Genomic DNA, 144,179 nt, shown 5'->3' on the forward strand with positions numbered 1-144,179 from the left:
CTGTTCGTTATGGGGCATAAAGCCCTCCAAGCAATATCTCCATTATTAGGAGAAAATGGTCATTGAGACGCTCAATGCCAGGAGGGAGAACATGGCTATAATGTAGAAATAAATAATGAACTTCACAGAATTGTCGAGGTATCTTGTACAGGTCTCACATCTGCATTTTCATGACTCATAATATTCCTTCACTTCCCTTAGGTCTTATGGTGGAATGGGTAGCGTCCCTGTGTCAGAGGAATGTTCCGGGTTCAAGTCCTACCCAGGAAGGTGAGTTCATAATGCAGTCGAAAGAGGTTGAGTGTAAATTTGCAAATCCTTCCAGCACACCAGTGGCTGGTGGTAAGAGCAGGAGACACTCCCAGTCAGCCATGCTTGATGTGGAGTGGCGCCTCTTAAAATGGAAATGCCAGTTTGGACCATTTGCTTTTGGGCATCCAGGGTTCCGGGGTAGGGGAGAGGGGTGGACAGAGAGACCACTTTTTTTTTTTTAACTGGTCGGTGCAACATCGTGGGCCGAAGGGCCTGTTCTGCGCTGTAATGTTCTATGTTCTATGTTCTATGTTCTATGTTCTATGTTATTATAATATGTGAATATGACATGTATTATTATATGGGAATGCTTGTTCCCTGGAAGAAATATTGTTTGATTGACACCCTCCCAGGCTCTCTGATCTCACAGTCAATTTCACAATGTTTGTTTACACAAATGAAGTGGTTTCTAGGTTTTGAAAACTTCAATGGGCCTCGATGATTATTAGCTTGCAGGTCAGAGTTTTTTCAAACATAAGAGAAAGTTTGTTTTATGAAGCGAGGTTGAACAGTTGCGGCCTATGTAATAGTATTATATTGCTGAGTTGCATTTTTTTCCAGGTTGGTCTGGTTAGAATATTAATTATCTGGTTGGGAAAAACTAGTTAATCATTTAGCAAAATCAGAAACGGAAAATAGACACAAGAGCTCCCAGTCAACTTCAGTCTATAGTTAAGTTGATAATCACATAAAATAAAAATGAATATTATGAGGTAACAGCTTCATGCACATTAAGTGTGATGATTGCTGCCTCACCCCATCTATCACACCCTGCCTTATCTCACATCTGCTCCCTTCGGGCCTATGGAAGTTATATTATGAGGGCAGGTTGCATAAACTTGGCTTAAATTCCCTTGAGTACAGAAGATTGACAGCTGACCTGCTCAAGATTCGAAAAAGTGGGAGGCGGAGCGCCGGTGTTGCAGCGATTGAGCTGGCCAGCAATCGGGAGGCCAACAGTGCGGGGCCACTGCACATGTGCCGATCTCGGCGCTGACAGTGGCCTGCTCAGCATGTTGATTTCAGCCTCTCCAGCGGGGATAGGCCCCACCCCCTGAAATTTAATGATATTCACAGTGGTGGCCTCTGCAGTCTACAGAGTGTGGAAGATTATTCTCTGAACTCCCACTTAAAAAAGTGTGAATTACACCAGTTTTCACACAAATTCAACACTTAGCATTTTTTGGGGGGGAATTCCGCCCATGGAGTTGAGTCAGGAGGCAGCCATGATTTAACTCAGTGGTTCCCAAACTTTTTTCACTGGGCCGCACTTTTGGAATAAAAATTTGCTCGCACCACACCAAATTTTTTATTGATGAGAAATACATTCAAAAACAAAAAAAACCAACTCCTAGCAGTGCTTGATTCATAACATAGAACACAACTACTTTATAATATGATCATGGGACATCCAGAAAGTATAAAACAATGCATCACTTGATGCTCTTGCTCTCACTTTGGAAAAATATCGATCCATGTTTAAATGTTTCTTTGATTGTCCTTGAATCTTCCCGCCACACTTGCCATCCTCTCTCGCCACACCAGTGTGGCGCGCCGCACCCTTTGGGAACCACTGATTTAACTAAATGGAGAAGCAGTGGAAGCTGAATGGCCGACTTCTGTTCCTAATGTTCCTATGTTTCCTCCATGATCTGGCCTGCCCTGCTGTCTGCTCGCTCCCCTAATGCCTCATAACTCACTTCAGATTCAGATTGCCACACCATGCTGCCTCCCTCTCAGCCTTTTCCTCAGTACCTTTGGCAAACATACGGACTCACCTTCTTAAGTCCAGAGGAATATTACTGCTATTTAAATTGGTTGCACAGTGCCAAGATACATTGTTCAGCATGCAAGCAATGCCACAGGCAATGCCACGGGAAATTATTTAGTAGTTTCAAAGAAACATTTCAGGTATTACATTTATAGGACGAGATGCCCTGTTCCAGCAGGAAGCACATTTATTATGCTGTAGAAAAATGTTTCTTTCACTTCAATCTGTCAAAGTAGATTGTCAACATAGTTTTGCCTTGAACAATGAAGCAGTACAATGTGCATCTCATGGAAATTTTCAACACAAAGAATGAATTACATTATCCCTTTCACCTGATATGTCTCGCCTGATTATTGCAAATGTAATACCACAGATACTCCCACATAAAACCCTTTTAATGCTTCTGGTTGTGATTATATTCATTTACAGGTATTGCTAACTTAAATGGCTAACAGCACTTCTTTCTTACTTGCAAGAAGAATCAGCTGAGTCGTTGGTTAATCAACATCTAAGTGTCAGTTCAATGTGTGGGGTTCGTTTAATGTGAAACCAGGTAGTGACAGAATGTAGGATAAGAGTTAGCTTACGAAAGAACAATTCCCCATGGAGGTTCCTTCAGTATTTAATTCAGAAAGCAGTTCGTAGACAAAAGCAGGAAACTGAGATTTTGGAATGGCTATAGCTGAAAGATATTTAATGTTCTTTCCTTAGCACTTTAACAATGGAATCACTTTTTAAAAATCTTACGCAGTGTTACTTCACAATGCGTTCATGGAAAATTACTGCTGAGCATTCGAAAACGATTAGGTTGAATTACGAGTGATCTTGAGAGAAAACCTCAATGTGAAGAATTTTCTCATGATGTATATATAATAAAATCAAACTCCTGCTTTGCAACGTGTCTTTGAAAGCCAGAAGTCATAGATCTCTCTCCATATGTATCAATAGAAATTAGATTGACAATTATATGGCCATATTTAACTCCTTTTAAAGTGGTAAGTTTGGACCTCTCCGGCATCTGTCATTGAAAGTCAACAGCCCTTAGCTGGAGATATAGGTGGGGAATCAATTCTTAGCCAGGCTCCTAAATGAATTATGCCATGCCATGTAAACACAGAACCTCTGGCTGTTGTGAAGACACTGTTTTATTTGTTGGGCATGACAATCCTTTTAGTAACAGGGACAGATAACATGCATTTCTTTTGCATCAATGTGCTTGAATTCTGTTAAAATGTTCCCTCAAACAACAAAGCAAACATCAAGGCCAAATCCCTTGATGGTGTTGTTAGCATCGAGCTCTAATATTAGACAGTCCTACTCTTAAGTAGCTGAAATCAGTTGATGCAACAACTAGGGCACTAGGATTGGCCTTACCAGCCCTGGGGCAGAGAGGGGGCGAAATCAGTTAGAATTACTCCTTTGATTGCTGGAGAGTGAACAGGAACAGAATTGGCTTCACCTCTGACCCCTGCCATGGCTAAATAGTCTTTTGATTTCACAGTAACTTCATTGCAGTGTTAATATAAGCCTTACTTGTGACTACCAAATAAACTTTACTGATGTTCACTGGGGGAAATGGGTCAGATAGCTGAGTTGACCAAGTGGCTAGAATGTGGTGTGAAAGAATGTCAACAGTACAATTCAATCCCTGTATCGGTCAAGGAGCCTGTCCCCTTACAATGCGCCATAGCGATGTTGCCATGATTACCAGTAACCTTTGGACAATGAGGAACAAGGCAAAGAGACATACTCACTGTGTGGGCAGGGGTCTGAAAACCGCCTTGTGGGTAAGATTGTGGAGGACTTCTGGTGCCAATGGAACTGAGTCCCAGCAAGAGTGAGGAGTGAAGGAATGAAAAATTGGGGACGCACAAAATAATTTCTGGACAAAAAAGGGAATTTGATATTTAAACAGTAGAAAGTTGTGCTTTGGATTAACATTGAGAACAAAGAAAGCATGTTTGTCACGCAGCAAGGTGTGGAGGATGAGGCTTCTTCTTAACATAGATTGTATCCCTGATACACTTCAAGAAACTGTTGATCATGGCCAGGAGATTCAAGCTACATCTCTAAATTCTCACTGCACAGGAAGTCAGCCCCCTTGGTGATTTGTCTGTACGTGCCACTCGCTAGAGTTCTCACCAGTTTGAGAATTATATTGAAACCCTGCCATCTGCCTGATCTCATAATAAAGTGTCGTCAGACAGTCAGTCAAAGAGTACAGCCTGTTTAAAAAGAAAAGTGAGAGCAAATCAATGTTGCTGTTTCTGTATCCATCTCAGAACAGCTCACGCTGCGAGGTAGCCGATGCCATTTAAATATGAATTCGCAACTTCAGTTCTACTTGTGGAATAACAGCTTTGACACTGCACCTCCCAGAAGAGATCTCCACCTACAAATATCACCAACAAAGGATGTAAACAAAACAGTCAGTGATATTTCTGTGCCACCACATGATATTTTTGGCTCCGCACATAAAGGAAGTTTTAATGTCATTTTGAAAATAACAATCATTCGAGTTGCGGCATCGTTGGGTTCCACAGAAAGCCAGTGGACTCTTGACTGGGCCACCGAACCTCCCGCAGCAGGTCCCCTATGCCTTCCTAACCACTGTACCTGTCTTGTTACCTTCAGAAATCAGCATAGATGTGCACTCTAAGGTCCCTCCTGTTGGAGACAGGGCTGAGTGAAAATAATAAACAATATTCTCTCCTCCCAATTTTCTACACATAACTCGGCCATCAATAGGAGGGAAAGAAGAGCAGCAGGACAAAGAAAAATCTGGAAAAAAGTAGAACTGCAAACATCTGTGACTATAATGGAAACTTTTTCAGAACTTTATCGGCCAGAAAAGAAGTGAGAATCATAAAAGGTGCCAACAGGAATAATACAAAGGTTTAGCGTAAGAATTCTGAAGTAATCTGAATGATTAATTTCTCCAAGTATTCAAGTGGGAATACAACTGCAGCATGTCCACCCTAACAAGTGCTAGGTTGGCGAAGAGATCAAAACAAATAAAGCCTCAAAGATATCCCAGAGCTTAGAGAGACAGAATTTGGATTTGTAAGGCATTGATACTCATTATGAAGGATTCATTAAACAAGGGGGAGCTACAAGTTGATTAGAAATAGGCTCATTTGTGCCCCTTTAAAAATAATGATGGTCAAACAGACTTGTCTACAAAGCAACAACTTGCATTTATATAGCAACTTTATTGCAGTAAGGACACTTCACAGAATCAAAACAAGATTTGACACTGAGCAAGGTAATAAGATGTTAGGATGGGTGACCAAAAACTTGGTCGTGAAGTAGGTTTTGAGGAACATCTTCAAGGAAAACAGAAAGGTAAAGCGATGGAGAGGTTTTAGGAGGGAATTCAAGAACTTACGGTGTTGATGAAACCATAGCCACCAGGTCAAATGAAGAATATCTGGGATAGGCAAAAGGCCAGAAAAGAAAGAGTGCGGAGGTCTTGAAGGATTTTTAAAATTCATTCATGGAACATGGACATCGTTGGCTGGCCAGCATTTATTGCCCATCTCTAGTTGCCCATGAACTGAGTGGCTTGCTGGGCCATTTCAGAGGGCAGTTAAGAATAGCCCAGACCAGGCAAAGTCGGCAGATTTCCTTCCCCAAGGACATTAGTGAACCAGATGGGTTTTTCCAACAGTCGACAATGGTTTCATGGTCATCAGTTCCAGATTTTTTTTACTGAATTCAAATTCAAACCCAGGGTCCCCAGAACATTAGTTGAGTTTCTAGATTAATAGTTTAGCGATAATACCACTAGGCCATCGCCTCCTCTGGCGGAGGTTACAGAGATAGGGAGTGGCTAGACTATGGAGAGATCTGACAAAAAAGGTGAGACTTCTTACTCCAATACCATGTAAAATAATGAAAGAGATTATTATGAATAAATTTAATATTATCTGTATAATAACAACCAGTGTTCAACATGGGTTCAGAGGCTAATATCCTACATGGCCAATGTTTTGGCTTTTTGAAAAAATCATAGAATCATAGAAACCCTACAGTGCAGAAGGAGGCCATTCAGCCCATCGAGTCTGCACCGACCACAATCCCACCCAGGCCCTACCCCCATACCCCTACATATTTACCCGCTAATCCCTCTAACCTACGCATCTCAGGACTCTAAGGGGCAATTTTTAGCATGGCCAATCAACCTAACCCGCACATCTTTGGACTGTGGGAGGAAACCGGAGCACCCGGAGGAAACCCACGCAGGCACGAGGAGAATGTGCAAACTCCACACAGACAGTGACCCAAGCCGGGAATCGAACCCAGGTCCCTGGAGCTGTGAAGCAGCAGTGCTAACCACTGTGCTACCATGAACAAGATGCATTCTTCACTGTTATCTTCTAGTCTCACTTAAATAAGAAATATTTTTTATTACATCTCAGGAGTTATGAAGAAGCTAAATATTTAATGCATTGCCTGAAATTCTCCAACCTCACGCCCGGTTGGGATTCTCCGGTTCCGCTGCAGTGAATGGAGATTGGGAAAGCGCCAAGTTCTCCTTTTATCACTGGCAATGGGGGCAGGGCATCGGAGAATTCCGGCAGGAGTTTTGGCTGAGCACCAAATTCTCCAATCTCGCTGGAAGTAGAACATCGGGGAAAGGTGGCCATTATCTCTGGGTTGGTCTTAGGCAAGCTCCTGTTCAGCCAAGAGTGGGATTTTCCCATTCCCGCGCCTTGCCGGGATTGTCTGGTCCCGCCGAAAGTCAATGGACTTTTGGATGAGCCACTGAATTTCCTGTGACAGGTCCTGTCACATTGGAGACATAAACTGAGGGATGTTCTATGTTCTATAAACATTCATCTTTGAAATTTGTTCAGCAGTTCTGGTTAGGTTAAACCTGATAAACTGGCCTGGACCTACGGAGGCCCTTAATTAGATAGATTTTTATCTTAAGATTTGTTGTAGAAAATATTTATGAATTAACTTTTGATATGTAGAAATATTCTGCACAGTTAAATGTGAAGAATAACTTATGATAAGCCGAGCATTCGGTTGAATATTATTAACAAAGTGAAGTGGTTTACAGTCATTGCCACAAATGTGATATAAATTATACCCTGAAAATCTCTGTAATGCAGAATCATAGCATCAGATAAATTTACAACATGGAAAGAAGATATTCAACCTATCATGTCTGTGCCTGCCAAATAAGAACTCTCCAGCCTAATCTCACTTTCCAGCTCTTGGTCTGTAACCTTGTAAAATATGTCACTTCAAGTGCCCATTCAAGTACTTGTTATTTGTGATGAGAGCTTCTGCCACTAGCACCCTCTCAGACAGTCAATTCCAGACTCGCACCAGCCTCTGGATGAAAACATTTCTCTTCAACTCCCTTCTAACTTATCTACCAATCTTAACAGCCTGGTGTTGCTGGCTTTGAATTTCTCTAGGAATGTTTGGGGCTGCCAACAGTGGTTCATTTCTTACGACAACCTTCAATTTTTTGAAAGCCATCTGACCACACGGTTCTGACCACACTATCTTGACATTGTTCTTTAATAAATTGGACAATGGTGCAGCTAGTATGTTGAAATTAGGAACAAAGTTTGAATAAAATCCACACGTTCCCAGGAATAGCATTATCTTTCTCTTGTACTCGGGAATGGGGAATCCATCAGTTCTTGTATTTTTGCTGCCCTTGGAAGCAGCCAGTCTTGACCTGCTACATGTCCCAACTAGGTCACTTTGGCTTTAGCAAACTTGCTTTTGGTTAAATTCACCTCCAGGTTAGCGCTTTGTAGAGCTTTTAATGTGCCCTTAAATGCTTTAGGTGGTCTTCCCAAGTGTCACTATAGGTTAGCAGATCATCAGTGTATACAACACTGTTGCTGAAGCCTACCAACACATAGAGTCATAGAGTCATAGAGGTTTACAGCATGGAAACAGGCTCTTCGGCCCAATTTGTCCATGCCGCCCTTTTTTTTTAAACCCCTAAGCTAATCCCAATTGCCCGCATTTGGCCTCTCTTAATAATTACAAAAATATATACCATACATTTGAATTGCTTTCCATTCACTGTCTAAATTCTTTTTAAAAGACAAAATTGTACCTGTCTCTACTACTACCTCTGGCAGCTTGTTCCAGACACTCACCACCCTCTGTGTGAAAATATTGCCCCTCTGGACCCTTTTATATCTCTCCCCTCTCACCTTAAAGCTATACCCTCTAGTTTTAGACTCCCTTGCCTTTTGGAAAAGATATTGACTATCTACCTTGTCTATGCCCCTCATTATTTTATAGACCGCTATAAGATCACCCCTCAGCCTTCTACGCTCCAGAGAAAAAAGTCCCAGTCTCTCCAGCCTCTCCTTATAACTCAAACCATCAAATCCCAGTAGCATCCTAGTAAGTCTTTTCTGCACTCTTTCTAGTTTAATAATATCCTTTCTATAATAGGGTGACCAGAATTGTACACAGTATTCCAAGTGTGGCCTTACCAATATTTTGTACAACTTCAACAAGACGTCCTAACTCCTGTATTCAATGTTCTGACCGATGAAACCAAGCATGCTGAATGCCTTCTTCACCACTCTGTCCACCTGTGACTCCACTTTCAAGGAGCTATGAACACGTACCCCTAGATCTCTTTGTTCTGTAACTCTCCCCAATGCCCTACCATTAACTGAGTAAGTCCTGCTCTGGTTCAATCTACCAAAATGTATTACCTCGCATTTATCTAAATTAAACTCCATCTGCCATTCATCAGCCCACTGGCCCAATTGATCAAGATCCTGTTGCAATCAGAGATAACTTTCTTCACTACCCACTATGCCACCAATCTTGGTGTCATCTGCAAACTTACTAACCATGCCTCCTATATTCTCATCCAAATCATTAATATAAATGACAAATAACATGATTCATTAATCGTTGAGCGTTGTTTCAACTGAATGGCATGGCTTTGCATTAGAGTAGATCATCCGGCTTTACAACTGCTGAGATTTCCTAAGCTTGGGTGATCACTGGAATTTGCCAGTACCCTCCTAATAAATCAATTTTACTGATGTAATGTGAGTTGCCCACCCAGTCAATACAATCCTCAATGCTAGGAGTTGAGCATGAATCAGTCTTGGGGTGGAATTCTCCCAAACAAATTCTAAGTCTAAGTTAAAAATTCACATAAAATCTGGAGTAATGAATCTCCCACACTTTGTGCATTGCAAAGTGCACGAGTGCAATTATCATTGAAAATCAGTGGACGGGGCCTATTCCCACTGGAGAGGCCGGCAGCATAGCACTGAGCAGGCCACTGCGCATGCGCCAGTCTGTCATAGTGGAGATCGGTGAATGGGCGGTAGCCCCGCACTGCCAGCCTCCCGATTGCTGGCCAGCCTGATTGCTGGCCAGTTCCATGACTCCCCATCGCTGCCCCTCCAACTCCCCCAACCCCTTGGTCACTGGCCCCACGGATCCTCCCCCCCCCACCTGCCTCGATCCTCTCCCCCCCAAAAAAATCCCCACCTGCACCCCCCAACCCCAATGGCAACCCCGATCACTGGCTTCCCTCCCTCTGTCACCACCAAGTGCAGAGTGGGAGCAGGACCCCCCATCGCCACTTTCACTAATCTCTCTCCAGCGGCCTCACCCCCTATTGGTCCTGCTCCCTGGCTCCACCCCCTTGGCACTGCCCGGTGCCAAGTGGGCAGTGCCAAGGTGCTCCCTTGGTCATTGCTGCTTTGCCCCTTGGGCAGTGCCAGGGAGCCAGGCTGGCACTGCCAAGATGGCCATGCATAACGGGCTCCTCCCTTACCCCAGATCTCCTGCAGGGCATCCATGACCCCCCTTCACTCCAGCAGAGTCAGGCCACCAGCTCCCCACTAGTGGGGAGCTGTGTAGACCCAACTGGAGTGAAACACTCTGGCAAGGGTGGGGAGGGGGTACATTAGCAGGCCCAGAGACTTCAGTCCCAGGCCCACTAATGAAATTAAACTCATCATTTAAATAATTTGTGCAGCTCCCCGCTGATTTCTGGTGCAGAGCTGACAGCGCCGGAAATCCAGTGGCTCGAGACTCGCGGAGACCATGGCGCCCAGTCGGATGCCCACTAAACGGCCTCTGCTTTAGTCTCCCGGCCCGCCGTGCTGCTAAAGTGGTGCAGCAGGTTGGGAGAATAGCCACCCTGATCAGTGAAAGACATGCTGGTTAGGTGCATTGACCCAAACAGGCGCCGGGCTGTAGCAACTAGGGGAATTTCACGGTAACTTCAGCAGTGTTAATGTAAGCCTTACTTGTGACTAATAAATAAACTTTACTTTATATTGCATTAATTTTTCAATAGTCATTACAGGATCTCTTCCAAATGTCCAGCTTAGAGATCAACTTAACCCCACCCAAAAAAATGATTTTGCTTAAGTTGGTTTAACTAAAGTGATAACAAGATGGATTTAATATGTATCACGGCATTCAACTAGTTTGCCTCTGAATATGTGATGCGTATTTTGAATCTTTATGTTGTTAATATCCATCCCCAGCAATTTATTTTCAAAAGATGAGTTACACTAATCCATCTGTAAGTGTATGAAGGACGCTTAATGGAAATGGTTGTCACAAATGGTATGAACATAGATATCTCACTCATACTTGTGTTACTAATTTAATATCATTTATAAATAATACGATTGACAAGTTTAGGCAAAGGAAATAGTTGGAGTGTGGGTAACAGCCTCTCTTAATAATTACAAAAATATATACCATACATTTGAATTGCTTTCCATTCACAATAATATTCTGGCTGGCAAAATGTAGCTACTAGTTGTCACACAGATAAAAACCACTGACAGCCTGACAAAGTGCCGATTTTCCAGTATGAAAATCAACCAGTTATTTAATTAATGCATTTGCAAATTTAATGAAGAGAAGCATTTTGCCTAAGTGATCACCAGCCCATGTTTGGACATGATTGTCATGGTGACATTAGCTGCAATTTTATTTTCTAATTGCAAGAGTAAGCAAAATAGTTCAGAGGTTTCTGTGCTGTCTGATTCAGTTCCTGTCTTTGTGTAAGAGATGGGACACCGGGACTGACATAGAACTTTTTTCATAGTAGTTCTTACAAATAGATAAATTAATATATCTGCATTAAAATTTAAAGATTATACGTATTGAAAATATGCTTCAGTTGGAAAATCTAGTTTGTATTATAGTTTAGTTGTGTCCTGTATAGGCTTTCACAATGGAGTGCAATATGGTGAGGCAGAGGTGGAGCAGCAACTTCCTACATGCCAGTTTGCTGCTGTGATTTCCCACATGACCCATCGACAATCTCAGCATCTCACCACAACTATTACCATGAGTGCTGTTCAGGATCTTGCCAGCAGAGATGAAGGGAAAATATGAAGGAATCTCATGAGGGGTTTCAATTGTTGTAGAACCCATGTCTGCAGGGAATTTTGCCCATGTTTTGGGCCAGGAAGATGTTTTGTGCAGATTAATGAACATTTCCTCTGTGTTGCACAGTAATAAATGTTATACATCAAGTTTACCAGCACTATTTCCTCAGGGAATTTCTGACCATCGGATGGCGTCTTGTCAAGATCAAGCTGACCGTGCTATGTTGAAAGTTGCATGTTCCAACTTGTATAGCTTTTCCACATAGCTACTCGAATTAATGCAGTTCCTGATTACAGTCCCTACATCTTCTCAGCTTTCATATGGACTCTGATACTTCCATGAGAGAATCTCTACAGCACCAATGTTGACACAGACTGATATTCAAGTCAGGGTGTGGAGCTTCTGGCGAGAAACCCAAAGTCAGAGCTTCCTCGCCTGATAACATGTATTTTCTCTTTGATAGGAACCCTGCCTGGAAGTCAGCCTAATTGAGAGACTTGCCTTCCAATTGAGTGGAGAGGACTTTGGAGCTGGCTATAGCTGCAGGTAAGGAAACTGCAACTGGAGAAAAGCTTGGTCTGATCCTTGTCCCTGCAGAGGGGAGGGGAAGGGTCTGATCCCAAAGGGTAGGTGGGGTTACAATTACTGATTTCTCAATTAGAATAGCCTTTAGTCTTCAATGGAACATGTCCTCATAACTCTGTTATCATTGTTGGTATCATTAGCCCCGGAAGGCCTCTGCGGCTGAGGTTTGAGGTTTGGTGTGTGTGCATTTATTCTGTTGATTTCATTCATGTTCCAGCTGTGCCAATGGTATAAGACCAAGTCGAGGCTGCCCATTGTAATGTGGGCGATCAGATCAAATGGTGACCACCACCTCCTAACTTGACAGACTGGATCTAAATTTCTGAATGTGAGAATTTAATTAGTAATCACTCTCCAATCTACCCTGGGAACTCATGAGCTGATATCTGTACCTGAGGGGAAGGAGGCACTGACTTGTCCTGTGTCACTTCAGAGGGAGAAAATGGTTGCAGATTAAAATGAAGTTGCCACAAGCAGTAGTATGTCCCCTTCATTATGTAGAACAGCTGAACCAGCATCAGTGGCACACATTGCCAATGTCTTATCAATTATGTTGTTAAGATTTAATAGGGCATTCACATTGTTAAACAGAGGATGGACATTTGTGCCTATACCCCAGACATTCTCTCTTCCACCTTCTTCCATCAGGAAAAAGATACGAAAGTCTGAGGTCATGTACCAACCACCTTAAGAACAGCTTCTTCCCTGCTGCCATCAGATTTCGAATGGAGCTACCTCGCATTAAGTTGATCTTTTTCTACACCCTCGCTAAGACTGTAACACTGCATTCTGCACCATCCTTCCCTATGAACGGTATGCTTTGTCTGTATAGCACGCAAGAAACAATACTTTTCACTGTATACCAATACATGTGACAATAATAAATCAAATCAAAGCAAATCTATAAATGGGGATAGCTGGGACACTGGGGGGTTTGTGTAGTGTTGATTGTAAACTAAGTCAATAAACTCTTTCCAGCAAAGGAAACAACTGTGTCTTAATTTTAACTTCATCAACCAGCATGAATCTGATTACCACAGATCATTCAGGACTGTAAGACCAGCTATAGTGGCATTGTCCTCTTGCAAAAAAACCTGAGGACATTTGAGACTTGCATATTTTGTGTTACCGATACTTTCAACCAAAGCAACACAGTTGCGAAAATTAAAAATTCAGCTTAGTTTTGAAGTTATGAAACACTTTTGTGTGTTAAGGAAAATATAAACTTGTGATAATTATTTATTTTACTACCACCGGGTGAGACAGAGTGAACTGACTCGCCTCTATTCAATCTCCCTGGTCGGTCACAACAAAGGTTTACGTTTCTTTTTCATGATGATATGCCTTTTCCAAATGAAATTTTATCAAAAATGGCAGTGTGTTTGTTTCTGGTAGAGTTAACTTCTCAAACTGGGTGACACACTTATCCCAAAAGAAGCAGAAGGATAGAGAACAACTTTCAGTTTCCTTTGCTGAAGACATTTTTTGACACTACCTATGTCGCTTGCAATCTCTCTCAAGTGTTTGGCAGCCTTGCCTTGAAATAATTCACCAGTTGTATACTTCCAAGAGGTTCCGAATGTGTTTGTCTGTGGCAGCCATTGTTTCAACATCCAGTACTTTGCAGTTTTTATGTCTCTTTTTTGGACAGTTACCAGTTTCGATGGGTGTCTAGATTATAGGACATATCCCTCTCTTCACACTCCCCTGAGGGTGATTTTTAAAATTCTTACCTTCACCTTGGAATGTAACCTTACATTTTTAAGCAGGTTTCTCTGTCTCAGTTCAAGTTGCAAAATTTCCAGTTGGATGAAAGTTGAAAAATCATGGCTCGAATTTTCCATCCATTTGCGACCCACCACTACTGTAAGTGAGGACAGAGAACTTGGTGCTCAGTCAAACCTCTGTTCGCTGCAGTGGGATCAGAGAATCCCAGTGTCATGAATGGCCGGAAAATTCCAGCACTTATTTTCAAATATAAAGGGGCATAGCTTCGTGACAACTCTTAAATGCATTTGGACTCTTGGATATCAATGTCATAAAATACTTCCCAAACTGAACTGTGTAGTTACCAATAAAGCCATCAGTAATAAAGAAAATGAAAAATCCTAATGAATTTCAGTTGTTACTTGACCACTGGGTTTGAATGTTGAAAAATCTGACACTTCTGTTCCCAGAGTATGGTGGGCACTGCAGATTCAATATCAGATCTTACAACAGCAAATAAAAAGTCACAAGTCATCAAGATGCATGAAAGACTAAAGTGGGTCAAAACTATTTTCTTCAAAATGCCTTCCAACTGCCCCATCCCATGAAAATAGAAACCATTCAATTCCCAGGAGATACTCAAGTCACACCAGGTTAGACAGCTGGGACAGAAGACAGGCTCCTCCTCTGTTCCATATCTTTAGAAAGAGGCCTGTGGAATGCAGCTATACAGAGTGCTGGAGCCTTGCATCAAAGTTCTTATCTCTGCTACAATGTCAGGTTGACAGAATGTGATATCAGGCTGGATGACATTCACTGGGAGAAACACCCATCAGATGGTTTCGGATTTTTTCCATGTCAATCTGATGAATGACAGTGCTGTTAAATACTACATTATTCCACTTATTCTCAGTCACTCCACATTGTATCTGGGCTATGTCACACCTATCATAGCTTGATGAGCTATTCCTACACTGCCCAAACCAAGTAGCAACTTCATCTGCATTTGCCCCCTCCCAAAGCAGCCTAGAGTATAATCTATTTTTATGGCCTCTTGGAAGATTTGCATTACTACTGTCTATTCTCTCTGCATGAGGCTATTCATCAACACAGAAAATTGGATGATTTCCTCATTTAGCCATAGCTCTTTTGATAGCACTTCCATAAGCTCTCAATACTTCAGGTCCCACTCCAGGGCTTGAGCACAAAAGTTAAGGCTGACACTGCCGTCTTTGGAGAAGAACAAGGGTGGTACCTACAAAATCCTGGCCGTTGTTTATCCCTCAAACAACATCACAAAGAAACAAATTAGCTGGTCATTATCACACTGCTGTTTGCGGGAGCTTCTGTACACATCTTAGCTGTTGTGTTTTCCACATTACAGCAGTGACTAACTTCAATGGTACTTCATTGGCTGTAGAGCGCTTGAGACATCCAGTGGGCGTGAAACGTTCAATATAAATACAAGTCTTGCTTTTTTCTAATGTTCATGCACGCAGTTTCCTGATGGGTCACTGGGAAGTGATTAAGAGCAAATATCCAGAGGTACCGCTTCATCTCCTTAACCAAAGGGAGCATTGAAACTAGTGTGGCACCCCAACTGTTGCCCTGGCTTGGATCAATTAACTCAGCAGACACCAGGAGATTTTAGCCTGGAGCAGATTCTAGGAAGTTGAGTGGGGCATGATTTCCTCGTTTAGAAATGTAAAACACACTGCACTCATAAGTTTCAGGCCAGAGGATTTTAATTCTTGTGGACAGATACAGTGATAATCAGTAGAATTAATTCCAGGTAATGGGGAATGTCAGCCGGCAGACCCAGAAGTCAGTGGGATTCCTGAGTGGGTTGGAATGGACCGCTGAATGCGGTCATGTGGTGGTTGACCAATAGGTGAAGGACACAAGGGGCCCATCCAATTACATGGGTGGAACAGCCTTTTTGCTGCTGCTGTCTCTCTGATAATGGTGCCTCTGGTGCCTGCAGACACTTTCCACAGTGCTGCGCCACCACCGCACTGGAACCAACATTAGTGGGGTCGGTGCGGTGGTAATCTTCATGGATATGATTTTAACCCTCCCACTATTTAAATTGCCAATGTATGCTCCTCAAACTGTACCATTCCCCTCCGATATACATCCCTCAGCCTGTATTTAAATCACTCCCTCTCTGATTTTCACCCCTCAGCCTGTATTTAAATCCCTCCCTCTTGGATTTACACCCCTTCATTAAGTTCTCTTCCTTCCATCTATGCCCCTCACACTGTATCATCAGCCCTTCTTCCTCCAAGTGTAACTTTCCACACTCCGCCTGTCCTTCTGTAAAAGGAAGCTGCAAAATGGCGGACCTTGCACCTTAGAGAGGCGTCTCACTTCAACACCGCCAGCTTTCACTGGTCAGGGATCTGACAGCCCATGACATCCGCAGACCACTAGCGTAAACCCAAAAGGTACGATTCTATGGCCACCCCCGCCATGAATGCCAATTCAGCAGGCATCATTGATTTCCACCCAAAGCTCCAGATTGACGATGCCCCTGAGACATCATTGACCTGAAACACTCTGGCCGGGATTCTCCATTTTTATCCCTCCCCGGGGTAGCTTTTCCAGTGGTGGAGGCCACTCACCAGTGACTGCTGGTAGGATCTTCTGGTAAATGGCCATTTACATTGCTTGCCGGCTGCACCATTGGGGAATTCACGGTGGGGGGGGGGTAGCATTCGGCGAAACCAGAAGCTCCTGCTGGCGGGAAGGACCAGAAAACCCCGGCCTCTGTTTCTCCCCACAGTTGCTGAGTATTTCCAGCATGTTATGCTTTTATTCCAGGTTTTCAGCATCTGCAGTATTTTATATTTTAACCTGCCCTTGATTAACATCTAACTCACAGGCTCCCTGTTACATTCTGGGTGTAATTTCTGGCTGGCTTGATTTATTATTGTTACATGTATTAGTATACAGTGAAAAGTATTGTTTCTTGTGCACTATACAGACAAAGCATACCGTTCATAGAGAGGGTGCGGAGAGAGTGCAAAATGTAGTGTTACAGTCAATTCTTTCCCCTCCATCATATTCTTCACCACATATTCTATTGGCACAGTAGAGCACTCTGCATTCTCAGTCCAAACACACATTCACTTGTTGCTTTTTTTGTTTTCACAGCAAGAGTATAATGATCCCAACTGTAGCTATTGTATTCAGTAATTCTAGCCTTATTTGAAGCTGTAATGTATGCCAGAATTTTACCGCCTCGCCCGCCTGAGGCTCGGAAGATCCATCCGAGGCCAACGGAGAATGCCGTTCTCTGAGCCTCACCCGCCCCGATTCCGGGGATTCCGGGGTGGGCGTGCCGGTAAAATTCCAGCAGTGTTTTCTAAGTGAAGGTGCCATTCACTTTACTGAGCGTGTGCCTTTTAGTCGAAAGCGAGTCCCAAGATTCTGTGACACAAGAGAGCTGTTCTCTTTTCCCCCAAGTGAGAGGATGATCGCGGCGACTGATGTACAGCAAGCTTAGGGAGAAGGTGCAGTAGAGTTGGCATCCACCACGGCGGGCCTGGAGTCCCCAGGAATTGAAGATCAATCTCCAGGACACCGCTGTGTGTGTGTAACCCTGGAGAAAAATCAGCAGGACAGTAAAAATATTGGCCAAAATCTTCCACCCTCATTCGCGGCTGGATTTCCAGTGCCACTGAAAGTTCATGGAAATTTGGCAGGATTGCCAAATTTTCCGTTCTTGTTCACAATGGTCCCACCACAGAAGAGACCGGGGAAACCCGTCCATAGTTTTATTTTAATTTTCTTTGAACATTTCCCTCTATCAAATATGGAAATATTCAAAATGGGGGGAAAAAGCTGCTTGGCTGACAGTCAAGCAAGACCTAATTGGATAATGAGTATTTTTATTTTCCAATTGGTGTAGGAAGGCAACACATTCACAAGGATGGATGTTGGTTGGCTAATGGTTGGAGAATAGAGGAAACGTTATGTAATGAAATCTCCAAGCGTACATTGAATCACAGTTGGCAACCTGAGGCTGCAGAGCTGGCCAGCTCTCAGAATGTGGCCTGCAGGTTCCAGACACAATAGAGGAAATGCTTCAATTAACAGGCAAAAGCAGTAAGGATGGGTGCAATCTTTCATTACACCACCTCTCTCTGCGATACCTGACAACTGTCCTTCCCTTTTTGGATTCATTATTGTCACATGTATTAGCATCCAGTGAAAAGTATTGTTTCTTGGACACTATTCAGACAAAGCATACCGTTCATAGAGAAGGTGCGGTGAGAGTGCAGAATGTAGTGTTACAGTCAATTCTTTCCCCTCCATCATATTCTTCGCCACATATTCTATTGGCACACTATAGCACTCTGCATTCTCAGTCCAAACACACATTCACTTGTTGCTTTTTTTTGCTTTCACAGTAAGAGTATAATGATCCCAAATGTAGCCATTGCATTCAACTTGGTATTCACCATGACACTGCAGTCTCTTGTTTTCTATTCAACTCCTTCACCATCTTGCTTGTGCTTTGCTTCATCTCCCTTTTAGCATTCGAGACACTCAGAAAATGGTGGATAAAAGAGTATACTTATGCACAGAAGAATTCTCCAGATATCTAATTGTTCTCCAACAGATCTACATGGGACCCGTGGCAGATTTAAATATAAAAACATGACAACAATGTGGAGAGGTCACTTAGACAACACTCTCTGAGGACCTGCATTACAACTGAAAAATAATCTGATGATTAGTGTACAATGTAGAGGAGTAAAAGCATAACTTTAAAGCCTTTCGGAGTAAATGATTTTTCTAATAGCACACGGGAACAGAATATTATTAAGCCTAATGCCAAAATTAATATAAGGTGATGAAAATGTTTTCAAAAGTGAACAGCTGTTTTTATTTTGGGTTAAATGCCGTGCTACTGTCACTTTATTCAGATGGCACAGTGGCACAGTGTTTAACATTGCTGCCTCACAGCGCCAAGGACTTGGGTTCAATTCCAGCCTTGGGTGACTGTGTGGAGTTTGCATGTTGTCTGTGTGGGTTTCCTCTGGATGCTCCGGTTTCCTTCCACAGTCCAAAGATGTGCAGGTTAGATGGATTAATCATATTAAATGCTGGTGGTTATGGGATAGGGTGGGGGTGTGAGCCTAAGTAAGATACTCTTGCAGAGAGTCAGTGCAGATGCAATGGGCTGAGTGGCCTCCTTCTGCACTGTAGGGATTTTATTCCAATACAGCTTTGTACAGCTGCATGCACCTCCCAATGTATCCTTAAACAGTTCGCTGAGGTCAATGGCTGGAATGATCCTTTTTTTAATGTACCTTTCTAACTGTTCACCTTTGCAAATCTGGCAAATTTTCTTGCTAAATATTTAAGATTCACTGTAGTAACTTGGCTCCACCAGTTAAGAACAAACTATAGGTGTTTATTAATGAACTACAACTATTTACAGGGTGATGAAGATTCAATGCTTCCAGACTCTAGGATTTAACTGCTGGGACAAGCACAGACAAGTTGGAGTGAAGCCCCAGCTTGGTTCGTGAGTGGTCAGCCCGATCATGTGATCCTTTGAAAAGACACTACACTCACGCATCAAGACCTGGTGACATTCCCCCTCCTTCACGCACCATAATTTAAGAGGGATTAGTGACCATAAACTTCCATCAGTTGGTCCATGATTATGTTTGGCAAAGTGCTGCATTGGTTTGGTGTTGCTTTCTGTAGAATGGCTGATCAGGAATCTCTCCCACTCTTATTGCCTGCCATCAGACATATTGAAAGGATTTACAGGCTGCTAATCAACCTCTTTGATTACATTATTAATGCACCTTCCGTGTTGGTGACATTAATAACATTTAATCTAATATTTCAACTAACAAGTTCATTATTTTGCTTAACATCCCAACTGATTGAATTACTTTCAAACGTTTGCTCTATATTGCACGTTGTGCCAGAAGGATGTTCTTAACAAGGGCATTATGATTTGTGTTCTATATGGCTGGGGTCATTTGTGTTTCATTCAGTAATTTCTATTCACTGATGTAAAGGTCAAATCTTGTGCTACTTGAGTCAGCTTAAAAAAAAACTTAACATTGACGTGGCTTTGAAATCTAATTGCTGTTTATTGCAATAGAATGGTTACGAGATCCAGAATTACATTCTTGTGGAACAGGGACCAGGAAGTCCAGGTCCTGACAGGCCTTGGGAGTTTCATGTCTGTGTCGGTGACAGATGCACAATCCGGTGTTGTTGCAGTTCTTCAGACCAAGGGCAAACAAACATAGTGCACCTCCATAAAAAGAAAACAAGACAAATATCCCGATCATTTGACCGGAAGTGGAATGCCATAACCAAGGAAGTCAGGGTACAAGGATAGGTTTTTTTTAAAACACATTGATGGGACGTGGGCATCACTGGCTGGATGAGCATTCATTGCTCATCCCTTGAAAGGTGGTGGTAAGCTGCCTACTTGAACCTCTGCAGTCCTTGTGATGTAGGTACACCCACACCACTGTTAGGAATAGATTTTGACCCAGCGACAGTGAAGGAATGGCGATAATAGAAGGAATGGTTCCAAAGTTAAGAAGGAAGAGGACCAGAGAAAGAGGGTCTCCAAGGAGAAAAAGGGATTAGGTTGGCAGACTTTAATTGACGAGGACTCAGGAGAAAACCTGAAGATCAGAGAAGCAGCTGAAGGTTGGTGGCTCTGGTGCTGCCAGCCGTCAAGGTTAAAGTACCCCTTTGGGGCAGTAGGATTCTGCATGGTGCAGCCAAAGAGCTGAAGTTGAGCGTGTGAGTTGACACTGGAGTGCAGACTCAGGAACCCATGAGTGTACAGAAAAGATTGGAACCCTGCGAGGTACGCCATCCTTGAGACCATTTGAGTGACCTTTGGAGACCTTTGGAGAGAATTCCAAGGAGAGATCTTAGAAAGTGAAGACCAGAATCATTCGAGAGAGAGACGGTGTTACAACAAGATTGGTTGACTCACAGTATTACCGACATCTAGGTGGATTATTGAGACATTATTGGAATCTGTCCTGGTCACATCTGCCAATGATTGCGCAGGGTGATATGTTCGACCACAATTTGCCCATTAATTCGCAAATAGCTCTCATTAACCACTAATTTTAGAATATAAGATAGATATTGTAAAATAACATCTTTCTGACCTCATATAATAAGGTTTTTTTTTGTTTGTTCAAAACCCATGGAATCTTGTAGCTTTATTCTCTTATTGTCTTGAATCTCAAAATTTGTCCACTTTAAACAAAAAGTTGTTGGTACCTAACTGGATCTCAGCAAAAACTTTGATATCTGATCCGGGATCATAACATAATGCATAAGCGAAATTAAATAGAGGTTACTCATGAAATGATTGTCCAAGTTCATTTTTAAAAGCTAGGATATGGTTGGACTGAAGGGAATAGACATTTTTAAGTGGTGATTTTAAAGTTTATTTATTGTCACAAATAGGCTTACATTAACACTGCAATGAAGTTACTGTGAAAATCCCCTAGTCGCCACACTCCGGGGCCTGTTCGGGTACACTGAGGGTGCATTTAGCATGGCCAATGCACTTAACCAGCATATCTTTCTGACTTTGTAGCATTTTACAACTCTTATAAAGTGACACGTCTTCTCCATGGAATCTTTCACCTCTCATAATATAATTTTGGCATCTTGCAGTCCCATAGCACATGAGTCTCAATATTATGCAGAAGTACAATGAACACCATCTTGACACTTCGATCACATCATGGCCAGATGTGCAGCGAGCTCTGCATGTGCCCTTCCAACACTACCCACTGGTCTGATAAGATGGAGGAGAAAAATGTCAAAACCATGCTTAGGAAACCAACGGGTTAAGTGCTGGTTATCATGAAAATGTGAAGGGAAATTGTGCTGCTGACGCTGTTAATAACAGAGGCTAAACAAAGTCGACTGGGTGTGTATTCTTACTGGCTCCAGCAATGATGTAATCTGGGTTGTTATGGTCACACTATTCATCATTATGGACGCAGTGTGGTGGCAAATTGAGGTCAGTCTTTGGTCGAAGAAGGCGTTAAAAAGTCAGACAATCTTTGTTTTGACTGATTTAGTTCATCAGCTATTTCACTTGATAATAGCTTCGCTGCAAAAACAGATTAATATGGTCACATTGAGTCCAGTTAACTATGACATGCCCTTGCATGTAAAAGAGGATCTTTTCAGCCGCTTCTTTTCTTAAATTAATTGCACTACATTCACATGAAAGTGCGAAAACTTTTGAATATGTGACACAACATGATGATGGAAACCAGTTCAAATTGCCAGCAAATCCCTATTAAAAGGGCCACATCATCATTGTAAGGATATTTGTTCACAATGGGTAGGTTTAGCCTCTGGAACAATCTGTCCACAAAGCTGAGCTATTGTGCTGGATGTTGTAAATATCGCCACCCCTGCTGCAATTTAAAGTTTCTGTGGTTTTCATATATTTTGCCAGCCATCTCCCCTCCTCTCCCTTTTATTTCTGCTTGGATGCATTTTCCCTGGCTTCAGGCACCCACCTTTCAGTAACTCACCCAAGTGAATTCAGACAGTAGATGCTCATCAGCAATTCCATTATTGTGGGCACCATATTAAATATATATTTTCCAGCAAGGATCGTTGTTCAGTGAACAGGAGTAGGAACCTGAGGCTGAATTCTGTCTATGTCCCCTTGCAGACCCATTGGGAATCAGGCCACCGTACAGGTCCACAGCTCTAATATGGACCTTCTGATACATTTGCATGCTCGCCTTATCCATAGATCCATACATTTTAACAAAATCTTAAGCTTGCGAACAAATGGAGATGTTCCACAAACCAGTCACTGAACCTGTGTTTAGTCTCCCAGATGTAAAGGAGCTCACATAGTGAAAGAAGTGGGGCGGCACGGTAGCACAGTGGTTAGCACTGCTGCTTCACAGCTCCAGGGACCTGGGTTCGATTCCCGGCTTGGGTCACTGTCTGTGTGGAGTTTGCACATTCTCCTCATGTCTGCGTGGGTTTCCTCCGGGTGCTCCGGTTTCCTCCCACAGTCCAAAGATGTGCAGGTTAGGTTGATTGGCTATGCTAAAAATTGCCCTTAGTGTCCTGAAATGCGTAGGTTAGAGGGATTAGTGGGTAAATATGTAGGGATATGGAGGTAGGGCCTGGGTGGGATTGTGGTCGGTGCAGACTCAATGGGCCGAATGGCCTCTTTCTGTACTGTAGGGTTTCTATGATTTCTATGAAGTGCTAGTAAATAATTGTTTCACTTCAAAGGAATATTTGAGGCCTTGGTCGGTGAGCAGGGAGAAAGGTCAAAGGGCAGATGCTGCATCTAGACAGCTCCATTTAGTCTGCAATGTGGCTTCCCCTCTGCTCCCAGGCTGACCTCTTACCGTTGCAATGAAACTCAACACAACACCCCAAAGATGTGCAGGTTAGGTTGATTGGCCTTGCTAAATTGACCCTTAGTGTCAGGGGAATCAACAGGGTAAATATGGGGATATGGGGATAGGGCCTGGGTGGGATTGTCGTTGGTGTAGACGCGATGGGCCGAATGACCTCCTTCTGCACTGCAGGGATTCGATGATAAGCTTGAGGAACAGTATGCAATCTTCTGACTTTATAGCCATGCAGAGTTCAAAACCTTTAGACTGTAACTCCTTCATCTATTTTGCTTCCTTTCCCTTTGCTGGTTTTGTCTTTTCTTCCCTTTATTTTGCTTTCAGGCAACAGCTGTTCGTGATTCTGCCATTCTCACCTCTTTACATGTCCCACTATCACTCCATTTTGGCCTTGAACCATGAACTCATTTGTGATTTAATCTCCCCTGCTTTCCACACAATCCACTGCATTTTGCTTTCCAATTGATTGTATATTATCTGCAAAATAATTACACTATCCAGAAGGACTATAGGCAAATAATAAAAGTGTGAAGTACAAACTGTTTCTTATCATGAAACAATTTATTTCTCAATTTCCCCTGTGTATTGCAGCATCTGTAAAATTGGACGCGAAGCATTTGTGTCTGATTCCCAGTTTGTAGGCCTCATTTTCAAACTAATTGTTACTTATATTTGCACAAGCCAACAATTGTGCAGCAACTCCTCCTTCCTTTTGTTTGATCAGCTTCTAATTGCTTAAATGACCTCCAAAGCAATTACCCAAGTCTTGGACATTTTGCTTATTCAAATTCTATTGAACAGTATTTCCTTCCAATTAAAATATTTCAGCAAAAGTAGCAGAGGAAACTCATCAGCAACAGCACACAGTGTTTCTTCAGAAGGAACTCTTCAAAATGCAGCTAATGATAATACAACAAAACTTACTCCAATAAATCAAAGAAAGAGTTTGATAAAGAACCATCATTACTCCAAACTTGGGGCCTCGCCCTGGACCACTCCAAGCTCTCCACAATTCTACATAGTTCCTTATTTATAATGAATCAGCTGCTCAGCTGACTATTACATCACTCTCTAATTAGTTCCATGGTTTACTGGGTCAGCTAACCCTTACATCTTGTTCCCATTGGTCACATGACATCCAATACAAAATAGCCACTGGTTACATTCTAACAATAAGAGTTTTAACAACACCAGGTTAAAGTCCAACAGGTTTATTTGGTAGCAAATGCCACTAGCTTTCGGAGCGCTGCTCCTTCGTCAGATGGAGTGATTTCCACTGACGGAAATGACCAGAAACATGGAGTTTCTGCTGATATCAATGGAAGGGCCACATTATAAATTTTGCTGTAATTATTGGGAAAATGAAGTTGATTGGGACGATTTTGAGCCTGCACTCTCCGTCTGTGGGAATGGCGGAATGTGCTCAAAATCTAGAGAGCGCAGTTCATGCCAACGAGTTTCCAAGTTCCGATCTTACCGGCCCCTCGCTGATGGAGTGGCGTGAAGCACTGCATAAAGCTCATTTTCATACATTAGAATGTCATTAATGAGCACTCTCTCCAGGAGGAGAGATGGTGGAGGTGGGTGCCAGCTCAGACTTTTTACCAGGTTGAGGGGGAGGGGGGGGGGGTGCGGGGGCGGTGGGAGTGGGGGAGAGAGAAGGGGCTAATGATCAGTGGGAAGGGGCTGACTCCAATCAGGGATGGGGACCTCCATGGTGGGCTGGGGAGTGCCGTTTACTCAGGCCATCTTTGAAGGGGTCCCAGTCTCTGAGCAGCGGGTTTTTGCCGGCATGTTGAGGCTCTACCCCCCCTGTATGATGGCATGAAACACAACCCCTTGGGGTTTTTTTGGCAGAGTATCGTAAGATCTGCAGAGAAAACCGACTCATTTCTCAGGAAGCAACACTCTGGTTTTCTCACCGGAAACAACACTGCCATTTTTAGGGAAAATTCCACCCATTGATTTTGGCCCCTGGTCAAAACTCTGTTCCTGCCGAGTAATTAACTTCATCCCTCTCCATGGCAAAAGTTGAAGCCAGTCTGTTCACAACCATGGCTCCACGTTTGCTCCTGAGCTGAGTTCCGATCATATATTCACCCCATCGCTAAGATTGCCTATTTCCATTTCAGCACCCAACTTCGCCTTGTCTCAGCTCCATCTGCTGCTGAAACCATGCTACCTTTAGATCCAACTGTTCTAACGCACACCTGACTGGTCTCCAACATTCTACCTTCCATAAACTTGAGATGATCCAAAACATTACTGTCCAGGTCTTAGCTCGCAGGAAGTACTGTTTCCCTGCCATCCCTGTGCTTGATGGCCTTTTTTGCTTCCAGTCAAGCAACATTTTAATTACAAAATTCTCATCTTGGTTTTCAAATCACTCCATGGCCTGAACCCTCCCCATCTCTGTAATGTCCTCTAAGCCCCACATCTCTCCAAGGTATCTGTGCTCCCCGAATTCCACACTCTTTGGTATCCCTAATTTTCTTGCTTCTCATTCATGGCCATGCCTTCGGTTGCCTTGACCCTAAGTTTATACCCCTCCCTCCACCCCCCCCGCCCCCCCTCCCCCCCACCCTCCATAACCCCCACCCCCCATACCTCTCTGTCTCTCTACTTTGTTTTCCTCCTTTAAGGCACTCCATAAAACCTATTTAGTTAAGGTTTAGGCCATCTACCCTACAATGCTCTTGTGAAATATCCTGGGACATTTTAAGGTGCTTTAGAAATGCAAGTCATTGTTGTGTTGCTGTTTTTCTTCCATTTCCTGCTCGATAACACATTAAATCAAGATAGCAACTTTTATGACCTCAGGATCTCTCAAAGAGCTTTACAAGTACTCAAGTATCTTTGAAGTGTAAATTACTGCTGTAATGTGCAACATGTGACATTGAATTTTCCCAGAGCAAGCTCCGTAAATAGCAGTGCGATAATTGTAGAATAAGGGCATCTGGAGTAGTAAGGGTTAAATGCAAGATTGGGAAACAATACCGCCCACAGTGTGAGGTAAAGAAATACATGACCTGAGATGAGAGTCATTTGTGGCCTGGATAGAGGCCATTGAAGGTCTTGCTTCTTGACAATCAATGACATTACTGTCGCTGAATCCCCCATTATCAACATCCCGGGTAGTTCCTGTTAACCAGAAACTGAACTGAACTAGCCATATAAATACTGCAGTTACAAGGGCAGGTCAGAGGCTAGTGAGGCTAGTAACTCACCTACTGATTCCCCAAAGCCTACAAGGTGCAAGTCAGCAGTGTGATGGAATACTCTCCACTTGACTAGATGAGTGCAGCTCCAACAACACTCAAAAAGTTTGACACCGTTAAGGCAAAGCAGTTGATTAATTGGCAACATGTGCACAAACATTCACTCCCTCCACCATTGAAGCACAATGACAGCAGTGTGTACCATCTTCAAGATGCACTGCAGGGACTCTCCAAAACTCCTTAGACTGCACCTTCCAAACCAACAACCACTACCATTTAGAAGGACATGGGCAGCAGGCACATAAGAACACCACTACCTGGAAGTAACCCTGTAAGTCACCCACCACCCCCTGACTTGGAAATATAGTTTTAAAAAAAGCATAAAATATAAAAAATATATCACTGTTCCTTCGCTGTCACTGGGTTAAAATCCTGGAACTCCCTCCCTAACAGCACTATGGATGGCAGTGGTTCAAGAAGGCAGCTCACCACCACCTTCTTAAAGGCAATTAGGGATGGGCAATAAATGCTGGCCGAGCTAGTGACGCCTGCATTCCATGAATTAAATTTTTTAAATGTAAGCATGATGTTAGTACATAGCATGGTCTATACACTGTGTATATAGTTACATGTTATCAATTAACAATGTTCAATCATATAAAACTCAGAAACTCTTCATGAGGCCTATTGAACATACAACATGGTGGCAGCAAATGGAAACACCCAGGACCTCAGAGAAGCTGGAGCTGAAATTCAAAAGGTGGAAAACTAAAGGAGCAGCATTCTGACCAACTGAAAGCACCTGAAGTGACAACACAGGGATATCACCTGAGAAAAGCTCTTTTGCAAAATTGAAAGTAGAAAGGCAGAAGGAAAAACTCCAGCCAAGTGCTCCACATGATCGTGTGGAGGTCTATTGTGAATGTCCACAGGAGGTAGAGTCAAGGAATAGTAACAGAAATATGTGTTGCTTTATTTTGTCCAAATGTTGGTGTTGCCAAGTGTCACCACTGATTTATTTACACAAAATCACAATGAAGTGCCCTTAACTTGAAACTTTTTACAGGAGAATAGGAGACAGCATCATAACTTTTGAACAGCAGGGGTGAGTAAAAAATTCAATTCTAAGCCAAGACAAGTTTAAAAGCTTCAGTGCTGAAAAAAAAATCAGAGCAGCCTGTTTCTGAAAGCGCTGTGGCTCGCCCGGGCTCGGAATCAGCGCGTGACAATCAAACTTAACGTGAGAAAAGAAAGAAAATACATTGTAAGATTTTAAAACCTCTGCCAAAGCTGGGAATCCACTTCAAAATGCCTGAAAATCTGCTGATATTGAAGGTTCAGAACAGTTGATTGAGTAAATCACTGCGCAAAAGAAAAGACGAAGGCTGGAACTCTACCACCCCACCCGCCACAGAATCGGAGTGGGCGATGGTCCGACAATGGAAATCTCCGTTGACCATGGGTGGGAATTTCAGGTCTCGCCCGAGCGAGGCCATAAAATCCCGCTCAAAGTGTTCAGGATGACCGTCGCCATGGGAACCCAGCAAAACCCGACAAGAGTGGGAAGACTCTGAAAAAAAACAGTTACTGTGACACCATCTTTAAAACCTGAAAGACACTTATAGCTATAATCCCCTGGAGTGTAAACAAACCATGGACAACAAGACTTAGAACCTCTTCGTTAGACCTACGGAGCATACAACATACAATAATACTGGCCAGATAAACGTTTTTAGTATAACAATTAAAAATGCTAGAAATTTGACACGGTGGCTAGCACTGCTGCCTCATAGCGCCAGGGACTCGGGTTCAATTCCTGGCTTGGGTCACTGTCTGTGTGGAGTTTGCCCATTCTCCCCGTGTCTGCGTCGGTTTCCTCCGGGTGCTCCGGTTTCCTCCCACAGTCCAAAGATGTACGGGTTAGGTGGTTTGGCCATGCTAAATTGCCCCTTAGTATCAAGGGGACAAGCTAGGGTAAATACACGGAGTTATGAAGATAGGGCCTGGGTGGGATTGTGGTCAGTGCAGACCCGATGGGCTGAATGGCCTCCTTCTGCACTGTATGATTCTATGATGCTCTATGATTCTATGATATTTAGCAGGTCAGGCAGCATCTGTGGAGAGAGAAGCAATGGGGGCAATTCTTCCATTGTGACCTGCAAATTATCTGGCGGGTCGGATCGGGAGATGCGCATGCCGGCCATTTCACGGGATTCGCGCACGCGTCGGGGACACATGCGCATCTCCCAGAGCCGGAGAACAGTCACATTTGAGACTGCGCTGGAAACTGGCAGGAAAAGAGGTAAGTGATTTAAATCTTTTTAAAATGTATTTTAAATCTATTTTACATGTGATAGAATCTCCCACCCCGCCAGGAGTATTTCGCTCTGACGGGGTTTAGAGTAACTCCCCACATTAGGGGAACTAGCGAGAGATCCCGCCGGAGTGAAGGGGGGGGCAATTGGGGCCCCCCAGGGGGTCAGGTGGTGGGGGGTGGTGCCCCACGGGCACCCTGGCAGTGCCAGCCTGTGCCCCCTGGCACTGCCCATGGGACAAAGTGCCCGTGCCCAGGGGGCACCTTGGCACTGCCCATTGGGCGGGGCCTATTGTGGTCGTGGCCTAGGGGGCAATCAGTGGGGGTGGGTGTGTCCCACTGCCACTCTGCATGGGGATCGGTTTGGGCTGGAGGGAGGCCAGTGATCAGGGCAGGCTGGGGGGTTGGTGGTCTGCCGGGGGGGGGGGGGCCTGTGTCCCGGGGGGGGAATCGCCACAGCTGAGTGTGGGGGACTGAACATCAGGGCGCTCTGGGTCGGGGGGGGGGGGGGGGGGGAGTTCGGGGATGGCCCGGGAATTGTTGTGGGGGTCGCGATCGGGCCGTGGGGGGGGGGGCTGGAGGGGCAACACTGCGGGTGTCTGCGGGGAGACTGACAGATCGGGGCCACTGCGCATGTGCAGGGTCCCAGGGCTGTCAGCCTCCGGCACGAATAGGCCCCGTCCCCAGGTTTTTAATGATATTCACGATTGGGACCTCTGCATTGCACAGAGTGCAGAGATTCGGGTCTGAAGACGCACTGATAAAATAGGCGTGATCTAGACCAGCTTTCTCACCAATTCAGCATTTTTGGGAGAATCGCCCCCAATTTTAGGTCAATTGTGCTGATGAAAGTTCATCAATCTGAAACATTAACTCTGTTTTTCTCTTTCCCCAGATGTTGCCTGACCTGCTGAATATTTCCAGAATTCCTGTTTTGTTTCAGATTTCCAGCATCCCCAGCAGTTTGCTTTTGCAACTGTTTTTTCAGAGTTGTTGATAGAGGGATAAATATAGGCCAGGAAACCTGAGATAACTCCCCTCCCCCTCTTCAAAATACTGCCATGTGATCTTTTGCATCCTCCAAGGAGGGAAGAAAGATGGCCTCTCTGACAGTGCAGTTCTCCTTCAGTCCTGCTTTGGAGTATTAGTGCAAATCTTGCGCTCAAGCCAACAGGGTCAGATGCAAACCCACAACCTTCTGTTTCATTGGCAAAAATGCTAACACTGAGCCACAACTAACAACAATGACCATATGAATTCAATTATTACATCCTCTGCCAGAATAACTGAATCCTTTAGAATAGGCAATCATAGAATCCTACAGTGCAGAGGGAGGCCATTTGGCCCATCAAGTCTGCACCAACCACAATCCCAATCCAACAGGCCCTACCCCCACAACCCCATACATTTACCCTAGCTAGTCCGCCTGACACTAAGGGGCAATTTAGCATGTTAGCAAATTAACATCTTTGGATTGTGGGAGGAAACGACGCAGACACGGGGAGAATGTGCAACCTCGACACAGACAGTGACCCAAGCCGGGAATCGAACCCAGGTCCCTGGTGCTGTGAGGCAACAGTGCTAACCATTGTGTCACCGTGCCACCCAGGGAGAAGTAGCTAAACTTGTATTGTATATTTAAATTGCTGACTGCACTAAACTTGAACATTAATACTTTCTGTCACTCCTCCCCAGTCTCTCTTTTACTCTTATCCATTTGAGAGACGCTTGAAATAATTCTTACATTAGAAGAATTTTACATTTTAGTTGGTTTTGTTATTGTTGCAGAACTGTTACAGTAAGCAGAGAAAGAAGCCTTTCACCACCCACCCCCCCACCCCCCGCCCCCAAAGTGTTGGATAGAGTTGGAGCTAGATGTCAGTAATGAAATGACAATTATAATTCATTGTGGTGCTAGTTCTCACAGAGATCAGTTTCATGGCACAGTGTACCATTTCTTTGATTAGGTCTTGCATGTGTGAGGTTTGAGGCCAAAAATATTGCAACAAGGGCACTCTCAAAATTAAGTAGGACAAAGTACTCATCATTCACCCACACGTTTAATAGGAGTTGGAGCTACTTAGGCCCATGAATATCAAACAATGTGGCTTGAATTAAAATGAAGGAGCTACAAAAAGCTTTAGGATCAGACCTTTGCCACTTGTCCAGATGTTCCTCTGCTGTTCAATTGCTGTCTAACATTTGAGCTACTTTTTCATTAAATTGTCAGCTGTGAATAACATATCTTGTTTTTCAGTTTTGAGTGTGGTTGAGAACCAATTTCTTCTGAGCTCAAAGATCCCCGGATTTGAAGACGGTCTGGGTTGGAGGGAGTGTGGGGCCGAGATGAATTTTTTTCCCAATCGCTTGCATTTAAATAGATAACATCTGGAAATGACCACTGTACTTTTCAGCATTTCTTTTCAAATGTGTTTATGGATTCTGCTGCAAGCCTGTAGCTTTCCTGTCTTTTCAACTATTTTGAATATATTGAAGTTTCCCATTGTTTTACGTTGAATAACTGCATATTAAGCATTTATTTTTCTGAAGTTTGACAGTAAATTAAAAATTACTTTTGACGGAGGACTGGTTGATAGAATCAACATCCCGGTGGGAAAAGCTTCAAAGGCGTTTCATCATCGCAATGTAAGATCGGCTGCACATAATGAATTCTGTTCCCTTGAGAAAAATGTTGTTAACAAGTTTGATTGTTTTCACACTGCATGCAAGAAACACAGAGGTTTCATTAGCATTTAATGATTAACCAAAAACAATGTGTCCAGTCATTTGTCGTGATTGCTGACTGCATTTGTTCTTTGCCTAGCCTGCCATTATTTTCTGATTACATAATCCAGAAGGTATACTGGTCTGTGATACAATGAATATAATCAACAGATAACAATGCTTATCTCAAATCAGGATCACGTGTAAAAAAAAAGCTGGTAAAGACCAGTGTGTCCTTATATCTGGGAAAACTTATAGCTGGGAAAACAACAAACCATGCAATATTCCGTACTGGCTCTAGATTCCTAGAATAGTACTTTCTGGGTCGTTAACTGCATGAGAGCATGAAATATTTTTAGTATGTAGATCTGTATTTATAAAATACACATTTGGAGGAAAAGAAAACAAGAAAGCAATGTTCTATTCCAAGACTACCTCCAAACGTCAGGACGAGCATATGAAATCAAGAACTGTCAGCTCTCTGTGAGATGAGTTTGCACTGTGGCTTGGATAGAATCTTAGTTGGGACAATGATATAGCAGAAAGCACACTGCTGTGCAACACTAACCCTGTGACCTCCTTAAGTATCAGGGTCATTCAATTTGGCCACACATTGACTCAAACCATTACTCTGTGATAGATGTATGCAATAAATAAGACACAAGACAGGGGCAGTGATTAAACTGACCGTATTTACAGAAGTGCTCAAGCATATTCTAGCACAAGAGGGTTTCCAATAATCATCATTAAATGGCACACACACAAATCCTTTCTCAGAAAGGGATGAAACAGTGAGTACCATGTTGCCTATCTGTCAAGAGCACACACACGCATACACACACACAGCCTTTATTGTTTGCCTATCTCTCAAAACAGAACATGCAGATTTCTACGCTGAACCATGAATGAAGCTGTTTCTGAGAATTGGACCCTTGTTTATGCATGTACTGTCTTGAAAGGATATATAGCACAAGCTAAATCCAAAGCAAAATAACGGTGCTGCCACTTTGGACGACAATACACCAGTGTAAATATGTACAGTTCATGTAGTTAAAGAGGCATTGTCTTCATTGAAAAAAGTGTTTCTAGAAGTTGCAGAGGAAAGCGAGGCTGTTTATGTTCTGATGACATGAAAATGGCACAGAAATGCACAATCATTTTGTACATGTGCAAATAAAAGTAATTGCATTCCAAAATTTTTGTTGGCTGTGAATTACTTTGAGACACCATGAAAATATGAAAGGTGCTATAGAAATGCATTTTTTTGTAGTTGTACAGAACAATGTATTGGTATAGCACTTTTCACATCCTCATAATGTCCTAAGATAATTCACAGCAAAATGTGTATTTTAAGTGCCGTTACTTTTATTGATAATGTAGTAAATGTGTTTGATCCTACAAACAGCTGTCACACTCATTGGCACTTTTAAAACAAAATGAAGAATGGGCAATCTGCTTTAAAAACAGGTGGAATTGAGGGGTAAGGCGACCTGCCTTTTTTGTCTACTAATGTACATGAAACCACACCAGGCTTGAAGTGCAGTCTCAGTCAGCCAGTCTTGGAGATTCGGAAGGAATAGATCAAGCACAGAGAAGAAATAACCCTGCCTGAAATCCAGCCTCAGGCAGAGAATTGGGGCTATCTTTTTACCTGCCAATTTGAAGAACCATTCTCAATCCTTGTGACAGGGGCTCAACTGCACCTCAACTGGAGCAAAGCCAGAAACCTGCTGCTCTGAATAATAAACCACTGTGAATTTGTCACTAGAAACTTTCAACCCCCATTTCTTCAGTGAACCAAAAGGGAATAATCAGGCCTGCAATATTTCAAGCTTTTATATTGAAAGACTGAAGTATAGCAATGCATCTTTGGATATTTTATAAACCTAAGTGCGCGCTACATCTTTTGTAATCACCTTTTCTTGTGTGCGAGTGGCGTGCTTTTACGAATACATTCAGTATTGAGAAATAAACATTTATTCTTCCTTTTTGCTTAAACTTAATCTGACCTTTGCCTATTCTTGAGAATCACAGCGCCCAAGTGTTTAAAACACTTTTCATTTAAAACATACCTATCTGTGATCAGTCGAGAGGTGAAAAAAAGGGGAATCATCATTCCACCTCTACCTGTTACACAGCAGCTTAGACAAGTGACCAGATAATCCGTTTTGGTGGTCTTGGTTGAATAACATTTCCTGACGCCACTCTTGTTTCAACTCACCTGCTGCAGAAAGCCTCATTCAATGCTTTTGTTATTCTAGAGTTGGATACTCCAAGACGCTCCTGCTTGGTCTCACATGTTCCACTCTTCATAAACCTGAAGTCATCCAAAATTCTGATGCCTATGCCTCATCCACCTACTCACTATACTCGCTGACATACATGGATTCCTGTATAAAAACATCTTGATTTTAAAATTCTCATCCTTTCTTTCAAATTCCTCCATGGCCTTCCACTGCCCCTACCTATGTAATTGCCTCCGGCCCCACAACCCTCCAAGATAATTGCGCTCCTCAATTCTGGCCTTTTGAACACCCTTGATTTTAATTAGTCACTGGTGGCTGTGCCTTCACTTGTTAAGATTCTAAGTTCTGGAATTCCCTCCCTAAACCTTTCACCTCTCTACTTCTCTTTCCTTTAAGACCCTCCTTAAAACCTACTTCGCAGCGAATTCCAGGCACCCACCACCCTTTGCGTAAAAAGGTTCTTCCTCACGAAACTCCACACCACTGACACTTATCTTGAATCTATGTACCCTGGTTCTAGAATTCTCAGTAAGAAGTTTAACAACACCAGGTTAAAGTCCAACAGGTTTATTTGGTAGCAAAAGCCACACAAGCTTTCGGAGCTCCAAGCCCCTTCTTCAGGTGAGTGGGAATTCTGTTCACTCACCTGAAGAAGGGGCTTGGAGCTCCGAAAGCTTGTGTGGCTTTTGCTACCAAATAAACCTGTTGGACTTTAACCTGGTGTTGTTAAACTTCTTACTGTGTTTACCCCAGTCCAACGCCGGCATCTCCACATCGTGTCTAGAATTGTCCACCAAGGGGAGCAATTTTATCCTCTCCACTCTCTTCCCTCATAATTTTATACACCTCTATCAAGTCATTCCTCAGCTTTCTTTGTTCCAAGGAAAATAACCCCAACATATCCTATCTCTCCTCATAGCTGCACTTTTCTAGCCGTGGCAACATTCCTGTAAACCTCCTCTGCATTCTCTCCTGAGCATTTACGTTCTTCCTGTAATATGGTGACCAGAACTGCACACAACATTCCAGTTGTGGCCTCACCAGTGTTTTAAACTGAAAAATGTTGTTTGGTGTCGCTCTTATGTATCTTCAGGTGGTTTAATACATTGAAAACATTATATAAGAATGCAAGTTGTTATTGTTGGATGGGTGAAATGGAGGTCAGCATTCTTTTAGAGATCAGGCCTCCTGAAGAAGTCCTACCACATATTTCCACCTGAGCAGACGGTTAGACTCTTTATTGGTAACAATTTGGAGTTATATAGTGCCTTTAACATTGAGTGAAGGGAACAGGAACACACAAAAGACCATTAGTGGCATGGAAAATTTAAGACGATGGGGTGAAGCTGCAGAGAAGCTCACAGAGACAGAAAGGGGGGAATTAAGAGATCCAAAGAGATTTAAACACATGAATGAAAATGCATGGACATTTTGAGAGTTAGCAGTTAAACATCTGGCTCTGGACCACCTGTGAGCAATGTTAAAATGTATTTGCTGCTGAGTATTAAAACTGATCATTTAAGTAATTTAAATTTAATTAATTTAAATCATTTGACATCATTTGTGTTAACCAGGGTTCAAGGTAAACACATTCCTTTTAGAGTGAAGGGCAAGGCTGGTAGAAATAGGAAACCCTGGATGACTCGGGATATTGATGCACTGGTCAAAAAGGAGAAAGAGGCATATGACAATAATAGGCAGCTGGCATCACGTGGATTCCTTGCAGAGTATAGAGGGTGTCGGAGTAGAGTTAAGAGAGAAATCAGGAGGGCAAGAAAGGGACACGAGATTGCTTTGGCAGATAAGGCAAAGGAGAATCCAAAGACTTCTACAAATACATAAAGTGCAAAAGAGTAACAAGGGAGAGAGTAGGGCCTTTTAAGGATCAACAAGGTCATCTATGTGCGGATCCACAAGAGATGGATGAGATCCTAAATGTGTAAATATTACAGAGAAGGAGGTGCTGGAAGTCTTAAAGCACATCAAGGTCGATAAATCCCTGGGACCTGAAGTGTATCCCAGGACATTGTGGGAGGCTAGAGGGGAAATGGCGAGTCCCCTAGCAAAGATATTTGAATCATCGACAGTCACAGGTGAGATGCCTTAAGATGGGAGGGTGGCAAATGTTGTGCCTTTGTTTAAAAGGGCTACATGGAAAAGCCTGAGAACTACAGGCCAGTGAGCCTAACGTCTATAACGGGTAAGTTGATTGAAGGTATTCTGAGAGACAGGATCTACAGGCATTTAGAGAGGCAAAGACTGATTAGGGACAGTCAGCATGGCTTTGTGAGTGGAAGATCATGTCTCACGAATTTAAGTGAGTCTTTTGAAAGGGTAATCAAGAAGGTAGATGAGGGCACTGCAGTCGACATTGTCTTTGTTTAGCAAAGACTTTAGCAAGGTATGGTAGGTTGTTGCATGAGGTTAAATCTCACAGGATCCAGGTGAGGTAGTTAAATGGATACAAAATTGGCTTGATGACAGACGACAGAGTGTGGTTGTAGAGGGTTGTGTCTCAAACTGGAGGCCTGTGGCCATTGGTGTGCCTCAGGGATCGGTGCTGGGTCCAGATATAAATATAAATTTGTTATTTATATTAATCATTTGGATGAGAATTTAGGAGGCATAGTTAGTAGGTTTGTAGATGACACCAAGATTAGTGGCATAGTTGACAGTATAGAAGGTTATCTGGATTGCAACAGGATCTTGATCAATTGGGCCAGTGGGCTGATGAATGCAGATGGAGTTTAATTTAGATAAAAGCGAGGTGATGCATTTTGGTAGATCAGACCAGGACAGGACTTACTCAGTTAATGGTAGGGCACTGGGGAGAGATATAGAACAAAGAGATCTAGAGATACAGGTTCATAGCTCTTTGAAGGTGGAGTCACAGGTCGTCAGGGTGGTCAAGAAGGCAATCAGCATGCTTGGTTCCTTTGGTCAGAACATTGAATACAGAAGTTGAGCATCTTGTTGAAGTTGTACAAGACATTGATAAGGCCACACTTGAAATACTGTGTACAGTTCTGGTCACCCAATTATAGAAAGGATATTATTAAACGAGAAAGAGTACAGAAAAGATTTACTAGGATGCTACCAGGACTGGATGGTTTGAGTTATAAGGAGAGGCTGGATAAACTGGGACATTTGGATGGCAGGGTGGCACAGTAGTTGGCACTGCTGCCACACAGCGCCAGGTATCCGGATTCAATTCCGGTCTTGGGTCACTGTCAGTGTGGAGCTGCACATTCTCCCCGTGTCTGCGTGGATTTCCTCCAGGTGCTCCAATTTCCTCCCACGGTCCAAAGATTTGCAGGTCAGGTTGATTGGCCATGCGAAATTGACCCGAGTGTCAAGGAATTAGCAGGATAAATATGTGGGGTTATGGGAATAGGACCTGGGTGTGATTGCGGTCTGTGCAGACTCAATGGGCCAAATGGCCTCCTTCTGCACAATAGGGATTCTATGACTTTTCCCTGGAGCATAGGAGACTTAGGGGTGATCTTAAAGAGATCTATAAAATAATGAGGGGCATAGATAAGATACATCATAGTCTTTTCCCAATGGTAGGGGAGTCTAAAAGTAGAAGGCATAAGTTTAAGGTGAGAGGGGAGAGATACAAAAGGGTCCAGAGGGGCAATTGTTTCACACAGAGGGTTGTGAGTGTCTGGAATGAGTTGCCAGAATAGTAGTAGAGGCGGGTACAATTTTGTCTTTTAAAAAGCATTTAGACTGTTGCATGGGTAAGATTGGTATAGAGGGATATGGACCAAATGTAGGCAATTGGGACTAGCTTAATGATAAAAACTGGGCGGCATGGGCAAGTTGGGCCCAAGGGCTTGTTTCCATGCTGTAAACCTCTATGCTCTATACATAGTCAATTCTGAGCATTAACATTCTTTTCCAGTTTGAAACACTGCTGCACCATTTCAAGGAAACACTGTGGTGACAAAAAATAGCCAAAATAGGGAATGCAATCCCTCTCTGTGAATAGTTCAATGTATAAACCTGCTGGGTTTGATATTGGTCCAAGCAAATTTGATCTTACACACATAGCAAACAAAGTTGAGAGCACAAAATGTGGAGTTCAATTGTTCTTTAGCTCTCTGTTGCTGCTATTATATTACAGTCCATTTATTAAGGTTACATTGAATAGCGGGAACAGGAAAAATTGATAAAGATTAGTTGGCAGTAAACTGCAATAGAGCAGATGTGTAAACAGAAACATCAAAGAGTAAAAGGCAAAAATAATCAATCAGTGGGCAACTGGCTTGGGGATCAGCAGTGGCTCAACTGGTCAAAAAGACATGGATTCAAATACCACTCCAATGACATCAACACATATCCAAACTGATACATCACTGCGTGTTTTACCATTATGTGGAGATGCCGGTGTTGGACTGGGGTAAGCACAGTAAGAAGTCTCACAACACCAGGTTAAAGTCCAACAGGTTTTGGAGATGTAAATCAAAATAAACCTGTTGGACTTTAACCTGGTGTTGTGAGACTTCTTACTGTGTTTTACCATTGGCAGTGCCATAATTTGGTTATGCAGCACTTGTTCTACAAGTAGAGAAAGAGTGCTGAAATATTGAAAGCTTAATAATCACATGGATGAGGGTTTACAGACCACACTGAACAGTCATCAGAATATAACTGCTGGCAGCTTGCATGATTTGCATAATATAATATCACACAATGCATGCTTGCCATTTCTTAGGAGACTTCCTGAGGATATTAATACTTGTCCTCATCAGCTTTAGTGTCCTTTGGATTTTTGGTGCCACATTTATTCTGGCAGCTACCTCATGCCTAGGCAACTCTTCAGTGAAATAAATGCCCAAGGGTACCACTTCTTTCCTAAATACACTTAAAATTGAACCTGAATATCAAAGTGCTTTGGGTTAGAAGCTTGCTCTGATTTGTTAATGTGTACGACCTTGGAAAATTCCACAAGATCAGAGCACTGCAATCTCAGTGAGCACTAGGCTCTCTGCTCTATAATTTTGCTGCTTTACTGCTCAAATCAGAGAACTAATCTGGGCAGGATTATAGCCACATAGATATTAAAGTGCTGAGAATGTAATGAGGCTGTCCTAAACTGGTTTGCAGACAATGAAGTACTTTTGAAGTATCATCACATGGCAACCAATTTACGCACAGCAAGCTCCCATAAACAGCACTTAAGTAAATGACCAGATAATCTGTTTTAGGTTTTGCTTGAGGGCCAACTTGAGAACTCCTCTGCTTTTCTTCAAATTATTCCGTGGAATCTTTTACATCCATCTGAGATGGCAGGTGAAGATTCAGTTGTATGATTTATCTGGATAGTATCAGGGAGATGGTGGCACAGTGATAATATCACTGGATTAGTAATCCAGCGGGCGAAGCTAATGCTTTTGGGGACATCCGCTCCAATCCCACTAAGGTCGCAGGTGAAATTTAAATCCAATTTTAACAATCTGGAATATAAAGCTAGTCTCAGTAATGGTGACCAGGAAGCTATCATCGATTGTTACGAAAACCCATCTGGCACGCTAATGTCCTCGATGGAACTTGAATATTGCTGAAAAAGGAGACATCTTAAAATCATCAGGACATTCACGAGAATGTCATGCAAGGGAAATTGACAAATTTATACTGCATGAGAAGAAAGTGCTGATTGGTTTGCTGATTGGTAGGAGTGTTGGCATGGGGAATGCACCAGTTGGTGGCAACCAACAGTTAACTGCCAAGCATTGTTTGAAATTTAAACCAGGCAGTTTGACTCGGATTGCGAGGAATGGACAACCAAATGGCTGTCACTTATTTTGTTTAGCTGAAACAGATGCAATATGTGTACGTGTTCTTTTGGTCTGCAAAGAACAAGGCTCTGTCCATTAATAAATGTCACTTCCAGTACATGTAAATGCGTCAACCTGCGATCCCAACTGACATTTTTGAGATTCCCTGCCCTCCCAAGGTAACCTGAGATAGACTGGACACTTTGCAGATCTGAATGTGATCGCCTTAGGCCCATTCATGCGTTGAGAAAGAGCACAAAATGATCTGATCAGAGTGGCCATTATAACTTAGGATGCATCAGTAATCTCATCAATAGGGCCCAAGCCATTTGCTCACCATGCAAGCTTGATGCTGAAATAGGGCACATAAAAGCATCTTAAATGGGCTTTGGAGCCATGAGGTCATGTTGCAGCTGTACAAAACTCTGGTGCGGCCGCACTTGGAGTATTGCGTACAGTTCTGATCGCCACATTATAGGAAGGATGTGGAAGCTTTGGAAAGGGTGCAGAGGAGATTTACCAGGATGTTGCCTGGTATGGTGGGAAGGTCTTATGAGGAAAGGCTGAGGGACTTGAGGCTGTTTTCGTTAGAGAGAAGGTTAAGAGGTGACTTAATAGAGACATACAAGATGATCAGAGGATTAGATAGGGTGGACAGTGAGAGCCTTTTTCCTCAGATGGTGATGGCTAGCACAAGGGGACATAGCTTTAAATTGAGGCGTGATAGATATAGGACAGATGTCAGAGGTAGGTTCTTTACTCAGAGAGTAGTAAGGGCGTGGAATGCCCTGCCTGCAGCAGTAGAGGACTCGCCAACATTAAGGGCATTTAAATGGTCATTGGATAAACATATGGATGATGTTGGAATAGTGTAGGTTAGATGGGCTTTAGATTGGTTTCACTGGTCGGCGCAACATCAAGGGACGAAGGACCTGAACTGCGCTGTAATGTTCTATGAAATATTTGAGCAACAGGTGAAGCTAGCTGTTTCACGCTGCTACTGTGCAATAGCAACATAAATGGTATTCACCACTAACAGGATGCTGCTGTCAAGCCAAGATGTTCTGTCTATCCCACAAATAAGTAATGTGGTATATGAATTTCAGTGTCAGAGTGATGCTGCGTATATAGGTCATATGCCCAAAGGACTGGCAGATTGTTTCAAACGCCGCCTTCTGCTTTTCGCAATGGGCAAGGTACAGTCCGTACCCTATCAGCAAAACTCAAAACATAGTGTTCAACATTTGATGTGACTCTGCAATTGGACAACATTTGCTAAATAATCTTCAGTGTGCTAAGAATTCCGCTGACAACTGTTATAAAATTGTCAGTCGAGCTCAGAGACACTTGTAATTTTAATAATGATGCCCTTCTTGCAGACACTTATAATTTTCCTGATTGATCCTTACTTCCCGAGTTCAGCATCATGCATGAGGACAGTGGGAACTAAGAAAGGACAGATGTTCAGCCTTAAACGTGGAGATGAGATCCATGTGCAGAGAGAGACATGGGAGCCTATGGGATTCAAAGTTTGATATCCTTTCTTCATTAACTCAATCTCACAAATTAAATGCTGTTACAAACTACACAATAGAGACACAATTGTAACGTAAGTCACGGTGACTTCTTATGCCATCCACAAACAACAAACATCAGTGCCACAGCAGCAGGATAATCTCTAACCTTGGGCCAAATAATGACCGCGATTCTCCCACCTCACTGCGCTAATTTTTTAGCACAGTGGGCCGGGGAATTCCATGATGGCCGATTCACAGGGTTTGCACCAGTGTTTGAGCCCCACTTGTGTCTCCCAGCACTGGATTTCCGGCGGCGTCTGCTCCATGCCAGAAATCGGCGGGGAGACACTGAAGGAGGGCAGTCGGGGCTCCCAAGGTGCTCAGGCAACGGGGGCTGGTGCCCCCTCGGCATGGGCATCTCAGCAGTGCCAGCCTGGCCCCCTGGCACTGCCCAAGGGGCAAAGTGCAAATGCCCAGGGGGCATCTTGGCACTGCCGATTGAGTATCGGGCAGTGCCAAGGGGCTGGGACCTATTGGGGGGCTAGGGGCGGGGCCTGATGGGGGCATTACCTAGGGGATGATTGGTGGGGATGGGGGCGGTCCTGCGGCCTCTCTGCGTAGGTATCGGTCGGGTAAGAAGGGAGGCCAGCAATTGGGGCGGGCTGGGGGTTGATTGGGGCGGGCTGGGGGTTGTGTGGGGGGAGGGGGTCAGCCGAGGGGGGGTGTCAGAACTGCAGGAGGGTGGGTCAGGACTGTCAGGGGGGAATCTGGGGTGCTGGAAAGGTTGGGGTGGGCTGGGAGGCTGGGGGGTGTCGGGGCTGGGCCGAGGAATGGTGGGGGGGGGGGGGGGGCAGCGATTGGTCTGTGGGGGGCGGAGAGCCCGATGTTGGGGGGTCGTGGGGCTGGCCAACGATTGAGCTGCCCAGCAAATAGGGAGGTTGGCAGTGCGGGACCACTGCGCATGCACTGATCTCGGCACTGACAGATCAGCGCATGCTCAGCGGCCCGCTCAGCGCACTGGTTTCAGGCTCTCCGGCGGGAATAGGCCCCACTCCCTGAAATTTAATGATACTCACACTGGTGGCCTCTGCAGTGCACTGAGTGTGGGAGATTCTTCTCTGAACTCCCACTGAAAAAAACAGTGTGAATTACGACAGTTTTCACGCGAATTCGACACTTAGAATTTTTTGGGGAGAATTCCGTCCAGAGATTGAAGGGTGACAGGAATATTGGCCAGCCATCATTATCACATATAATATGCTTTTGGTGGAGTTGTGGATGTGGAAGTAATGGCTATTCACTATAGTGAGATTGTGTGGGAATTAATGCAACTGAGGATCCTGATGGGAGTTCACTGGTGAGTACGTGTTTGACTCTTGAAAGAACATAAGACATTGAATCACATTGTATATCCATTGGATCTATGAGACTTGGAGAAGGATTAATGCAAAATATAATTACAGATGTGAAAAGTGAAGCAACGAGTGATCACCTCGGCATCCAATGTGCATTCAATATTTCTGAATTTTTATTACCCACCACTATGTCTAGGTATAGGGCTAACACCAGCAGCTGAAGTGAAGGCAGCTTACTTACTGCTGTGCTCTGTCACCTGAGATGACTTCAGCAGGTGCTCTGGTGGCCCGAGGCATTCAGGCCTCTGGCCTGCTCAGGTTTTCCTGTTCTGGGGCAGGTATATCCTCCTCGGCCTGACCTGCTGGAGTTAATAAGGTCACTGGCAGAGGCCAGTTGGAGCTGCAGGGTACCATTGGATGCACCCGCGCCACCCCCCCCCCCCCGCACCTCTCCCCCCGCCGCCCCCCCCTCCCCCTCCAGAGTGCCTGGCTGGGTTCCTCTTCCATTTGGCTGCCCAGTGGCCTCTTCCTGACTCCATCAGGACAAGGGCCATTTTGACCTCCCTCAAGGTGCCTCAATCTTCTCTCACTTAACCATTGCTGGAATATGTCCATGGTTAGGGCGATGGTGTGCTCAAATCCAGCAGAAACCGCTGGACCTGGTTCTTCAAGGCAGCCGCCACCGTTCCAATGGAGACTTCAATGTGCTTTCTTGGCAGAGCCATGACATCAGACAGAAAGTGGACAGACTCCTCCATCATTCCAATCTGCTAATGACCTCTGTCAACTTTGTCTGATAATCCCCCTGTTTGTCTCCAACATGGCTGTTAGGGCTGATTCCAGAAGCTCGTCATTGGATTTGGACTTTGTGGGGATCTGGTCTCTAGCACTCCTCTGAGTGTTGGAGACCTGACTGTCATTGTCTCGACCTGCTGTGGATCCATGTTTGTGAGGTGATCACTGGACTGTCACTCTAGGCCACGGTCCCACTGAGGTGTGTGCATCTCCACTGGTGGCGGGTGCAGGTGAACATAGTGATGGGTCCTTCATTTGATGGTCTGGGGAGGCTGGTGCTCTGTCATCTTCACAAAAATGTTTTGTTTCCGGTACCTGACAGAGAGAGAATTAGTCATTGAGTAGGCAGGTGCATCTGGATGCATCTTTACTGGCTTGTTGGGGTATGCCAATCACGCATTCTGCACAGGAACAATCCCTGTCCTCACTAGTGAGGTCGGTGGCCTGCTCTTCGAATCTAGAGAGGGTCCACAACTCCAGTCTTGGCTCTCTCCCTTTTGTGATGTGAGATCTTGTCCTGCGTGAAGACAAATGGATGGACTGCTATGGATGAAAGAGCAATTCAGAAGCATGTATGCCTATTGTGTCTGCTGAGCCTTCCCCAGTAAGGGATTAAGACACCATTTGTGCAGTAAGTTACATTAGGTGATGAGCTTAAAGTGGCTGGCACACATTCATTGCTGATGTTCCATGTGCTGGTTATGTGTGACATCCCTGTGAGTTCTAACCCTTAGGCTGCCTGGTGCCCTTATGAGAGTGTGAGTTTGGAGTGAGTCAAAGTTTCCCTTGCTGTAGTGAAGCCATTCTTCCTGTTGCAGCACGGCAGGGCAGTCCTTTTTTGTTTGCCATGGCTTCTAACCTCCCTAGCAACTGCCAAGTGTAGTCAGGTGGAAGGACCTCCTTTTCCTATCCCAAGGAAAGAGGATATCTTACCTCTCCTGGACAGCCTGGAAGAGAATCCCAGGGCGGCTTCGCTGAACCGGGATGCTAATGGTTTGCTTCTCTTTGGGGTCATTGCTTTCCTGTCCAACACACCTCTGCCTGCAGTGAATGAATGTCTGTATGCTAACACATGTGACAATAATAAATCAAATCAAATCAAAGAGAACCCCACCCACGAAGAGTAAATTCCATACATTCTGTGCAGTCTGCATATTAGTGAACTTTGTGCATAGAGTGGCAGCAACTGTTGTGACACGTACAGGGAAATATCCCAAATGAGATCCCAACCTGTCCAAAAGACAACTGAAGAGCAGTTGTTAAACCCACTAAAAATTGATAGCAAAGTTGAAATTTTTACGAGCAAATAAATTTAGAATTAGTCAGCCAGTTAAGTTCTATTTTCTGCCTTCTATATTTGAACTATTTTCATAGAATCATTGATTGTAAGCCTCTTGAAACTGAAGTTCAAATTGCGGCCCAAACCTCTTGACTGTCACATTTTAAATTGGCCCTGAATAGTCGTGGCAGACAAGGTTCGCAACCTGACAGGATCAGTTGGTTACCAGTTATGCAAGAGATATGGCCCTCCCTCTGCCTCCCAGACTCATATTTTACCCTTTCAATACATTGTGCATTATCCAAAGAGGCTGTAGATAGGTTTTTCCCCTGGTGTGCAACCACACACATAACATGACAACAAAATTAGGCCTTATGTATCAGAATCTCATCAAATATCAGTGGTATTATCAAGCATGCAATAGAAATTGTTCTATCCCCTGTGACTGACACTGAAAGTAAATAGAAAATAGTTTGTATTATGTGTGATGACACACAGTCACAATTGTGTTCTATACTAGCTACAGTCAGCACTGTCACTAAAAGTACAAAAGTGAATACCAAATATGATCAGACAGCCTGCTATTTATATCAGCAATTAATGTGACAGCTAAAAAGCTGAAGTGATTAAAATGTGGCCTTGCTAGTCCTGTTTCTTAAGTAAATATTCTTACAATATATCAAACGGAAAACAAAATTCTGGAACATTTTTATGAATAATGTTCTATTTAACACATTTACTAACAAGCTGTTCTTCAGATGGTGTCTGATGCTGCATTACTTTAGGCTCACTCAGTGGGGGAGGGAGGGGGAAACTTGGTGCTTTCACTCACTTGATTTTGTCCTTGTTCTTATGAGTGACGATGCATTGCTGAGAGCCTGTGGATGCCATCAGAAACTGCTTTGTCTTACCTAGTTTAATCTAGTTACACATGCCCAGCGCTGTCAACGGTGGCTTGCTTGTTCTGGGTAAACTAAAGCACAATGGAAGCTACAAAGCAAGCTAATGAGTGAAAATGCATTCTAGGGCTAACAATAACACCTTTGTTTGTTTGCTTTCTTTTTTGTAAACAAATACTGGAAAACAAATCAAATGTGTGGGCAATGCGAGACAAATGGAAATTGAAAAGCTCACAGGTCTATAAAATAACAATCAAAATTAGTTTTGCCATACCATCCTTATGGCATACAGTGAAGAGACAATACAGAGATAACAGTCAGTCGCACAACAAACGCTGTCTGTCAAACCAAGGGAACAGATTTATATTCAGGCTTACACTGTGAGCAACACATTCTCCAATTCCCCACTGGTGCATTACATGGCTAGAATTTTAAAGGCCATATGTTATCAGGAATTCCTGGCTCAGCTAACAAATTCCTGTTTACCAACAGTAGTTGTTTTTCTCCAATTTGCTTTTCCGTTCCTCTCCTCTGTTGAAAGCAGTGAGTCATGCAGCAGGATGCTTCCATGGGTGCTAATGACTCTCTGAAAACCAAAACTCCCAGAAACAGTGTAACGCTAGGAGTGTGATTCATAATTAAAAAGCAAGAGTCCATTTGCAAACTTTATTTACACCCACAGTACTGCATTTAACTATTTGAACCTGAACAATGGCCTCACATTGACTGGGTATTTTTAATAAAATCAGCAGTCACAATTAACTTATTTTTTTAAGTATTGTCCACCTTTTACTGTCCTTGACGACTCGCTGGGTATAGCTTCACAAATGGTGTTCATCATAGTTCATGCTAATCTAGAGAATGAATGGCAATAAGTTGTTCAATCAAGTCATTCCAAACCTGTTCTCTCCTGACCGCCATCCTGATCAGAAGCATTGGGCTGAACATAAAGAGGTGCTGCAGTCCTCAACCCTCCCCCGACTAAGGAGTAGCTTAGGAGACCACAGAACAGAAGAATGGCTTTAGACAAACTCCAGTAGACTGGAGACAGGACACCCACCTCTCAGGGACAGGAAGTCCAGCCTCCGAGACCTTCCAGCCAATCACAGGCCAGCAGCTCTCCACTACTTTGGACCAGGAGGAGGCGTGCGGCCTGGAAATGGAGCAAGTGACTTTATGGGCATCTGACCAGGGCCTAGCTGACAGGTCCCAATGAGAAAGGTGGGAGGAGAATGGTGTAGGGAGGTCGGGTTTGAGAGGCCATGGGGAAAGGAAAACCTGGAGGACATTATGCCTTGGAGAGCACGGAAGAACGGGGGAAGGGGAGTGATGATTAAAGGGGATTAATTATGGAAGAAACCACCGCCCATCAGCGGGCAACTAACCCATGTAGAAATCTACTAGGTTGGGTGCTCAGTATGGACCACTCCCTCAGCTGATTAAATCCTGCAGGGCAAGGTGAAGCCTTTGAGTGGGCATTAATTACCAACTTAAGGATTTCAATTGGCCTACTGACAGGTGGAGTACCCAATGTAACCCCCTCTACGGCTAAAATTGGGTTTGGGCAGGGGCAGATGGGAGCTCAGTGACCCATTATAATCAGTTAGCAGCTAGCTAACAGGCGGCACGGTGGCACAATGGTTAGCACTGCTGCCTCACGGTGCCAGGGACCCATGTTCAATTCCGGCCTTGGGTCACTGTCTGTGTGGAGTTTGCACGTTCTCCCTGTGTCTGCGTGAGTTTCCTCCGGGTGCTCCAGTTTCCTCCCACAGTCCAAAGATGTGCAGGTTAGGTGAATTGGCCATGCTGAATTCTCCCTCAGTGTAGCGGAACAGGTGCCGGAGTGTGGCGACTAGGGGAGTTTCACAGTAATTTCATTGCAATGTGAAAGTAAGCCTTCTTGTGACGAATAAATAAACTTTAAGCACTGATCAGGAATCGAACTGGGGATTGTGTTTATGTGCGTGTGTGCATGCATGTGTCTGTACATGTGTGTGCAAGTATGTGTGTCTGCATGTGTGTGTGTGTCCAACCCATGCTGGGAAAATGGATTGGATCAAATGCAATGCTGGATTTAAACTTCACCTGCTTTTAAAACTCTGCTAAAACCAATGGAGAGGAATATTAGGTAGGATGTAGAACTGACATGCCGCATGATCCTATCAATTTTCCACCTGGTATATTAAGTTAAAGTTATTATTCCCTCCATTTTGGTGTCTCAAATATGTATTTAAGATTTTTTTTGGTCACTTAAAAACATGGCTGTCCAAATGAAAATTGGATATGTGACCAATTACATACAATGGGAGCAATTCTCCGGCCCCACTCACACAGTCGCAGGCATAAGTCCCGTTATGGCCATAATGGGATTTGCGATGGGGACATCTCATTTTGAGACTCTCCTCGCTCCTGGCCAGTGGCGTGATTAGCATGCATTAATGATGATTTAAATTTTCAAAATCAGTTTTAAACCAAAATCTCAGGTAACATTACACATCTTGGAACACGGAGGAGCAATTTTACCACTGCCAATCCACCGAACCAGGAGAAAACAGGAACACCTGTGGAATGTCAGTTCTACATTTTCCCACACAGACACAGGGAGAATGTGCAAACTGCACACAGACAGACAACCAAGGCGGGAAATGAACCCGGTTCCCTGGCACTGTGAGGCAGCAGTGCTAACCTCTGTGCCACCATGCTGCCACTGATGTTCTCTCCATCACATAGCCTCCGTGATTGGCTCCTGGGAGACAGGGGCTACCAACTGAAAAGCTGGCTGCTGACTCCTCAGAGGAAACCCTAGCACTGAGCAAGAGAGGAGATACAACAGGAGCTATATCATCACTAGAGCAAAAATAGAGGAAGCAGTTAGATTGCTCAAGATGCGGGCCAAGTGCCTGGGCAAATCTGGAAGTGGTCTTCATTGTGCCCATCAAGGAACTTCAACATCATTGTGGTCAGTTGTGTCCTTCACAACATGGTGCTGCAGAGAGGAGCAGAGCTTACGTGTAAAATTGGGAGGGTTTCCCGCTAGGCCATACTGCAGAAGGCAACTGCAAAACACTGTAGCATTTTGCCAAGCAATAATCCTATGGGAGTCGGTGGTTGCCAACACCTTCTTAGGGTATTATACCTGAAGAAAGAAGATTGCTTTGACCCGGCATGAACTTGGTTGACTGCCAGGTCTGATTCTCCCTGCAGGTGGTCATTCTTTTCATGAAGGTGGATGTCAGTGCAGATGCCTGGGGCACCATGGGACTAATGTCTGAGGTGGACTCTTCCAATCTCCTTCTGAGGGTGTGCACTGTCTCTGGAAATACTCTGGACAGAAGCACAAACATTTCCCATTGTTGTTCCATACATTCCCTTTTCGTGGATGACCCACAGCTGTGTCCAGCGAAGCAGAGCTTGGAGTGTTCTGTACTTTCCAACAGGAACTCTCGACTCCTGTCCCTGCCTCCAGCACCTGCTCCTGTGATATGCTCCTTATTATATGACGATCTATCTCTACTCCAGGGCCCACTGAGGTGTGTGTATATCTGTGCTGGTGGAGAGTGCACAGGGGTCATGAGATGCTGCATCCTCAGAGTGCTCACCCTCCTCTGAGGACTACATTGCTGGTCCCTTATCTTCTTTATTGACATCCGTGAAGGACCTGTGGGATATGAAGAAAAAGAGTTCATGCTGACATTGAGAAAGGATGCAAACTCAGTACAGCACATACAGTTCAGTAATTGTACCAGTTCAGCATGAATAACTGTTTAGTGCCAAGTGCCAGGATCACATAATATGACTCATATCTAATTCAATCTCTGGACGAGTCCCACCTTTCCAGTGAAGATGCCTAGGGTGTCTACTGGCCTGTCAATCACCAGGGTGATCTCCTCCATTTTAGGGAAGATGGCAATGGCTGTTTGTCCATAGCCAGTTGTCCCCTGGGTCTGTGCACTCTCATCTCTTACAATGAGGAAGTTATCATCGAATCATAGAATCCCTACAGTGCAGAAGGAAGCCATTCGGCCCATCGAATCTGCACTGACCACAATCCTACCCAGGCCGTATCCCCATAATTTACCCTAGCTAGTCTCCCTGCCACTAAAGGGCAATTTAGCATGGCCAATCCACCTCACCTGCACATCTTTGGACTGTGGGAGGAAACCGGAGCATCTGGAGGGTGACACTGCAGACACTGGGAGAATGTGCAAACTCCACACAGACAGTGACCCAAGCCGGGAATCAAACCCGGGTTCCTGGTGCTGTGAGGCAGCAGCGCTAACCACTGTGCTACCGTGCCACCCATGAGTCTGAGAAGTGGAAGATGGAATGGTGACATTTTTGAGGGATGGGTACAATAGGGTAATGGTCAGTGTGAGTATTGTCTGTTGAGGTGGAAAATTGTGGAGGAGCCTGGAGAGAAGGGAACGTGTCAAACTGCAAAGTGTGTTGGGCAGAGCAATGCTTAGGAGGGTGAGGTCATTCAAAGTTTAGCAGCACCAAATCCAGGTTGTGGACATCACATCCTTGCTGCTGTCAATCTCTGCTATCTCCAGTGACACCTGTTTCATAAACTGACTGACTTCCTCCTCCTGTCCTCGGTGAAGATGATTTTTCTCCTGACTCTCATCACTTCTATCATGAACAGTAGCGTAGAGGCTGCGATCCAGGAAACAACCTTCCCAAATATTCACTAAGATAAAAGCAAAATACTGCGGATGCTGGAATCCCGACGAAGGGCCATCTAGACTCGAAACGTTGGCTCTATTCTCTCCCCACAGCTGCTGACAGACCTGCTGAAATTTTCCAGCACTCTCTGTTTTTGCTTCCCAAATATTCCTTCTGTTCTGCAACTTTTCTTGGTTTCTTCTTCAGCAAGATTTCCTGCAGCTGTTCAGATTCATTGAAGAATCATAGATTCCGACTGGGGTCCTTCAAAGTCGAGAACCTTCATTGACAGATTTGGAATGTGGTCCCTCTCCGATGGGTCGGGAAACCTGGAAATGTGTTGAAAAGAAACAGGAAAGCCCACTCTAGCAGCACTGAGATTTCCAAACTGCTGTGCCAGCGACTAAGACTACAGAATTCAGACCATGGTTTCATAGTTCTGTTTGTCAATAATGTTTGGCTGACCTGACTAACCTTGCCCGAAGGATGCCTGAAATCTGAAATGAAAACAGAAAGGCTTGTAAATATTCAGCAGCTCAAGCAGCATCTGCAAAGAGTGAAACAGAGTTAACGGGCAGAATTTTAACCTTTCAGAGGCGCAGGGAGGTCACTGGTGTCGATGGGGTATTGAAATTTCAAATAATGCCTCTGTGTTGACAACGCAACAGGGTCCCATTCACTGCCTCCTGTTTGGAGGAAAATTCCTATGAGGATGATAGTCAGATATTTAAATATGTTAAAAGGCAATCACCTGCAAGTTCAGCCTAGCATTCTGGCTTTATCTGCCAGTTTGCGGTTTATCTGTTACTGTTTACTGTTACTGTTACTATTGTACCATTACTGTTTATCTGCCAGTACATGGGTTTCCCAAGCGGTGTGATAGACATTAGGAACAACAAGGACTAAAGTACAGTGGGGATTCATGGATCTGTGAAAAGTACAGGCTGGGAAGTCTTTAAGTAATGAAATAGCTGTTTCCTTGTCGAGGCGAAAGATTTCTGTTCACAAGGCTTGTTCTGATAGTATGCTTCCACCACTTTACAAGCGGTTTCCAACATATTGGACAGAAAATGCTGGAAATTGTCAGCAGGTCTGGCAGCATGGGTGGAGAGAGGAACAGAGTTAACATTTTGAATCCACATTCTTCTTCTTCAGAGCTCTGAAGAAGTGTCACACGGACTCGAAACATTGACTGGGGGAGAGGATTTTTCCAAGATCTGCGAAGACCAATGTCGGGAGGGAAAAGTGGCATTGAGGCTGCCGATGGTAATGGTGGCTTTTTCCACTATTACGTGTGGGACTTGGTGCGAGACAAAGGCAGGAAGAGGGTTTCCACATTGTATCGCTGGTGGGTGGGTGGCCTCTGATTCACCGGCCCTGCCATCAACTCAACAAAGCGGTGAGCTGGGTGCCATTTTTAACGGCCACTCCAATGCTCAGCAAGGAAAGAATCTTCACCCAGGTGCGCCCGCTTTCACCCCCTGGCATCAAGCTGGCACCACCCTGACGTTACCTTGACACAACCTCCTCATTGAGCATTGTGCTCAAATCTGGGCTTCCTCGGGAGTACTACTTGCCAGGTGTAAGCCTTCTGAGACCCGTTATGCTTCACACTGTTCCGGCATCACGCTGTTATGGATGGATCTTTTGACGTGGGGGTACGATTCCGGTACATGAATCTGATAATGATATGCTAATTTATTACAATGAAGTTGTTGATGTCGAATGGCGGGAAACGCAATTCACTGTGGAACAATTGCTTCCTGCTTTTACAGCAACATGAAACATGCCGTGGCTTTCTCACTCCTGTTCACATCAGGTGGGTCTGACAACGGGAGCGGAAAATTTCAGCCTCTGTTTCTCTCTCCACAAATGCTGCTGGATCTGCTGAGTCTTTCCAGCATTTTCTGTTTTTATTTCAGATTTCCAGAATTCACAATATTTTGCTTCTATTTTAATATTTTGGAAGTCGTTTTTGCTACCTTGGACTTTGCTCACCTTGATCTGTATCAGCCCTCACTGCAGCATGGGAATAACTTATGTAACTCTACCTCCAACCTCTGAGGAGAAACAAGAGGAGTAAGCAGCAGCAATGCCAATAGCACCAGCAACAACAGCTGGCTTTTCCTCAGCCATCTGCTGCTCCACAGGCCAGAGGATGGCCACAGAAATAACTTGGCAAAGGATCAGGTTTCCTGACATCATTGGGCCTAAAGGAGATTCCGACTCTCACCGCAGGCTGTTGCTGACGACTGCAGCCTCCTGGAGCAAATACATTACATCTACTGACTGTCCTTTATCCACCATGTTTGTTAAATCCTTAAAGGACTCTAATTAACTTGGCAAACACAATTTCCCTTTCATAAAAAACATGTTGGGGCGATTCTCCCAGCCCCAGAGAGACTCAAGCAGAAGCCATATAGTGGGCTTCCCGCTGGGCTCCACGGCCTCTGCAAGTCTCTGGCCGCTGAATTTCCAACGCCATCAGCTCCGTGCCAGAAATTGGCGCAGAGCTGTATAATTTATTCAAATAAGGATTTCCCTATCGTTAACAGGTCCAGGACTGAAGTCTCCGGGCCCGATAGCCACCCCTGCTAGGCCCCCCACCCCCCCTCCGGCCTGGCCAGGAGTGTTTCAGTCCAATAGGGTTTACATCAGCTCCCCACTTGCGGAGAACTGGTGGCCTGAACCTGCTGGAGTAAAGGGGGGGGCCATGGAGGCCGCCCCAGGAAGTCAGGGGTAAGGGGAGGTACCCCATGGGCATTGCCAGCTTGGCAGTGCCAGCCTGGTCCCTTGGCACTGCCCAAGGGGTAAAGTGGCAATGTCCTAGAGGGCACCTTGGCACTGCCCTTCGGGAATCAGGCAGTGTCAAGGGGCCAGAGGCAGGGCCTAATGGGGCCAGGGCCTCTGGGAGGGGGGGGGGATTGATGGGGGTGGGGGTCCTGCTGCCACTCTGCACTCGACAGTGACAGAGGGAGGGAGGCCAGCAATCAGGGTTGGCCATCGGGGTGATGGGGGGGGGTGTTGGCCTGCCAGAGGGGAGGGTCAAGAATGTGGGAGGGGGGTCAGGATTCGGGGGGGGGGCTTGGAGCTGCCAGTGGATGGGGGGGGGGGAGATCAGCATTGACGACGGCGTATCGAGGTGGGCCGGTAGGGGGGGGTGGAGGGGTTGAGGCCCGGACATGTCTGGGGGGCCAGTGAGCAGGGGTTGGGGGGGTCACACTGCTAGCAATGCAGGATCGTGGGGCTGGTCAGCGATTGGGAGACCGGCAGTGCTGGGGCAGTGCGCGTGCTCCAATCTCCACTATGACAGATCGGCGCATGCGCAGTGGCCCGCTCAGCGCTATGTTGCCGGCCTCTCCAGTGGGAATAGCCCCTCCAGGGTCCGACTGCCACACTGCAGGGATCGGTGGGGGGAGGGCAGCGGGTCTGCGATCGGTGGGGGAGGAGGATCTGCAATCAGTCTGGGCAATCAGTTGGCGGCAGCTATATCTTGGTCCGCGGGCCCCCGCGATAGCAGGGGGGGAGCTGCCTCAGGCAGCCTGCAGTAGCAGGGGCCTAACAGCTCTCTCTTGTCTGTCAGACCCTTGCTACTGCTAAGGAGCATGTGCAGCATCAGAGGGCTGCACATGCACACTACCTCCCTCTGCAGGCTTTCGGGTCCGTTGAGCCCCGCCCACTAGCTTCTACAGCGCGAATCTGACGCGCTCAAAATTCTGCAGGCAGAGAGCAGACGGGGAGGATTAAAACAGGCTTTAAAGTCAGATCTGAAACTCTCCCAGTTTCAAGTCTGCCCAGCACTTAGAATAAAAATGGTAAAATCGCCCCCTAAGTCACTTCTTTTAAGACCCTAGAATGTAGGCCATCAGGTCCAGGAAACTTCTCAGCCTTTAGTTCCATTAGTTTTCCCATCAGATTTTTTCTCTAGTGATCGTGATTGTTGTAAGTTCCTCCCTCCCTTTTGCCTCTTAATTTTGAATTATATTTGGATGTTTTTCATGTTGCCTACTGTAAAGACGGATACACTGTTTCCCATATTAATTCCCCAGTCTCACCCTCACCAGACTAATGAACACCTTGGCTACTTTTTACCTTTTTTATACATTTTTAGAAGCTTTCACTGGCCTAGTGGTATTCTCACTGGACTATTAATCCAGAAACTCAGCTCATGTTCTGGGGACCCAGGTTCGAATCCCGTCACGACTGATGGTGGAATTTGAATTCCATAAAAAAATATCTGGAATTAGGAATCTACTGATGACCATGGAACCATTGTCGATTGTCTGAAAAACCCGTCTGGCTCACTAATGTCCTTTAGGGAAGGAAATTTGCCTTCCTTACCTGATCTGGCCTACATGTGACTTCAGAGCCACAGCAATGTGGTTGACTTTAACTGCCCTTGGGGAACTAGGGATGTGCAAAAGAACAAAGAACAAACAGCACAGGAACAGGCCCTCCAAGCCCGTGCCGTTCCCTGGTCCAAACTAGACCATTCTTTTGTATCCCTCCATTCCCACTCCATTCATGTGGCTATCTAGATAAGTCTTAAACGTTCCCAGTGCGTCCGCCTCCACCACCTTGCCCGGCAGCGCATTCCAGGCCCACACCACCCTCTGTTTAAAATACGTCCTTCTGATATCCGCGTTAAACCTCCCCCCCCTCACCTTGAACCTATGACCCTTCGTGAACGTCACCACCGACCTGGGAAAAAGCTTCCCACCGTTCACCCTATCTATGCCTTTCATGATTTTATACACCTCTATTAGGTCACCCCTCATCCTCCGTCTTTCCAGTGAGAACAACCTCAGTTTACCCAATCTCTCCTCGTAGCTGAGCCCTTCCATAGCAGGCAACATCCTGGTAAACCTCCTCTGCACTCTCTCTAAAGCCTCCACGTCCTTCTGGTAGTATGGCGACCAGAACTGGGCGCAGTATTCCAAATGCGGCCGAACCAACGTTCTATGCAACTGCAACATCAGACCCCAACTTTTATACTCTATGCCCCGTCCTATAAAGGCAAGCATGCCATATGCCTTCTTCACTACCTTCTCCAGCTGTGACGTCACCTTCAAGGATCTGTGGACTTGCACACACAATAAACGCTGGCCAGCCAGTGATTCCTGTGTCCCACAGATGAATAAATTAAATTACTGTCTGTTTTTATATTTCTTGCTAGCTTTCCCCTGTACTCCGATTTCTCCCTATTTATTATTCTAGTAGTCATCCTTGGCTGGTTTTTAAAATTTCCCAATCTTCTCCCCTAACTGTCCATTTTCACAGCATTGTGTGTCTTTTCTTTCAACTTTGACATCAGCTTTAACTTCCTTAGTTAGCCACGGATGCTGCATCTTTCTGGTAGAGTCTTTCTCCCTCAATGGAAGATATACCTGCACTATTCATCTCAACAACTCCCTCTGGTAGTGAGTTCCACACTCTAACCACTCTCTAGGTAAAGAGGTTTCCCCTGAATTCTGCATCGGATGTGCTCACACAGATCAGGGTTGGTAACATGGTGTCATCATTTTCTGCCAAGAATAAACCCGTGCAATCAGCAGTGAAGCTGCTAAGCTGAGACCCAGTGATTAAGTCAGTGCACACATCTCACTGCCATGGACAAAATAAACAAGCCATTATGCTCCAGGAATGCATATTTATTTTGGAATCAGTGGGAGAGAACAAGATTTTGTGCATTTTTCCTAGTACTCAGAAGCAGCACAAACTGGATCAATGCTGTCTATCTGGGATGCAACTGTTCAGAGGTGGTTGAAGATTTGACTCCCTCAATGTTCTTATTCACTGTTAGAATGTTTACACATGACATATTTCTGAGAAACCCCATTCATTTTTTGAATGCTTGGTTTCAGCTAAACACATATAGCTTCACCATGATATATGCATAGCAAAATCCCAAATTTACTATGATAGAAGAGGATATCAATCCATAATTACTACTGATACTCATAAGGCATTCCTACAAAGAAAGGAAAAGGATAGCCAACAGATATCAGTTATAGTTCACAGTGGTTAGTACTGCTGCCTCACAGTGCCAGGGACCCGGGTTGGATTCCCGGCTTGGGTCACTGTCTGTGTGGAGTCTACACGTTCTCCCCGTGTCTGCATGCGCTTCCTCCGGGTGCTCCGGTTTCCTCCCACAGTCTGAAAGACGTGCTGGTTAGGTGCATTGGCCATGCTAAATTCTCCCTCAGTGTACCCGAACAGGCGCCAGAGTATGGTGACTGGGGGATTTTCACAGTAACTTCATTGCGGTGTTAATGTAAGCCGACTTGTGACACTAATAAAAAAATGTTTCAAACAGGTTAAGACATCCCAAATAGGATTCATGCTTCAAAAAAGACATGTGGATGGACATCTGGATAGGAACAGGACCAGATAACAGATGAAAACAATTGAATGCTATGTGGAATGTGATGGTTCCTAAACCGGAACAATGGAAGCATTAGACTAGAATGTTACTGAGGCAATTTGGAGACTCTTTGAAGGCAAAGGCATTTCGTAAAATCTTTCCTCAGGAGTTTAAATAGATTTATTGCAATTTATCATTGACATGGCCTGTATAGTTTGATGGACAAAATGACTTTTTTCATACTGGCTTTTTTGAATGAAAGATCAAACGTTTAAAATTCTCTGTGTATTCTTTACATTTTGCCTTCAGATTTATGTTCTGAACAAGGTAATATAAGTCGAAAAGGTTGTTGTGAAAAGGAGGGCTATTAAAATTCCATTTTAGTATGCTTGTGACAATTTATATCTGCTGATTTAAGACAAGTACTATCATTTGCGCTAATGCAACAACAAATATTTCTGAATTGAGAACTGCATCATAATTCAGAACAATAGTCGAATGTTGAGTAAAGACCTGCTATAAAACAGGCTACACATAGAAGGCAACCAAGGCATTGTATATTGTTCAACAAAAGGTATTAAATCCCAATGACAAATGTGACATTTAAGTTGTCCCCTTTAATATATAAAATCAGCTAAGCATTTTAATGCAATAAATTATCAGTTCTTATGCATATTACCATTATAAATACAAGGGAAAACTTCCTAATAAATTATAGAATATTCTAACTGCTGCACATAGTTAAATGGACAAAATTCACACCCTGTGCCCACGCACCATGAGATAAGGGTCCCTTATTTTTAATTTCCAAATCCAACTTGTCGTGCTTCATTAATTTGATAGCATGCCTTAAATTTAGTTAGCGCAGTCTTACAAAAGGGCAGGATCAGGGTCCAATGCTTCAATTTTTAGTTCAAAGTTATTAAACTATCCAGTGACTTATTCTGAACTGCTGTTTTTTTAGCAGCTTTTATTTCAGACACATTGAAGCAGATAAGTTTAAGGAGATTCAATTGAAAGCAAATCATTAATGTCCACAGTTTGCTGCTCAGGCTTCCTGGAGTAAGCAGTAATGTGGTGCAGCTCTACTCATATCTGCTTCATTGTCATTCTGAAAGCACTCATAATTAATATGTGGAGAATAGATTAATTCCATGGGCCACAAATTTTCACTGCTCAGAGAGGGAGCGTGCAGCAATTCAATCTAGCATTTTGGGTTCAGTCAGAACCTTGTTGCGAATGCTACAATTATTCCGTTACAATGAGCCAACTTTCTCCAGCACCAATTACAAATGGCACAGTAACTCTTAAATATGCAATAGGAGTACATATTTTGAACTAACACCTTGAGTGAAAAAACAGATGATATATTTTACACTTAACCATGAGGCAAGCCACTTATGTTCCAGTAAAATCAGTTGATTTGTGATCCTACCAAATATGGCGGCAATCCATTCGAATCAGCAGTATTCAGAAGCCCTTTTGCACAATCTGTTGAGGGTGAACTCTCTCAAAAAGGCATTTCTGAAGTAGCACTAAAACCATAGAGGCTATTATTTAAATAGAGAGAGACTGCAGAACGATGCAGTGAGAAAGGATCATGAATAACAAAATAAGAACGGAAAATGCTGGATAAGCTCAGCAAGTCTGGCAGCACCTAAGGAGAAACAAGCTTTGAGTGCGTATGACCAATCTACAGAATATGGACTCATAATATTGTTACGTATTATAGTTGGTGTATGTTATGTTGGGACACTGTCCCTTTAAGAATGCTGATGACATCATCAGCCAGGTTCGCAGGCTCAGTTTTGTATTGAACCTTATGGAGTGCGCAGCTATTGAATAAACCTCCCTGTTGACTTACAGCAGACCATGAGTTTGTATGTTCTTTGCTTTCAAATGCGGTCCAGTAAATTCCCCAGTGCAGAATAAATGTTAACTCCTGTTTCTCTCTCCAGATGCTGCCAGAGCTGTTGAGTTTATCTAGCATTTTATTCCAAATTTCCAGCATCCGTAGTATCTTGAATAATAAACTCAGCATGCAGGTGCAGCAAATAAGTAGGAAGGTAAATGGAATGGTTCAGCCTTTATGGCAAGGGGATGGAGTATAAATGTAGGGAAGTCCAACTAGGGATGGCACGGTGGCACAGTGGTTAGCACTGCTGCCTCACAGCATCAGGGACCCGGGTTAAATTCCAGCCTTGGGTGGAGTTTGCACATTCTCCCCGTGTCTGCATGGGTTTCCTCCAGGTGCTCTGGTTTCCTCCCACAGTCTGAAAGATGTACTGGTTAGGTGGATTGGCCATACTAAATAGCCCGATCTCCCTAACCTTCCCCCCCCATCCCTGCCTCTGGTAGTCCCGACTCTCCTCCCCCCCACGCCCCCCCCCGGCACACGGATCCGGATTGCCAGCCCTGATCACCCCTCCCCTCCTTCTGCCTGCAATTTTCTGGCAGAGTGGTAGCAGGAACCCCCCCACCCCCACTGATCACACCCCAACAGGCCCCGCCCTAATTGGTTCCATCCTCCCTCTGGCCCCCATCTCCTTGGCAATGCCCAATGTCCAGTGGGCAGTGCCAAGTTGCCACTTGGGCAGTGCCAGAGGGCCAGGAAACTATGCCCCCTAGAACTAGGAGGCATAGTTTCAAATTAAGGGGTCTCATGTTTAAGATGGAGACGCGGAGGAATAAATATCCTCTATCAGGGGCATGCTGTTCTTTGGAATTCTCTTCCCTAACAAGCAGTGAAGGCCGGTCTATTGAATATATTAAAGGTCAAGATAGACAAATGTTCGACCTACAAGGGAGACAAAAGTTTGCAGGGCAGAAAAGTGTAGTTCAGGCTGCAATCCAGTTAGCCATGATTTTAATGACTAGTGGAGCAGGCTTGAGGGGGTCAAATGGCCTATTCTCACTCCCATTTCTGGTGTTCTTGGGCTCTTGTGGAGAACAAAAAGCTTCAGGTTTGATTTCACAAACCAACACAACATAGCCCATAGCTAGTTCTGAATAAAGACATCTGAATCCTTCCCTGAAGAATCGGTTAAGTGAAATATACTTTTGGTATAAAAGAATTATTCCATGTTAAATTTATTTTTGCATTTGTGACTCAGCATCTGTGACCTGCCTTAGCACCTAAACTACCATTTCCCACATGGCGGTAGATTGCTGTTGAAATTCCTGCCCCACTCCCTTGTAGTTCTTTTGTGTCAGTCCCCCATCGTTCACACTGACGGGTTGATATAAAATAGTGCAGTTAAGGCTCTTTAATCCAAAGAGCAGGTCAGGTTCTATAAATCTTCAAATTTAAAGTTAAACGGACTTTACAAAAAATTAATAGTAGTCAGGCTGAGCAAGATTATTCCCTGCTGCTGAACTGCAATGACTAATTTTTCTTCAATGCAATTTAGCAAATAGAATCCGAGTGCCGAGACAGAAATTAAGCACTGTGGTGACTACAAACATTGGTTTCTCTAAAACTCATTTTGTTGCAGGCAGTAATTTCACTCCAAAAGGACTTGTCATTCCACTCCTTCACATGGTAATTTACTTGGAATACTGGGCGACTTCACTATATGCAATTACATTTGAAACTGATTCCACAGCATTCAGGCCTTTGAACTATTAAATGCTATGGCTGCAGTATAGTACTTATTAATTACAATCACATAAAAGGGATATGGAAAACATATAGTTGGACAGTTCACTTCCAGCGATAATGCATCCGTTTACCAGCAGAGTTCAGTGAAAATGTACATCTATAAACAGCTTGTTTACAACAAGTCTAGTCGCTTCAAAGGCAGCAAGATTTTAACTTCTTTCCAATACCTGGACGTAAATATTTTAACCTGTAATTAAAGCCCACCGGGACATCTTATTTCTCACAGTATTCTCCAGATTAAATATTTTGTTCAAAATTAAATGTTCTAGTTGAGACTTGAGTTAGCTGCTGTGTCAGTGACAAATGATACTTTTCTGTTTTGCTTTTCAATTTCCCTCAAACTGAAACTTACTGTATAAATACAAGCATGCTAACCAGTGATGGATGGAAAATTCATGTGGTCAAGCCAGGCTATCCCACACAATTGTGATGCCCTGTGTGTCACAATATATTGATTCTGTATCCCACCCAAAACCTTGTGATCTCATTGGAAAGGTTGAACAAAAATGACATACAAACCCAGGCCAGTTTGGGACAAATTTCCAGGAAACTCTTCTCCTAATCCCTTTAGGTGGTTGAAACGGGGTGATCTCTCTCCAAGTCAGAAACAGGTCCAGTTCTTATTTGAAGAAACTGAATATGAGCCTGTAGCTGGTTCCACGCTGTCTGTGTGCAGTCTGCACGTTCTCCCCGTGTCTGCGTGGGTTTCCTCTGGGTGCTCCGGTTTCCTCCCACTGTCCAAGGATGTGCAGGTGAGGTGGATTAGCCATGCTAAATTGCCCCTTAGTGTCCAAAAATGTGTAGGTTGATGGATTAGCTATGGCACTGCCTGGCCTTGTCCCTCTCCCCCAGGAGCTATACTCACATTTATGCCCCTGGGTGGATCCTCACGACAGGTTCAAATCTGACTGAACCTGTTGTAAAACTTGCTGACATGAAGTGACATCGACATGGTTTAAATATATGGCGGGGGGGTGTTAATGGAATATAAACCAGGTCCACACTCGTTATGGGCAAGGAGCGGGGAAAATTGGAATTTGCAATCTCACCGGCAAGTAACACGACTTCAGGGATTTCACTGAATCTTGAGCCCCCCCGCCATTCCCACAGACAGGGAGAGTGTGTTCAAGTTCGCCCCATTCTATGAACATAGTGGGACAATCCAGTGTCTGGATACATCCATCAAATACCTCAATGAAGCTCACTTAACCAGCTGAAGAAGTGTATGATTGACAAAGGAAATTAAATCGACATTGGATAAAAGCAAATTACTGCGGATGCTGGAATTTGAAACCAAAAGGGAAAATGCTGGAAAATCTCAGCAGGTCTGGCAGCATCTGTAAAGAGAGAAAAGAGCTGATGTTTCGACTCCAGATGACCCTGTGTCAAAGCTAAAAGGCATAGAAAGTGGGAGATATTTATTCTGCAGGGTGAGGGAATGAAAGATGAGTCATAGCCACAGAAACCAGGGGAAAAGACTGTTGAATTCGATGTTGAGACCGGAAGGCTGTAAAGTGCCTAGCCGGAAGATGAGATGCTGTTCCTCCAGTTTGCATTGAGCTTCACTGGAACATTGCAGCAAGCCAAAGACAGACATGTGAGCATGCCTACAGCCTTCTGGTCTCAACATCGAATTCAACAACTTTAGATGATTAGCTCTACCCCGCCTCGACCCCTTTGTTTTCATTCTATCTTATTTAATTCTTTACTGTTCTCAACCTTTTATTTCTTTATTGTCTTTCTTCATTTTTCTTCTCCCCCCACTCTTTCTCCTACTTTATCCCCTTCCCTCACCTTTTCTCCCCCTTTGCTTCCCCTTTTCTCAATTTTACCTCTGTCCCATCCATTCCCCCCCCCCCCCGCAACACTTTCATCTGTTTTAGCTTCTCTGCCGTTTGGCCATTCACATCCTTTATTCTCTCTGTGGACAGCCATTAGCAGTCTTTTCTCCTGGTTCTGTGGCTATGATTCATCTTTCATTCCCTCATCCTGCAGTATAAATATCTCCCACTTTCTATGCCTTTGACAAAGGGTCATCTGGACTCAAAACGTCAGCTCTTTTCTCTCCTCATAGATGCTGCCAGACCTGCTGAGATTTTCCAGCATTTTCCATTTTGGAATTAAATTGACATGATTCTCCAGCATTCAAGTCTTTGAACTATTAAATACTGTGACTACGATAAGGTAGTTATTAATTACCATGACATAAAAAGGATATGGAAACATATAACATAGTTGGACAATTCACTTCGCACGATAATGCTGTTACCAGCAGAGTTCAGTGAAAATGTAGATCAATAAACAACTTGTTTACAACAAATCGAGTATCCCACCCAAAACCTTCCAAACATCTAAATATCCAAATCAGTTGAGAAAATAAGAATCTTTCTCATTGATTTACATGAGCTAGAATATTTGATTTTTATAAGATATTCATGTAAATTCTGCTAATTTGTTTGTTTGTGTAATTCTTATCACACTCAGAATTGTTCAGTAAATGCTGCCCAAACACGGAATCACGTCTAGCATGATACATTATGTTCTGAGCTTTGCAAGCGCATGTTGGTGAGTATGGTTAGTACTCTGCCTATTGTTCACAATCAAAGGGATGTGCAGTTTGATAAAACCTATTAGTCACTGGGATGTACAGCCTATGTACCTGGCTTCACACTGGCAATGAAATTCATATAATGCGTTACTAATTTGTGTGGTAGGCAGAATATTTTTGCGGTTTAATGGCAGCATCCTGATAGTAGGATTGTAGTAGGATACTGACCGAATGCAAGGGGCAGCACAGTGGCACAGTGGTTAGCACTCACAGTGCCAGGGACCTGGGTTGATTCCTGGCTTGGTTCACTGTCTGTGCAGAGTCTACACGTTCTCACCGTGTCTGCGTGGGTTTCCTCCGGGTGCTCCAGTTTTCTCCCACAGTCTAAAAGTTGTGCTGGTTAGATGCATTGGCCATGCTAAATTCTCCCTCAGTGTACCCGACCGGGCGCCGGAGTATGGTGACTAGGGGATTTTTCACATTAACTTCATTGCAGTATTAATGTAAGCCTATTTGCAACACTAAGAAATAAATTTTAAACTTAAAAAAACAACCAATCCCAAGCGTACTAAGAATTACATTAACAACCAAATCAATTTAAGATTATCAGTCAGGTTCACAATATAGCTCACTAACATTTGTCAGAAGCTATGTATATTCAAATGAAACCAAAGGAGCTTTCTGGCAGTATCAGGGAAACTTGCAAGTTGTTACCTCTGAAGAGACACCAACAACACCCCATGTGGGCTGCACAGACCAAATTCAAAGAAAACCATAGAAAGGACATCTGCATTTAAAGTATGCAGAGGATGTTGAAAGTCTGCAAAGGGATATAGATAGTGAGTGGGCGAGGGACTGGCAGATGGAGTAAATGTGAGGTCATCCATTTTGGTAGGAACAACAGCAAAATGGACTATTATTTAAATGGTTAAAAATTGCAGCATGCTGCTGTGCAGAGGGACCTGGGTGTCCTTGTGCAAGAATCACAATGAGTTGGTTTGCAGGTGCAGCAAGTAATTAAGAAGGCAAATGGAATTTTGTTCTTCATAGAGGGATGGAGTTTAAAAATAGTGAGGTTATATTGCAGCTGTATAAGGTGCTGGTGAGGCCACACCTGGAGTACTGTGTACAGTTTTAGTCTCCTTACTTGAGAAAGGATATACTGGCACTGGAGGAGGTGCAAAGGAGATTCATTAGGTTGATTCCGGAGTTGAGAGGGTTGGCTTAAGAGGAGAGACTGAGTAGACTGGGGCTATACTTATTGGAATTCAGAAGAATGAGGGGAGATCTTATAGAAACATATAAGATTATGAAGGGAATAGATAAGATAGAAGCAGGAAAGTTGTTTCCACTAGCAGGTGAAACTAGAACTAGGGGGCATAGCCTCAAAATAAGGGGAAGCAGATTTAGGACTGAGTTGAGGAGGAACTTCTTCACACAAAGGATTGTGAATCTGTGGAATTCCCTGCCCAGTAAAGCAGTTGAGGCTACCTCATTGAATGTTTTTGAGGTAAGGATAGATAAATTTTTGAACAGTAAAGGAATTAAGGCTTATGGTGAGCGGGTGGGTAAGTGGAGCTGAGTCCATGAAAAGATCAGCCATGATCTTATTGAATGGCAAAGCAGGCTCGGGGGCCAGATGGCCTACTCCTGCTCCTAGTTCTCATTTCCTAACCCAGGTTATTTATTTGCCTGATAGGACAAAAGACCCTCGACTTTCTTTTCAATTGTTAATGGTTGAAACATTTAACCATCTCGGGAACCCAGATGAGGGATACACGCCCTTTGTCAAGTACACTGTGGAAAGGTAAGAGTTGTTTGACATGAACCACTAGCTAGTGGAACCAGTTCTAATGCCTTGCTGTACTGCAAATTCAGTCTGTCATTTTACCATCTAGCTAGCAGCAGCACAGAGAACGGGCTCTGTCGAGTTGAAACACTTGGCCCCATATACACTGATTCTACTGGAACCATTGCCTACATCTCTGCATGCCTACAGCATCATGTGACGTCAACACCACCGGAAAAGAGCCCGCTGATTTCTATGAAGGAATATATTTTTGGGCTATGATTCAGCACTTTGGAACCCATATGATGGAATAATTCTTTTCTCTGTGGGCTTTGCCCTGTAAATCTTTCTTTTCTTTATTCCTCCTTGACTGTATGCGTGCAAAGTAGGCAATGTTGCTACCCTATTCCCGAATATTGAGAGTGTGCAAATAAACTAACCCTTTGAGTTCATCCTATTTTGAGTTTGCTGTGGGGTTATTATGGAAAATTGAATCACACCAAAACTGAGGCGCTGATAAATACACCACCGGGGGTAGCAAATCAAAAAAAGCTTTATGTTTATGGTCAGGTGGCGAGAGAATAAATTAGTGCAGTTTGAATTAACCCCCTTCCAAAGCAGTATGAACCCTGAACAATTAATTATTTTGAGCACAGGGGACTTCAATTATTTTATGCTGAGAATCACCATGTGACTGGTAGCTGTAAAACACAGACTGTAATAATACTCAATGTGTGTACGACATAATGCTATATTATTCTGCAGTTTTCAAATGCTGTCATTTCTGAAAATTTGATAAATTATCTTGGCTTGGTCAAAAATTGAATGTTCTTTTGACACAAATAAATATAACAGCACTTCAAAAGGGCAAGCATGTTCCTGCTTCAAGGTTCTCCAGTAAGCAGAACTTAATAGTGAAGAGCTGACTGCTATTTGAAGATTGTTGTTTTTGGAACTCAGTCTGCCCCCAAGGTTAATGTCAGTGTTGTGCTTATGTATGCTACTGCTGTCAGCATCTGTTGACGACTGTTTGGCATCTGTCGACAATTGGAAAAAGAATTTGGCCTGAATTTTACATTTCCCGTGCTAGAGTGCATGAGTCACGAGGCATCGCGAAATGGTGCATGCTGATGTTGGGAGGGCTTCCCGATGTCATTGTGCCACTTTGTGATCTGGTAGTCACGTGCAAATATTGTAAGCGCGCCTGGCGGCAATTAACGGGTCAATCAAGGCCATTAGAAGTCCAATCAACCCTGATTTTGAGTGGCCCATGCGCTTTGACGCTCGACGCACAGGTTAATTTGACAGGCAGGCTTCATATTTCTTAATCATTCTAGATCCACGGCGGGTTGTAAGTCCTGGAAAGAGTGGAGAAATGAGGAGTAAGGAGTATTGAAGTGAGTTGTGAGTGTGTGGATTATAGTACATTTTTGGAATGATTTTGTTTATTTGGATAATTTTAGGGGGTTTAAATCTTTGCAGAGGATTTCCATAGACAGGCCTGACATGAGTATGGCTTTTTTTTGGTGGAGTGACCTCCTCAGGTGAGGAGGAGGAGAGGGTACAAAGAGAGAGGAAGTCAATTGCTTGCAGGCACCAAAATAGCGTCTGCCCTTAGAACGGACAGGCACAGCCAGAAGGGGTTGAGGGCCAGCATGCATTGCAGGGAGAAGGGGCAGGAGAAGGTGCCAATACTGGAAGAGTACACAGCTTCCGATCCAACTAGCTGGACACAACAGAGGTTCAGTGCCAAAGAGGGCTTTGCCTCTAGAGAAACAGTCACTTCTATCTGCGACATGATTGTCCCTGAGATAGCCTCAAACTGTGCAGGTGGCCACCCAATGCCAGTGACCCTGAAAGTCACAGTTGCCCTGAACGTTTATGTTCTGGGTTCGTTCTAGGGGTCTGTGACAGATCTCTGAGGAGTGTTGCAATCCGCAGTGCAGAGCTGCATCCAGTTGGTGACAGATGCACTGTTCCGAAAGATGAACACCTTCATTCAGTAGAAGACCGACAAAGCCAGCCAGGCAGAGCAGGCCAGAGGTTTCCCAGCAATAGCAGGATTTCCAAGAATTCAGGGAGCCATTGACAGCACACACGCACCCATCAATGCACCTAAAGGGTAGCCGGGTGCCTTTGTGAATAGGAAGGGGCTCCATCCTCTGAACATTCAGATTTTGTGCCACCACAAGCTCTGACTTTCTGGAGCTGCCTGTTCATGAGAGTCACCACACTCTCTGGGGAGGATGCTGTGTGTGCGTTCAGAACTCTGGGTTAACAAAGCACTCATGCTCTGCATGGACTCCTCCAGTAGAGAGACCATAGCATACAGACCCACAGGGAGCTCTGCCAAATCTTCCCGTGCATCCCGCTGGACATCCAGTATTTGCTGCCTTATAGATGACTCCAGAGGTTCATCATCTGCCTCAGTCAAGATCAGCATCATCCCGGCCTCCAGTAATCCTCTGATTGTCAGCACCTTGGAGACTCTCTGACTCTCTGCCTCCGACAGCTCCTCAAGCGAGTGTGATGTGTCTTCCCCAGTGTGCACTACTGTCTGCTCTGGAAACTTCAGGCCTATCAACTCGGCTGTATCTACACTGGTGCCTGATGCAGAGAGAGGATGTGACATCAGTGCATCTGGCTGTAGATCACCTACTGACTTCAAGAGAGAGTCTTCCAGATCCTTCTGCAATCTCAAGAAAATTCCATCTGAAAGAGGGAAAAACATATGTAAGTCTCCAGCAGCACTAACGAATCAGAATGCATGCATTCAGGTAACTTCTCAAAAGAGACATCTGACTGAACAAAGACTTCTGAATGGACAGGCAACAGAGAATAGTGTACTTCACCTGTCAGCCTTACAACTCCCGTCTTCCATCTCTCATACCCTCCCCAATCCCTTCCCTGTCCACTGGACTCTTACTGTCCTCTGAGACCCCTACCTCTCCGCTACCAGTGCACCTGGCTCCACATTCACAAGCCATCCCCAGGATCTGCTCCTCCAGCTGACTTAGCAACAACAGTTCAGGGACACAACCAGCGATTTGTCTTCACTCCTATACATTGCGATTCCTTTTCTCCGGTAAAGACAACAGTGCTTTCACTCGTCTCCCCCACTTCTACATGACAGAACATACCAGCCTCCCCCACAAAGTCACAGGTGCCCATCACATTGTGGCACTTCATCCTTCGATGCATGGCATCCATCCTGTCTACTCACATGCAGTCTTTAAGGTCAAATTAAGCTTGGGGCCCCAACAAGTATAGTCACACAGACTCATCTCTCCATTTTATTTGGGGATTTGTCAATGAGCTGAATGGCCTCCTTCTGCACTGTAGGCGTTCTATGATTCAGTGCTCATCCTGGCAGATCACAGAAGGCCATTGAACTTCTTCCTGCACTGTATCCAGGTCCTTCTGACTACACCTTGGCCGCCCACCTGAGATGTCACCTCTATCCATGCCTTCTTAGTTAAGTGTGGAAGCCTTTTCTTCCCATCTTGCGACAGCAACATCTCCTGATTCGCACTCACAGCCTCCAGTAGAACCCGCAGGTACACATCCAAAAAGCAGGGGGCCGATTAGCTCTGGCTGTTTCCACCACTCCTGACATGGATTACCAATGAACAAGACATTATTAGTGTCCCAGCCATACTTTCCTGCACAGTATATCGCCACAGTTGTCTGCCCCTTTAAGGATTAAAGTACCTCTCTGAGACAGTTTCTCCACACTGAGCACCCTTCAGAAAGTTACTTTTGAACCATTGGCATGAGCAGATTTCACATCTATTTGCGGTCTTTCCAATCGCGCTTGCCCAACGAGCCTAGAATTCAGGGATTTCTTCTTTAAATAATGCACCACAAAGTATAATAGTTCTATTTGACTACACTTGTCCTGGTTTTCACCCTGTGTATTTGTTAGTGAGTTACTAAAACTGCTGATCTACCTCAATGTATTTGACCGGTCCTCTCCTGAACCACATTAAACGTTCACCGTCATTATGTTAATCAGGATCTGAAGATTTTAAGAATATCTATAGTACTGAAGATTGATTCTGTGATACTGACAACTGATTCCTTCCAATCCTTCAAGAAGGTGGACTTCTGGAAAATGTGGGGATCACAGGATATGGAAGATAAGGATAAAACATTCTGGAAAATATTTACTGGATTGGGATCTCTTGGGCTTTACCTGGTCAGCCATAAGGGGTCAGAGAGGTTTTTGTGACAGTGGGCTTCTACAGTTTCATAGAAACATAGAAAAACTACAGCACAAACAGGCCCTTCGGCCCACAAGTTGTGCCGAACACATCCCTACCTTCTAGACCTACCTATAACCCTCCATCCTATTAAGCTCCATGTACTCATCCAGGAGTCACTTAAAAGACCCGATTGAGTTCGCCTCCACCACCCCTGACGGCAGCCGATTCCACTCGCCCACTACCCTCTGTGTGAAAAACTTACCCCTAACATCTCCCCTGTACCTACCCCCCAGCACCTTAAACCTGTTTCCATATGGATCTGCTAGGAAGTGGGAGATGGGAAATCAGCCAAGGATTGGGGAATGCACATATAGGCTCATGCCTTTTGCTCATGTTCAGTCAAATGAAGTGGGAATGAGAGAAGACATCCAGCTCAGTTTTCCCTCTTACTTAGGTCAGTGGAAGTAAAGGCTTCAGAGACGGTGCAGAACGGATTTATGAGAATAGCTCCAGGGATGAGGGACTTCAGTTGCGTTGATCCAGTGGGTGGAGCTCCACTCACCTGATGAAGGACAGCTCTCCGAAAGCTTGTGATTCCAAATAAACCTGTTGGAATTTAACCTGGTGTTGTGAGACTACTTACTGTGCCCACCCCTGTCCAATGCCAGCATCTCCACATCGTTGCATTGATAGACTGAGGAAGCACAGAATTATTGTCTCCAGAGAAGAAAAAGGTGAAAGTAAAAATTTAAGACAGAGATATGGTGAATTATTTTTCTCTCAGTGGGTCATTAATCTGTGGAATTCTCTTCCCCAGCGACCGGTGGAGGCAAGGTCATTGAATATTTTTATAGATACTTTTGTGAGTGACAAGGGAGAAAGTGGAGGCTACAATCAGATCAGCCATGATCTTATCAAATGGTGGAGCAGGTTTGAGGGGCCAAATGGCCTACTGCTGCTCCTAATTTGTATATTTGTATTTCTAATAATCATGAGGGGTTTAGATAGAATAGGCAGAGAGAAACTGTTCCCATTGCCGGAAGCGTTGAGAACCAGGGGACGCTGATTAAAGGTGATGAAAAAAATCACACCAACTTGAGGAAAAGGTGTTTCTCACAGCAAGTGGTTAATATCTGGAATACACTGCCTTAGCGTGTGTACTCAAAAGCAAGTTGGAGAATCAGCTGAAGAGAATAAAAATTCCAGTGCTACTGGGAAAGGTTGGAGAAGTGTAACTAGCCGAGTTCCTCTTGCAGATAGCTGGCATGGACACCTAGGGCTGAATGGCCTCCTCTACTGTAATCACTCTATGGTAGTCTGATTCTACAATAAAGATTTGAAAAGAATGACTTGCACTTATATAACGCCTGTCATGACAACAGGATGTCCCAAAGCACTTTAAAACCAATGTCGTACTTTTGAAGAGCGGTCACTGTGACAATGTAGGAAACATGAAGATTTTAAATGGTGCCTTTGTCACAAAAGCCACCCATCCGTTGTGTACTCTACAATTATTCTTCCGTCATACAGAAGTATCTTTCAGTGTGGATATTTATGTTTAAAAATAGACTGTTTAAAGTCACTGCTCTAATATTATACCATTTGAAAACATTTTACACATTCTATACTAATCTGCTATACTAGAATACGTTTCTAATTTTGCACCCCTGATATCATACATCCATTTGTTTTAATTAGACGCCATCTGCTCATTCACTCACCATGATGTGATGCCAGCTGTCTTTATAAAAAAAGAAAATAAGAGAATATATAATATTCGATTTCAGTCCTCTTCGCAATTTCGGTGTTGTTGGAGTTCGATTTCTTCTGAACATCTGATCCATTACCTTGAATCTTCGCCAGGCATGTTTTCCTCAACTTGACATTTTCATTACCGGCTCCAAACTCGGAATATAGTAGATTAAAGAAGATTGTAGAAATTGACCTTCAATGATTTTGGGAAGCAGAGAGTGTTAGGACATCTTGCACAGTTAGGGAAGAAATGAACATCCTTCTAGCTATTTTTGCATATTAAAAATACATTTGCACATTAAAATTGACTGAAGGAGAAAGGGCTTGCCTGGAAAGAGAGCATCTATATATTAAATAAAATGACAAATGTTGGAGATTGTTTATTAATGTGTATGTGTGGTAGCTTGTAATTTTAAATATTCCTGAAGTCATCCAAATTCAAACTGCAGCCATATGCGTGCACCTTTATATCAGATTTTTATGTTTACAAAGACTGGCTCTGAGAATGAACATGCTTGTCATGCAATGAAGAATATTGAAGGTGTAACTAAGAGTGCACTGGATGGATTTTAAAAATTCTTTCATGGGACCTGGTCATCGGCATTTATTTCCCATCCCTAATTCATAGAATCATAGAATCACTACAGTGCAGAAGGAGGCCAATCAGCCCATCGAGTCTGCACCCCTAAGAAGGTTTGCCAATTCCTAAATTAGAAAGGATTGAAAATATGAATAACTGTTTCGGGGTTGCTGGAAATATCTGTTGACAGCAACATCTAACTGGCCTTCCAATTGGGGCAGCACAGTGGCACAGTGGTTAGCACTGCTGCCTCACAGTGCCAGGGACCCAAGTTCGATTCCCGGCTTGGGTCACTGTCTGTGTGGAGTTTGCACGGTCTGCGTGGGTTTCCTCTGGGTGGTTTGGTTTCCTCCCACAGTCTAAAGTTGTGCAGGTTAGGTGAATTGGCTATGCTAAATTCTCCCTCAATGTACCTGAACAGGTGCCAGGGTGTGGCAACTAGGGGATTTTCACAGTAATTTCATTCTTGTGTGAATGTAGGCCTACTTGTGACTAATAAATAAACTTTACTTGACAGTTGAACAATGGTGTTTAAACTGTAATGACACCTGGCAAAATCTGGTGAACTGTTTGTCGGGGGAGCAACAGTTACATTGCTTTTGTGATGTATGCCAGGTAACAGTATTGTGAAATGAATATTCCCATGAACAGCTTCCTTCATGAGAACAGGCAGGATATTTCTGCAGCTCTGATAGTCCCCACAGCTTTGCAGTATTGCATCCAGCACCTTGCTACAATCGAAAATCAGGTGAAAAGTATCTTTGGTACATTGAAATGGATTGCAAACTGTGCACTGCCCTGGTGATGACAGACTCATTGCTTCATTTAGTTGCAGAATACTCTGGTTAGATATGTTCAAAATCATGAGTGGGTTAGACAGAGTAGATGGAGAGAAATTGTTCCTGCTCATAAAAGGATCAAGGACAAAAGGGCACAGATTTAAAGTGATTTGCTAAAGAAGCAAATGTAATATGAGAAAAAAACTTTTTCACAAAACGAGTGTTTCGGGTCAGGAATGCACTGCCTGGAAATGTGGCGGAGGCAGGTTAGAGGCTTTCAAGAGGGCATTAGATGATTACTTGAATAGGAACAATGTGCAAGGGTGTGGGGAAAAGTCAGGAGAATGGCACCAATGCCTGATGCCCATTTGGAGAGCCGGTGCAGGCATGATGGGCCAAATGGCCTCGTTCTGTGCCGTAACAATTCTGTGATTCTGGTTCTCACTCAGATTGTATACTTTTATGAGAAGGCAAAGATCCCTGTTTCTCTCTCCTGTCCTTGACCTGCAGTGATCACATTGACAGTGGTGAAGGGGATAGATGATCCGGTATACTCCTGCCAATGCTGCTCTGAACCAGCTGCAGTCAGGTGGCACAAGAGCAGCTGGGAGATAATCCCCCTTTCTGTGTAGAAGTGCCTGACACTTCTCCACACTGACACTGCTGCTAATAGTTCAGTGATATGGAGAATATAATTGCATGATTGAACCCATGTATCATCACCCCATGGTGCATGCATTGGTGCCTCTGCGCAGTGCACCATGACAGCCTTTAGTTCAGGGACACTATTCCAAGTAAATTATTTTCTGAGTGTAACTGTTCACATGGTATTCATATTTAATCACAGATTAAAAATACTCGACAGTCCCTACGCCACACTATATATAGCCTCATTTAGTCTGTCTAATGTGGCTGCAGACATACAGGGAAAATTACTGGAATACCTTCAGGTTGGAATTCCTGCACATTTGGCCTGCCTTTTATACAATGAAGTCACATTACTAAAGGAAAATCCTGAGGTGAACCTTAGAAAGTTAGAACAGTTCAGAAAACTATAGATGCACGAAACTTCTGCAAACAGCTGTACATATAAAGAGCTGAAGCAGGAGAAACCTAGAGTAATTCAGTGTTTAGGAACAAAGGGCAGAAAGGGACATAACTCACATCGAATGAATTGTGGAGGGAAACCATTTTCTGCTCCCCTGTTGGTTAATCATCGCATTTAAGGTTGCTTTATGAATTTGGTAGGCTTGCAAAATTTTCAATTGGAACTTAGTTAAAATGTTGTGTATCAACCAGAGATATTTCAAAGTAATCCATTTACATTAAAGGTTAGTAAATGTTTCTTTGTCACTGTGTTTCCTGAAAATCCATGTAATCCTGATTTTCACTTTCAGAACATGCAGATTATTTTGCTGCAACTTTGTATCTCCAATCTCAGAGGCACATTATAATGGATGCCTGACATTAGCTGATTATTGTTCATCAATAATGGCAAGCGAAATCTGATCATTGATTACTTTTGTAAAGGAAGGAGATGAGAAATTTTATGTGAAAACATATGTAAGGAATGAATGAAAGATATGTATAAGGATAATGGAGGGCTGCAGATGGCCATAGAATCAACTCTGGTTATATTTAGAGCCTTCAGAATTGGACAGAACATTGGCAAAACAAGGAATTATATGCAATACTATTGCCAAAATTCAAATCATACAAATTAATTACAGGGATATGCTGTCCAGCTAGCCACTTGACACTACCTGAAAATCAGTGGAAACATAAACTACTCGCCCAGAAACACAAACATTAAGTTAATCATCTTATTTCTATAAAATATTAAATAACAGGTTGGGGTGATATTATTTTGATAAACTTGCTCTCATGTCTATGAAGTCATTTCAAATCTTTCATGAGATCCTGTTTTGCAACATATCCCAGCCAATGTATTATTTCACGAGTGTGAAACTGGTCTACACCAGCAATTCAAAATTGCAAATCAGCAGCTGTGATTTAGCACTGTGCTATATTTATTTTCCATTCACTCGGAAGATATTGCCAAGATTTTTAATTTCAAATCAAGTAAAGCAATAGTGAGACTTGGAAATGAGTTTGAACCGTTCTGTGAACTTCAGTGGAAAGGAGATTGGGCAAAGTGAAAAATCAGCTGTTGATTCGTCACGAGCCCATTTCACACTGGTGTAGACCAGATTCACCCCTATAAAGCAATAGACCGGAGATCTGCCAGTGTAGTGTGTACAAGTGAGGGAAAGAGGGGGGAAAGGAAAAAGACAGTGGGGTTAGAAAAGACAGAGGAATGGGAGGATCATAAGATAAGGAGAGAAGGGAGAGGAGAGGAAAGAGAAGAATGGAGAATAAAAGAGAGAAAGAAAGGGAGGGGAGTGTAAAAGGCCAGTGAAGGTATGTGGTGGGCAGTGTAAGGAAGTGCTGGGATTCAGGTCTTCAGGAATTGAGGCATGGCTTAAGCCAACCATCAAGGGAGGAGAAATACAACAATGCAGAGGGAATCAGTGGATGGGAACTGCAGACAGTGGAGATTACTGTATAAGGGTCCAAGTCTTTCTTATTGGGACAAAGTTAGGTAGGGAAATGATGGTCTGAAGGGGTAAGTTTGAGATCAGGAACTTACTCAGAGAGGAAGGTGTTGTTGTGAGCTGCAAATCTTTTTGAAAGAATTTGCAAAGAAGCTTGCAAGCCATCCTCAGGGATGGTGAAGTGTTTTTTGATTTATTTCTGAAATATAGGTAGATAATATTTTGTTTCCCCAAAGTAGCTGAATAAATATTCAAATATCGGTTGACATAAATAATTCACTGCATGCACTTTAACAGATTAGTTCCTTCCCTTTATAATTCATTTACGTTGGGTCTGGCTTTTTACAGTAAAAGTCTGGATATAGATCCGACAGTCATGTTTTGTTTTATTTGCACTTTTTTTTAACCAAAGATCTCTGCAAAGTATATCATGCTTTTATGCAAAATATTTTGATTGTACTTGATGTACTTGATCTGATACTGACCAATGAGCCTGGACAGGTGTCAGATCTCTCAGTGGGAGACCATCTTGGGGATAGCGATCATAACTCTATCTCCTTTATGCTTGCATTGGAAAAAGAGTGGATCAGGCAAGCTAGGAAAGCATTTTTATGGAGTAAGGGGAAATATGAAGACATAAGGCAGCAAATTAGAGGAGTAAATTGGAAGGAGGTATTCTCGGGGAAATCTACTGAAGAGAGGTGGCAGTTTTTCAAGGAATGTCTGTCTAGGGTTCTACAGGACAATGTTCCGAGCAGACAGGGAGGAGTTGGTAGGTTAAAGGAACCGTGGTGCACGAAAGCTGTGCGGGACCTAGTCGAGGAGAAAAGGAAAGCGTACAAAAGGTTCAGAGAGCTTGGCGAAGATAGGGATCTAGATGAGTATACGGCTTGTAGGAAGGGACTAAAGAAGGAAATTAGGAGAGCCAGAAGGGGTCACGAGAAGGCCTTGGCAAGTAGAATTAAGGAAAACCCTAAGGCGTTCTATAAATATGTGAAGAGTAAAAGGATGAGACATGAAGGAATAGGTGAAGGCGGGAAAATCAGTACGGAACCAGTAGAAATGGCAGAGGTGCTTAATGAGTATTTTGCCTCGGTTTTCACATAGGAGATGGACATGGGTGGATGTACTGTGGGCTTGCGGTGGACTGAAAAGATTGAGTATGTGGACTTTAACAAAGAGGTTGTGCTGGAATCTTTGAATGGCATCAAGATAGATAAGTCGCCGGGTCCGGATGGGATGTACCCCAGATTACTGTGGGAGGCGAGGGAAGAGATTGCAGAGCCTCTGGCGATGATCTTTGCGTCGTCGATGGAGACGGGAGAGGTGCTGGAGGATTGGAGGATTGTGGATGTGGTTCCTATTTTCAAGAAGGGGAATAGGGATAGCCCAGGAAATTACCGACCGGTGAGTCTAACCTCAGTGGTTGGTAAGCTGATGGAGAAGATCCTGAGGGACAAGATTTATGAGCATTTAGAGAGGTTTAGTATGCTCAAGAATACTCAGCATGGCTTTGTCAAAGGCAGATCGTGCCTTACGAGCCTGGTGGAGTTCTTCGAAAATGTGACTAAACACATTGACGAAGGGAAAGCGCTAGATGTGGTTTATATGGATTTTAGCAAGGCATTTGATAAGGTCCCCCATGCAAGGCTTCTAGAAAAAGTGAGAGGGCATGGGATCCAAGGGGCTGCTGCTCTGTGGATCCAGAATTGGCTTGCCCAAAGGAGGCAGAGAGTGGGTATAGATGGGTCTTTTTCTAATTGGAGGTCGGTCACCAGTGGTGTGCCCCAGGGATCTGTTCTGGGACCCTTGCTGTTTGTCATTTTCATAAATGACCTGGATGAGGAAGTGGAGGGATGGGTTGGTAGGTTTGCAGACGACACGAAGGTTGGTGGGGTTGTGGATAGTCTGGAGGGATGTCAGAAGTTACAGAGGGACATAGATAGGATGCAAGACTGGGCGAAGAAGTGGCAGATGGACTTCAACCCAGATAAATGCGTAGTGGTCCATTTTGGCAGGTCGAATGGGATGAAGGAGTACAATATAAAGGGAAAGACTCTTAGTACTGTAGAAGATCAAAAGGACCTTGGGGTCCGGGTCCATAGGACTCTAAAATCGGCCCTGCAGGTGGAGGAGGTGGTTAAGAAGGCATATGGTGTGCTGGCCTTTATCAATCGAGGAATTGAGTTTAGGAGTCCGGGGATAATGATGCAGCTATATAAGACGCTCGTCAGACCCCACTTGGAGTACTGTGCTCAGTTCTGGTCGCCTCATTACAGGAAGGATGTGGAAAAGATTGAAAGGGTGCAGAGGAGATTTACAAGGATGTTGCCTGGATTGAGTGGCATGCCTCATGAGGATAGGCTGAGGGAGCTCGGTCTTTTTTCCTTGGAGAGACATAGGATGAGAGGAGGCCTAATAGAGGTATATAAGATGTTGAGAGGCATAGATCGGGTGGACTCTCAGAGGCTTTTTCCCAGGGTGGAAATGGCTGCTACGAGAGGACACAGGTTTAAGGTGCTGGGGGGTAGTTACAGGGGAAATGTTAGGGGGAAGTTTTTCAAACAGAGGGTAGTGGATGAGTGGAATCAGCTGCCGTCAGTGGTGGTGGAGGCAAACTCAATAGGGTCTTTTAAGAGACTCTTGGATGAGTACATGGGACTTAATAGGATGGAGGGTTATAGGTAGGCCTAAAAGGTAGGGATATGTTCGGCACAACTTGTGGGGCCGAAGGGCCTGTTTTGTGCTGTAGTTTTCTATGTTTCTATATTTTTCAGTAGTTTTTGTTTGTGTTCTTTATCTGTATTATTGGAGATAACAACTTTAATTGATACTTTTTAAATGTATTTTACTTAGAATACTTAGTTGTATTTATATGCAGAGATACATCTTAAATATTATCAGAATTCTATGGACAACTGTGTTTGCTTCTGTTTTTCAATTTTACAGATTAATTATATTTAAGTTTGGATGGGTTAAATTGGATAGCACCCAAATGTGAGGATTGGGATGTGTGATGACCCCAAGCCTGTTGGATGTTATGCTGACAGCATTGGCTTCTTCACTAACTGTGCTTTTGATTGGCTGCAAATTCAACTTGTTAGCACTGCTTAAAGCTATACCCTGCACTACTTTAAGCTAGCCTGTACATCTCTTCAAGGAGAAATGCACTGCGGCTGCAGTAGGTGCTGGGCGTCCTTTTGTGCCCTGATTCTAGTCTGGTAAAGAGAGAAGAATGGTTGAACGTGGGAGAGAGCAGTCACCAAAGGTTTTGGATAATGTCCTGGAGGCTTCTGTTGAGGAGGTGGAAAACAGGCGAGGTATTCTGCATGCACAGAGGGTCACAAGGCCCTTCAGACACAACGGCATAGATAGATGCCAGTCAGTGCCAGGAGCTTAGCCACGAGAACCTGGATGCAGCGCCACAACATGTTTAATAACCTCATCCAAGTGGTCAAATCTTCAAATGCCATAACCTACCAACTGTAGCACAAACCACACGCATTGCTCAATGCAGCGATCCCCCATCACTCGCCTACCAACAAGTCTCAATCAAATAGAACGCACACCAACATGCTTCATTTCACCCTCACAGATTGGATGCAAACCTTGCACCCTCATCTCACAGCTTGCACACACTGCCAGCTATTTAGCAATGACAGCCACATCACCCAAACAGCTGACATGACACTCATTGAAACTCTTTCCCTTCCTTCGCAGGAGAAGGTGGTGGACAGCCAGAAGCAGGAGGGAATGACCAGAGGGACATAAGTATGAATGACATGCTGTTGGTCTTTATTGCAATGGCCATCCCCAAGGCCATAAATCCATTGAACATGATAATGTGCTCATATTACGCATCCCACGCTCACCTCAACCCATAATCTCTCCTGATAATACAAATGGCAATGCAGATGGTGTAAACATGCACCTTTTATTTCTCCCCCCACCCCACCCTTTCTTCACTGCAACCTTACCCTTATACATTTTCCTTTCAGACACCCAGGAAGTGTAACTTTGCTAGGCAGTGGAACAAGAGAGCGATGATAATCAGTCACTATTGTTTAACTTCACTTTTGCAGCTACCAGTTCAGATACTTATATTGCACATGTCTTAGAGGATAGCAAAGAGTCAAGATGTGTATGTGGTGAGACATCAGGCATTAGTATGCTGCAGTCAGGGTAGGCAGCAAGGATAGTGCAGGTGCCAGCTGACTGGAAGGTGAGATTGCACATGGGTTCAGCTGTAAAAGACTCAAATGAGCACTTTCACTGGGAAATCTACAGAAGAAGGCCGATGGGTCCACACATTCAATACTTGGAACATTGGGAAGTCTGCCAGAAAATCTGTGTTTAATATCAAAGAGGCTGGAGAAGTCTCATACCAGCTTGGCACAGACTTGGTGCAGAGCTTGGAATCCATCTTTCTTTTTAGCCTGGGTACAGGTCGTCCACTCTATTAACATACTTGTGAATTCAACCATGATGCCACATATGATTGGCGATGCCCGAGGTTCCATTGCAGCGGAAGAGGCTTCTACCCAATGTCTGATGCTGCAGTAGAAGCCCAGACTGATGCTTTGAGAGGTTAACTTGCTGCCAGGCAAGTACAGGCTGCCATCATCTTGGGTACAGTCCCGGTGTTCAAAAGAACTTGCTGGGTCTCACATCCAGCAACCTGTCCTCCAACAGATGACTAAGATTGCTGAGGCACCTCCTGAAGTGGGAGTGGGAATGGCAGTGGCTACAAAACTGCTGGCCTCTTGCAGATGACAGCAACCATACTCCCACCTCTGCCATTCTGCCTGTACTCTTTCTGTTGCCTGCCAGCCAAGATGGCTGCAGCCCGTGCCAAGATAGCGGCCAGGATTTTCCAGTCCCACCAGTGACGTGGGATGGAAACATTTGGCGGACGGCCAACAATCTTTTGGCCACGCTCCAAATTTTCCTGTCCCACCCGCAACGATGACGGCTGCTGGTGGGACTGGAAAATCCCAGCCAATTCAGTTTGCTACCAGACCTTCTAGGCCCAGAATGGCTCAAGGTAAGCCTGCAAATTCAGTTGTAGTCTTCCCCATTGAATAGCCTTCCACTAGACACAATACGGCCAATGGCATAGCACATTGTAGGAGTATTGGAACAAACAAAGGCACAAGGAAGACAGGTCAAAGGGAGTCAGTAGGGTGATTAGTTTCATTTTGTATGCAATATGGCTTGATCAATGTTATGAATTTGGCTTGGAATGTGTATTTTGTGTTGGATTTTATTTCTGTATTGAGACCAGAACGATAATGCAATGTTCTGTGACAGGGAGAAAGTAAGGATGTGGGATTCCTGATGAATGAAGAATTGGGTAGAGGTTGCTGGTTTTGCACTTAAATTAGTTATTCATGCACAACTTTGCCAGAAAGGGGCCACCTCACCTGCAGCCTCCTCTTTTGCACCTTTTCTCCTTCCTTGTTCTATTCTTCTTTCTCATGAGCCATGTCATCAGCAGCTATCCCTTTTCACTCATGATTTGCCATGATGGCTGAATTCCACTTGGCAGCGGACCGCCACAGAATGAAGGCATCAGGACTGCGGCTCGGATATTGGATATTGATCTACCATGGTGTGCACCAGGCAGACGTTGAAGAAGTGGAATCTCATTCATGGCAGACTCATGGCAAAGCAATGTGCATTCAATGACATCCCGCACCATGGAAAAGCCTGAAAATGTTTTAACCCTTGTGTTCACCCTGCCTGATTCTTTCTGACAAGAGATGAAGTTATCCCTCCTTACCTTATGCAACTGCAAAATGCAAGATGTCTCTATTACCTCCAACATCAGCCTGGAAGGAGCAAGATGCATAAAAATTCACGGCCATGGTCAGTTTCTTTTATTTTTTTCATGGAATATGGGTGTTGCCAGCAAGGTCAGCATTTATTGCCCATCCCTAATTGCCTTTTAATTTAATGGTTTGTCATTTCAGAGGGCAGTTAAGAGTCTGTGGGCGGGATTTTCCGGTCGCGCTTGGCCCCAAGACCGGAAAATCCCACCCGAGGTCAACGGACCTTTGCATGGTCCTGTCCCACCTGCTATGATTCCCGTGGTGGGCGGGATGTAAAAATTCCACTCTGTGGGTCTGGATTCACGTTAAGGACAGCAGATTTCCCTCCCCAAAGGACTTTAGTGAACCAGGTGGGTTTTCACCACAATTGATGATCGTTTCATAGTCGCCATTGCTGAGACTGGCTTTATGTTTCAAATTTATTAGCTGAATTCAAAATCCATCAGCTGCCATGAATTCAACCCATGTCCCCAGAGCATAGCCTGGGCCTCTAGATTACTACTCTTCAGCAATATCTCCACCACTACACAAATGGCAATGTTGTCCTTATCCTTCTCTGAGGTTGGAGCATATGGTAGGACATCCAAAACAGACAACTCAGATTTTGTCATCACTGAGGCTCAAGTGTGAGGATTGCTTCCTGAAAATTCCTGAGCCCTCCTCCTCCTCCTCTAACTCCCTCGGCTAACAGCTTTCCCTAATCTGTGTCTCCCAATTTTACTTGAATCCAAGAGAATGGTCTAATAGGGCACTCCTGTCAAGGAGCAACTGGTTTGTGTAGAAGCCTTGAAGTCAGCAAAAAGTGCTTCAGCGCCTGCCAGCAGCACTCTGTAGACTTTTGAAACACCTATAGAAAACACCCAAAACATGTTGAATCATGCAACAGCCAGAAGAAATCAGTCGGGAATTAACCTGTAAGACGTTGATGATCCCTTTTAATAGTGTGAGTGATAGTGGTGGGGTGAGAGGGTGGGGTTCTCCTTCAGGTTGATTAACAACTTGAGCTGCACGATGTTAAGAAGGTGTAGACCAGAGTACAGAGCCCAAAAACAGCAGCACTGGTATCAAACCCATGGTGGTTGACATCATGGTGGCATTAACTGCACGTACATAAATATCTTTACCAATTTGGCACCTGGCATGCTTCAAGGGAACAATCAGAGGCCACGCAGAAGAGCAGTTAAAAAAGGCAGCAGGACTCTTACTCGGAGACCATATCTGCAAAGGGTGGTTAGGGAGCAATTCTTCGTGACCTTCGGTGACAGCCAACGTTTGAGACATCTGCACTTCTCTAAAGGCGATATCAAGTCTATTTTTCAGCCTAGGAGTTTTATGGGAAAATATTTTTCCAAAGCTACCAAGCACTGAGTGATGTTACTGTCACTGCGTATTTATATCAGCAGTGATATTATGCTATTATTAACATTTACCACAGCACAGCCTCCAGCTGCAGTTCTCTACATAAATGAAGTGGCACAAAGGTTCATCTCAAAAGTAGCTTCTCCTCATATTAAGGAGGAAAATGCAGAGGAGCAAAGAAAAGGCCACTACAAGCATGCATACCTTGGCTCACCATTTTATTCTGCGGGCTAGTGGATTGAGTTGACAGCCTGATGTTCCGGTCAGTTGTTATGTGAGATTTTTTCCCCCAATATCAAGAAAGATCTGTGGCCAGAAACCTTGCTATGAACTTGACAGTTGAATAATTAATTGTGTTCCAGATCATGCATAAACAAATGCACTGATATTGATGCCTTAATTCTACTCAATGTGACTGGCGACAATTGAGAGCTTTGAGAGATTTCAAAAAGGGTATAATAATAATAAACAAAATGCTACAATGACAAGATCTTCCATTACATTGATGAGTTAGAGGGCCAGTTATAATGATGAACAATGGGTATCTAATGTTAGACATCCATTGTGATGTGCCTTTGACATTGGAAATACAGGGGGCGATTCTCCCAAAAGTGCTGAATTGGTGGGAAAACTGTCCTAGATCATGACTGTTTTCTCAGTTGAACTTCACACCCGAATCTCTGCACTCTGTGCACTGCAGAGGTCCCAATCGTGAATCTCATCAAAAACTCAGGAGGGCGGGGCCGATTCACGCCAGAGTCTGACAGCTCCGACATTCTGTGCATGCGCAGTGGCCCCGATCTGTCAGTCTCCCCGTTTGCTGGGCAGCTCAATCGCTGGCCAACCCGGGACCCCTACAGTGCTGCTCCTCCAGCTCCCCCCACGGCCCGATCACGGCCCCCACAACAATTCCCGGGCCAGCCCTGACCCCATCCCCCCCCCACCCCCCCCTCCCACCCGCCCGCCGCCCCGGAGCGCCCTGATGTCCAGCCCAACCCCCCCCCTCAGCAGTGGCAATTCCCCCCCACACAGCCCACCCCAATCGCTGTCCTCCCTCCATCCCAGACTGATCATCATGCAGAGAGGCAGCGGGATCCCCCACCCCCACCGATCACCTCTAGGCCCCACCCACAATAGGCCCTGCCCCCTTGGCACTGCCCGTTGACCGATGGGCAGTGCCAAGGTGCCCCCGGGCATGGGCACCTTGCCCCTTGAGCAGTGCCAGGAGACACAGGCTGGCACTGCCAGGGTGCCCATGCCCAGGGGGCACCATCCCCCACCGCCCAACCTCCTGGGGGGCCCCGAGTGCCTCCCCCCTTCACTCCAGCGGGGTGTCCTGCTAGTTCCCCGAACGTGGGGAGATACTCAAAACCCCGCCGGGATGAAGTAATCCTGGCAGGGTGGGAGATTCAATCGGGACGGTAAGTTCCCGATAATGAAATGCTAAACATATTTAAACTACATTAAATAAAGATTCAAATGACTTACCTCTCTTCCCGCGGGTTTCCAGCATGGTCTGGACTCCAGCTTTCTCTGGCTCTGGTAGATGCGCATGTATTCCCGGCGCATGCGCAAATCCCAGCAAAAGGCCAACGATGCGCATCTCCCAGCCCAACCTGCCAGGAACATTGTGGGTTGTGATGGGAGAATCGCTATCACAATGTTACAAGAAAATAGTCTCTTGTTCCGAGAGTGAGAATGAAGATTACACAGATCTAATTTACAGGAAAGAGTCAAACAGAAACATCAATTGTCAAGGGATTACTTCAAAAAGGTTTTTGCAAACCACTACTACATGTTAATGATTGAATGACAATCTGAGGGATTCTGTTTGATGTAAAAGTCATCATTCAGTTCAAGATGAGTTTGTATTTCAGCGAGGGTGACCTTGTGCCTGTGATTGCCGTTCGCGAGAATGGTGACCCGGGCGTAAAATCTAGCAAGAGTCAGGAAAAAAAATTCTCTACGGCGAGATCCAGTTTCCCAATTTTTCCCACCCCTCGCCGATGACACAACGTGTTAATGGATTTGCATATTATTAAAGGGTCTACATGCCACATGATCCACCTCCCCCCCCATCCCCCCCCCCCCCCGCCCGCCACTCCCCCCCCCCCCCCCCCCCCGCCCGATTAAACATTCAAATCTCACCAACATTCACAAAAGCTTTACAAACCTGGGAGTAAGGTGGCACGGTGGCACAATGGTTAGCACTGCTGCCTCATAGCACCAGGGACCTGGGTTCAATTCCCAGCTTGGGTCCCTGTCTGTGTGGAGTGTGCACATTCTCCCCGTGTCTGCGCGGGTTTCCTCCGGGTGCTCCAATTTCCTCCCACAGTCCAAAAGACATGCTGGCTAGGTGCATTGGCCATGCTAAATTCTCCCTCAGTGTACCCGAACAGGTGCCAGAGTGTGGCAACTAGGGGATTTTCACAGTAACTGCATCGCAGTGTTAATGTAAGCCTTGTGACACTAATAAATTTTAAAAATACAGTCGAGGGGGTCCTACCGGGGTCACCAAGGCTATAATAGCCCCCGGTGCGAAGAGTGGTATAACTGGGCACTGCTCCCTGGCACAACCCCCTGGCACTGTTTGGCACTCTCAATCTATGTCAACAGTGCCAAGGACAGGCCCTCTGAGGAGCCAATTTGGGGGAGGGCTTATTATATGTTGTGGGGGGGGGGGGGGGGGTGGGGGGGGCAGAAATTTGCATTGAGGGAGGGGACATTGCAGTGACAGAAGGGAGCAGACATTGAGGGGGGAGCGGTGGCAATGCCACCACGGCAGTTTGTGGGGGGCGTGGGGAGAGCCCTGGATAATTGTGCTGTTGTGGGTGATGGAGAGGCCCCGGTAATTCCATGGTTGTGGTGAGGTGGGGGGATGGAGTTAAATGTCAGCTCCAATTGGTGTTCCCTTTAAAGGTGGCGCCTCGATCTCTATGAAGCCAGCCTTGCTGGGTCTATCAGGACCTGCCCAGCCCTACCAGACTGACAGCGTAAACCATGCCCTGATTTTCTTTATCAGAGTAGCTCAAGAATTGGGCCGGAATTCTCCAATCTCGCCCGTGGCTGGGATTCTCCAGTCCCTCTGCAGTGAATGAAGTTTTGGCTGAGCGCCAAATTCTCTGTTCTCACTCGCAGTGGTGGCGGGGCATACGATATCCAAGAATCCTGACCCTGGTCTGAAAGGTCAGCAGTGTATCTGGAGAGATACATACTGGGGGAAGGATTTGCCGGCTGTGCTTGCCCTAAGACTGGAAAATCGCACCTGAGGTCAATGGACCTTTGTATGGTCCATGTCCTGCCCGCTACAATTCCCGTGGCGAATGGAACAGGAAAATTCCGCCCTGGCTTTTCAGTCAGAGCATAACAGTTTGACAAATTATGGGAAAATTTCACCCCACATATTTACCTCCCACTTCCTCGGCCATCTCTCATTTCTGATAGAAACCCTATGTACTCCCTAATATCTCCAGCATAATAATACCCTCATCTGTTTGTTTTCATCTCAATCTTATCGTACTTTGCTTGTCCTCCCTTTCATACAGGTCAGCAATGCAGCATTCACATACACGCCTGCAGAACCAGGCAATGTAAAGATACGTACACAAATTTTGAATAACTAAATGCCATCCATAGTCTGAATCCACCCTGCAATAGAAACAGAGTGCGTGTAAATATATGAGCAAATCCACTGTGGCAACTCTCAATAAAGAAAACCCTCAACACAGATACAGTCCTAAATCTTTCGGTCCCGCCTGCCGTAGGAATCATCATGGGTGGGATGGAGAATTCAATGAATAAGCAAAAGGTTGGTTGACCTCAGGAGGGAATTTCTGGCATCAGGGTAGTTGGGACTGGAAAATCCCGCCTACGGTATGATAGATGTTAAACCAAAGTCCCATCTGCCCACTGGGGTGGATGCAAAGATTCCATGACACAATTCAAAGAGCAGAGAACTGTTGAAGTTGGGGTTAGACAAATTACCAACAATAAATTGTCTGGCCATTTTTTCATTCGCTCTTTGTGCGATCTTATCCTGCACTGATGATCTGCAGTGTTTTACCAAGGTAAAGTGACTACGCTCCCCAAAGTAATCTACCGTTTGGAAAGTGCTTTGGGGTGCTCTGAGCATGGGTTAAAGTTTGATACAAGTGCCAATTAGTTATTTTTTACTTAGCAGTGGGCTCCTTGAATTGAAATATTTTAGCAGATCTACAATTAGATTTGTTAATATATGATGGGTAATACAATAATGGGATTGAAACAACTTGTCGAGGAAAACTCCAGACTAAACAAAGCATGTCACAATAGTTATAAAAACGTAAGAACTAGGAGCAGGAGTAGGCCATCTGGCCTCTCGAGCCTGCTCCGCCATTCAATAAGATCATGGCTGATCTTTTCGTGGACTCAGCTTCACTTACCCGCCCGCTCACTATAACCCTTAATTCCTTTACTGTTCAAAAATGTACCTATCCTTGCCTTAAAAACATTCAATGAGGTAGCCTCAATTATTCCTGCTCCAAAATAAATTTGTGGAACTTCTAATGATAGGCTTTATAATTTTCATGTGAAATTGTTTGAGAAACCATAACTGGTTAGATGTTCGGAGAATGAGCCTTGAATAAATTCCATGTATTTCTGTGCTCTTTCCAATTGTTTAGTATTTTCCTTAACTAAAATTAAAATCTTATGTCAATTCTTTTAATATAAAATGATGGCTTTTACTTTTCTCCCTGTAGTTTTCTTGGCTGCTGCCAGGCCACATGCTTCTGCTGCCAAATGAATGGTGGTCATCATTCTAACAGGGCTATACCAGCACAGCTTGGTCTCGATGTTGTACACCCATTTATTTATTTTTCCTTTTTCAGCTCCTCTTTTTGAAATGTGGGCCAAATTGGAGATTGAACAGCATCTGTAACCTCTCATTCCACAACTCAATGGGTGGCATTTAATGCCCCCCACCCTGGGTGGGAAGGAATGGAGTGAAAAGTCCTTCGATCATGGAAGATCAGCCTTCCTGCTCCTAGACAAATGGAGTTTCTATAGTGGTCAATTAATGGCCACTTAAGTTCCTCATCTCACTACTGCTGTATTCTGCCATGTGAGGAGGCCAACAGGCCTGCAGGTTTGGGCAGGGGGAGAGTGGGTGGAATTCTCATTTTTGGCACCCTGTTCTCCAAGGAGGGACTTGCCACCAGCAAATGTTAACCTCCCAGGAAGAACTGCCTCCTGCCCTTCACACCAATGCCCTTCCCCCGCTCCCTCCCATATTACTGGGGCCTGCCTGACTGTTCTCAATGAGGCTGCCACACTTATCTCTCCTGCGAGCCTCCAGTATTGCTTCTGGCCTTGAGCCTGCTGCCACCCAGCAGTGGCCACTACTCCTGTTGAAGCTGCTGAGACTGAAGAGATGTTGGCCATCTGATTAGCTGGCAGCTCTTGGAGTGGGATCACCTACAACCCTGAGGCAGCATGTAAGCACCTGAGTGGGATTTAATCTCCTCTGGACTCACGGAAATGGCTGCAGCAGAATTGCCATCGGCTTTCATGCCAGTGGATGGGCCGCCACTGCGACCATCAAATTCAGTGCGATGTTCCAACACATAACACCACTGTACCTTTAACCTTCACTTCCCAAATACTTAGTAGCCATAGCAAAACAAATGAAAACAGCCACAGAAGCAGATTTAGCAACAGCATCAAGCACAATCACAATTGTGTACACGCTGTAGTCTGTGCAATGAACCTAACTATGTTAGGGAGCACGAGTGTTGTCAATATGTTTCCTCCCATCTCATGGGGACCTTGTTTTCTTACAAGGATATAACATTGAGATTTGGGCTGATAAGTGGCAAGTAGCATTCTTACCACATGTGTAATTACCCTCTTCGACAAGAGAGCTGAACCACCTTCCCTTTCATTCAATGGCATTATCATCACTTGTTCCACATCCATCAACATTCTGGGGCCCATCATTGACCAGAAATTCAACTCGACCAGATACATAAGTGCCATCACTACTAGAGCAAAGGCTAGATATTTTACGGCGAATCGATCCCCAACTAAAAACTTTTCCATGACTTACAAGGTACAAATCAAGAGTGTGATGGAATGCTTGTCTAAACATCTGCCTCCTCCACCACCAGCGTTGGTGGCTGCAATATAGGATGCACTGCAGCAGCTTGGCAAAGGTTCTTTGGAAGCACATCCCAAAATTGCAACCTTCACCACCCAGTTGGACAAGGGCAACTGACACACCTGTTAACCTTCAAATCACTTACCAACCCAATTGGAATATATATCACTGTTGGGCCAAAATCCTGGAATTCCAACCCCAATAGCACTGTGGGAATACCTTCACCAAATGAACTCCAACAGTTCAAGAAGAAAGCCCCCACCACCAATCTCAGGGGCGAATAGGGATGGAAATTACATGTTGGCCTTGTTAGCAATCCCCATATTCTGAGAATTAATAAAATAATAATTCTTAATATTTGTGAATGCACCATGGGCTGATTTGTGGACCATTTCACCTGTGAATTACATCTATTTGAACTGCCGCTGAATATTAACTTTTTTGTCAGGCAATGTAGTTTTTTTTTGCTTTCAAACCACCTAATAAACAGGGACAATGTTACTGTTACCTTGAAGCAACAATGCAAAGTTACTGGAGCCTTTTAAGATTATGCATCCCTCCCAAGAGGCCCATAACACAGCAGCAAAGATATAGAGCAGATTGGTGCTTCGGAGATTTAACAACACAATGTTCCTCATTAAAAAGCGATTGGTTTTTTATAATATAAAAGAGCGAGAGGTCTTATTTCCAACAGAATAATATCTCATTCAGAATGCAATGATACACAGATTCACACCATTTAGAATGCTTTAGTAAAATATATGCAGCAAAATATCTAGTCATAGTTTCCAAAATCTATGATAAAAGATAGTTGAAGGGTAATCCAATGTGAAAATCTGCCATCGTAATGGGAGATGCAGCTCAACCAACCCACAAAAGCTTTGAGGATTGACTCTTTAACCTCAAATCCTTGACCTTTAGCCTATTGAGTGAACAATGATTTCATTTTCTTGACGCAACAATTTCAATTAACTAATATTGGATATCTTGATTTTTCTATTCCATTTTTCAATCATTTGATGAGTTGTTAATTTGTGTTATCCAAATAGATTTAGGCTGCACTTCATTCATGTATACATTAGGAAAATACAATTTGAAATGGTGTTCAGAACAAATCACAGTTAATGAAATATTATTGATGGATATCTATGTCAATATCTCTTGATGAATTATTTACCCTTGGTGCTATCCATCTAGATGTATGATGGAATTTCTCATCTATTCTTGACTTCCTTCGTGCTCCTTGTACATGAATCACAGAAAGCTAACAAGCAGGTGCAGCAAACAATTTGGAAGACAAATGGTATGTTAGCCTTTATTGTAAGGGATTTGCTGTGTAAGAACATAAGAAATAGGAGTAAGAGTAAGCCACACGGTGCCTCGAGCTTGCTCCGCTATTCAATAAGATTATGGCTGAACATCTACATCAATTCTATTCCCACCCTACTCCCACTCAGACCCCAGCCTCTCACACTTCTCTAATGAAGCTCAATGCAAGATTCAAGAGCATCTTATTTTCGATTAGATACTTTCCAGCCTTCTAGTCTAACCACCGAGTTCAACAATTTCATATCATAACCACTGACCCCCATATTTTTGAGAAGAAGCTATTGGTGATAATTCTGCTAATCCCTCTACATACCTTCTAGCTTCATCTTTTTGTGCCTTACTTGCCTCATTACCACTTCCTTTTACATTAAACCATCAGCGTTTATTCATTGAATCTCTCCTGCCTTCCATAGGCCGTGCTTTTGCTCTTCTTTCCTTCACTCCCACTTTCCCTATCTCCGTACTTGCCCTAACTTTTTCAGTTCTGTCACATTCTCCTTCAAAAGAAACTGCCTGGCCTGCTGGCTATTTCCAGCATTTTCCATTTTTATTTCAGATTTCTAGCGTCTGCAATATTTAGCTTTTGAGTTTCTGAATCATTTTAAACTGAATTGCATTCATCTAAATGATATGACCATGAATGTATCACAAATAACCTGCTTTTATTGCGAATGAAGGGTTGAATGTGGAATATATTTACATAAATTTTGTTTGTTTTGCATTAAACACTGAGAAGTGAAGGAACTTCTGCTGATACTGTCCAGTTTAACATTTAGCAGCCACATCTACTTAAGCAACAGTAGACACGTGTTCCTGTACCACCTACCCATCTATAGGTTGACCCAGTTTCTATTGACAGTTGTCACATTCTCAGGGATTTATGGACTTTGGACACTTTACAAAATGGACAATGGACACAAAATGGAATTGAATGGTGAGGAGACCTCTTTTCTTCTCTTTTTTGCCAATATACAATATTTAAAGTTTATTTATAAGTCTCACAAGTAGGCTTACATTAACACTGCAATGAAGTTACTGTGAAAATCCCTGTGAAGTCGCCACACTCCGGCACCTGTTCGAGTACACTGAGGGAGAATTTAGCATGGCCAATGCACCTAACCAGTACATCTTTCGGACTGTGCCACCACGCCTTCCTACACACACATGAAACAACATGAGGCTAGAAGCTATTCTGCTTGTCTGAACAGGATATGACAATACAAACAACCTTTCGTGACATTTCATTAAGAAGACATTAAAATGAAACAAACCTTTCCTGGCTGCTATTGTCCAAATACCTGCAGATGTTCACAATGGAGTTTCCACCTTCTTGGCTATGGAATAGAATTAAGCTGATTAATTGCGAGAAGAAACCCATTCTATCACAAGGAGATGCAAATAGGTGAAACTCAAACACTATTGTGTCAATACCCAAGTCATCAGAGACCATTTGTATCAACTGTGGAAAACAAACATTATGGTCACATGACAGAAACCTGGTCTTGATAAGGAAAATTTATTAAGACACATTTCTGGAGCAGCGTCAGACAGAGAGGGAGAAAGAGAGTGAGGCAGAGAGGTATCAGATCCAGGCCAGCAAATGAAGGGACCTGCCCAGGATTCAACTGCAGGCAGAGAACTGGGACCAGCCTTTACCTGCTGATTTGAAGAACAAGGTCAGACTTTCACTATAGGGGTTCGACAGCACTTTGACTGGAAATAAGCCAGAAACCTGTTACTGTAAGCAGTAAGCCACAGCGAATCTGTCACTATAAACTTCCAACCTCCATGTCTTCAGTGAACCAAAAGGAAATGACAGGCCTGCAACACTTCAAGACTGAAGCTCGAGAGAATCAGGGTGGTAGTGAAATTGTAAACTCCTAAGACCTAAGTGCATGCTATCTCTTTTGTGTCAATGTGTGTGTGTGAGTGAACACTGTTGTAAATAAATTTGGGTGTTGGTTAATAAACATTTATCCCTTTTTTCTTAGATTTCCAAGAAAATCTCTCTTCCCTCTCACTCCCCCCCTTCCCATATTTACTCCAACCCAGAATGGTGTTGGAAAAGTGAAATATTTATGAGATTTATATTCATTAAGTCTCACTAACATTTTTACTTAAGCTATCTCACTCAGAACACCTTCCACAAGTTCCTTAGTTAGCACAGTTAACAATAATCCAGTTGTTATTGTACTGAATCATACAGACCAATAGAGTCTCATATATCAATTCCTGCTCTGTGCTGAGTTGATTGTGAGAGCAATGTTGAGGTGTGACAAATTCAAAGTCCCTAGGCTAAACCAGAGATAGAAAAGGGAGTGATACTCTGACTGCTAATCACTAGTTTGTGACTACTGCTAGAAAATGCTGACATGTGAACATCAGAATCGCTTGAAGATGAGATGATTTCTGTGGTTGAATAAGCTAAGGACACTCATTGTCTAAGCTAATAATTTGACATGGTGGTGGGGGTTGCAGCCATTGTAGAACTGTATTCAATTATAAATTACTATCCTTGGGACATGAGAGGGAAAGAAATAAAGGACTACATAGAACTGAGAAGAAATATTTAATATATTGCTTGAGAGTAATCAGACAATCAGATAAATTATGTACAGCTGGCAATACACCCATGTTGGGCAGTAAAGCAAAGGTCATTTACAAATAAATTATTGCCTCCCTGTGACCCACCAACCCTACCTTTGTAGTTTTCAGCGACTTGCAAAGATGTGATTTTATATTTAAGCATTAAGTTGCCTCAATAACTTTCAAGGCATGCTTATGATGCTCTTAACACAGCTCAATTATGCTGCCTTATATAATACTATACAGCAGATACCATTGACTGCCCCTCTGACATTGATTCATCTAAAACACCCATAATAATATATGTATCAGACAGTAATATACAGATCTTAGTGCTGGTGTAATGTCTAAAAATGAAGTAGTTATTATATTAACCACCTTTTTTACATTAAAGTAAAAGTCAGCCTAGCTCCTTCAAAGAGATGCTCAACTCTACAAAGCAAAACAGAAAGGTCTTTAGTATTTTTCATGTCAATCAAGTTTAACCTTATATCATGGGGCGGCACGGTGGCACAGTAGTTAGCACTGCTGCCTCACAGCGCCAGGAACCTGGGTTCAATTCCGGCCTCAGGTCATTGTCTGTGTGGAGTTTGCACATTCTCCCTGTGTCTGCATGGGTTTCCTCCGGGTGCTCCGGTTTCCTCCCACAGTCCAAAGATGTGCGGGTTAGGTTGATTGGCCATGCTAAATTGACCCTAGTGACATCAGATTAGCAGGGTAAATATGTGGGGTTACAGGAATAGGGCCTGGGTGGGATTGTGGTCAATACAGACTCAATGGGCCGAATAGCCTCCTTCTGCACTGTAGGAATTCTATGATCTACCCCAGAGAAAAACATAATATTAAATCTTAAATTTTTGCTTTAGAGAAAAAGTGTTCTATGACCTTGTTCTGCCGTATTGCAATATTGTTTTGATTTTCAGTCAACAGCCTGCAAGAAAAAGAATCATTCTCTGAAACAAATAACCCGATTTCTTCAATGTTCCATACATGCGATTGAATTGGTAAAAATTACGACTAAATGTAATGATATTTTGACAGGTTTTACAGCTAAATTGTTTTTGCCTCGCCTTTTGTTATGTTGAAGCAGTTGCTTCCATTAAATGGCAGTACAATGGAAAGGAATGTGTCACTTAGCATGTGCCTGTGTAGGGGACATTCCATAAAAAATGGGTTAATCTCTGCAGGCAGGAATCTTCTTTTATAATCATCCCAGAAGCAATCAGCATGACAGGAAACAAGAATGTGAATCTAATAAAAACAAAGCCCTCTCCGTAACTGGATTTGTGTCAGGGGCACTGGGCTTGGAAGGAATTTAGGAGAAATCACGTTTCATAGTACATTTTTACGTACACCGCACCAGGAAAGAAAAATGAGGAATAAACAGGAGGGATTGTTTATTCACACACTAATTAAGATATTGAGATATGAATTATATCTGTTCAGCCTACGGCCATTTCTGAAATGATTTATTTTATTTTATTGATGCTGCTTAAAACCAATGAATTTGCTCTAAAATCCATCAACGCAGATGTTGGCTGGGATTCTCCGATCTCATTCACCCTGTCACCACTGCCAGCAAGAATGGAGAAATTGGCACTCAGCCAAAACTCCATTCACTGCAGCAGGGCCGGAAAATCCCAGCCGCTGGAGAAGTTGGAGAATTCCGGCCATTATCTTTGTATGACCCATTTTACGTCTCTCTCAATATTTATTTATTTTAATTTCAATTGAAAAAGGAAATTGGGAGAGATCTAAAATAGGCTGCTGACTCACCATCACCCTTTGCACAAATTATGTCACGAATTACGAATGTTCCACGTTCTAACACTCATCTGGACAAAAAAAAATTATTCTCCTGAGTTCATTATTGGATTTATCCTATACTGATGACCCCTAGTTTTGGGTTATGTCACGGTCCCATGGGTAATAATCAACTAAATGATTAGATCATCTTTGATGCAGCCAGGACATCCTACTGTTCTTTGTGTAGCACCATGAGATATTTTGGGTGTGAAAATTGGTCAATGCCACTAGTGCAAACCAGGCTGATAATGAATTATAGAATCATAGAATCCCTACAGCGCAGAAGGAGGCCATTTGGCCAATCGAGCCTGCATCAACAACAATCCCATCCAGGCCCTATCACTGTAACCCCTCATATTTACCCTGCTAATCCCCCTGAAACTTAGGGACAATTTAGCATGGCCAATCCACCTAACCCGCACATCTTTGGACTGTGGGATGAAACCGGGGCACCAGGAGGAAACCCAAGCAGACACAAAGGGAACTTGTAAACTCCACACAGACTGTCACCCGAGGCCAGAATTGAAATTGGGTCCTGTGAGGCAGCAGTGCTAACCACTGTGCCACTGTGCTGCCCACAACAGCTTGCTTTACACTGCCTTTGAAAAGAAAATTGTCTCCAGTGTAAAATAGAAGGCTCAATTCAGCCTATTATGTGCAACTGGTGTTGACCATTTCACTCCTTTTGTCTGCCTGAAAGGACAGGATGGGCGTGGCTTTAATATCTCATCCAGAAAATGGCACCACCGACAGTGCAGCACTCCTCCACTGCACTGATATTGCAATCTGAATTAAATTCACAATTCTAAGATGTGGAATTTAAACTAACAATTTGTATCCTTCTATTGCTTTTTAAAATATTGCTATGCATGTTATGCAGACAAACACAGCAGCAAATTGGCACACAGCACAGGTCTCATAAAGAGCAATGATGACCAGCCAAGGCGTTTTGATGGTGGTGCCAAAAGAAATATGCTGGAAAATCTCAGCAGGTCTGGCAGCATCTGTAAGGAGAGAAAAGAGCTGATGTTTCGCGTCCAGATGACCCTTTGTCAAAGATAAAAGGCATAGAAAGTGGGAGATATTTATACTGCAGGGTGAGGGATGAGTCGCAGAAAGATGAGTCGTAGCCACAGAAACCAGGGGAAAAGACTGCTAATGCCTGTCCACAGAGAGAATAAAGGGTGTGTATGGCCCCAAACGGCAGAGATGCTATGAGCTGTGACAGATGAAGATGTTGGAGGAGGGGGGGAAAAGATGGGATAGAGCTAAAACTTAGAAAAGGGGAAGCAAAGGGGGAGAAAAGGTAAGGGAAGGGGATAAAGTAGGGGGAAAGAGTGGGGGGGGGGGGGAAATGAAGAAAGACAATAAAGAAATAAAAGGTAGAGAACAGTAAAAAATTAAATAACATAGAATGGAAACAAAGGGGGCAAGGTGGGGTCGAGCAAATCATCTGAAGTTGTTGAATTCGAAGTTGAGATTGGAAGGCTGAAAAGTGCCTAGTCGGAAGATGAGATGCTGTTCCTCCAGTTTGCATTGAGCTTCACTGGAACATTGCAGCAAGTCAAGGACAGACATGTGGGCATGGGAGCAGGATCGTGTGTTAAAATGGCAAGCACCCGGAAGGTCAGGGTCCTGATTGCGCACAGACTGAAGGTGCTCAGCAAAGCAATCCCCAGTCTATGCTTGGTCTCTCCGATTATAGAGGAGACCGCATTGGGAGCAGCGAATGCAATACACCAAATTGAAAGAGGTGCAAGTGAAACACTGCTTAACCTGGAATGAATGTTTTGGACCTTGTGATTGCATGGGAAGGTGCCATGAGTGACGGGAGAGGTGTTGGGTATAGTGGAGGAGTGAACTAGGTTATCCCGGAGGGAACGGTGGTGATTGAAGGAGGAATATTAATCACAAAATCAAGAGATCAGGAGAACTCCTCGTGCTTCACACCTTCTCATTAAACGTTTGCATGCACCCTCACAGGTGAGCATCTGGACCCAAACGATGGCACTTCTGACAATGTGGCACTTCCCTGATATTACATTGAATGTCAAATTTAGACTATATGCTCTTGAACCTGCAACGTTCTGATTCAGAAAGTGTTTCTAGTTGAGCTAAGATGATCCATTTAAGTGCATTATACAAATAAAAATCAATAATATCTCCTTGACCTAATAATGGCACTTCACGTGTGCATGAAAGACATGTCTGGGGAGTAATTTTCATTCAGAATGCTTCCTCATTTTATAGTGAATAAAGATCCTTTAAACTTGACTTGTACAAAAGGGTACAAATCAGATTCTCACGAGTTCATTATCTTTCCCTGTTTATAGTTTTTGCTATAAAATAAGAGATTACTGTGAATAAAACGCATTGATTTAGACTCATATTTCCCTTTAAATGGACTTCAATGAACAAGCAGATAGCTGAACAATATAATTATAATTCACATGCATGAATAAATATATTTTTACTTCTATATATTACTTCTTAAAGAAAGACAAAGGGCGGAATTTTAATTTGTCAGAATATCAGGTTCTGTCTGAAAACTGCCGTGTATCTCTCCAGACGCACAGCCGAGTTTTCAAACCTTTCTTTTCGCATGACAGAAAAAACCCGGGAGAGGGGGCATGGTTTACACTGTCAGTCTGGCTGGGCTAGGCCGGCTCCATGGAGATCGGGGTGCCATCTTTAAAGGGTGAATCATAGAATCTCTACAGTGCAGAAGGAAGCCATTCGGCCCATTGAGTCTGCACCAACCACAATCCCTATTCCCGTAACCCCACATATTTACCCCACTAATCCCCCTGACACTAGGATCAATTTAGCATGGCCAATCAACCTAACCCACACATCTTTGATCTGGGAACTGGAGTACCCAGTGGAAATCCACGCAGACACATGGAGAACATGCAAACTCCACACAGACAGTGACCTGAGGTGGGAATTGAACCCAGATCCTTGGCACTATGAGGCAGCAGTGCTGACCACTGTGCCACCGTGCCTTCTGATCAGCAGAGAGTTAAAACCTACCTCAGCATCCACCCATCCCATCATAAAGATATTGGGGGTTCCATCTGCTTCCCCCCTACACAGCACAAGCACCAGTGGCTTTCCCCACCCTCACCACCCCCACGGTCAACGATCACCACTGCAGCATCAGCAGCGCTCACCCCCTCAGTGCCCACTCCCACCCCACCCCCTCCTCCTGCAAGTTCCTCCCTGAATGCTTGCTACCCCCTCAAAGCCAGCTCCCCTCATGCCTGCAAATTTCCCCTTCAATGCCAGCTCACCCCCATGGGATCATCGTTAATTACATTAAAACATTTTCAAATGTATTACAATGAGGTTCTCCCCCTTTGTGGGCAGGAACCTCATTATGTCATCAGTGAGGGGCGTGGAAAATCGGGAAACACGATCTCGCAGGTGAGCATCATGTTTCCCGACTCTTTCGATATCTTGCTCCCATGAGGCCATTCTCATTGACGGCGAATGCAAGGGCAAAGGCACTCCTGTAGTGTGAAAAATGGTTTACAAGTAACTTACTCAAAAACTTTAGATTATTTGATTGATTTTCTTTCATGCTGAAAAACAGTGAGATGTATCTGAGAATGTTGGGAAACACGGCAACAGAATATCATTCATATGTTTCTTCGAGTCAATACATATGAGGACTGTCATCTTCTCATTGAATAGGACTTTTCTGCGTAATGCCAGACATTTCATGGCACTGTTCATTCAACCACTAAATGCTTACAAGAAATGTTCTGATTTTCAGCCCCAAGCTGTTATTTTGTCAGAAACAGTAGGTTTGTCAAGCTCAATAATCTCCAGAGCAATGTCATTTTCAATAATCTGATAGATAGTTGTAGCTAACATTCAGAAACATATGTTGAATACTGGAAAGATACCATTTTAAATGATAAATAGCGGAACTCATATTTGACAGAATAGAGAACTTTTTCTTCAATATGTTGGTTTCCGAGCACGTGATTGTTAATGCTAAATATGAAAACAGATTTATTTCCAAATAGTTCCATAATTTAAGAATTGCAAAGAAATGTGGAGGAGTTTACCAAGGAGATCATAGTCAGGAGCACTGCTCCCAGGACACCAGTGCTGAAAGAAATATAATGACTTGATATGTGGTTAAGACAAGATATGATCTCAGAAACACCCTTCTCAGTAACTGTGGACTGCAGCAGTTCAAGAAGACAGTTTGCCACCACCTTCTCAAGGGCAATTAGGAATGGGCAACAAATACAGGCCTGGACATCGATGCCCACAGCACATGAATGAATTAAAGACCTGTACCATCACCAGCAGCACAATTTCAACACAGTTCGTCCACGATGTCATTTACACAACCCACCCCACTGCATTCATCTGAGGTACTACATGCTGTCATGGCTATTCGATTGTGTGTGGCGTCACACAAACCGTACACACTCATCCACACAACACATAGCCATACATGCACATACACTCTCACTCACACTGATATGCACACTTGCACACACACACACACACACAGGGCATAATTTTACAGCCCCATTGTGGCAAGGACAGGCAATGGAGGAGTCTGCCTCTAACTGGGCCAATTGCTTAATGCAGAGCAATTGCATTAAGCAACCAGGGGAGGAAATGGCACAGTGGCATTGTCACTTGACTAGTAATCCAAAGTCCTAAGGTAAATGGTGAAATTAGAACTCAATAAAAATCTCAAAATCTGGAATTAAAAGTCTACTGAATACCATGAAACAATAGTTGTAAAAACCCTTCGTGTGAATTTTACAAGATTTTTTTCTAAGTGTCCAGCTAGCGTGAAAACAGGAGAGTTGCTGATCCATTTTTCAGACAAATTTTCACTTCCAGTTTTATGCACTTAGTCTTTGAAAATATGGGCTAGAATGTTTCTAGTTGCTTTGATAGATCTCATTAGGTCATGTCTGGCTTTCTTGTATAGATGATGTGGAGATGCCGGCGTTGGACTGGGGTCTTGTATAGGTCAGGGTCACCTGACCTGAATGCCTCAGGCCTAGACTTCAGCAAGCAGTGGATATTCCTGTTCATCCATGGATTGCGGTTGGGAAACACGCGGATTTGCTTCTTTGGCACACAGTCTTCTACACACTTACTAATGAAGTCAGTTACTGTAGTGGCGTCTCGTTCAGGCTGGTTGCAGAGTTTTCAAATACTGACCAGTCCACTGACTCTAAGCAGGAGTCATCCGATTCCTCAGACCAACATTGCATGACTTTCTTTGATGGATTCTCCAGTTTCAGTTTTTGCTTGTAAGCCGGGAGCAGGAGCGCAGCCTTGTGGTCTGATTTGCCAAAGTGTGGGTGGGCGATAGAGCGATAGGCATGTTTGATATTTGTGTAGTAGTGGTCTAGGATGTTTGGGCTTCTGGGGGAACAGGAGACATGTTGGTGGTAACTTTATAGCACGCTCTTGAGCTTGGCCTGATTGAAGTCTCCGGCCACAATGAACAAGGCCTCAGGATGTTTCATCTCAAGGCTATTTGTGGTGGTGTATATTTTGTCCAGTGCAATCTTCATGTCTGCATGGGGTGGGATGTAAACTGCCATCAGGATAATGGAGGTGAATTCCCACATAACGTAGTAGGGCCCCATTGTAGTGTCAGGTGTTCTAGGTCTGGGGAGCAGAAACTTGCCAGTGTTGCTCTGTCTAGGCACAACGAGGTGTTGATTAGGAACAGCCTGAGGCTGCTGTATGGCCCATTCGGTGAATTGAGAAGCCCTCTGGTTGTAGGGCACAGTCCGGTGAAGCAGGAGTGAGCCATGTCTCTGTGCAACAAAGCACACAGCAGTACCTGCCATGGGGATGCCATGGTAGATGCTGTAAGTCGCTGCCAATGCATGCCACCGCTGTAGCCAGTGAATTATTTGAGCTTTGATTTTCTCAGTAGCAGTGCGTTAAGGGGCCTCCCCCACTGACATCAACATGCAGGTCCCTCCGGCGACCGTGTGGGTAAATACATCCGTGTTAGAGACTAATTGTGATTAATGCAAAAAACTCCAAATTGACGTTTCAACCATTTTGGGTGAGCTCCCGATCACTTTTTCTGGTAAAATGGGAATGGGCGCTAATCACATCACACCCAATTTTACGATATTTTCCCACCACAAAACAGGTGCGATGAGGTCGTAAAACTCCCCCCCCGTCTAGTTCACTAATGTTCTTTAATGATGGATATCTATCATTCTTAGGTGGTCTGGCCTACATGTAATTCTTAAATGCCCTCAGAGATGGGCAATAACAAATGCTGGCCCAGCCAGCGATGCCCACATCCCATGAATGAATCAAATGCCACCCCATTATGTCCAGTGTGGAGAGGCTGGCCAATTCCAGTTAGTGACTCAGGATCATGCAGTATCCAATGACCCAGGTCACAGCTTTCACCGCAGTCACAGCAGCTTTCATAGAATGCCAAAGTGCTGCAACAGGAGCCCAAATAGCTTCCATTCAACTCTTTACATTTTCCATGGATCAGCAAAATGCTACAGGCAGCTCCCACTGGGTCTCTGGGCTCCTCATTTGAAATGAAGTTGCTCACAGTGTTCTTGGATGTCCAAAGATCTATCCTCTAGCAGATCACTGGGCTGGCTGAACAATAAGGCCTGAGCTAGTAGCCTTGGAATTATGGAGCAGGAACTCACTGACATCTCTCTGAATGTCAAAGTTCTTGCTCCCTCTCTACCACTCGACTATTATCTTTGCAGTTGCCTGTCAGCCAGAAAACTCAGACTATTGAAGCTCATGCTGAGATGTTGCAATCTGAGACAGGACTATCACAGCCCACAGCCTCACAGGTGCGTCCCTGGAGGGTATCTGAACTGCCCTCTTCAGATTCTCAGCAGTCATTAACCTCGGTTGCTGCTCGACTCTGATTGTGCTTCATAAAAACAGCAGATTAGCGAAGTGTAGCTGCAGAATAGACGCTCAGGGTAAATACCAGTATTAATTTAATTTTTCTAAGTGCTGTTAGTTCTGATATCTTTGTTGTTTGTTTTGCTCTGGACTCATTCTGGAGACTGGACAGTGGTAAAATTAGTGATCATTTTTACTATAATCTTCATGAGATAGGGGTTGAAAGAATTGAATGCAGGTAGTAGATTTCTTGAGGGATTCTCAGTCAGGGTAGGTAAGACATGCAACTACAATGCTCTGAGTTTGATGGTGGAGAATGTGTCTCAGAAGTGATCTTCAATTGAATGGCAGTGAGCAACCCTCCTGTTGCAGGTCGGCTGTCTGGAACCTCTGGTGCTCTCAGTCCTTAACGCCTTCCTCTTCCTTTTCAATCTTCATCCTCCTCCCCTGGTGGCTCCTGAACTTGATCCACTGGCAGGTGCTGATGGCTGGCCTGTCTTGATAGCCAGATTTCAGAACAGGCAGCAAATCTGAACACCTATTTGGCTAAGTATTGCAGATTGCTTCCTGACTGGTCTTATTATTTAAACTCTGCTCGAGGTTTGCGCGATGATATTCTTGGTGGGTGAATGGTTCTCATTATATGAGGTGCTCTGGGACTTTCTCGGGGAGGCATAAACCATGGCACCAGAAGGTACCCATTGTCAATTAGGAGTGAGCCATGTACATTGTGTTAAAGCTCGAAGATCTGTAGGATGAATAGTTGCCTCATTATAAATGCATTATGGCAACTCCTGAGATAAGAGGCATTCACCTACATCATGCACTACCATTGGTTACATCAGTTACATACTGCGGGAATGGATTCCCCTCCAAATTTAAACAAGGAGCTTGCATAGCCACATGTGAGCAGTCGATAGTTAAAAAAAGCCCACCAACACTGCTACTTTCTCAGGAGGCTAAGGAAATTGAGCATGTCCGCTACGACTCTCACCAAGTTTTATTGATGCACCATAGAAAGAATCCTTTCCAGATGGATCACAGCTTGGTATGGCTCCAGCTCTGACCAAGACCACAAGAAACTACAAAAGTTTGTGAATGAAGCCCAGTCCACCACGGAAACCATGCTCCCATCCTTTGACTCTGTCTACACTTCCCACCAGTTTTTATTAACAGGCTGGAATGCTTGCAGGGAGTAGCTGACAGGTTCATCATTGTACACAGCACTAGCACAACATGAGTACAGATGTGGAAAGAAAGGAAGAACTTGTATTTATATGGATGTGACACGGCACACTTTGAAGAATGTACCAAGTATACAGAGATGGGTCAAGATTTTACTCCAAAAAGTGTCATCTGTCAACCTCTTTTATATTTACTGATCACATCAGCTCTATTACTGCATGCCATGCATACTTAGACGTCAGCAGGGCACACAGTTGAATTACACATTACAAAAGTTCAACCCAGATAAATATGAGGTAGTACATTTCAGTAAGAAGAAAAGGGAGGTTCCTTATTATTTGGAAGGTACAAATCTAGGTGGGGTCCAGGGCAAAGGGATTTCAGAGTACAAATACATCAATCACTAAAAGTTGCACCATAGGTTGGTTTAGAAAAATGCAAACCAAGCAATAAGTTTCACTGATATAGGGATAAAATTGAAAAGTAGAATTTCGACCGTACTGAGATTGTAGCATTCAGTCCTAGTCACCAATTATAAAATTGAAATAAAGTCACTGGAGAGGCTTCAGAGAAGATGTTTATCCTACGTAACCCTATATAAGCCTTGCCACCTTCACATTTTCCATGAATTTTAGATTTCAATTTGCTGTAAATAACTGATCACTTACCAATAATTTGGTTGGCCTACAGCTTCTCCACATGCCCGTTGCTCTACATGTTGTCGTTCAATTCTAGATCTCAAGGCTACTTGTTTGTACACACAATAAAATTCAAGGGCACAGGTCAGGACTGAATAAAGGGAACCAAAGCTAAAGCCTGAGACTGTCTCAGAAAAGGCCACTCTGGTTTAGCAAAAGCCTGTGTTGTGAGTTCAGAAAAGTGAACAGCAGACCAGGCTCAGATCTAACACAAGCCAGTTCTTAGGTCTTATCACTTTGCATTAATCCCCACAAAGGCAAGCAATCACAAAACCATCATCTGAATAGTGGGCAGGAGTTTTGTTTTGGGATCGAAGCCCAATGTCAGGATCATTTCCAGGTTTTGATCCTGCACAGTGTGAGAAAGATTCGGAACAGGCCTGCTGGCTCAAAACAAGGCATCCATGGCATGTTGTGGGTCATCAGCAGCAGTGCAATTGTATTCCAACACAATCTGTAACATCATGGCCAGGATTTGCGTACAAAGTTTGGGCGAACACCCGATCCAGAAGCGGGTGAAATCACACAAGAAGATGTTGGGCCCACATCCCAATGTCATTGCGCACTCGTGTGGTAATTTGGTCGGCTGGCACGTGGGAGAGTTGGAAGCACGCCCGCTGACAATCAAGAAGCCAATTTAAATGAATTAAACACCATTTGACCGGAACTCTACATTGCCTGTCTGTCTTTCAGTTGGTGGACAGGCAGATTGGCAAAGCAGCCTTTTCATTCAGGCTTGATCCAGGGTGGGATGGAAGGTCAGGACTCAAATAAAATTAACCAATGTGTCTGGGGACTGAGGTCTGTGCATGATTGTGCTACCTAGACACAAGTGGCATTATTTTTCCATTGATATTTATTTTTCACGGGTCAGCTCCCTGAGACAGTGGCTGTCTCCCTGTGGGAGCACATTAGAAACGCCAGCCTGCAACCTCCTTTTTCTCGGCTACCACCTTCCCCAGCAGCGCTCCGCCTTTCACAACACACGTTTCACACTGGCTGGCTGTTAATTGGCAACTAGCGTGAAATTGCACTGCAGGACCGACATTGGCCGGGAGCACATTTTGCGTCCACTTCCTGGCCCACCAAGTACGCACACCCAACAGGAGAAAAATCCTGGCCCATGACCTGATATAGTGGTCACTCTACTATTTCCATCAAATAGGGACCAACAGTGGTACAACAAGGAGTTTAGGACAGTATGCCAAGAGCAACTTCAAAAATACTTTAAAAAGGGATGCCAAACTGGTGAGGCAGCGTCCCAGGACTACACGGATGTTAAACTGTGGAAGCAGCACACAATGGACAAAGCTAAGCAATCACATAACTAATAGGTTAGATCACAAAGTTCTGCAGTCCTATTACATCCAGTCATCTAGGGCTGTGGAAAAATTAAACAACCAATAGCAGAAAGCTCCATGAACATCCCCAATCTCAATGATGGAAGAACCTAGCAGTGAGTGCAAAAGACAAGAGTTTACAATTATCTTCAGCTCAAAGTGTCAAGTGGATAATTATCTTGACCTCCTCCTGAGGGCCCCAGAATCTGGTCTGAATCAGAGAAAGCCATGGACCGCAACAATTTCCCAGCTGTAGTACTTGTGCTCCAGAACTAACTGCACATCCAGCCGACCTGTTTCACTAGAGTTACAACACCCGCATGTCCCCGCACAAAGTGATGATGGTCCAGCAATGTCTTGACCAGCAAAACCAGGACCCACCAAATCTTCCTGTCTCCAGACCTTTGCATGCAGGACTTCAGTCGGGAGATATGCGTCAGTATCCCGTTGAAGTCCTGACATGTGGACATACATGGGAACTGCCCGGAAAGTTTAAATTTCTTATGGGCTGATTCCATGCTGCCCAGGACCCTCCCAGAATGTCTCTAACCCTGCGCTTAGGGGAAGACTTGAGCTTGGTATTCACGGCTTACCGAGGAATGATCTTAAAGGAAGTGCCCCCAATTGTAACAGCGAAACCCTCACAAAGGAGATACACCACTGCCCTTCCTGCCCAATAGCAGCCTGCATGGTGAAGGCAGCCAAGCTGCTCTTCTTGCCCCCACCTTCCCCAGTCGGATGGAAAATTGTGGCGTCGGCAGAATGAGGTCTTAAGTGGCCATTTATTGTCTACCTAAGGGCGTCAGAAGGCCCAAGAGCAGGTGGGCAGCCTGACACCTTGTTTGCCCACCATAATATAGGAGGCAGATTGGGGATGGGGGGGGGGAGAGGGTGGTGGACAGGTCACCTGTTGAATTTTCAGTCATACCTCACACGAAGGAAGATGCTTGTGGTCACTGGAGACCAATCATCTCAGTCCCAAGACATCACTGTAGGACTTCCTCAAGGAGGTGTTCTATAGACGGCTATCTTCAGTTGCTTCATCAATGGCCTTCCATCATTAATTCGTCAGAAAGTGGTTACGTTTGCAGATGATTGCAGTTTCCAGTTCAATTTACAGCTCCCCAGATATTGAAGCATTCCATGCCCGCATACAGCAAAATCTGGGCAATTCACAGGCTTGAGTTGATAAATGGCAAGTAACATTTGTGTCACACAAGTGCCAGGCAGTAATTATCTTCACCAACTTAAGACTTATGACTACTTTATTTAAATTTTATTTCAATACTTAAACTTCAGACCTATGGTGGAACAACGTGGGGCAAAGATTTCAGGGAACTGTTTCTTTTCTTAAAATCAATAATGATTACAAACAAGCATCAGCGTTCACGTGTACACACTGACAGCAGCGAGTGGTCAGTTGGGCAGTGACTCGTGGGTTCTTCTTTCTGTGCAATCGATCAAGTTGCCTAACTCCCTGCAGCATCCATGAGTGCTCGCAGACTGCCATTTTTATACCCCAAAACTTGGCTGACCTCCCAATATGTATATTTCATTGAGCTTGTGAGTGATTGTCCATCATAGATATCTCTTGTCTTTATATGTAGCCAGTGGGTCCTCAATTCCATCTCAATAGGGAATGCAGATATTCTTCAATTTGCATCAAGATTTGTCTTGCAGAATTCACCAAATCCACTCTCTTAATTGAAATGAAAATCGTTTTTTTAATCTGATACCATTGTCTAGTTCTAATCAACTAGCTACAAACAACTGTGATATTCACACGTCTTGAAAATTTAAATCACACAAACTATGTTTAGATTTGTAAGAATAGCTAGAAACTGCATATCTTTTTGAAGTTTCTCTGGCAACACGGCTCTCAGCTTCTCAAGGCATGCTGGTGCATTAAGTTCAGTCAAGTTACAATATGGAGTTAGTCAAATCTGAGATATCCATATCTTCCTACAAAACAGACAGTCTAATCTTGACAATCAATTGTATCATCAAATCCCCCAAGATCAACAGCTTGAGAGTTACCTTTGACCATTGCATAAATACCGCAGCTACAAAAGCATTACAAAGGCTGGGTATTCTGTGATGAGTGACTCACTTCCTGATTCTCCAAAGTCTTTCCACCTATAAGGCGTAAGTCAGGAATATGATGGAAGATTCTCCATTTCTTGTGCTGAGTATGCTTCCAAAAATGCTCAAGAAGCTCAACACCATCTACTACAAAGCAACCTGCTTGATTTGTGCCCCATCCGCCATCTAAAACATTCACTCCTTCCACCACCAGAGCACAGTGGCAGCGGTGTGTACCTTATACAAGGTTCACTGTAGCAACTTGCCAAAATTTGTGTGGCAGCCCCTCCTAAACTGAGCAGCACGGTGGCACTGCTGCCTCACAGCACCAGAGACCCGGGTTTGATTCCCGGCTAGGGTCACTGTCTGTGTGGAGTCTGCACGTTCTCCCCCATGTCTGTGTGGGTTGCCTCTGGGTGCTCTGGTTTCCTCCCACAGTCCAAAAGATGTACTGGTTAGGTGCATTGGCCATGCTATATTCTCCCTCAGTGTACCTGAACAGGCGCTGGAGTATGGCAACTACGGGATTTTCACAGTAACTTCATTGCAGTGTGAATGTAAGCCTGCTTGTGACAACAATAAATAAATAAATTTTAAAACTTAAACCCACGACCAATGTACCTAGAAGTACAAGGACAGCTGATGCATGGGAACATCACCACCTTCAAGCTCTCCTCCAAGTCATGCACCATCCTGACTTGGAAATCTAATCATGTTCCTTCATTGCTGGGTCAAAATCCTGGAACTCCTGAGCTAATAGCATTATAAGAATGCCTTCCCTACATGGATTCCTGTCATTTCAGAAGTATTTAGGGGCATGCAATAAATGAGGCTTTGCAAGTGGTGCCCACATACCATGAATAAGAAAAAAAAATCTGTTATTTAAAATTGGGTTACTCATTCATGGTAGACGAGATGCTGATTAAAAATTATAACGAGTGGTAAGCCCGTTTTCAGCCTTTTTAGTATAACTGCACAAGGTGACCATATTGAGATAGGAACACTTTCAATGCCATTTAAAGAAATATATTCTCTAAATTATTGTTCCATTGTGCTGAGTCATGAAGGATTTTCAACAATATGCAAATTAGTTTGCCTGGAATCTTGAGCAAAAAACCCTTCTTAAAACGAATGCAATTTAGAGCACAATTTGCATCCAGACCACTGATTGACCTTTATACTATTCAGGACCAAGTAAAATAACAGTAGATGTTAGTTGAGATAGGTACAGTCAGGATAATCATCCATTTTGCTTTTATTTGTTAGTTTATTTGTGTTTTATAAATTTGCTCTTTCATAGGCAGGAAAAGAATTTTAAAAAAGAAAAAAGACTACGTTGTGTGGGGACCAAGACTGGACAGCACTTTCCATAATTTCTAACAAGATTTCATAGAATCCTACTGTGCAGAAAGAGGCCATTCGGCCCATCGAGTCTGCACCAACCACAATCCCACCCAGGCCCTATCCACATATCCCTACATATTTACCCACTAACCCCTCTAACCTATGCAAGCCGGGACACTAAGGAGCAATTTAGAATGGCCAATCAACCTAGCCCGCACATCTTTGGACTGAGTGTTTCTGGAGTGTTGCACCATAAAAGATGAGTAATAACACCATAACAAGGTAAATTAAACATTACGGTATTAAAATTCAACTCAGCTGCAGTAGACAGAAACTAGGGGTCATCACATTATCTCAGATGAATGCACTAACTTCATCTGAACCTAACTTACTTTAGACAAGGAAACCTTTCACCATTGTCTGTAATTAAATCTACTCTATCTTCTATTAACCGCCCATTTATTTAATGTATAATGATTACTTTCCTGAAAATATTTGCTTTTACAAAGCAAGTTGACCTTGTCCAAATGCAATTTATGCATCGGAACCAGTATATAATCTGGTGTAATTTCATTTTGTACAGGAATATCGGTAATCTCTGCCTGCATTAGCACAAATCTGGGAGACTTTACCATTATTGAGAATTTTAAATGATATTATAGGAATTGCTTATTTATGAGCAAATCGGGGGAGTCCAAAACTTGAGGACTATTTGAATATTAGTACTTGGCCATTCGGAGCGATGTCAGGAATCATTCCTTCTCACAATGTTTAATGAAAATCTGGAACTCTCTCTGCCAGAATGCTGATGAGATTATGTGTGGAAATATGTCTTTAAGGGAGAGCAGCATGCCATCACTTTAAGGGAAGTGTGTCATGTGATCCAACCTCAGTTTCACTTCAGCCTGAAACAGAATACACACACACAGCTCTGATGTGTTCAAGATTTCTATCCCTGCATATACATTCACACGTGCCTAGATTTGAGAAATGAACCCACAACATGTTTGCACAATCCTGTATAAGCAACTGGTGCCTTTATATCATTGAAACACACACGACATGGTCTGGGCAGTGGTTCCTTCTGAACAACATAATGGTCAGCCAGGCAGCAAGATTCAATATGGGTACGACATGGTGAACAGTTTCAGATCATGCCACATGGCAGGAGGTGGCGCCCAACATTCTGGTTGGGAGAGAGTTGAAATTTATATATTAAGTACGGCTATAAAGGATTAGGGAGCCAAGGTGGATAGATGGAGCTAAAATACAGATATAGGATGGAATTTTCCCATCCTGCCCGCCACAGGAATCGTAGCAGGCGGGGGAGAGCTTGCAAAGATCCGTTGACTTGGGGCGGGATTTACCAGTTTTGGGGCGAGCGTGGCCAGAAAATCCGCCCATAATCTAATTAAATGGCAGAGCAGGTTTGTGGGGATGAATGGTCAAATACCAACGCCCCTCTATTTCTTGTTGCGCATGGCCTATAATTATGTGGTACCTTATAATCTTCTTGTGTGCCCATATGGGAACATTGCTTACTACTATTCCTATCTTCTTAAATTAATCAAAATACACTTAGTAGAATATAGAGTGGCATTGTCCAAAATATAGTGACCTGACAATCTGGCTTCTGCTCATTTCCACTTAATTTTCATGAAGGATTCTAACTTCTGTATGTAGAGGTGCTCTGTTTTGAACATTAGAGCACATTTCAGTCATTCATTCGCTTCGTGCAGTCCATTGCATCAGACTGGACTTTAGTAATTTTGTTCATGTAATGTACACTTTGGCATTAAGCCTTCTGTTTTTGATACCTGAAACAAATCTTTGTACCTTAGGTACTGCTGTGTGAACTTTTTCATCAAGATATGCTTCAGTGCCACCAGAGTTCTATAAACTACATTGAAGTTTTTTGAAACATATTAGCCATCTTCTGAAACACAGACAATTTAGTTAGTACAAGCATTTGGTGTGATTTTGATTACTAAGTTGTTTAGTGTGTATTTTTTCCCCTGAATGATCAGACTATAACACATTAACAGCAGAAATGACAAAAAAACTAACAAAGTATTGGCTAATCTCACAGCACCAGCTCAGCTGAATTGTTCACCCTAGATTTAATAATGTATGACCAATGTAAGCAAAAGGTGAAATAGCTGATCTATTCACCCACACAGCACAGTGACTGACATAAACAAAAGCCTCAGATTAACAAGGATAAAACAAATGATTACAAAAAAACACACAAATGTTGAGGTTACAAAGGATGGCTGATTCCAGATGATGCAGTATAATTTTAGCTGTATCAAGCACATTACTAAAAATGCACTAATTAAAGGCAGGTACAGGCAAGGAAGATCATTTAACCCATTTTAACTCACCCATCGAGTAAGACCCCATCATAGGATTCAATTGGTTCTTGAATAATCCCACTATTACTTCCACTATTCCTTCAGAAAATTGTACAATAAATATTTTGTTTAATTATTTCACGGTATATGGACATTGCTGGCTTGGCCAGCATTTATTGCCAATCTCTAATTGCCCTTGAGGAGGTGATAGTGAGCTGCCTTCTTAAACCACTGCAGCCCATGTGGTGTGCACCCACAGCGCTGTTAGAAAGGAAGATCCAACATTTTGACCCCCACAACAGTGAAGAAGCAGCAATATAGTTCCAAGTCAGGATGTTGTGCGACTTGGAGGGGAACATGCAAGTGACGGTGTTCCCATGCATTTGCTGCCCTTGTCCCGCTAGGTGGGAGGGGGTCACAGGTCTGGAAGGCGCAGTCGAAGGAGCCTTAGTGAGTTGTTGAGATGCCTTTTGTAAATGGTACGCACTGCTGCCACTGTGCGTTGGTGGTGGAGAGAGTGAATGTTGATGGTGGTGAATGGTGTGGTTGTGATTTTAGTCCTAAACATGCTCATTACTAGTTAGAACTTTTGAAAAGTTTGCGTTCCTGTAGCATTCCTTCTACACAGCCCTCTGACTTTAGGGATTGCTTTAATCCTGCTTCTTTGAACTTCCTGCCTTGTGATCAACGGCCTTTATAGTATGCTCTGCCCAGAGTTTGAGCAAGATTTCCTCCAACTTTATTTTGGCTATTCAGATCAGCAGTCAATTTCCATTGTTGATTGTGCATCTGATTGATGATATTGAACAAGACCCTTTTAATTTCACCTTTAGCTATTTCACATCAGCCATGGTCCTCCTTGCTTTGTCCTCCTGTTTCTATATGCAGTCTTTACACTTGTCTGCATTAAATTTCAACCAGCTGTTTATCTGCTTGGTTGCAGATTTTGTCATTCCTGAGCTGCCTCTGTAGATTTCCTAGTTTGGTATGGCCTGTCAATCTGATACTAAATAGCAACTGAGCAATGCAGAAATGCTGCTTTCATTAAAATGTGGAGTAGCCACCACTATAAGGGTTGGAGTCTCCCCAAAACCAAGAAATTCTCATTCCTGTAAAATCAGCAGTACGACAGAATGTGTATAAACTATACCTGACATCTGGTTTCAGGTCTAGATTTTGGCTGTGCAGCTACAGAACAAAAGTTTATGATATAAGCCAGCCAATATCTTCTGAAGCTTGCTTTGAAAATTCAATCTCATGCAAGTCAAGGTTCATGACCCTACCAATTATGCATAAAACGTAAAGTGGTGCCAGAAAGAATTTCAAAAATGTATCATTTTGTAGGGTAATGGGTGAGGTTTGCTTTTGTAAGCATGAAAACAATGGGTTTTGCAACGTAAGGGATATACAGCAGGTTTCTAACCTGCTTGTGAAATTCAACTTTTGCAGAATACAACACAATCTGAAAACAAATTCTATGGGGGTGCATGACCAATTAAACTTTAAAAAAATCTCAGAGTAAACAACAAAAGGCAAGATATCTTACAGCTTCCTGCTTGAATCCCTACAAACAAGTTTCTGCCCCATCACCAAAATGGCCCTTAACAAAATGACATTCTCCATTGCTGTGACCATGGTACATTATCCCCCCTTGTCATCCTCATCCTCACTTAAATACTGAGCCTTGACAACCTCAGACAAGGAGTCAGTTTCTACGTGTACATATATACACCCAGACTTGGCTCCACATTGTCAGACTGTGTGTCCAGTGAAACAATTGGGAAGATCTAACTTTCCAGTCGCAAATCCCATACACTCACCACTAATTTCGTCCCTCTGCCTGGCCACTGCCTCAAGCTGAACTAGGTTGTGAGCAATCTCAGCATCCTATTTGGTCCCAAAACTGAGTTTCCAATCCCATATCCTCTCCAGCTTGCTTTCATCTCAGTCCTTACGTCTCCCCATCCATTGGTGAACACCTTACACAATGCTTTAGTATCTATCCCATTACTGTCCTGGCCAGCCATCCATAAATTCCAATTCATCCAAAAGTCTATTACCTGAATGTTATCCTGTCCCGCGGCCCCTTTGCCCATTTCCTCATTCTTGCTGACCTACTTTTGATACCAATAACTCAACATCTCCAACATAAGGTTATATAAAATCTTGTTATTTTGCTGACTTTGCAGGAACAGCTATTTCTCAGCATCCACACATGCACACGCACACACCCTATCTCTGCAACATCCGAAAGCCCAACAACTATCCATTCCTCTGATTGAGGCCTTTTTGACATTCCCCCTTGAAAGTCAAGCCTTTAGCTGCTGGAGTCTCACATTCTGAGACTTGATCCCTAAATCCCTCTGCCTCTCCACCTTCCTTGCCTTCATTATGATCTTCTTTAAAACTTCTTTAGAGGCTCTTGACAAGGTCTTACATAACAGACTACTATGTGAAGTTAAAGCACATGGGATTGCAGGCAATGTTGTGAGATGAATAGAAAGCTGGTTAACAGATATGAAGCAAAGAGTTAGCATTAATGGGTCATTTTCTGATTGGCAGTCAGTGACTAGTGGGGTTCTGCAGGGATCTGTGCTAGGACCCCAACTGTTCACATTATATATTAATGATTTGGAAGAGGGAACTGAATGTATTATCTCCAAATTTGCAGACGATACAAAGTTGGGTGGGAGGGTGAGCTGTGAGGAGGATGCAGAGGTGCTTCAACGTGATTTGGGCAGGCTGAGTATGTGGGCATCTGCATGGCTGATGCAATATAATGTGGGTAAATGTGAGGTTATCCACTTTGGTAGCAATAATAGGGAGACAGATTATTACTTGATTGGGTGTAAATTGAGAGAGGTGGATACTCAGCAAGACTTTGGTGTCCTCATGCATCAGTCGCTGAAAGTAAGCATGCAGGTACAGCAGGCACTAAAGAAGGCAAATGGTATGTTGGCCTTGCGAGAGAATTTGAGTGGAGGGATAGGGATGTTTTGCTGCAATTGTATAGGGCGTTGGTGAGGCCATACCTGAAGTACCGTGTGCAGTTTTAGCGGAACAGATATGTGGGGTTATGGGGTTAGGGCCTGGGTAAGATGCTCTGTTGGAGAATCAGTGCAGGCTTGATGGGCCGAATGGCCTCCTTCTGCATTGCAGGGATTCTGTGATTCTATGATTACTAGTGAATATGAACTCATAGGGGATTTTCACAGTAATCTCATTACAATGTTAATGTAAGCCTACTTGTGACAAATAAATAAACTTTAAAAAATGTATCAATATATTGAAATTATTGTGATAAAGAATGTATAATAAAGTTAAAATTATTTGAAAATCTGCATGTATGATTCATAGAGTAATGCTATATGGTAATATTAGTGTGATTTGCACCAAATGCCATGATGTTTCACACCCCTGCTCATATAGCGCTGCAAATATTTCCCTTCAAGGTATTTATCTAGTTCCCTTTTGAAAGTTACTATTGAATCTGCTTTCACCACCCTTCCAAGCAAATACGTAGGAAGGTTTAAGGCAGGAAAAATAATTTATAAAGGTAAACAACAGTTATAGGCGATACAGGAATATGGTCATTTAAAAACACCCCTGTATTAAAAACAAGCTCTACATTCAAAACACTTCAAGGCAAATTTGACCTTCCTGCTATTAATTGGCCCTCAATTACACATGGGCTTCTGTATTTATGCACCTGGATTCAATCTTACCCAATGCTACACCATGCCAATGATACACCTTGCAGCATTAGTTCATTGAGTTACCAGTTTACCAATATTGGCTCGTTTATCATCTTTTACAGTTGAATAATTTCCTGTGAAAATGTTGCCTTACCTAACTGCTTCAAACGATATCACATTTTCTGCTCTATGTCAACAATACAAATTAAATAGGTTAAGGCAACTTCTAAGTTTTCTAATGTACATGGCCTTGTATAATTACATCAAGACATCCCTGCTCCTGTACTTAGATCCTCTCACTATGAAGGCCAATATACCATTTGCCTTTTTTACTGCCTGCTGCACCTTCATGCTTACCTTCAGTGACTGGTGTACGAGGACTCTCAGGTCTTGTTGCATATTCCCCTCTCCTAATTTATGGCCATTCAAATGGTAATTTGCCTTCCCATTTTTGCTACCATAGTGAATAACCTCACATTTATCTAAATTATACTGCATCTGTCATTCATTTGTCCACCCACTCACTGTCCAAATCACACTGAAGGATATCTGCATCTCTTCACAGCTCACCCTCCTATCCAGCTTTGTGGCCTCTCCAAATTTGGAGATATTACACTTAGTTCCCTCATCTAAATCATTAATATATTTTGTGACTAGCTAGGCTCCCAGCACTGATCCCTGTGCTACCCCACTAGTCATTGCCTGCCATTTGGAAAAAGACCCATTTATTCCTACTCTTTTGTTTCCCGTCTGCCAAAGACTTTTCTATCCATCTCAATACACTACCCCCAATCTCAGGTTTAATTTTACACACAAATCTCTTTCATGGGATTTTGTCGAAAGCTTTCTGAAAAAAAAACACATCCACTGGCTCCCCTCATCAACTCTACTCGTTACATCCTTGAAGAATTCTAATAGATTTGTTGAGCATGATTTCCCTTTCATAAATCCATTCTGACTGTGCAATCCTGCCACTGTTTTCCATCCTTGTGGAGTGTGAGAATGGCCGTGCTATGTCTTTCCCGCACTGAAGAAACTATAGAAGCTCAGCTGTAGGCAACCCCTCCTCGACTCTCGGAAACCCTTCCCACATCCCCATTCATTGAAGGGACATCCCTCACCTTCCCCCCACAAACAAAATTAGATCATTTCAATATACCTCTGCGCCAGAGGTCAAGAGGCTGTCGAAATGCTGAGGGCCTTTCCACCTTGGATGAAAGCTGAAACTGAAAATCTGAGCACGTACCTCAAAGTGACCAGCAGTACCTGATGCTCATCTTAAACTGTCTATGAAGCTTATCATGTCCCGTTCATTGGCTGGGAACATTCAGTTCTCTGTCAGGCAGGAATCAGACATATCGCTGAGGATGAGAGGAGCATCGCTCTGTCCTCACAGCAAATCATCATCACTCTCCTGAAGAGTCTGGCCAATGGCTTTGGGCCGGATGCTATGAGGGCCTCCCTTGTTCAGTGGCCCATTCCGACCCTGTCCATAGCCCTGCCTTCCTTCTCCTCCTCTTCCTCACTTTCATCATGCCCACCTCCCTCCTCAACATCCTCCTCATTCAAGGAGATGGCGCTTGCCCATCTCCTGTTACAGGGGGTCTCATTTCTGCAGTGCTAAGTTGCGGAGCCACCACAATAATGCAGGAGACCCTTTGGAGGCTATACTGTAGGGCAACCTCTGACTGGTGCAAGCACCGGAACTGCATCTACAGCAGTCCAATGGCCTGTTCCATCAGCACACGTGTTAAAATGTGAGCCTCATTGTATTGAGTCTTGACTGGTGTTTGGGGCCTCCACAATGGAGGCATCAGCCACTTGCTGAATGGGTACCCCTTGTCCCCAAGGAGTCATCCCTCCAGCCATCACTCTCCCTCAAAGATGACTGGTATTTGCGAGTGACCCAAGATATAACTGTCGCGGGCTCACAACTGCAAGATTTGCATTGTGTGGTCGCAGGCAAGTTTTACATTGAGGGAATGAAATCCTTTGTGGTTCATGAATGGTGCCGTATGCTGTGATGGTGACCTAAGAGCCATGTGGGTACAGTCAATGACACATTGCACTTGGGGCATCCTTGTTATGGGAGCAAAGCCCTGGCGTCCTGGCTCACCTGATCCTGGTCCAAGTTTATAAAAATCTCTACACTTGCAAACAGGGCATCTGTGACCTCCCTAATACATTTGCGACAGGTTAGGAGGTGCTGCAGATGTCCCTGTGTTGCCCTGGAAGGAGTCACTGGCAAAAAGATTTAGTGTAGCTGTGACTTTAAGGGCCACATCCATGGGGTTACAGTTCGTGCAGTATGTGACAGAAGTGGTCCACCCAAAACAGATGCAGCCTTCTCTGGCACTGAGGCTCAGACGTCTGAAGGCATGAGCACCTTTGCTAGAAGATTCTAGCCGGTACTGTCTCCAAGTTTGATCTTGTGCTCCTGCTGCTTGGACAGCTGTAGGCCTCTGGTCTTGGGCACGTGCAGCACCATGTCTTTGTTTCTGCTGCTGGTCAATCGTGATTAGCAGAAAGGCCAACTCCACAGGCTCCATGATTCTCATGCACTGAAAGAGTGAGAACACCACAGTGAGCTATGGGGAGTCCTACCACAGTCCTGACCATCATCCTTCCATACCGCTGTGACTTTCATCCAAATGCTTCCATTCACTGAGTGAATATCTACTCTCCATCTCAGTAGCCCCGTTGACACAACAGCCACATTATTTCCCTGTGAACCACCTGGGTGAATAGCACTGAGACTCCATTTTCACATGGTATCTGATCCGCCCATTTCCCTCCCACACCAACCCCCATATGGTGAGAGAGAGACCCCAACCCCCCGATCCTAAACTGTACTTATCTGTGCCCCCAGCATTTTCCCTGGTGCCCCTCAAGTGCTGGACAGGCTGAGGAGAAATGGCTGCCTGACCACTCAGCTCCGATATATGACATGACATCATGCTGGCGTCTGCTGAATATTCGGTGTGGGCTCAATATCTGGCGTGAGTACTTGATAATTAGATCCTAATGTATTAAAACGAGGTTCCTGATGTTCCGTGGTGCATTCCACATAATTTCGCCATTGGGCCTGCTGTAAAATTGCAAAACGCCAAGTCACCAGCGAGAATTACGTTTTTCAAAACTCTCCGGATTTTGAGCACGCACGGAGAGTCCAGGCTCCAAATTCCGCCCTATGGCTTATGTCAAAACAGTGGGGTTTGGAGACTGAGGGTACGACCTTCCCGGCCGTTCACGCCACACTCCCGGTACAGGAGGTGGGAGAATTCGGCGCCCAGCCAAATTTCTGTTCACTGTAGCAGAATGGGAAAATCCCACTGGCATGAATGAAAGCAATATTCCGGCCTGAGAGTTTTTGGAGAAGAGAGAATTGAATGTGGTGTCAAGGTAGTTAGTGAACAATTGAGATGCTGGCCGTGATCCTCCCATCCGGCTGCACTAAAAATTAGCGCAGCGGGCCAGGAGAATCCCGTGGCGGCCGATTCGTGGGCTTTGCGCGAGCATTCACGCCCTGCTTGCGTTTCCCAGCGCTAGATTTCTGGTGGCGTCTGCTCCACACCAGAAATCGATGGGGCGACGCGGAAATCATTTACATAATCATTTCCCTACAATTTAAATGAGATTAATGGGCCCAGGGCCATTAATCCAGGGCCAGGTCTCCGGGCCCGCTAGCCTCTCCCGCCCCACCAGAGTGTTTCACTCCAGCGGGGATTACACTAGCTCCCCATTGTCAGGGAACTAGCGGTCTGACCACGCTGGAGTGAAGGGGGAACAATTGGGGCCCCTCAGGGGGTCGGGCGGTAAGGGGTGGTGCCCCTTGGGCATGGGCACCCTGGCACTGTCCAAGGGGAATGGGGCAGGGCCTATGGAGGAGCCTAGGGGGCGATACGTGGGGGCGGAGGGGGCTCGCTGCCACTCTGCCTAGGGATCGGTCGGGGAAGGAGGGAGGCCAGCAATTGGAATGGGCTGGGGGGTGTCAGCTGAGGGAGAGGGGGAGGGGTATTGTCAGTCTACTGGGGGGTTGGGACTACAGGGGATGGTTAACTGTCGGGGGAGGACTCGGGAGGGGAGAGGGGGTGCTGGAGAGATTGGGGTGGGCCGAGGGGGCGAGGGGGGGCGGTGGTGGGTCAGGGCTGGGCCCGGGGATGGTCAAGGGTGCAGATATCGGGTTGTGGGGGGCTGGCCAGTGTTCTAGCTGGCCAACAAAGAGGGAGGCTGTCAGTGCAGGGTCACTGCGCATGTGCCGACCTCGGCATTGACAGGTCGGCGCTTGCGCAACAACCCGCTCAACGCGCTGATTTCAGCCTCTCCACCCGGAATAGGCCCCACCACCTGAAATTTAATGATATTCAAGCTGGTGGCCTCTGCAGTCCACAGAGTGTGGGAGATTCTTCTCTGAACTCCCACTGAAAAAAACTGTGAATTACTCCAGTTTTCCCACAAATTCGACACTTAGAATTTTTCTGGGAGAATTCCGCCCGCTGATTTTGGTAAAGTTGGCAAACCCCGGGAGAACAAATTTGGTGTTGAGTTACTGCTCGGTGAGTTTGCAGATAGTTTTCTCTGTTGTTAGAAAGAAAGGATGGAGGGATTAGAGGTAGACAGCGGGTTGTGAATAATAAAACATGCTAAGAAATCAAAATCCTGAGAGTACTTTTGTCAAGTAGCCCATAAGCTAAATGCAAATTAATATTAACGCGTCGCAATCCAGTTGATCAAATTCAAACTGACTGTCATTTTTTAGAAATTGTACATTAAATTAAACAACTGAATCTCCAATTACCATTATCTGTAATTAAAGATATTTCATACAGACCCATATTGTTCTCAAATCTAAATCTTGCTGTTCCAATATTTTAATAACTCATTAAAAAAAGTAAATCTCATTTGAGGGATTGTGTTAGTACAGATTTCAAGACTGTTACTGTCATTAGCTTTAATCCATTATTCAAATTAGTTAACTTAGAACCAACTGGAGGTTTGCTGAAAATGATATGGTTACATAACTTTAATTTCTAATGTTACTTATAATGGTTTGCACATCTTAAAGCTGCACTGGAAAATTAATTTCCAGTTATCAGAATTCATGGAGTAGATTATATAAGATCATTACAAATAGGGCCATTTGGCCCCTTGAGCCCATTTCGCCAGTCATTAAATCATAGCTGATCTGATTGTGCCCTTAACTCCACTTTTCCGCCCGCCCACCATATAATCCTTGATCCTTGGAAGATTAAAAATCTGTCCAGATCAGCCTTGGATGTGTTTAATAGCCTGAATTTCCAGAATGGCTTGGATACATCCCCACCCACTCAAGCAGCCCCGATGCCATATTATACACTCTAACCAGTGTTGATTGGCATAAAGCGAGATTTCTGCCCCTCACTCAGGAGGCGGTCTCGCCTTGGAGAGCAATTGGCCAATCAAATCTCTTGGCTCTCTTGGCATAGCAGTGCAGTTGTCAGCAGAGGCACTTCAGGGAGCTGCCTGGCACTAAGTCCCGGCACCTGCAGGACAGATAAGTGGCTGGGATTCCAGGGCAGCACAGGTAGTGAACCCATGGGGGCCAAGTATTAGGGTTATAGGAAAAGAAGAAAAACAACTTTACAACTATTGAATTAATTGTAGTTGGAATAGAAAGTGATCCAAGATAGTGCAGTTCTAATAACAGTACAGAAAATTAATAGATTGATATTTCTCACAGCGAATTTAAACTTTGCCTTTTTCAGCCCGGGGGAGTCAATCAATTTGCCTTATTTTTAAAGTTGTTCATCTGATATTCCTTATTCCTGTGAAGCACACATCTGTTGCTCCTATGCTAACAAGCTCATCAGCAAAGATGGGGGAAGCTTTCTAAACATAGATCATTTATCACAGAGCTCGTGAATACCTTATTGTTTTGCTAATAAGCTGCTAGACCCAGTGGCATATCTGGACAACTTCTTATTAAAAAGCTAGCTACAAAGCTTGTTTAAATTTATCCTTTGCATTCATACAGATTTTAATTCTGTTTAATTTATTAGAATGTTTTATTCACAGGTTTTGTTTCAAAAGGTTATTTTCTAAGTGAATAATTTACAAAGGACTACAATTTTAAGAGGTAAATGTAGCTTTTAAATGAATAGATACTGTTTTAATTGAAGTTCGCCAGATGTAACACTCAATTTATATTGAGTAAGATAAACTTTCAATTATTCCTCTTCAATCAGAATTTTTAATTACTGGACTCTTTATTAAATAATAAACTTGGTAAATATGGAGAATTCTGAAGCCATTATCTTTGACCCTCACCACAAACTCAGGACTATTGCAATTTACTTCATCCCCTCCAAGGTCATTGACTCAGGCTGAGCCAGACTGTTCACAACCGCAGCATCTGAACTGGCCCACTATCCTCTGCAGCACAAAGACTGCCTGCTTCCATCTCTGTAACTTCTTGTACCCTCACACTTACCTAAGACTACTTGCTAATATGCCCTCATCCATGCCTTTAGGTTTGATTATTCTAATGCTCTCCTGGCTGACCTCAAAACCTCTAACCTCTGCAAACTTAGTCATAGACTAGTCATAGAGGTTTACAGCATGGAAACAGGCCCTTCGGCCCAACTTGTCCATGCCGGCCCTTTTTTTTAAACCATTAAACTAGTCCCAATTGCCCGCCTTTGGCCCATATCCCTCTATACCCATCTTACCCACATAACTGCCTAAACGCTTTTTAAAAGACAAAATTGTACCCGTCTCAACTACTACCTCTGGCAGCTTGTTCCAGACACTCACCACCCTCTGTGTGAAACAATTGCCCCTCTGGACCCTTTTGTATCTGTCCCCTCTCACCTTAAACCTATGCCCTCTAGTTTTAGACTCCCCTACCTTTGGGAAAATATGTTGACTATCTAGCTGATCTATGCCCCCCATTATTTTATAGACCTCTATAAGATCACCCCTCAGCCTTCTACGCTCCAGAGAAAAAAATTCCCAGTCTATTCAGACTCTCCTTATAACTCAAACCATCAAGTCCCGGTAGCACCCTAGTAAATCTTTCCTGCACTCTTTCTAACTTAATAATGTCCTTTCTACAATAGGGTGGCCAGAACAGTGCTCCTTCCTAAAGGTGGCTTTAAGTGAATAATTAACAACTTATTTTATTCAACCAACCGGGAACTTTAACTGAACCAGTAACAATTTTAATTAAAGGATGGTTCGACTGAAATGCTGTTCAAATAAAAATAAGGATCATTTAGTACCAAAACAGTAATAACAGAATCTTAGTCACTCTCAAAAAAACTAGATACAACCAGGTCTGGTGGCTTGGAAAAGATTTGGAGGTTCTTCTGTAGTTGTCCGCTGTCTGTAAGCGCTGTCCGATTGGGTACTTTTCACTGGTTGAATGGTGAGTTCTCTTAAGGCATATCTGAAGCTGGCAGAGTTAAGAACTAACTGTTGATCTAACTGCCTTTAACTGCTTCAGCTAATCTGACCCTGGCTCTGGCTCAAGCGATATTCCGCTCATCTAAAGCTCTGCTGCCTGTTCCTTATCTTGTACCAAGTCCTATTACAAGCATTATATTTTTCTTAGCTGACCTAGATTGTCTCTTCATCTCTCAAAGGCTCAAATAGAGAATTCTCACCCATTCATGTTCCCTCACCAGCCCTGTAATCTCCAGCCCTTACAATTCCTTTCACCTACCCACCAGCCCCACAAACTCACCCCCCACCTCGCTGTCCCAGGATGGGCAGCACGGTGGCACAGTGGTTAGCACTGCTGCCTCACAGCGCCAGGGACCCGGGTTCGATTCCCAGTTTGGGTCACTGTCTGTGTAGAGTCTGCACATTCTTCCCGTGTCTGCGTGAGTTTCCTCTGGGTGCTCTGTTTTCCTCCCACAGTACAAAGACATGTGAGTTAGCTGGATTGGCCATGATAAATTGCTCCTTAGTGTCAATGGGACTAGCCAGGGTAAATGCATGGGGATAGGGCTTGGGTGGGATTGTGGTTGGTGCAGACTTGGTGGGCCAAATGACCTCCTTCTGCACTGTAGGATTCTATGATTCTCACCACCAATTCTTCATCCTTCAGGTTCTGAGCTCTTATGCTTTCTGCTGCTCTTCAGCCCATTCTTGGTAGCTGTGTGTTCAGTCGCTCAGACCCAGCTCTTTGGAACACTGCCTCTAAAAATGTCTGTCCAACTCCCACTTGCCCTTTAAAATCCTCGTTAATATTCATTTCTTTGACCCATTGGATTGCTATCATTGTGAAATACTTTGATACATTTATGGTAAAGGCATTAAATAAGTGCAAATTATTGCTGTTTATGAACAAAATGGACATAATATTTTGCTGATTCTTTTTGTTTCCTCATGTGACCCATATCCTGTCTGAGAGGGTTGGACAGATGATCTGTGCTTTATGCCCCTGTTATTTATTAAACAGTGAATAGAAAATGTACTCCAGCAGTGTAGTCAATTGTTTCTCTTCCTCTCAGTGCATCTTATTGTTTGCTCAGTCAAGAACACATTTCACCAGGTTTGGAGCGCTGAACCTGCATATTACTTGTCCAAGGCACATTGCACTAATCTACAAACAAAAAGGCCATTTTATCAAACACAAACATTGTTACGTTTTCTAGTTATGCCGCAGATTGCATTTTATTCCTTGTAGGCCTAAATGTAATTCTATTTATAAAGTAGCCTTTCATATTTTAATTCAAATTCAAGCTCAGTGTAAGTAGTTTCCATCGGGATAGCATTTCAAAAGAGTGAGTAGGAAACAAAATGAAAGGATGAGTCTCTCTTGGGTACTGTATAGCTTTGGAATAACCTCTAAATAATTAATGTCACTACCATTGGCAACCGTACTTGATAGCTAAATCCTAGTTTCTGAGTCAGCAAAAGTATACGTTGCTCTCATGGACTTGAAACAAAATGGTGATGTGAGGGGTTTTACATTCTGATCCTAAATACAGATGACAAGTGTGATTGAAAGCATTCTATTGATCTTATTCAACTTATTTTTTTTATTGCTTACAAAAATAAGCATATACTACATAAAGTAGGTATTAGACAACGTAGGCAATTATATATAATTATATCATTGAAATATATGCAACAAAATGTAATTGTAACAAATCTAGTTTAATTTTTTGAGGAGCTAACTGATGAGGTACATGGGGGAGTGTCTATGGACAGTGTAGATCAGTGCAAAAGATTCCAGTGGAACATTGATATATTAAGGTCTGAATTTCATATGGGTGCAGTGGCCCCAAAGGCAGGCCTGATAGCCCAGGGTACCCCTCCTCAGCTATTTCTAGGAGCGCCAATCAGATTTTTTGTTCATCGGACAATTAACGTCCTGGAGTTGGGTCTCTCATCCCTTTAAGGGAAGAGATCTAACCTCCAGAGCTGCTCCGGAAGTACTGGCTACTGCTGGGACTGCACCATTCCATTTGTCTTTTTTAATTATTTTGTTGTAACTATTCATTCTGACTATTATCTCAGTGACTGGATAGGTTGAGGTCAACCTTCCCACCCAGAGGCCAACTGATTCCCTTAAGTGGCCAATTAAGAGCATCTTCCCGCTTCCACATGAGGAGATTGCCCAGCAACAGCTGGCAGCATTCTTGTGGGTATGGGATGGTGGCATCCTGATTGGACATTGTGACCCATGGTTAGCCCCCTGATTCTAGCAGCAAGGACTACCCCCTGCAGAGAAACCCCTACCCCCCCGTCCTCAACAACGAGCCCGCTCAGCCTGCTGGGGCTTGCCTGACTGACCCCCGCAACGCCAACCCCACACATCGGGGTTCCAGGACAGCATCCATGATGCTGTCCTCAACCTTCCCAGACACTGAAATAATGGAATGGTGTTGGGAAGTTGACAGACACACTGCTCCCTGACTTCCCTCCCGATTCTATGGTGCCACCCAGTGCCACCCCCTCCTCCCCGCCCTCCCCCTCCCACACCCCCCCCCCCCACCCCCCCCCCCCCCCCCCCACCCCCCCCCCACCCCCCCCCCCCCCCCCCCCACCCCCCCGCAACCATGGAACCCATTCCCACTGGCTGCATTCAGTTCCGCCCTAATTGTGTAGGCTAAACTGTGGCTGATGGAGTTCAATATGGGGAAATGTGGGATCACCCATATTAACCTCGTAAAGATTGATCAAAATATTTTCTAAGCGGTCAGAAGATATGGGATGTCGAAGAGTTGAGGTATTTAAGGTCCAAGCACAGAAATCACTAAAAGATAGTGGACAAGTACAATGAAATAATTAAAAAGACAGATGGAACATTCATCTTTATCTCAAGGAAACTAGAATACAAAGGGGATAGAAAGTAGATTACAATTATGTAACACTGTGGTTATACCTCATTTAGAATGCCGCATTCAGTTTGCAGCACTGCACCTTGGGGATGATATGTTGACCTTGGAGGAGATGCAGTGCAGTGTAACCAGATTAAACCGAGGTGAAAGTGGTTAAATTATGAGGACAGATTGCACAGATGCGGACAGGTTACATTAACGAACTAGGCTTCTGTTTCCTTGCATATGGGAGGTTAAGCAGTCATCTAATTGAGGTATCTAAGATGATTAAAGGAATTGAGAGTGCAGCTGGGAAAAACTATTTACATACACACGTACAGAAACTAGAAGCAGGAGTAGAATCATAGAATCCCTACAGTACAGAAGGCCATTCGGCCCATTGAGCCTGCGGCGACAACAATCCCACCCTATCCCCAAAACCCCACATATTTACCCTCCTAATCTCCCTGATACGAAGGTCAATTTAGCACGGCCAATCAACTTAATCCGCACAACCTTTGACTGTGGGAGGGAACCGGTGCACCTGGAGGAAACCCATGCAGATATGGGGAGAATGTGCAAACTCCATACAGACAGTAACCCAAGCCGGGAATCAAATCCGGGTCCCTGGTGCTGCGAGGCAGCAGTGCTAACCACTGTGCTGCCCATGTAGGCCATTTGGCCCTTCGAGCCTGCTCCGCCATTCATTATGATCACGGCTGATCATCAAATTCAATAGCCTGATCCTGCCTTCCTCCTATATCCCTTGATCCCTTTAGCCCCCAGAGCAATATCTAAATCCTCTTGAAATCACACAAAGTTTCATCCTCAACTGTTTTCTGTGGTAGTGAACTATACAGATTCACCACTCTCTGGGTGAAGAAATTTCTCCAAACCTCAGTCCTAAAAGGTTTACCCCTTACCCTCAAACTATGACCCCTAGTTCTGGACTCCCCCACCATTGGGAACATGCTTTCTAAACCTACCCTGTCTAATCATGTTGCAGTTTATAGTTTCTATGGGATCCCCTCTCACTCTTCTAAACTCCAATAAATATAATCCTAACCGACTTCATCTCTCCTCACGTGACAGTCCTGCCATCCCGGGAATCAGTAACCCTTTGCTGCACTCCCTCTATAGCAAAAACATAATTCCTCAGATACCAAAACTGCACATAATACTCTAGTTGTGGCCTCACGTATGCCCTGTACAATTGCAGTAAAACATCCCTATTCCTATACTCAAATCCTCTCACTATGAAGGCAAACAAACCCTTTGCCTTTTTTACTGCCTGCTGTACCTGCGCTTACTTTCAGTGACTGATGCATGAGGACACCAAGGTTTTGCTGAGTATCCACCAGTCTCAATTTGCACTTGTTCAAATAATAATCTGTCTTTCTATTTTTGCTACTGAAGTGGATAACCTCACATTTATCCACATATTACTGCATCTGCCATGCATATGCTCATTTATTTCTTCTTGGAGTGTGTCCAAAACAAGAAGGTGTCACTTCAAAGCTAGACCCAACACCGTTAAAAGCTGATGTCAAGAAACATGTCTTCACACAAAGCGTAGTGGAAGTCTGGAACTCTCTCCATCAAAAAGCAGTTGATCAATTGAAAATGTTTGAACTGACCTAGATAGATTGTTAGGAACAGACATTAAAAGTTGAGAAAGCAAGGCAGGTAGATGGAGTTAAGGTATAGGTCAGCCGTGATCTAATTGAATGTCCAAATATGCTCAATGGGCTGAATGGTCTATTCTGTTCACATACAATAAGCCACAACAGATGGCCATGTGGGTGTTGGAAATGAATTATAAATACACAAATATAATAACTGTATTAGTACAGGAGTATAATAACCTAATTACTATGCCATGCACTGGAGTTCATTAAAGCAAACACTGATTATATCTGAAGACCGTGCATTTTTCAAAGCACGACCTCTTAATCTTAAATCTAAATTAACTTTCTTTCCCTTTTACAGACCTTGGCAACCAAAATGGGGCAGTATTTTGGTACAGGGAAGATCAGCATTGAGGACTTACCGCTGTGACTGTGACAAAAGTGATCTTTTCTTCCTCATCCTTCTCAACCTGTCGACAACATTTTACATGGCTGACCACACCATCCTCCTCCAGAACTCCTCCACTATTCTCTGGGTGGGATTGCTCTCACGTGGTTCCGTTCTTATGTATCTAAGGCAGGTAGATAGAGTTAAGGTATAGATGAGTCATGATCTAATTGAAAGAATTAGTTATGGCTTTTTTTTCTGCTCACCCACCATTCCCTCTTTTGTCTTCAACGATCTATCTTTGTCCCCCTCATATTTCTGAAATACATACTGCCCCGACAACTGGTTCGTTTTAGGGTTAATTTTCATAATGACACTAGCATCATCCAGCTATACCTCACCATCCCCTATCTGAACTCCCCCACTACTGATCAGACTGCTTGTCCAACATCCTGTACTGGTTGTTTCATCAGAAGGAACTCTTCAAAATACAGATAATGAAAATATAACAAAACTTACTGCAACTTATAAATCACAGAAAGGGTTTAATAAAGAAACATCATTACTCCAAACTTGGGGCCTCACCCTGGGCCACTCCAGGCTCCCCCACAATTCCACACAGGTTCTTATTTATAGTGAGTCAGCTGGTCAGCTGATTATTACATCATTCTGTAATTGGTTCTCTGGTTTACTGGGTCAGCTGACCCTTACATCTTGTTCCCATTGATCACATTATATCCTATACAAAGTTGTTACCGGTTACATTCTAACACTGGAAGAACAGAAATTTCTTCCAACTAAATTAATTGATAAGTTTATGAATTGATAGTACAAATGGAAATAAATGATCATGATATGGTAGCTATGGCTGAGGCATGAGGCGGGATTTTCCAGCTGTGCTCGCCCCCAAGGTCGGAAAATCCCACCCGAGGACAATGGGCCTTTGCATGGTCCGTGTCCCGCCTGCCACAATTCCTGTGGTGGGCAGAACAGGAAAATTCCATCCATGGTTGCAAGGTCACCAAGGCTGGTAACTACACATGTCAATGAGATAGATATGGGGATCCAGAAGGTAGCAATTGTCAAGCCTCAGGCATGACTGAAGCCACTGTTTTCAGTACCTGTTCCAAAATCTATTCCCTAACACTTACTTCACCCCCCTCCCTGGCAACAGGATGAGATTAAGCCCATCTGTTTGCAACCTTGGTGTCACAGTTAATCCCGGGGTGAGCTTCCAACCTCATTTTAATGCCATCTCTAAGATCGCCTTTTTCCATCTCCATAACATCTCTCTACTCTACCCATCTCAGCTCATTTTCTGCTGAAACCCTCATCCATGCCTTTGTTGCCTCAAGACTTGACGAGTGCATTGCTGGCTACATTTACCCTCTGTAAACTTGAAGTCATGCAAAACTCTGCTGAGTTAGGGAAAAATAAAGAATTATAGTCAAGACACATGTTCTGATTATTATTTTACCTAACCTTTATAATACAGCAGTATGCCTAGTAGACATTAGCTGAGATCAAGGTCAGGATCAGGCCCAGATGTGATGCCTTCCTTGGTTGAATAGCATATTGGACCTCACTGTCAACACATGCATAAATAATGGCTCTTGGATAAGCTGCCCAAGGATCCCTACTGCCTATGGAACTGAACTCCATTAAGGAATCAATTCCTTCAAGAGTGGAGAAAAGAATTTTAGTGAATTGGGAAAATAATTGTCCAGAATACAAGTTTGTCTTCTGAATATTTCTCTATTTTTTATCTAGTGTACAAAATCATCTTTTTTTAATGTTATTCATTATATTTGAGTTGTATTATTGGGCATGCACAGTATTGTTGATAACTATTGCTATTATCTTCTCCCATGTTTGATGTCAGATATTTCTTTTTTGAAAAATAAATACTCGAATTTCAGTGGTGTCATTCACAACCTCAGAATATCCCAAAGTACTTCACAGCCAATGATAGTAGCATGGAAGCCAGCTAGAAGGCCTGATTCAACAAGGTACTTAATTCAGGATTTGGAGGGTGACAGAATTCTGAGTTTTTAAATGTTGTTCGCACTCTAAAATCTGGTGAAGATTAGCTCAACTTTAACCCACAGTTTCTGCCACTAATAAACAAGCTGCCTGCAAATGGCAGCTGCGCAGTCATTTAGGTGACTAGTTAGAACTGATTACCCAGTCAGATGGAACTTGCTTGTTATTATTATAAGAGGAGGCTTAAGCTGGAGAGTGATGAGCACCCAGCCCTGAGAGACCAGTGTAGAGAACATTATCTGACATGTGATGAAGATCAGTTAAGAGGAATATGACTGGCTCTGAGACTGCAGTGAGGAGACAGATCAGAATTCATTCCATAAACTGATTACTTCGGGCAGACAGAGTGAAGATTTCAATGTGAGTTTTCCACCACTCAATTGACATCATTGAAGCAATTAATGAACTCCTGATAGAACTCAGGGGCCGGTGGGGGGGAAGTGGAACCTGAGCTCACCAGGGAAGCCACTGCGCAGATGCCCCACTGATCGCCCTTGTCTACACAATTCCCCCTTCGCCCCACCAATCACCCTTGTCTGCATTTCCCGTCCCTCCCACCCCAATCACGCCCCTACCCCCAGTGGAGTTCTCTCCCTTTCACTACAATCACCCCCCCCCCCCCCTGCCCCCCCCCCCCCTCCCCAAGCCCTGGCAGTGTTCTACCCTTCCCTCTCACCCCGATGGAGTTTCCATTCTCTGCCCCCATCACAGCTCCACCCCACAGGCTTTGGCCCCCTGGCACAGTTATGGTACCCGATGGACAGTGCCAGGGTGTTTGGTGGGAGCCCCGTGAGCACTGCCAGGCTGGCACTGTCCCATGGGCAGGGCTCAGCCCTGCCCCTGACCAACTGGGGGGGGGGGGCCCTTAATGGCCTCCAAATCCCCCCGATGAGGCCATTGAAGGTTTGGCCTCCTCCACTGGTGGAAAGTCGGGCACAACAAGGTCATAAAATCGCACCCAATAAATATTTTTGTCTCTCGGTGAATTGCTTTCTCTTTGAAATTCTCTATCATAAAGAGCAGGGGAGGCAACAGTGAATATATTCAAGGTTGAGTTAGATTTTTTTTGTATCTACATGGGAGTTGAGTGTAATGGCAGCGGGCAGAAAACTGTCGAGGCCACAATCAAACTGTCCGTGACCTGATTGAATGACAGGGCAGGCACGATAGTTCAAACGATTTATTCTTGCTCCTATTTCTTACGAAGTAATTTTGAAGCATACTCACTATTGTAATACAGGAAATGCGACTGCCAATTCCCACAAACAACAATATAATAATGATGATTTGTTGTGGTATTTGTTGACCTCCTTTCCTCCTCTTTGAAATAATGGGTTTGGGATCATTTACCTCCGCCTTAGGGAGCAGGAGGGATTCTGTTTAACATAGAACATAGAACAGTACAGCACAGAACAGGCCCTTCGGCCCACGATGTTGTGCCGAGCTTTATCTGAAACCAAGATCAAGCTATTCCACTCCCTATCATCCTGGTGTGCTCCATGTACCTATCCAATAACCGCTTAAATGTTCCTAAAGTGTCTGACTCCACTATCACTGCAGGCAATCCATTCCACACCCCAACCACTCTCTGAGTAAAGAACCTACCTCGGACATCCTTCCTATGTCTCCCACCATGAACCCTATAGTTATGCCCCCTTGTAATAGCTCCATCCACCCGAGGAAATAGTATTTGAACATTCACTCTATCTATCCCCTTCATCATTTTATAAACCTCTATTAAGTCTCCCCTCAACCTCCTCCGCTCCAGAGAGAACAGCCCTAGCTCCCTCAATCTTTCCTCATAAGACCTACCCTCCTAACCAGGCAGCATTCTGGTAAATCTCCTTTGCACTCTTTCCAGCGCTTCCACATCCTTCTTATAGTGAGGTGACCAGAACTGCACACAATATTCCAAATGTGGTCTCACCAAGGTCCTGTACAGTTGAAGCATAACCCCACGGCTCTTAAACTCCAACCCCCTGTTAATAAAAGCTAACACACTATAGGCCTTCTTCACAGCTCTATCCACTTGAGTGGCAACCTTCAGAGATCTGTGGATATGGACCCCAAGATCTCTCTGTTCCTCCACAGTCTTCAGAACACTACCTTTGACCCTGTAATCACATTTAAATTTGTCCTACCAAATGAATCACCTCACATTTATCCGGGTTAAACTCCATTTGCCATTTTTCAGCCCAGCTCACCACCTCATCCACTACTCCACCAATCTTGGTGTCATCAGCAAATTTACTGATCCACCCTTCAGCCCCGTCCTCTAGGTCATTAATAAAAATCACAAATAGCAGAGGACCAAGCACTGATCCCTGTGGCACTCCGCTAGCAACCTGCCTCCAATCCGAAAATTTTCCATCCACCACCACCCTCTGTCTTCGATCAGATAGCCAGTTACCTATCCAATCAGCCAACATTCCCTCTATCCCACACCTCCTTACTTTCATCATAAGCCGACCATGGGGGACCTTATCAAACGCCTTACTAAAATCTATGTATATGACACCAACTGCCCTACCTTCATCAACACACTCAGTTACCTCCTCAAAAGATTCTATCAAATTTGTGAGGCACAACTTGCCCTTCACGAATCCGTGCTGACTATCCCGGATCTTTCTAAATGGTCGTAAATCCCATCCCTAAGGACCTTTTCCATCAACTTACCAACCACCGAAGTAAGACTAACCGGCCTATAATTACCAGGGTCATTTCTATTCCCTTTCTTAAACAGAGGAACAACATTCGCCACTCTCCAGTCCTCTGGCACCATCCCCATGGACAGTGAGGACTCAAAGATCAAAGCCAAAGGCTCTGCAATCTCATCCCTTGCTGACTATCCCGGATCTTTCTAAATGGTCGTAAATCCCATCCCTAAGGACCTTTTCCATCAACTTACCAACCACCGAAGTAAGACTAACCGGTCTATAATTACCAGGGTCATTTCTATTCCCTTTCTTAAACAGAGGAACAACATTCGCCACTCTCCAGTCCTCTGGCATCATCCCCGTGGACAGTGAGGACCCAAAGATCAAAGCCAAAGGCTCTGCAATCTCATCCCTTGCCTCCCAAAGAATCCTAGGATATATTTCATCAGGCCCAGGGGACTTATCGACCTTCAGTTTATTCAAAACTGCTAGTACATCCTCCCTCCGAACATCTACTTCCTCCAGCCTATTAGCCTGCAACACCTTCTCTTCCTCAAAAACATGGCCCCTCTCCTTGGTGAACACTGAAAAGTATTCATTCATCACCTCTCCTATCTCTACTGATTCCATACACAAGTTCCCACTACTGTCCTTGACCGGCCCTGACCTCACCCTGGTCATTCTTTTATTCCTCACATAAGAGTAAAAAGCCTTGGGGTTTTCCTTGATCCGACCCGCCAAGGACTTCTCATGCCCCCTCCTAGCTCTCCTAAGCCCCTTTTTCAGCTCATTCCTTGCTAACTTGTAACCCTCAATCGAGCCACCTGAACCTTGTTTTCTCATCCCTACATAAGCTTCCCTTCTCCTTTTTGCAAGACATTCCACCTCTTTTGTGAACCATGGTTCCCCTCACCCGGCCATTTCCTCCCTGCCTGACAGGGACATACCTATCAAGGACACACAGTATTTATTCCTTGAAAAAGTTCCACTTTTCATTAGTGCCTTTCCCTGACAGTTTCTCTACCCAGCTTATGCCTCCTAATTCTTGCCTAATCGCATCATAATTACCTCTCCCCCAATTATAAACCTTGCCCTGCCGTACGGCCCTATCCCTCTCCATTGCAATAACAAAAGACACCGAATTGTGGTCACTATCTCCAAAGTGCTCTCCCACAACCAAATCTAACACTTGGCCCGATTTCATTTCCCAGTACCAAATCCAATGTGGCCCCACCTCTTGTCGGCCTATCCACATATTGTGTCAGGAAACCCTCCTGCACACACTGCACAAAAACTGTCCCATCCGAACTATTCGACCTACAAAGGTTCCAATCAATATTTGGAAAGTTAAAGTCCCCCATGACAACTACCTTGTGACCCCCACACCTATCCATAATGTGCTTAGCAATTTCTTCCTCCACATCTCTATTACTATTTGGGGGCCTATAGTAAACTCCTAACAACGTGACCGCTCCTTTCCTATTTCTAACCTCAGCCCATATTACCTCAGTGTGCAGATCCCCCTCGAAGTGCCTTTCCACAGCCATTAAACTATCCTTGATTAACAATGCTACTCCTCCAACTTTTTTACCAGCTTCCCTACACTTACTGAAACATCTATACCCCGGAACGTCCAACAACCATTCCTGTCCTTGTTCTACCCACGTCTCCGTAATGGCCACAACATCGTAGTCCCAAGTACCAATCCACGCCCCACGTTCATCTATCTTGTTCCGGATGCTCCTTGCATTGAAGTAGACACACTTCAACCCACCTTCCTGTCGACTGGTACCCACCCTTGACTTTGATACCTTCCCCACTACCCTCAACACTGACTTCTGGACTACAACTCCTTTTCCTACCCCCCTGACAAATTAGTTTAAACCCCCCTGAAGAGCCGTAGCAAATTTCCCTCCCAGGATATTGGTGCCCCTCTGGTTCAGGTGCACCCCGTCCTGTTTGTACAGGTCCCACCTTCCCTAGAATATGTTCCAATTCATACGTAGCTGAACCCTCCCTCCTACACCATCCCTGCAACCACGTTTAACTGCACTCTCTCCCTGTTCCTCAACTCGCTATCTCGTGGCACCGGCAATGTAACAGAGATGACCACATGTTTTGTCTTAGCTCTCAGCTTCCAGCCCAGCTCCCTAAATTCCTGTTTTAAATCCCCGTCCCTTCTCTTACCTATGTCGTTGGTACCAATGTGTACCACGACTTGTGACTGTTCCCCTACCCCCTTAAGAATCCAGAAAACATGGTCTGAGACATCACGGACCCTGGCACCCGGTAGGCAACATACCATCCGTGAGTCTCTTTTGCTGCCACAGAACCTCCTATCTATCTCTCTAACTAACAAGTCCCCAATAACTATTGCCCTCCCACTCTCCCCCTTACCCTCCCGAGCCATTTGGACGGACTCAGTGCTGGAGATCCGCTCACTGTGGCTCACCACTGGTATGTCGTCCCCCTCAACTGTATCCAAAGCGGAATACTTGTTGCTAAGGGGAACGACCACAGGGGATCCCTGCACTGACTGCTTCCTCCCAGCCCCTCCCACTGTCACCCATCTATTTTCCTTTCCTGGAGTAACTATATCCATGAAGTTTCTGTCTGTGGCCACCTCTGCCTCCCTAATGATCCTAAGTTCATCCAACTCCAGCTCCAGTTCCCTAACACGGTTTTGGAGGAGCTGCAGATGGGTGCACTTCCCACAGGTGTAATCAGCAGGGACACTGACGGCGTCCCTCACCTCAAACATACTGCAAGAGGAACATTGCACTGCCTTCACACCCATCCCCTCTAGATAGTTTAGTGTATTGTTCTCTCAGTACTGTGCACCCATGTGTCAGTCTAGATTTTCATGCATAAGTCTTTGGAGTGGAATTTGAACCCATAATCTTCTAACTGATTGGTGCGAGTGGTACCAACTAAACCATGGATAATGCTGAGATTGGGGCAGGTAGACTGAGGAAGCATAAAATGTATGTTATTTTTAAAAGATAGAAACAGAATACTTCAGTGAAAAATTGTACTGTGATTTACTAAATTATATGCCTTATTTTGTACACTGAGTCTATTGCCAACCTAGTCACTCTTTTACAGTAAATTTTACTTCCTGCAATTTTCATTGACTTGATGCTTTTCTTCACTTTCTTTAATTTTTTCTGTTCTCCTTGATGTGTTGGCGTGTTGACATACGATGCCTCATGAATGCTGGCAGAGCTCTAATATATTTTTCAGTTGGCCATTCTTCAGGTTTGAAAGCTGGCAACAAGTGTCAGCAAGCTGTTTGACCATGTGGGAGGGGAAAGAGAATATCACAGCTGGGCCCGATCCTATTCTCACATAAATGTAGTTTCCCGCAGGGTCACTTGATACAAAATCAAGAATGAGAATCCTGGCTCCTTCCCTCCGACAAACTACAGGGCCCCTGCAGCTTCTGGTTGTGACCGACTAACTTAGAATAGGTTGGGGATAAAGACTGGAACTTTCTGAGTCTGCGTGATATAGTCAGCGCGAACTTGGAATGGCAACGTCAGTTACTTGGGTACCGTAGGTGCCGTTTACTGTCCAACATGGTGTCTGTGACAAAGGTACAAACCTTTGGGGAGATTCGTACAGGACATCATATTGGTGAGGATGTTGGCACATTCACAGTTAACAACTGCCAGAAGTCTGCAGAGCAGGCAGAATGTAGTGTCCATCAGTGTTCTGTGAAGATTTGACACTAGTTGGCGCCATTTTGGAGCTCAATGCACCAACATTCTCCTAACCTCATACAGATGAACAAACGTGGAGGTGTGGCCGGAGGCATATTGCTGACCTTCCCACAGTCTTAAGAGTGGGTCTTCTGACTCTCAGGGAAAGAAAGTCCTGCCCTTAAGAATAACCAGAAAATCCAATTGGATGGCTGCTGAATAGACAAAGCAGCGCCAGAATGCAGTAGTGGCCAGTGATGGGATTACGAAGGATATCCCAGGATGAAGATGAAAGGCGGAATCTTCTGGTCCTGCCACCAGCAGGAAGCTTGGTGGATGAAAGAACTTGATTTGGCGTAAGGTCAAAAATCAGTTTCCCAGTGGCAGGATGAACTTTAGAAATTATGTTTTCAGGACTTTAAAAGCAGGTTAAAAGCAGGACTCACTTCCCGCCAAACAATGTTGGGAAGTCCTTTTGCATTAATTAGCATGTCATGTTAGCTCATTAAATGGTCTGCTCACCAGAATTAAGGGCCCCCTCCAAATTAAGTTCCCCGCTACTGAGAAATTAGAATGTTCACTAGAATATTAGAATGAACGTAACCAGAAGGGAGACTTCTTCCATGAGTAATGATGAGTTGCTACTGTGTTGTCCTCCTTGGGGAGCATTTGTAAATGTCAGCCCATGCTTGAGGCCAGAAGGTGGCAGTGAAAGTTCCGTGGTGGATGAGGTAGGGAAGAAGGGTTAGTAGGGAAGGGTGAAGGAGTGGCCAGGCGGAGGTGGAAGGAATAGTGCAAACTGGCTGGGTGCCCTTTAAATATGGCACCTGGACCTTCAATCCCATGAAGTAATGGCGGAGATGACAACTTCCTGCCTGTCCCCGCCGTGAGAATCAGCAAGTTCCTCACAGATCCATATTCAGTGAGCTGGACAGCGAAAGATTGCATGTGGTCAGCCACATCCAACCCACTCTCCGCCCCCGCCCCCCACCCCCAGCCCCCCACCCTGAACTCCCACTCCCAATTCTGCACCCATTACTGACTCCAGAACAGATGATTCTGGTGGCATTCACTAACTTTGACCACTCAGTTAAGGTCATTGAACCTCTTACAACATTACATTCAGGTCCTCAGGGATGACTCCCATCATTGAACCTCCACAGCTATCTGGGGGTGGTAGGGCGGGAAGATTCATGATCCCCCCTCCTCCAGCATCAAGGCCTCCAGTGCATTATCCAAAAAGGTTAGAGCCCCCTCTCTCCCACCTTGGGCCATTCTTCGGTCATTCACAGGTCAGATTCAGCTCCCACAAGACTGCCAGCACCTGCTCCAGCCATAGCGCACTGCCCCTTTAAGAGGTGCAGGCTAACTTAAAGCAGTGCAGGTTAGCTTTAATTGACACTAGCCACTCACAATACTGGCCCCTGTACCAAGGCATCCAGCCAATCACCAGCACAACTGGCACTGGATGGATGTTGAAATTATTTGAAACAGCAGACAAGACCAAGACCATGTTGTGGTGAACCATTGTTGGTTCCCACTAGGTAGTGCTGAGCCATGGTCTGGCCAGTACTATGAGTCTGTATATATGTTACTGTTGGGGTTAGGGTTGGGCTGTTCTACCTGTTAATATAGTTGTTATGGTACACCCCAGTCGGCTCCGCCTCCTGGGAGAGGTATAAAGGTCACTGCTCTGCCTGGTGACCCTTTAGTCTGGGATCGTATACTGTATATGGTAGCTCTGTTATTGTTGTCAATAAAAGCCTTTATTTCCCGAGTACATCACACCTCTCGTGTGTTATATCGCGCATCAATTTTATTGCCAACAAGTAAATTCTTTTTTTTTTTGAAAAAAAAACGACAAAGAAAACATGGAGCAAATGCTTAAACCCGAACGGCTTACGTTGGACCCACGTGCGGCGGGAGCATCGAACACTTTCGACCACTGGTTGAAGTGTTTCCAGGATTACCTCGACGCCTCCACAGCGGTCACTGACGACGCCGACAGACTCCGGGTCCTCCACGCGAGGGTAAGCGATGCTGTATACCTAGCGATCCGTGGGGCCACCGACTACAAAGGGGCCCTCGAGCTTCTCAAGAAGCAATACAACAAACCGCAGAATGAGATCCATGCTCGATACCTTCTAGCCACTCGACGGCGGCAGCCCGGCGAAACGACGGAACAGTACACGTGTGAGCTTCAACAGCTAGCCAGAGCCTGCAACTGCAAGTCAGTGTCGGCAGACCAGTACATGAACGACCAAGCTCGAGATGCGTTCGTGGCGGGAATCGGCTCGTCGTACATCCGCCTTCGGCTGTTGGAGCAAGGTAACCTCGATCTCACTACATCCATAGAGTTAGCTGACGCTCTAGAAACGGCCTCCAAAAGTCTGGCGATGTACCCCGACGACCACGTGGAGACAGCGTGGCAGGGGCAGTCACAGACTCCACTTCATTCAGCGGGACCGAAAAACTGCTCGATTGCGTTCCCAGCCTCGGACCTGACAATGGCAGCAGCTCCAGGTGGCCCGCGGTGTTACTTCTGTGGGGGGGTGAAACACCCTCGGCAGCGATGTCCAGCTAAACCGGTGTTGTGCTCCGCCTACGGCAAGAAGGGGTATTATTCCAAAATATGCCGGTCCAAACCTCCATCCAAAAACAGCAGTGCGGCGTGTGACTCCCCGGAGCCGGCCTCCTTGTCTTCTGCTTCTTCAAGGTCTTCTACCATGTGCGATTCCAGGACGTCACCATTCCGAACGACGGAGTCGCAAGACATGTGCGACCTGCAGGGGCCGCAGGTTTTGGCGCCATCGTCCACGTGCGACCTATGGGGGCAGCCATTTTGGTCGGCACCGACCGCGAATGACCAGCAGGGGTCGTCATCAACCATCTCAGCTGCCTGCAGTTGCACCCACGAACCAACGGTGGCGTCGATCATCCTGGACTAGACCAAGCCTCACAGACTCGACAAGTCCATGATGGACATACAGGTAAACAGACGCCCGATTTATTGTTTGTTTGACAGCGGGAGCACGGAGAGCTTCATTCACCCGGACACCGTGAAGCGGTGTGGTCTCCAGATTCGGACTGTCAAGCAGACAATTTCGATGGCGTCAAGGTCCCAGTCTGTCACCGTGCTAGGGAGCTGCGTGGTCAATCTGACGGTGCAGGGCACGGTTTACAAGAACTTCAGGCTCCTTGTGTTACCGCACCTTTGCGCGCCAATACTCCTAGGACTAGATTTTATGGTCCACTTGAAGAGTGTAACCCTGCAGTACGATGGGCCACTCCCTCCGCTTTCAGTGGGAGACCCGCAGCTCTAAATTGCCCAACGCGCTCCACAAGTAGTCTCTCAACGCTTAGGATTACCACACCCTCCCTATTCCAGAATCTCGTGCCAGGCTGCAAGCCCATCGCAACAAAGAGCAGGCGTTACAGCGCTGAGGATCGGATCTTCATTCGATCTGAAGTTCAGCGGCTCCTCAAGGAAGGGATCATCCAACCTAGCGCTAGTCCTTGGAGAGCGCAAGTCGTGGTGGTTAAGAATGGGAACAAACCCCGGATGGTCATAGACTATAGTCAGACCATTAACAGATAGACGCAGCTGGGTGCGTATCCCCTCCCGCGCATATCTGACATGGTCAATCAGATTGCGCAGTACCGGGTGTTCTCCACCATCGACTTAAAATCTGCTTACCACCAGCTCCCCATTCGCCCAGAGGACCGACAATACACGGCCTTTGAGGCGGATGGTCGCCTGTACCATTTTTTAAGGATTCCTTTTGGTGTCACGAATGGGGTCTTGGTCTTCCAGCGTGTTATGGACCGAATGGTGGACCAAAACGGACTGCGGGCTACCTTCCCGTACCTGGATAACGTCACCATCTGCGGCCATGACCAGCAGGACCACGATGCCAACCTTCTTAGATTCTTACGCACTGCATCTCGCCTGAATCTGACCTACAACAAGGAGAAGTGTGTATTTCGCACACGCCGCCTAGCTATCCTCGGATACGTGGTGGAAAACGGGATCCTTGGCCCTGATCCAGACCGTATGCGTCCTCTCCTCGAACTTCCCCTGCCCACTAGCGTCAAAGCACTGAGAAGATGCTTAGGCTTCTTCTCATACTACGCACAGTGGGTTCCCAATTACGCGGACAAAGCCCGTCCGCTCATCAAGTCTACCTCTTTTCCCCTAGCACCAGAGGCTCGCCTAGCCTTTGCAAGAATAAAAGCCGACATCGCGAAAGCCACGATGCACGCTATCGATGAGTCCATCCCCTTCCAGGTGGAGAGTGATGCATCTGATTTTGCCCTGGCCGCCACACTTAACCAGGCGGGCAGGCCCGTTGCCTTTTTTTCTCGCACCCTCCAAGGCCCTGAAATTCGACATTTGGCGGGGGAAAAGGAGGCCCAGGCCATTGTGGAGGCCATCCGGCATTGGCGCCATTACTTGGCGGGAAAACGGTTCACTCTGCTCACGGACCAGCGGTCCGTGGCGTTCATGTTCAACAACACGTTACGGGGTAAGATCAAGAATGATAAGATCTTGAGGTGGAGAATCGAACTCTCCACCTACAATTATGATATCATGTATCGTCCAGGGAAGCTCAACGAGCCCTCGGATGCCCTGTCGCGTGGAACATGCGCTAGTATGCAGGAGAATCGATTGCAGGCTCTCCACAATGACCTCTGCCATCTGGGGGTCACTCGGCTCTTCCACTTCATAAAAGCCCGGAATCTACCCTACTCGGTGGAGGATGTCAGGTCCATAACCAGAAGCTGCCGGGTATGCGCGGAATGCAAACCGCACTTCTACCGACCTGACAGGGCACAACTAGTTAAGGCCACTCGTTCCTTCGAAAGACTGAGTGTGGACTTTAAGGGCCCCCTTCCCTCGACAGATCGGAACGTGTACTTCCTCAATGTGGTTGATGAGTACTCACGATTCCCTTTTGTCATTCCCTGTTCTGATATGACCGCTGCCACGGTTATCAAGGCATTTCGTGATCTTTTCACCCTGTTCGGTTACCCCTGTTAAATCCACAGCGATAGGGGCTCGTCGTTCATGAGCGATGACTTGAGGCAATACCTGCTCTCATATGGGATTGCCTCTAGTAGAACCACAAGCTACAACCCAAGGGGTAACGGACAGGTCGAACGAGAGAATGCTACAGTCTGGAAGGCTGTCTTACTGGCGTTGAGGTCTAAAGGTCTTCCAGTCTCCCGTTAGCAAGAGGTACTCCCTGATGCGCTCCACTCCATACGCTCACTCCAGTGTACGGCAACCAACGCTACTCCTCATCAGAGAATGTTTTCATTCCCTAGGAAGTCTTCCTCGGGGACCTCATTACCGTCTTGGTTGACGTACTCAGGACCTGTCCTCCTGTGGCGGCATGTTAGGACCCGCAAGTCCGACCCTTTGGTTGAACAGGTCCATCTCCTCCACGCCAACCCTCAGTATGCCTACGTGGCATATCCTGACGGGCGAGAGGACACGGTCTCGATTTGAGATCTGGCGCCAGCAGGGGGCTTGGAAACCCCTGTCGCTCCCACACCTCCTGTTAGGGACTCCCCAACCATTATTTCCCCTCCTGACACGGCGCGGGCAGTATCGGGACCACCACTTAACCCTCTTACTCCCGTGTGCAGCTTGCCTGAGTCCAGGAAATGGTCGCCACTTCAAGGCGTGCCCGAGTTCAGTGGATTGTCACCACCTCAGGGTCTACCGGCCCGTGAGGCACTGGAGGAGTCGCTGGACACCGCCTTGGAGAGAACGTCACCGCGATTGCCTGAACCGGTGTCATCGCCGGTGTTGAGGAGGTCACAACGACGGTGCGGTCCCCCAGACCGTTTGAACTTATAGACTGATGAACAATTGTTCTGTGTTTTGTACCACACCGGCCTTTGTTTTCAAAGGAGGGGTGAATGTGGTGAACCATTGTTGGTTCCCACCAGGTAGTGCTGAGCCATGGTCTGGCCAGTACTATGAGTCTGTATATATGTTACTGTTGGGGTTAGGGTTGGGCTGTTCTACCTGTTAATATAGTTGTTATGGTACACCCCAGTCGGCTCCGCCTCCTGGGAGAGGTATAAAGGTCACTGCTCTGCCTGGTGACCCTTTAGTCTGGGATCGTATACTGTATATGGTAGCTCTGTTATTGTTGGCAATAAAAGCCTTTATTTCCCGAGTACATCACACCTCTCGTGTGTTATATCGCGCATCACATGTATTGAACTTAATGGGTGTAGGTTTACTGTACATTTCAATCTTCATGCCTGGTTTCAGGGGTTATCGAAGTTTGCCCCTTGTATATTTCACCATCAGAACTTTTAAACAAATGTCGTTTTTATGTCACAACATGTCATTTCCTGCCAACTATCATTTCTCAGACAAAATTTCTTGTACACATGCATTGTCATTATTTTCACCACATTGGTTAAATGCAGAAGTTCAGACCTTCTAACGGGTAAAGAAAAAAATCTCTAACAAAACATACCCACTGAAAAAAGATGTTTGCCTTATTCATGTGTATTCTCCTTATTGTTACTGCACAATTCGTGCACAACTCATCACTTTCTTGTCAAGGAGTCTTGGCAGTGAGAGCAACATATCAGGATTTCACTGCGACTCAGTTAATACTGTATATTTCTTCCTGTAACAGAACACTCTGATTAAAAAAAGTACAACTGAATTTTACTTAATTGTGGAGAGATTGCTTTACAGTTGGAATATTGATTGTGTCATTCTTTCCGACGGGCTTGCTTGGAGTATTACTGTTGGAACTCAAAATGAAATAGCACCTTTCAGCTGAAGTAGGTTTTTGGGGTGAGGGTGGTGTGCAGAGTGGTGAGGCCCGGGTGATGGGGAGCGTGGGGAAGAGGGTGGTGGGAGGAGCACAGTGTGCAGAGGGAAAAGAGAAAAGGAGGGGAAACATGCACAATTTAGAAATATAGATATCGCAAGAGGCCAAATGTGTTTTGTTTAATGCTTCTATCTACCAATCACAAAAGACAGCTTGATGAAACTTCGCATTGCCAGTAATTGGGATAATATTTCACCTCATTCCTAGAGCCATATTCATGTCAGCGCAGATATGGTTAATCACTTTTCTCAAGATCAAGATTTGACGGCTTCCTATGAATATATCATCACATTCATTTTATTTGTGTGCTGTGCTGCATTACAGGCCTTCTCATTTTAATTTACGCATGCCAGAAGGTATATGCAAATGAGCAGTATGACTAAGCAAATGAGAGTGCTCAGGCTATTTCATAAATATGCTAACCATGTTTTTTTTCGCTCTCTGAAAATTATTTCACGGGTCGAGTCACAACACTTTATTTTGCTGGAAGAAGCTTAGATTCCATTTTCTCTCCTCTCCATCAACATTCATTGCAAAAGATGGTGAAAATAGAGATGGGTGGGGGAGGACACAAGTACAGATGCCCCACTCCACTGCAACAGAAATATGCTTATCTAATGTCATTTTGCACATTCATGTCACCCAAAATATTTAATTTCAGAATGCTAACTGCCATACTGCACCACAGCAGGATGAAATTACTTCCAACTAGGCATGGGCTTGAACTTTTCATAATCATCTTTCACATCCTCAGGGTATTCAAATGCTTTACAGCAAATGGATTATTTCATGAAATAATTTAGTGAGCACCACAGCCAAATCTACACAATAAGGCCACACGAACCACAAATACGACAAATATTCAGTTAATTATTTTTGAAGGCATTGATTTGTTAAGACACCAGTAGAACTCCTTCCTCGTCTTCAAATAGTACTCAAGGATATTTTTCAATCAAAATAAACATGTGTTGATGAGGTGTCACTATCTCAGTCAAGATTTCCAGTAATGTAGCACTTCCTCAATAATGAACCCATGATCTTTTGACTCACAGGTTGACATTTCCTCACCTACATCATGACATCTAAAATATATTTCAAAACTCATTTGTATTTGTTTCCTCAATTACAAGAGTCACAAGTCGGAATATTGCAGGATTAGGACTTCAGTATAACATTGCAGTACTAAGGAAATACTAGAATGTCAGCGACACCATCATTCAGGCAGTATGTTTAAATCAAGATTCTATCTGTCTATTTGTGTGGTTCAGATAGGAACATTAGGAAAAAGGGTAGACCATTCAACTCCATGCTTCTGCCCCGGCATTCAATTAGATCATGGCTGATCAGTACTTCAACTCCATCATTGTTCCATGTTCCTTTATACACTTTATAAATAAATATTATACTGCCTCAGGCTTGAAAGCATCACTTTTCCTCACTGTCATAGGGTTGCAGAATGTTTACAGCACAGAAATAGACTTTTTAGTCCAACAGGTTCATACCTGTGATTATGCTCCACATGAAGCTGATCCCACCCTTCTTCATTTAATACCTAATGTCATTTAACCCCATCAGCTGATTATTTGATTGCTTTCTCTCTCCTATCTTTATCTAGTTCCCCCTTTAAGGCATTTATGCTGGTCACCTAAACTACTCTGCTTTCTAACCACCCTCTGGATAAACTTTCCCCTGAATTCCCTACTGGTTTTCTTGGCCACTTATATCAATGTACTTTTAGTTCTGGTCTCCTCTGCAAGTAGTAACACCTTGTGGGGGAGGCTTGATTTTGGTGGAGTGTGATCGAAATTGCGACCAGGTGAACATTAGATATCCCTTCGGACTATGCAAAAAAGAATGAGGAATTCCACTATGGTCCGAGACAAAGAGAACAATATTTTCTTAGTATCCTTTTCAACATTCCTTCCTCAGCCAACACCATGTGAACATATTAATTACAGTTCATTCAAATGTTCTCTGTGCTAAGCACAAGCTAGCTGTTGTGGTTCCTAGATAACAACAGTCCATTCACTTCAGCACATTTCATTGTATGCGAAGCACTTTGAGATATTTCTGAGAGTAAAGCTCTATCTAAATATAAGACTTTCTTTTGAGCACAGAGCATATAACATGGTGGTATTCTTTGCTTACCAGTGAGTACAGATCCAAAAAAAGTGTTTCCCTGCCTGTAATTATCTGTTTCCTACTCTATTTTCTTTAGCATCTCTCTCTTTGTCTTTCAGCATATGTGCTGTCGATTGCCTTTTCCTTTATACAGTCATTCTTTTTCCAAATCCATTATCATTTGGTAAAAAATTAAATGTTCTGGTTTTGAGATGTCTCCCTAGTTTCTGGGCAACAAGAAATATCGGTGCAATTTGATATGTTTGTTTCATGTCTGTGACTCAGTTTTAAATTTTCAAAGCATGCAAATGCTGCCGACTCTGTATCCAGAGAGAATTCAACAAAATCCCACCAGGTATCATTGTAAAACAGTTTATCCAACATAGCACAGTCAACATCTTTACAAAATGCTGTGTACTGCTGCTGAGCATTTGAATAGCTTAGGACGTGAATGTTTGAGTGCAGACTGCTTTGAAGCATCTAATTACATTTTTTTGCACAGATAGCGGGTACATCATAGGCGTTCACATCAGTAATGCTAGACAGTGTTTTAGTACAACAGTGACAGAAAGGGATGTGTTATGTGTTATATATTAATATAAATTATATTTGTGTGTGTATGCGTGCCGATATATCAGCCACACTGAGTTTTTTTTCTAACATTTCTGGACAGATTAATACACAAGTTAGAAAGCTCTACATTTGTAGTGACCTGCCCTTAGTGAAAATAATCAAGCTCTAAAGCTCTATTACCGGACAAAAATAGAACCAGCTTACTTTAATGAGATTTCTGGCTCGTGCCCCAGCTGTTCAGCACAAGCTGCTCTCCTTGCTCCATGACCCACCAATTTGTGGCCTCGCTGGTGATGAGATTGTTTCCATTTCCTAAAATGTGAAGAATGAGCACCTTGCTTGTCTTTCTATTAAATACACCTATTTCCCTTCCTACACCTGAATGTGCCAAAAAAATGTACCGAGTTGCAGTTTGAACACTTTTGTACCAAACCACATTATATACAATTTTGAAGTGAAGGTAACAGTAGCAACATGGTACTTAACCGACATCAAGACTGTAATTGTTACATAAAAGATTTCAAAGACGTGAATAAACTAGGGTAGAAAATCCTTAAATGAGGCGGACAGTGTGATATTCATTTGGGTGACAGCATTGTAACAAACATTCATTCACTTGGCAAAAATAGGTAGAAATTTTAACCTATTGAAAGCAACATAACTGATTAGTAATTTTCTTTTGAATTTTTCAATTCAGCTGTAAAGCTTGTCAACCTCATCCACACTCATCTTGAAGCAGATATTATTGCTCTTTACTTTAATAAATAGGATTGAGCATACACCAGAAAGGTAGAGGCGGGACCAGGTTTAAACCAATCCATCCTTAGAATTTAGTGTTTCTAATTCCACATCAGTCAGCTTTATGATTTGTATTTGCTGCCTTTTTCTTGCGTTATTCCTAGGGTAAGAATCAGCATAATATTATAACACCCTACTATTCTCCCAATTATATTGTAAACTGGTGAGAATTTTTTTTCATTTTGTAACAAACTATTTATGGTCAGGTGTTTACAGACATATGTCAGTTTTATTGTGTCTAACCAAAGACACAAATGTAAT

The sequence above is a fragment of the Mustelus asterias genome, chromosome 16 (assembly GCF_964213995.1).
Source record: "Mustelus asterias chromosome 16, sMusAst1.hap1.1, whole genome shotgun sequence".
Lineage (NCBI taxonomy): Eukaryota > Metazoa > Chordata > Chondrichthyes > Carcharhiniformes > Triakidae > Mustelus > Mustelus asterias.